Source organism: Anopheles moucheti, chromosome X (genome assembly GCF_943734755.1).
Source record: "Anopheles moucheti chromosome X, idAnoMoucSN_F20_07, whole genome shotgun sequence".
In the NCBI taxonomy this organism is placed as follows: Eukaryota; Metazoa; Arthropoda; class Insecta; order Diptera; family Culicidae; genus Anopheles; species Anopheles moucheti.
Window position 1 is genome coordinate 6070248 of NC_069142.1, and position 139239 is coordinate 6209486.

Genomic DNA, 139239 nt, shown 5'->3' on the forward strand with positions numbered 1-139239 from the left:
CGCACACATACACACACACACGGACACATATTTGCTAGCGTACGGTGCGGCACAAAATTATATGTAAAAAGATTTAAATAAAGCAAACACACACGCACACATATACGCGTACATCACTCACACACACATCCCTTCCCACTGTGCGGCAAAAATATTATCAAATTTATGGACCCGATAAATAACAGATTGTGACGGTAGTGGTTCAACCAGTCAAATGTAGCGCGTATGGTAAATCGCGCACTGGCAGCAAAAAAGTAACGCTTGTTTTTTCTTCCGTTTTTCGTTACAAACGGGGTTTGTTTTTCTTTTGTAGCGAATCGAGTGCTTCAGTCAAAACTTATACACTAGCTACACTTAAGGTGATGGATGCGTTTGTGATTGTGTGAGTGAACGACTTATTGCGAGACAGTTCTCTAAAACAAAGCAAAACACAGAAGACCGCAGATTGCGCGATAAACGCAAATTGCGCGAGTGGAATGAATGCAAAAAAACAGTGACAAATGATCACCTGGTGATCGCTTATATTAGAAGGAGACAGTAATAAAGAGAGAAAGAGAAAGCATGAGAGAGAGAGAGAGGCGAAGAGACAGAGAGAACAACAACAAGCTGCGCTACGGCAAAGGCTTTGAAAAAAAATGTTCGGTATAAGTATCTCGCAGTGCAGAAGAATAAACCACCGGGACACAAACCGGAAGTGGGGATGGTAAGAGGTTTTTGATAAAAAAAACGAAGAAAAAAACACTAAAATAAAGCGAATGATCAATGAGAGCAACAAATTGAAAATGCATATCATAGGTGTAAAAAAAGCAAATAAAGCAACACATACAAATACAACTCCAGATACAGTAGACAGTAATCATCAGAGGTAAAACAAAGTTGGGATTTGAGGATAAGAGGAAGACGAAAAAGAAAACAAAAACGAAAAGGATTAAAAGTAGATCGGAGGAGACAGAATCATTATACACAGCCATTGAGCAATGCGGCGGGAAAGGTAACTAATATCACAGTATCAGGAGCTTCAGGATCTTGCTCAAAGAGGGCGTGCTGCACGAAGGAGTAAAAAACGTTACACGGTGTCGTAAAGCAGTGGGAGCAAATGATTTAAGTGACATTACACCTATACACACACACACACACACACAAATACACACAAACTCACAAAATTACTAAGTATGCAATTCCAACTTCAATTAGACTGTAGACGATGGAAAACGGGAAAGGATAAGCATTGGTGTGGGTGAAGAGAAAAACCAACAGAAGGTGCAACTAAAGCAGTGACACAGTAGAACACACTGAAAACAGTTAAACCCCCTTTAGATACGTCTGTGCAAGTGTATGTAAAACTAAAACGAAGAGATAGTAATCAAATTGTGAGCTAACACACTAGGAATCAGACAGGCATGCAAAAAGAAAAGCGAAAAGCAACTTGAACGATGTAATACTGCAATGGGAAACAAGAGAGGAACATAAATTTGAAAATGAAATAAAAGCGATAAACCGAAAAATACAAGACGAGGAAGATATGAAGGTAGTGAAAGCAAGAAAAGAAAAAGAGAAAGAGAGAAAGAGAGAGCCAGAGAGAGAGAGAGAGAGAGAGAGAGAGAGAGAGCGAAAAACACATAAATCACCAAAAAAGAAAGTGAAAAATAAACTAAAAACTGAAATGCAACTATGGTGGGACAAGTGCGAAAATTAATTCCCAGATGACAGAGTGCCAGTAATCAAGCAAAACAATGGTTTTGCTTATGTTATTTTGTTTCTATTTTATACTTGTCTATATGTTTTTAACAGTAAAGTAATGTTTTGTGTTTTGTTCTAATTATTTTATTTATGTCAATTAAACTAATGCTAATCAATCTATTTTCTCTGCTGTCTGTTTCCTTTCGTAGACACTCGGACGGTTCCTGGTCGGGCAGGGTAGTTATCCACGGTCCGGCATCAAATCAGCGCCACCTGCCGGTATCATAGGTTTCCCGGGAGCTGCCGTCGGTGCGATACCGTTTGTGTTTCCCTTTGCTCCGCTTGGGCTGGGTTTGTTTGATACCGATCCGCAACGGCTACTCTCACTGCTCCATCACCAGTCGGCCCTAGCCGAGGAAGCACTCCGCTATCGTAGCTTACTGTTTGGGGGTGCCAGCGCTGGTGACATAGGTCCCGGTTCGCCGACAGCAACCTCATCCCAGCCGCCCCTGCTGGACGATTGTAAAGAGCCGCTCAATCTCCACGCTGCCACAACTACAACAACTACACCAGCAAACACCAACACCACAACCGGCAATAATGTGCACGATCATCCAGAAAAGGCAATCTCGAAACTGTCGGGCACTTCACCAAAGGTGGCTATGACAATGATACGCGTGCGTGATGGACTCACCAAGGAAGGGTTCCGCAATGGTGGCGGTGAGGAGTTGCTGCTACGCAAACCACCACCACCAACACCTTCGGTGTCTACCAGCTCTTTCGCCCCTTCCTCGTCCTCCTCTTCCTCCACGTGCGACGATGCTCTTTCGCTGTTTCGCGATGTCCACCAGCTAAGCAGTGGATCACCAACGCCGGCCACATCGACGCCAACAGCCTCTAACGACACCAAATGTCACATCTGTATGGCCAACTTTCCGTCCGTGTGGTTGCTGGAGCAACACTCGGCCCTGCAACATCCGCATCTGACTATCCACGACGACAAACCATACCTGTGCGGGCTGTGCGGACAGAAGAGTCGGTACGCATGCTGTCGCTATCGCACTGTACTGGCGAAGCATCACCGTACCGAGCCGGGTGGGCGTAGTCGGGTGCCGGCGGACAAACTGTTCACCTGCGACGTGTGTGGCATGCAGTTCCGGTATCTAAAGTCGTTCAAGAAGCACCGACTGAACCACGCACTGGAGCGCTTGCATGGGAAGAAGGGTTCGGGTGGCGTTGGTACGACTCCGGCCGACAGTGAGCCGGCTGTGTCGAGTACGAACGAGAGCGGTGATGGTGCCGCAGCTAGCAGTGCAATGGTGGCTGATCTGCGCAGCCTGACAGCTTGTGCGGACGGTGACGCGGAAAGTGTCCATGGGGATGGAGGTGCTGGTGCGCAGGAAAAGTCTTCGGCCGTGTGTGGTGAGATAGCAGTGGCTGGCAGCACTGTAACGACGGGTGGTGACGAGCAAGACGATACGGTTTCCGACTCTGCCCTGAACCAACCAAGCACGGTTCAGGAGGACTCTGCTGGACCATCAGCGGGTACTGGAGCCGCGGATGATACGCAGGCGAAGATAAGCAGTAGCAGCAACAGTGCAACCAGCACGACGCGAAACACCAACTGTCACACCAACGGTATTTCCAACCACTGCACTAATGGCGGCGGTGGTGGAAATGTTAGCAGCTGTCAGACGAATAGTAACAGTACAGGCGTTACGCGAATGGTGCAGTCACCGATGGAGGCCACAAACGAAACACTCCTCGCCGGGGAGCTCAAGCGCTATCAGGTAGCAGCTGTTGCTGCAGCTGCCGCCGCTGCCAACTCGGCCGCCCATCACCATGCGTCCGTCGTCCGTTCGATGGAGGCAGAGTCAAGCAGTGCACATGCAACCGGTGGCAACAGTAGTGGTGGTGGTGGTGGTGGTGGTAGCAGTGGCAACAGTGGCGGTGTACTTCAGCATGGGCTCCCTCCATCCGGTAGCTCAACCGGGCCGAGTTCCTTGAGTCACACACTAAACAGTCTGATCAACGCGGAAACGATACCGCACCATCGGTTGCTCGGGCTGGACCCACAGGAAGCCTCCATACTGAACTTTCTGCGCGTGGATGCGGCTGAGAAGCAGCGCGACCGACGCTTCGCCTGTCCGTTCTGCGGTAAGTGTGTGCGGTCGAAGGAAAACCTGAAGCTGCACGTCCGCAAACACACCGGCGAACGGCCATTCGTTTGTCTGTTCTGTGGCCGGGCGTTCGGTGGCAAGTCGGACCTAACGCGCCATCTACGCATCCACACGGGCGAACGGCCGTACCATTGCGAGGCGTGCGGTAAGTGTTTCGCCCGGGCCGACTACCTCTCGAAGCATCTGACCACGCACGTGCACCAGCTGTCACCGCGCCCGTGAGAGGAGGGCCGGCGGAGGCGTCCGCGCATGTCGGTCCTCTGTCGGAAGTGAGGCGCGCTACGTCGCGCATGGTCCAGGTGGCCGAACCGTACCGAACCTACCTAAAAGACGCGGGAGATGCGGACTCACTGCTCCATCCAGCGTCCAGCGAGACCAGCACCTCTCGTTCGTGCAACGCAAAGCAATACCAGTCCACTACTAAATCCCCCTTATACTAGAGACTACTTTAGTACTAGAGATTAAAAAAGAGAGAGAGAGAGAGAGAAAACCGGATTACTAAAAAGGATACCCCCAAAAAAGAAAAAAAAACACGCCCACACACACAGAACACGTCCAAACCAGGGTAGTGAGCACTACTAACCCAGGTGGTAACTGTGGAGCGATAGTGGGCTTCGCCACCACACATTAAAAGGCTAGCTGTACTTGTAGCTGCAACTTTCGTCTATTATCGTTGTTGTACGTGAAGCACTATACCATATATCTATTATACTCACAAGCACACTCACACATACACAGACATACACTCAAATAAACATTAGCTTGTACTTCGTGCAGAGTGTCAGCCAGTCAACACAATCACGCACTGGCCGGGTAGACACGGTTTAAATGTGGAACAATTTTACCTCAGGCAAGCGCAACATTATCCGGACCCGGGATCTATCAATGCAAAAACGCACACAAACACTAACCATCGCCGATAGCGTCCGTCCGCCATCTTACCGGGACGGAGAACCGACTGCGGGTCAAGGAAAAACAGTTTTTTTAGGTCGTCGATTGAACACGAAACACGTAAAATGAGAGAGAGAGAGAAAGAGAATGAGATGAGTGATTGTAATAGTAGTAGCTCTACTACAACCATTTGACAGAGAGATAGGAATGGCTGCCTGCTCGGCAGCAGCATCAGACACGGCAACACGAACTGGTTTGGTTCGTTTCGTTTTTGTCGGTCTTGTTTCGCCGATGAACGCGAGCGTTACGGATAAACGAGCCACAATGTAAAGGATTTGACAGATCTCACCTGCAAAAGAAAGTCCGCAATTAATTATCTGTGATTTTACGTCATAACTGAACGCTGGTGCACATCTTCGCAAACCACTGTTGGCGGTACGCGGCCGTAAGCTGCATGCACTGATTTGCGGTGGCGGAATTTTGTTGGGCCAGGAAACATGGATGTGTTATCGTAGGATAGTAAACGTACACTAATGCCGCTACCCGGGGTTTTTTAACTATGGCGTCCATTGTACAGAAAGTTACCAGTCGAACAACCACACACCAGAAACGCACACACCACACAGCTGCATGAAACACACAACAGTGTAACAGCTCGGGTTTTAGGTTTGATTGGGGGTTTATGTTTTTGTTTCGTTTTTGATCGTGTTTGGTTTGAGTTTTAACGAGCTTTGCGATGGCCCTGCCGTGCGGACTACATTGGTAGTAGTTCGTAAGTGCAAAATCAGATTTTGCTGACAGATGGTGGTAGTGAAGTGGGCAGGGTTCGTCGCAGGCCGCTTAGTTGAACCTAGAGTATATATACACAAGAATATAATATTTAACGCAGTTGCAGTAGGTAATATACGACCGAAAGGGGAGGGGACAGAGGGAGCAGGGATTGTGAAGTCAAACGTGCAGGATAATGAAGGCTGGCCAATAGGATGAAACGAAAAAAAAACTGAATGTGATTATTTTCTATATATTCAAAAGATTTAAGCTATTTATACTTATACATGCAAAGCAGAGATTCAATAGTGATTTTACACGCAATATCTAAATACAAGGAACAACGTAATATAACGAATAACGAAACATTAAAATCCGTCTCCGTTAAAGGTACGATAAGGGCAAAACAGGAACAGCTGATGCAGTGAGGAAGGAAGCGGCAGGTAAGCGAGATGCGGCCAGAGCATCTTGCACCAGGCGCGCCATATTTGATTGCACCGGGAAGAATGTAAGTCGTCCTTTCGCTACAATAAACACATACAAACACACACAAAATACCAACACAGGCAACAAGCAAACGGGAACTGCGTTAACTTCACACCAATCAACCAAAACGAAGAAAAAAAAACAAGCTAAACCAAACAGTACTCTCAAAGAGGCAAAACTAAACTAAGCAGGCAACTGATACCAAGAAGATATACTCTCAGAAGCAAGAAATAAGGTTTTGAGTTACTTTTATACATTCTATATTTATATACACTTAAGCCAAAATGAAAGGGAGATTTTTTCCGACGCCGCGTCGTATGCAACTTGTTAGTAAGGGCCACCGGTGAACCATGAACAAAACCACACACAATCCGGGGTTTTTAAACGTTTGTAGACGTGTTTAACGGCCGAAAAAACCCGTACGATCAAATCAGGATAGCACCATCATTAGCAGCTGTAGTGCAGTCGGCCTTTCGACCGACCCCAAAGGTATGGTATTTTGTTGAACCCGCAAACGATTGTTTCCACCCGCCAACACCACAAACCCACACAATAACACAAGACTAACCGTTTAAGGCCAATATACAAACGTTTTTTGATACATAAGTACACATGTTTACGGACGGGCAAAGAAATCAATCGCGGTGGAAGGAAACAAATTTTAAAACGGAATAAAACAACGAACAAAACACATAAAGTTCATTCGGGTGTGAGTTTTTTAACACAAACAGAGAGAGAGAATGAGAGAGAGAGAGAGAGAGAGAGAGAGAGAGCGAAAGAGAGTGTAGTAACGTTTGAGAGAGAGAAAGAGAGAGATTTTTTATTTTTATTCCCATACATAAAAGGATCGAACATGGAACGTTTTAAAAGCGAGCGCGACGGAATGTGGGAAAGAGAGCACGGTTAGGTGCTGGAATGACTGGGCCAGTTCGCCTGATGTTGGACTCTTTCTATATCCGGCCTACTAGAAAACACTGCACTGCAAAACTAAAGGTGAGACAACTTCTCGCTAACGTTTGAACAAAATGTCAAATGTCAACTAAACCCAAGCATACAGAAAGAGAGAGTTCAATTTAGTTAATCCCTCAACATAAGTAACACCGTCACGGTTTTTTGCAAATGGCGACCTCTATTCGCCGCTGTTCCGTGTTTGTAAGTAGACTGTCGGACAGGGGTGGGGCGGAAGGGGCATTTGCTGGTGTTAGTGGCTAGCTAAGACGCAGACGTAATGCTCGAAGAACCCTGTAGCGTATGAATGAGAAGAGTTACAATTTCACTGTGCCAAATTAAATGTACCTCAGTAACACAGTAGCAAACAGCGTAATGTAACACTCAACACTTCACACTAATACACTCACCCACACAAATACGTACTTGAGCTGTCAAAATGTTTAGTGGACACAAAAATAGCGCTGTCAGCTCATTGACAAAACCCCAAACCCGTACGCTTCCAACAAACCAACACCCACAAACACATGCAAAAACATTATAACACAAACTCATATAATATTCATGAACAAAATGTGTATTTGGTGTCGTTTTATTTCGAGCAGTAACGCTCCCTAAAAGCAAAACAAAAGCTACTATACATCTTAGGAAAAAAACAAGAAAAGCTAATTACTACATAAGTGTCCGTATTTTTTTTTTTGTTTTAATTGCAAAGCGATATGCAAACGGTTAGTAGCTGACAGTGCTACAGCTACACAAATTAAAAGAAGAATAATATACTCTTGAACCATCTTGTGCTAATACATAATTGCGCAGCTAGTAGAGATGCGCACACGCAAACTATTGCTAGATTGATGTCTGTAATGTTTCGATCTTTTGGAAGAACGTCGAACAACAGTTATTAAATTAAATTAAAGCAAGGTGGCAAAAGCAAATCGTCTATCGAATGTAAATGTGACAAAAATGTGGGTCGAAAAAATACACGCACACAAACAAAAACAGGAAACAAATCACGCACGCACACATAAACGTTCGTGCGAACAGATAGGGCGAAGCGAATCAACTGTCAGTTGAGCTGTCATTACACTGTCAATCGGCAGGGAATAGTAAGGGGAGAAGGGCACACTTACACACCGATAGCAATAGTAAACACACCACCACCACGCAAGCGCATGGGAAGCGCGTCTAAATGCGAGCGCTTACTACCACACGCGCACTCACGCACAAGATGGCCGCATTATTCTATTTAGGATTTACGTGTATCGATAGCAAATACTCTGATTGAGAGATTCAATTAAGTTCCTACCGATGAGACTAACTGGAATCAGGGGTGTACGGTTGCGTTGCTGGGAGTGTTGCAAAACTTCACTCCCAAACCACTTTTCCTTCACTTCCTTCACCCTCCTCCGCTTTTCCGTATCCTCACACCCTTCTTGAATGTCGTACAATCATGGAACTCGATTATCAAACATAGGTTACCCGTACGAGAATACTCGTTACTTTTATTTACTCTCATTATGTCAAAGTCCATCCTTACTACGTCACTGTCACATTGAATTTTGCGGAATTTTGAAGGTTATCCAATCAGATGCTGTTCCCATTTCTGTTTCTAGTTAGTAGAAAAGTTAGACGCTGGGAATGGGACTGAACAGTGCAGTGGGAGAGGCTCCGAGGTCGAACTCCGGGAGTGTGGGACGGAACGCGAGTGAGTGGTATTGAGGGATCTGAACGTGTAACAGGGGGTTTCTTTAGCAGAGTAACTAGTAACTGGAACTGAATGTGTATTTTTTGAAACGTGTTGTACAAATTTTTTTAGTCAAAGAATGAAAGTGTTGCCGACGGCAAAGCGCTGTAATAGCGCTGTTTAGTGGGAATATAGGTATAAGTGAGTAGATTTTAAGTAGCAGGAAGTGTGCACCCACTGTCAGCAATAAAGTTTGGATGTTCTATTTCTGGAGTGGTCGAAATAGAAGAACGAGTATAGGGGTGGCGGACTCCAGTTTTACGCACCAAACCGCTGCCATTGTGCATGTTTTCACTAAAGCCGGTCCGACTAATGGCAGCATCTATGATCTTCGAGAGAGAAGAGAGGAAGAGATAAAGATCTAAGAGCAATGGAACCCCTTCCACCAGAAAGGCACTTCTTCTATCACTCTCCTCTCTTCTGCAAAAACTGTGGAGTAAACGCAGGTAGTAGCAGCTAGTAGGTGTACGCTGACGTGTAAGACGTGTTTGATAGTTTTCAATATAATACGTACCCACAGTGTGTAATGGCGTTACGAATGCCGGTAGTTTAACGTCCGTTAACAGTACGTTACGGACGTCCAATCCACTCTGCCACACACGTCCAGCGGCCGTAGAAGCGTGGATGCCATTTTTTGGTAACGCTCCTTGATCTAAAACACAGACAAACAAAAAACGACAAAACCGGCTTCCATCTTAACGAATAAAGAACGATGCTCTTGATAAGAGGGTGAAGGGTGACAACCTTCAACACACATCACATGAATACACCGTAATATACCTACCAAAAAGCAAACATGCAAATACAACAGACAAATTGAATAACTGAAGCAATATTGAAGTGTGACTACTAGTAAACTGATCGCCAGTCATGTCGAACAAGATCTATTACGTCGTAAGCTAGTATGTAAGCGAACATACCAATACCAACCATGTTTTATTCTGTTTTTTTCGTTTTCTTACAAGCTGACCATACACACCATAACACACAGGTGCGAATAAATGACAGAGATTGTGGAATGCGATCCGTCTATTTAGTAGTGCTCGTTATAATGGCATAATGATTGGTCCGCAAGAGTGTCGAGTGGGCAAATTAGTAAGAATTAGTGATATATTAAGAATTAAGTAATAGCAACTTTGAATAGCCCAGCAACTAATACTAGGCAGACGAAAGTATTTGATCTGTGTGTGGGAAGGGGGCGCAACATGAGTATTTATGGCACAAAATGGATGCACAATGACAAATCTACTAGAACAGGATGGAAGGGGGGAATGAAGATAAGCGGTGTGGGCGTGACCCATCTGTCATCATCACGAGATGTGTGACAGTAGACTACGTGTACAGTTCAGTTGCCACTACCAAATAAGATTAATGTAGAATACTGATCGGTCCGATGCATGTATGCGGCCAGTCAAACCCATACCATTACCAAGACTTTATCGAATGCGATCTAAGGGAACGGGAGATACAAAACTCATAAGGTAAGTGTTACATGTTTTGCTTCGTTACTTATTTGCGGTACGGTTGGTGTGCAACAGGCCACACACACACACACTTAACCGTAACAATACTGATGCGTTAACGTTCTTTACTGCCAGAACTACAATACGTTTCCATTTACTAGTGTTGAGTTCCCTTCCAAAACCATAACCTCAATCGTCCAACAAACGATGGAAGGTGATAGATAGATAGAGTAAGTAGGGTTGGGTGGCAAACAAATGAAGGTGGAGTAGTGATCGGCACAGGAGATAATGCGATAGTTTTACTGAAGCGAAACAATTTAACGAAAACCCACCAAACCAACCGTAAATGACCGTGTTGGTCAAACTAGCAGGAAAACAATATACTACAAGCAACATCGTCCTCGTACTTGTTATTTATCTGGAGCCTAATACTGTTCTGAACAACCAACAACACTATAGAAACCACACCAAACGACAACGACCGTCAAAGATACACCGCACTCATCGATCAACTACTGCCCGGATTATGTTCATTCTACTGCGAACAACTACTATAGCTAAACTGTAAGTAAAACCGAATGCGCTAATAGCAGTAAGTACCGACAAAACAGAGTTTGTCGTTGCCGCCTGTGATAACAGTGGAACCTACAAGCCAACGCATCAATAGTCGAAACAGAAACACACAGTTACCAATTACAGTAGACGTCAACTGCCCTGTGGAGATTACGAAGTGGTAGTGAAAGAGAGTGTGCAGGATAGATAATTCGAGAGAAAGAGAGAGAGAGATAGAAAATTCAACAAAGAAAGAGTGAGAGACAGCAAGAAAAACAGCGAGAGAATAGCAATCTAAATGAGTATGTGATTAGGAGGATTAGTTTCGTCTCGTCCTACGCACATACCTGTCGGACGGATCGCACCGCTACCCACCCTCTCACACACACACACGCATACTTAAGCAATGAGTGATTTTCTGAGTTATTCTGTACCACTGCCTGAGTGACATTTTTTTTTAAGTGCTAGCTAGTAGCTGTTGTATAGTTCCGTTTCATCCCCTTTAGCTCGCAATTTTTGTTGATCTAGTTTGTATGTATAGTGCTGTAAAATGCGCGCCAAAATGTTTAAACAATCTGTACAGCTGTAGTTTAATAATCCCGTTAGGTCATCTTTCTTCACTTAGCACCTAAAACAAAATTAAAAAATTAAGATTGGCGAAAATAAGCACGAAATTGGCCCAGACCTCTGTACCCTAGTTTGTAGATGAAAATTGGCAGGAACATGTCAGTGGTTTGACAGCTAATGTCAGTATCGTCACGTTACGCACACGTTGACTGATGTGCAAATTGTGTTGCGCGTGAGCTAAATTAAGATAACCAAAAATAACCTAAACAAACCAAAATCTGTACATTTTATGGAGGGGCAATAGACTTGGTAGTTAAATCAATTTTTAAATTATCTTTTTCCCGCATGTAAAATTTATCTTTTTTCTGTGAGAAATAAGATTTATCAGGCGACGATACTATCGAGATTAGTGGGAATGGACACAAAATCGCACCAGCGATCCAATACTGGTGGTGGGAAAAAGATTGAACAAGTGATATAAAAAGGAAAAAGACAGAGAGAAAAAAGAGAAAGAAATCAAGTAAATATTTAATAATCGGTACTGATGGATCAACATTGATTACACTTTGAATAGAAGATGTCGAATGGATAGTACCGTACTCAGCAAACGAAGTTGTTGTACCGTTCAATTACACTATTAAAAGTAAATCATATAGATAAAAGAGCAAAAAAGATACGCGGAGAGAGAGAGAGAAAGAAAGAGAAAGAGAGACAGGGTTGGAAAGAGAAAGGGGATTACTCTACGACAAGGCAGTAAGACGATACACGCAAAACAAATACTATTCGGTGTTGTGACTTACCAACTTACTTACTTATTCGTAAACATTCCACTGCAAAAAGTGATATTGGAATGCAATCGAGTGGCGGGAGGTATAGATTCTAGTGCGGGGAAAGTAAATTATTAACTATTAAAACACATGACCAGATGAGAACAAGGCGAGCACAAGGGCAGCGAATGACTGAGCGAGTGATGACGCAGTGATGTTACCAAATATAAAGATTGCGTAGGTATTTGTGTACGGATTGTAATTTTGACAGTTCTCGAACAGATGACAGCCAGTTTTAGTACAGCGAATTGTGTGAATGTAAACACTTTACAAAATAAAACAACAAACACACATGCACAGAAGCATATAAAGAATAACAATTGAAATGTACTTTTCCATTCATATGTGTGTGTGTGTGTATTTTAGAGAGCAATAATAAGTGAATATAACGTAAACAAATATATGTCACATTCACGGCAAACTGTACTAAGTACATGCGAATGTGTCAAATAGAGAGAGATAGAAAAAAATGGAAGAATGTGAACGAAATCAAACAAACGAACAAAATAGTGGTTTACTAGATGCACTAGTAGACACGAAACTGGTGACAACAAAAATCGAGACTCGACAGCAGGAGATAATTAGTAAAGATGTGTTGGAATGGAATGATTGTGATAAAGTTAAAACTATTATTAACAAAAAAATACACGCATACACTTACACCGTAACACAAGCGACAGGTAACGAAGAGATTGTTTAATTGCCGCCATAGAGAGAGACCGAAAAAAGAGAGTATGTATATGCGTGTGAAAGAGTGAAAAATAAAGAAAGAGGGACAGAGAGAGAATTTAAAATTACTAAGAGATAAAAAATGATAATTAATGTATCCCTCCTCGTAAACAGATTGGAAACTAATCCTATCGCTGCAAAGAAAAAGAAAGCGAAGAACAAAGAGAGAAAGAGAGAGAGAGAGAGAGAGAGAGAGAGAGAATGAAATAAAGAGAGAATAATTTATTAGTGCGAGTTGGATGCTAAAAAACCCGAACGAGAAGCGTAACGCTGCGTAACGCTGTGGATAACGATCGTGATCAAACGTCACGTAGCAGTTCACGCACACACTGCACAACTGTGGTACGGTACTTCTTACGACACGAAAAACACAGACAAAATTAGAATGCTACAAATGATGCCGTCATAAAAAAAATTAATCATCTACAGAATGTGGACGGTTTTTTTTGTTTTCTGTTTTTTAGTGATAAAAAGGAAGTAACAAAATAGTGTCTCGGAAAGAATATTCATATTAAGGAGCAAGCAAATACATTAAAAACCACTACTCTACATGCATTCTTCACACAAAACACGCATACACACGTATTTATTGCAGAACAATTGTAAAGGGTGTACTTTTATCGAAATGGTTTCAGACAAAACATTGAAAGGGAAGCAGAAGAACAAAACAAATGCTGCAGTGTTGTTTGTCGGGGAGCATATAAGTGAAACTAAGACTCAATTTAAAACAGAAGAAAAACGCAGGAAACAAAACAAACATAATAATTTAAAAATGAAAAAAAACAAACACATACCTTCGCGAATGGTACGTGTCGTTATATATATATATGTGTGTGTAAAACCCCGGTCGATTAGCAACCAATGGAAAGCACAAGTGAGAACAACACAAAGAAGGAAACATGCACATAAAGAAGAAAACGAAATACACACACACAATGAATGACACATGAAACAATGGAAACAACATGTTTTTTATATATTCTCCGCCCATAAGTATTCAAAACAAAAAAAATCAATTATAATGTGTGTTGTACATCTTTCGCATCTATTTCCTCTTTTGCAACGAGAGTACATAAAATTGTGACTAAAATGGAAATGAAAAAGAAAAAAATTAAAAAATCACACACACACACACAAATACAAACTAGCTCGAGTATAAATAGAGGCGGTTGTCCGTGTATTTATGTCAGATGAGTCTGAGTCTGGATGAACAAAATCAACAAAAAAAACGAGAAAATGCAAAAACAATGCGAAGCAACGAGTATTGGTATTTAAACTTATTCTGTTAACTATAAAAAACCCTCTCTTTAATCACAAACCGCATGAACACTTTTCGCCGCATGAACATATTTTATAGAGGAAACAAAAGGAAGAGAAAACAAAAGAGACAGCATGTGTGTGAGTGTATGTATGTGTGTGTGTCAACTGTGAATACGTCCGTCGTGAATGTTTCTTGGAGTGTAAAGTAATAGATGAAAAAATAAAACACACACGCACGAGCACACACACACACACACATACACACCAATACATCGACTGAGGATAAAACCAATTTAAACATGCGGCAGCGAACGAAGAAGGAAAACTAACACGTGAACACAAAAACGCACAAAAGGGCAAAGGAACAATTTTTTAGGCAATTTTTCACAAACAAAACCATCTAAAACTTATACACAAGTGCAAGGCAAATATGGAAGCAGTCTAGATCTGAGATAAATCGCGATAAACGCGTACAAACACACACACACACAACATCCCCCCGAATAAAATGGTTCATTCACGCGTTCACGCACACTAAACAAAACCCTATTTCTTGTAAGAGAAGCTTTCGGTGTCCAATTTATAAGGCAGAAATGGAAACGGTTTGTAAACTATTATGGTGAAAAGCACACACCTAAAAACCTACTGAAATACACGCCAAAAAAGCAAAATACAAAACGAGAATGAGCCGCGACCTAGACGAAGCAGTACGTGCGTTAAAACAAAAGATTTCAACGCTCGAAAAGCGAGGAACGTGTTTTTAGAGTTTTTTGTTTTACGTTTACTTTAGGAAATTATAATTGATTGTTTTTTTGGTTTGGCTTTAGGCTGTGTTTTGAATTAGATTTCAGGAAAATCATATTTAAATGATACTTTTCCCTTATATGGTTAATATATTGAGACTTTGTTTTGAATGATGTTTTTGCATAAGAAAAAAAAAACAACAAAATAATTGATCTGTTGACTTCACACTTTCCCAATTATACGGTTGTCAAAATAATGTTCAGACACACACACATACACACACGCCAAACCTACCGAAGCTCACCACAGGAACAAGCAAAGAAAAAACACAGAAACACTGCTAGTGTGCTAATAGTAATTACCGTCACGTCAAGTGCATACTGTCATTCACGACAGCATCACTCGGCACTTCCCATAGCTCGACAGACGTAAAGTAAACAATATATTGTGCAGGTCACTAACAAGAAGAAGGAGAGGAGAAAAATATGGAAAACACAATAATATTTTTTGATACGAAACATTTTTACAAAACCCGGTTTAAAGCGAAGAAAACGAAGAAAAACTTACAACGCAAACTAGATGCAAACCATCAAAACTATTCATGGATGAACATGGTGGATGAACCTTGTCTGTAGTGAATCGCACACAACCATTCAATACATAACATCATTACACGGCAAGCATCCGAAACTACACGCAAACAACTAAACCAAACCCCGATATACTTTATTTGTTGTCAGGCCTCCCCCCATCCGACCTCATTAGGTGGGTGGGTTGGGATGGGCTGTTGCGCATTCAGAAAAAAATGCACTAAGCTGCAATCGGTTTCATTTAGTTTCTACGTTTCCGTTTGTCTCTGATATCAGTCCTGGAATTGGCACAGTGGAAGAAATTAAGGTGCAGACAAACCCACACGTATACACACATACATAAATTCGAACGTCCACATAACGTCGTACTTAATTGGTACCCGAGTACGATGAGCGGTAAAGAAAAATCAGGCACAAAGGCACGTCGAAATTATAAAGACTAATTATAAAGCAAACCCGGATCAGTTTACCGAAACACGAGTAAGATGCTTTGGAGAGAGACCGAGAGAAAAATTAGTATCGCTCTGCAGGAACAACAAATACTGCAAATAAAAACCAAAAGTTAGAAATCAATTTCCTTCTTCACGAGCACCGCACTCCGAGCAAGCAAAATTGAAAATGAGACAGTTTGCTAAGAAAATTCAGTACTGATTTAGGCAAAACCAAACATTGACGTAAACCAGCGTGGTAAATTAATTGGAATAAGGCAAAACGTGAACCCAAAGTTTCAAAGCAAAAACAATTCAAATTGTCCATGAAAACAATATTTAAAGAATAATAAAATCAACGTTAGCAAGTGAATTTTCCCCGGGGTGAAGTTTTATCGCCTCCAAACTAAAACAGAGCACAATCGTGAGTGTTTTGCGCTTGGCAGTAGGGTAGGTGAGGCCTCACAGGCACATGGACTCAAAGCTCAAAGGTATGGGCACTAACGATGACGCACTAAACCAAACCACTCACACACTCCACCATTCAGTACATACAAAGTGGAGAGTCTAAAAAAGGCCACAAACACACACATTAACACACTCACACATTGTCCAGCAGAATAGGCGAAGCAAAAGTATATTAAATTATGTGGAAAATAAACAAAAAACACACACACACTTCTTAATTCTTGTTGTAATAAATGTTATATTTATTGAAAAATACTTTTCGTCTTAATGTGTGTTGACTGCGTAGAAAAAAAAAGATTGAAAGAAACTGTTCATGTTTTTTTTTGCTTCAAATGAAAGATTTCTTGTACAGGTCCAGGATGAGGAAAAGCGTCCCAGATCGAGTTGAAATACTACGATGACGAAATTTTGGACACTGTGATCACATAGGAGCAAAATTCTTCTACGGGCAAAAAGTTTACTCGTAGCTGAACAGTCAGTATTTCGGTTCCGTTTAAATCCTTTCGTTCTTTAGGGGGTTGTTCCGTAGTTCGGAGCCCTTCTTCTATTCCTCCTTCCTTCTTGTTGGGACTTGGCCACTCTTCGGTCCTCTTTGGGTGGTTCGTCGAAATGTTCGTCGGTTGACGGGGGAACGATAACTAACTTTATTCGGACATGCCACCGCTTTTATATTGTGCTGACCATGTCTCGAACTTTCCTATCACCTCACAATTCGTGCTCGATCCTGTCTGTTCGCCTATTCCACGAAATACGTATTTCGCTATCCCTTTGTTCTAGTTTGGTGATTCTCAAACAAGGATCTTATTGTTCTCTTTTTGCACACGATAGCTGTCCCGTTACCCAATTATCTTTTTTTTGTTTTCCCTATTTAACCCTAGATGGCGCTTCTCTGTGTCCTGGCTATTTGCCTTGGACGCCACAGTTCCTTTTACATGATTTTCAACACATCATGTAATTCGGACTAACGGACGATCCCCAAGTGTGCAATGCGAGCACCTGGGTAAATGTTAGCTAGGACACGAAACGCGCCACCTAGCGAAATTAATGGGTACTTACCGGATGTTAGTTGGGAACTTTAACTGGGCTAAACGAGTGGTCAATAAAAGAAGAATAGAACTTCGGTTCGGATTCCTACAACTAATTTGCACGTTATGAAGGACTTTCATGATTTATATGTATTCGTTTATTCCGACAAACAGAGTAAAAATTTGCTAAAAATATTTTTCATTACAGTTGTAGCGACAAGACTTGGTTAGCTAGGACACGAAACGCGACACCTAGGGAGAATTGGATGAACTAATAATTTAATAGTTGGGAAGTTTGGCAGGTCAACGTGAGAACAATAAGATCCTTGTTTGTAGGAGAATCACCAAAACAAAGGGATAGCGAAATACGTTTCGTGGAATAGGCGAACAAACGAAAACACAGACAGGATCGAGCACGAATTGTGCGGTGATAGGAAAGTTCGAGACATGGCCAGCACAATATAAAAGCGGTGGCATGTCCGAACAAAATCAGTTATCGTTCTGCACTCCGACGAGGAATTATTATCTCCGAATCCGCGTGTAAGAGAAATTACGTATCTCGGGAACTGTCTGTACATATTCCGCACTACGGAGGTACGCGCTTGAGGCAACGTTTTCAATCCGCAGGTATAAACACGACCCCGTTCAGCTGAAGCTTTGTAGAGCATTTTACGATGTCAATGCAATAACAAAAAAACAACGTAAAAGTGACGCCTAACAAAGCCAGAAAGACAATAAGAATTGCATTTGAATAGAAGAATAAGTTATAAATCCACAATACCGTCTGTGAAGCAACTATGAATTGTGTGAAGTTAAGATGAAACTACATAAACGAGGCCAATGTACGTTAAGTGTGGTATATTAATCCTTCCAACGCCGTGTCAATCGTACAAGGCGATATAGCATCACATATTCGGATGATGCGACGCTGAACGTGTTAAATTAGATACATTGTTGTAGTTCGCTGCGCGTTCAGTTATGGAAAGGGAGTTCCATGTAGTAACAGCCCGTGCAATATTTGGTAAGGATGTGTAATACCACCGTACCATCAAAACCCTCTTCTGAACCAAACCGTGTTTGTTTCGTACTGCCAGCATACCTTTACGACCATGATATGTACAAACTGGCGCAGGAGTTCTGCATGACTAATCCGTATTTGGAGCCGGATCGTCATTTGATGAAGGAGGGCAAATTTCCGGTAAACGTTGGACAGAAACCGCTTCAGAACGTGATGCAGGAGTTCATCATGATGGAATCGATACGTATGTCTGCACCGTTTAAAACGACACATGGTTACGAGCGGCATAATAATATCTCCCTTCATAGTATTGCAGCTAGTGAATCTTTTCAGCAGTGCGGTAAGTTTTCCGGACACCAGTTCCATCTTGGAACTGGCAGAACATTTGATCAAGGTGGTTAAATCTTCCGGAACGGGACAGGTACTGAAAGAGGTCATTTCCACGCTTCCGGTCTGTACCGATTGGAGTGAGACACAGCCATCTACTGCGCAGCCGGCACCGACTCCGATTCCACGGACTGTTGTGGAAAACGCAAGCACGGGACCAAGTATGCCAGATATATCGTTTTCAGCCGATAACCTGTTTGACCATGATCTCATCATTACGGCGTCGGATATGAGCTTCATTGAAACAATAACGCGCTGTGTAGAGCCGGATAACATGCCCGTTGTAATGGAGAACACGGAGATAAACGGACAACCGATCGAAGCTGTTAAAATTAGTGGCGTCATCCCTGTTGAAAACGTAACACCTGTGAGTGGCATGCAATCAAACCTATCTTCCACATCAACCTCCGCTTCAACGAGCGTCGTGATGACATCTCCACATCAAATTAACCAACCAAACAAACAGGCGCAACATGTTACGTTGCAGGTGGCACGTGAAAACGTACCAACGACAACGAATCCACCACCACAGATCGTCAGCAACCAACAGGTACCCAATGTGCCGAAACAGCACACCGAAAAGGTACCGGCAATGGCCAGTGCGACACGATCGAATGCAACACCGCTGGACCATCCGATCGTTCCCGGCACAGTCAGTTCCCGTTCGACCTCAAGCCGCAAACAGTCGCACATCCGCATACTGGACTTTGGCACACCGCCATACAAACGTGGCAGTCAATCGAGCTACGGTCCGTCTCGGGTGATACCGTCACCAGCCCTGGGCGTGCCTCAACAGACCGTCGCAGTGCCAGAACAGGCGGTTTCAGTGCCGAAGCTAACACCATCGACTAGTGCAGCTGTCAGAAACTTGGCGCCGGTGCCAACCGCCAACGAAGAATCCAAACCAAAGAAAATGATCGTCAAGCGACGACTACAGCTGCGCGGGATGCGAAAACGAATGAAACGAATCGCTGTCCCCAGGCTTTCCGTCAAAGAACAGCGCAGAAAGGCAGTACTAAAGGTAAGAGTGATGTAGAAAAAAAAGGAGTTTGGTTGACAGCATTTACAGGGTTTACGATTTTATCTGGCGACGTCTGAGCTCGTTCCTGCATCGATGCAATCAGAACTAGCAAAGACCCACATAGACCCACATGGCCCATTCGCACTCCATGTTGCTAGAGTTGTGACAACTAAAAATCGACTTTTCCCGCTTAACATGAGCTAATTTATATTTTTCTTTCTTTTTAGAATAAAACCGTTTCACCGGTCAATATGCATCAGAAACTCGACACCACCAACCCATCATTAAACAGTTTCAAAAGTGATCGAAATAATGTACAAACGAACGAGAACGCATATACCTCGACGCCCGCACCCACCATCAGCTTGTCACCAGGGAAAGCGTTACGGCCACTCTCAGCATCACCGCCCCCGACCATTATACCCGGTTCGCCCGCCTGTCCGGTCGATCCGTTTGCCATCTGTCCGATGACGCCACGCTTCCTTACCCGTCCACTGCAGTCGCTGTGCATGCTGTCGCCGCTGTTCGAAAGGCTCGACGCGAGTGCAATCAGCCAGATCAAATCAATCAGCCATACGAAACGGTCCAGCGACATCAATACACCCGCGTATCCAATAACGCCCGGCAATACCATCACGCCGTCACCGCCGCCGGATAGTGTACCGTACTATGAAAACGAATCCGGTGCAGTTGACAGCGCACGTAAGTCGGTCGACACGGACAGTGAGTCGTCCGTTGCATCTAAATCACAGCTAACGCTTACGGCCAGTGAGTGCAGCAAAGAGATAGCGATCACGTACGTAGAGCGCGAACGAATGCCACCAGCGGTGAAGAACGACCACAAGTTCGACGAACAGCTCTCGGCACGTATCGAGATTGACAATGGTAACCGTACGTTTCAGATTGCGGTTACACCGATCATTACATTGTATGAATATTTTCCGTAGAAAAGCCTGTATGACGCACTGTGTATACAGTCATTTCCCGAGTTACTCAGCTCTCAAATTTATTACAGTTCATGTAATTTTGTTTGTATGTGTAATTTTGAATTTGCTATTAGTTAAAGTTCAAATTTTCCCAAAAACATGTTACATTTTAATGTTATAAACATACATTTTGATAGAAATTTGCTCTAATTGTCGAAACTATCTATGCGCTTCGTATCGTAAAAAGAAGAAATCGATCCCTGGATGCATAATATAAACAATATTATAAAGAGAATTCGAGAGTTACGTGAATTTCTTTGGCACGCATTATTCGCGTAACTCGGGAAAAGATTGTTTATGCAAGTAGGTTTAATAATTAATTAAGAAATGCGCCGGTGTTTACGCGACAGGAACTTTTCCATATCCCGTCCGGATATTTCCGTCTTACTATCCGGCTTATGTGGTAAAATAAGCCACAAAAGGCAGATATCGCCAAAAAAGAAGAACAAGTTCAATCACATGTGCCTGCTTGCACAAAGCATTTTGTGTTTCACATGACTGATGCTTAACATGTAAAGAAGTGTTATTACAAGGTTTTACAATATAATACGATACAATACGGTGAGCACAACTTACTGAATCGCGCTAACGAAAAAGATGGACCGGAAGATTGACTATCAAACACAAACATATTTACTTCGTCGCCAAATTTATGTATTGGCGTGTTCAAGAGTATATTAACTATATATATGTATCGTGGTGTTAAACAAATGATGTACAGAACAGGAGTTATAAATTATGTTTAACACTAATAAATACTTGCACTTAGTTTTCATCAATTTAAATTTTGGTTCGTTTGCGCGATTCAGTTAGTTGTGCTCGCCATTTCATATCGTTACAACTGAAGAAAAAAGGTTTTGAAGGCTAGATCTAAGGAAGAGTATTCACGTTTGTGAATTCAGAAGTGTTTGGGTCTCGAATCAAGACACAATCAAATAGTGTTATGCTTAATGAATCTTTTGAGAAGAATCACTCATATGGATCTTTAGTGAGGAGTCATTCAATTCAGAGTGTCGACTCTCAATCGATTCAAACATCCACAAAAAGGTCATGAATCTTCATAGATTAATGTATCTCTCTGTAACAATTTTGAATTTAGGATTTTGTTTTCTTTTTGCTTCTGAAATAAGAATATAAAATGTAAAACTTCAATCAAACAGCACATTTTGGACAAATTTAAATTAGCAAGTTGTTTTGAAAAAATATTAATTCTGGATAATTCAAAGTTTAAAGTATAAGAATTACACCTGAATTCAGCTGCGTTCGTATCATAGGCCACTACGATCAAATCACACGCCGCTATTATCGAACCTCAATCCCTGTGATTGAAATGATGCATGATTTTTGAGGATTCATGAACCTTTGCAATAGATATTCAGATTCCGTTCAAAGATTCATTCAGATTGATGAATCTGAATCAGATTCACCCAACACTGCAACCAAACCAAGAACCATTATTTATTTGTTTACAAAATCAAACTTTCACTTTGTCTAAAGCCCGCCGCATTAAGGGCAAAATTTCAATTCCGTTGCAAAAGCCAATTACAAACCTTTCCCTTTGTTTTCGTGTTCAATTTTTGATACAAGATTAAGTATTGCGCATTCGTCGTAGACAAGGTTGAAGTGTATTATTGTATGTCTTATTTTGACGCAATCAGCAAAAATTGGTTTAATTACGTGCATTAAATTATACTAATGAATAGAAAGGTTTGCAGCCCGAGTTGGTAAACAAAGCAACCTCCCACCTGAAGAAGATCTCCCTCCAATGAAAAAAAAAAGGTTGGCTAATGCAGGGTTATCTTCAATAAACAAAAAGGATTTCAAAAACAGCTCTTCAGTTCGTGGTGCAGAAGTCAAAATCAATCTTATATCACAGCTTTTCCGACGGACGGCTAAATCAAACCACGTCGAGTTTGTTTTTTTTTCAGTTGCGTTTGTTATTAGCTCAAAGTGTATAAAATATAACAATCTTACAATTGATTACATGCCGTGGACGACCCAAGCCCTCCCGGGTTTAGCTGTTGGTAAAGATATGCGTACACGTCCTGTTCATCGGGCCGAACTACACCGGTTCCCTTGGCACCGTAACGCACCAGCAACCGGAACAGCGTCGCAACGGCAACGCGCCGCTCGGTCAGGAAGTTATACATCTTTAGCAATTGCTCCTGCAGACCGGGCTCGTTGCAGGTGAAGTATAGCAGGGGCCGTTCGACGACACATGCCACCATCAGCTGCAGTAGTGCCTTTAGTGGTGCATGGCCACCGAATGCACCGCAGCCCCAATTACCGGTGGCTATTCCAGGTGCGGGCAATCGACCCTCCAAACCATCCACAAACCCTGCGTAGGCTTTACCGAGCTCCCGACGTACTGCACGCTCCTCGTATTGGTCCATACCCGGTTGCATCCGGAGTGCATCCAGCCCGACGATGTAGCAACGTCGCCGCCCACTAGCATCGCGTGGCGTCCCATCCCGATGGTCCGCGTGAAAGGTAAAGCTGGACGCATAGTTCGCGTAGCGGCAATATTGCTCCGAACCGAGCACGAAGTACGCCTCCGTTTCCCGTAACGATTCAAACAGCAACCGACCGACCAACAGCTCCGGATTGATAACGCACCGGATCTCCTCTTGCACACAGCCGTGCCCGATAACGCCCCCGCCGAGAAACCGGTTTGCAAACACCATCTGCAACAGGCCAGTGCCCTGGTCCTCGATCGTACCGTCCGGTGACACGTGCAGTGTTGGTCGATTGCGCGCAAAGCACGCCGACACGGTGCCCCAGTCCGGAACGTGGTGCTTCGGGATGTAACGCCGCTCGTACGTCAACACACCCGTCGGCATGCGGGTGCAAACACGCCGAAAGTAGTGACATAGGCACTTGATTTTCTCCACCACTGATTGGCTGGTGCCGGCAAACAGCGGTGCAAAATTCGGCCCCGAGAAGCTTTTCGCGTGGGCCGCCTTCGGCTGGGGAAAGGTGCAGAGGAACGCATTCGCCAGCAGACATGCGGCCTGTTCCTGCGTCATTGATACAGCATGATTTTGCCATTGGACGAGCAACGGCACCGACGTTCGTATCAGCTCCGTCAGCCGAAGTGCGAGGGTCACCAGCCGGGGTAGCGTTTCACCGAAGAAAGCGGCCCGTTCGTCGTCGTCGCACTGCTCCTCGAACAGTTTGTGCAGCGCGACGAACTGAAAGTGCGCCCGGTAGTCCGGATTGTACTGCACGATCGTGTCCTCGAGCTGGTGTGAGTTTGTGATCGGTTTCGACAGTGCCCGGCACACCAGCGTCCATCGATTTTCCACCGCGTGCGACCCGTCCGCGTTGCGCATCATAACGCGCGACATGGTTGGAAGTCGTAGGGTGCCACCGGTGCTAGATGCACCCCGCGGGCTACAGTAAGGAGCCGGCGGTTTATCAGTATGTGCCTGGTACGGTAGCTCGTACAGCACCGTGTGATGTTCGTTACGTTCAATCGCGGCAAAATGACTCAGCTCATACGGATCGTTCCGGTGGTGATAAACAGCATCCAATGCACAGCCGCGCTCATCGCTCGTACATGCTCTTCTACCATCGTTTTCCTTAAGGCAATCTACAAAGAAAAGCAGAATTTTTAGCTGAAACACCGTTGGAATTCGCGAAACACTCCGTTTAGCTACGAACCGTTTGATGTACCAGCTTCCATTTTTTGGCACCGGATCAAATGACGTTATTCTGCTAGTTCCGTTCCCTGTGTATTCTCCACCTGTCCGAACTGCAACTTCTACTGCGCTTTAGCCGATTTTTGCTTAGAACAACACATAGCACATTAAAATCGAAAACATTGACCAACGAAATGATGATTTTTGTCTCGTACGACTTCGGCAACTGCAGCGTTTTCCCTGTTTGGTTTGGCATCTGTCAAAACGAGACGTCAAACGCATTGTGTTTTTGTTTTGCTGCCAACTTGGTTCTGATTCAGAAAATAAAATATGTTCTACACTATTTAGACACAGAAACTATTTTAGTAAAAAAAAAAATAGTTCGTTGAAGCAAAAACTAAGTTTAGCTATTATTCCACTACTTTTGATGTTATTTGATTTCAAGAAAAGGGTTTCTTTCTAACGTTGACAACCTCCCCGTACAGTGGCAAACGTTCACATTTCATAGCAATCGAATGTCGAGTCCACGTTATTTTGCTACGTGTAATCGCAGCATAGTATCTCATTGCCGTCAATCACCTCAACCGTTTGAATGCGAATAGCAACAATTTTACGCTACACCGCCCAATACTGCTAATAATAATTTCAACTGTATAAAACTTCTTACTTTAGACGTGGAAATCATAAAAAAAACACGTCCAAAATTACACGCGCCAATCCTTTATCTCTTGCTCAAACTTTCCGTCGGCTGGTACGAAATTCCATACAAAACCAGATGTTTTTAGATTTCTGATACCAGGGATACCAGGGGGCATCCACGGAAGAGGTAGCACCTAGTACAGCACTTCGAAAACCGTCGAAAGGTATGCTCTCCTGGTATCGGAAATCTGAAAACAGCTGGTTTTGTACGGAAAGTTAGTGTTTAAACATTGCATACCTCTCGGCGGTTTTCGAGCAAAATTGCTGTACTAGGTGTTACCTCTTCCGTGGATGCTCTCCTGGTATCGGAAATCTGAAAACATCTGGTTTTGTATGGAATTGCGTACCAGCCGACGGAAAGTTTGAACCAGAGATAAAGGATGCTTTCCATTTCATCCATTTTCCTTACACTAGCGATCACTCTCACAGGTTTGATAATATGCGGCCATATATGCTGTGCTAGAACAGCTGCATGGTAATAAATAGGAGTAGTTTAATAATATAATTTGGCGTGAACAGTTTTTTCAAATGGGTTACAACGATCATATCGACCACTGTTGTCAAGTACTCATTTTTACTCAATACTCTCCTGCCTGGACGGCGCCCGTGTCTCGAATCTTATGAGCTGTTTCTTATCTGATATAACTGAGAGATGATTTTTGCAAAATAGCTGTTATACTACGGCACTTGCTATCGGAGATTATAAGGAGAAAAGATTATCCGAAGATACTCTTTGCGGAATCTCTAAAAGAATCAGCAAACTTTTAACAAATAAACACTATACGGCGAGTTCTCAATACACTTTCTCTCTTATATGCGGATGGATACATTCAATTCTCATGATTTATAGATTGTTTTTGTTTAATTATCCATTTTATTCGTTTTTTCTTGCTTGCTTGCACCTAATATCCTAATGCTTTCACGCCTTTACTGCCTCGTTTTGTATATTTTCTACTATTCTGGTAGTTGCGCCTTGCGTTTGGTTTCTTTAACGTTTGACATTGTAATTTGCCGGCGCGCTCCACATCCCGATTACACCCGCAAACTCTGGAACAAGCGTGCGCGTACGACGCACGGTCCAGTCGCGACCCATTACTTACCCCCGCCGTCATTTTAATTTATTTAAACCCCTCATTTTACTACTAACGATTGTGAACCAACAGTATTTTCGAACTATCCTATATCATTTTGTTTTAGTTATGATTTTAATTATCATTACGTTTAAGATATATAAGAGTGTAATGCACGTTATATCTAAATATATATTTTATATATATATATTTAAATATAGATATTTCTATTACAACTAACAGCACTAAATCATTGCTAGTTAATGTGTTTTTTTTTCATTTACCTCTCGAACAAATTCATTTCTCGTTTTCTTTGTGGGTATTTGTTGAATATCTTGTTTTTAAACCAATCATACAATTTTCGCATAGTTATTTTCCTAAATGTTCAGACTTAAAGTTAACAAAAATTGATACTTTTTTAAATCCTAGCTTTTTCTAATCCTTATATTTTTTGTTTTCTTGCAATTTACACACCGCACAAGAAGAAGAGAATATGAGAGAGGAAATAAAAGAAACGAAAAGAAATTTAAAAAAATCCCATAGAGAAGTAAAGGAAGTAGAGCTAATGGCGCGAAATGCGTTATTTAAAATATCCAGGCACATACACACACGGACACTCTATGTACAACAAATGGTGCTCCACCTGCGCAAGGTTGCCAAGCATGACAAATTTATCATGTTGCCCACAATACATCACATTCAAAAATATAAAAAAAAACATAAAAATAGATCGGAAAAACTTTTTTCTTTTCTTTTTTCCTTAATTCTACATAAATAATAAAACAAAACATCGCTATCACACCTCTTATTTGCTTCCTTTCTTCTCTATACGGTAGCTTTCTCTCCCTCTCTCCTATTATCTCTTTCTTTCTTTCTTTCAATTTCTATCTCTATCTTCTTTCTTTCTCTGCTTCGTAATTCGTTCTGTTCGGATTAGTAAGTTCCTTTTGCTGGTCGTCATATTAGGTCGTGTGGAAGAGCCGTGTTTACCCTGTTACGACTGAATATTATATACAATCGTAGCTGGTGGCGGGAAAGAAACCCATAAAATAGTACGATTGCTACAGTAAGTGAAACTAAAGACCGGTCCCAGACTTACGGCTGTGTCCATATCACTATAAGTCACTACTAGATTTCCTACTTCGCTGTGTGCAAGAGTGTGTCACCACAGTTGTGGTTTTCCCTCGCTAGGCGTGCGTTAATGCTATTTGGGTACGGAGCAGCTCGTGCTTAACGAGCCCACTACAATATCGGTGTGAATCTGGAAGGTGCGATGAAGAGGTGCACAAAATAATATCCTAGCTTCTACGTTCGTTAAACACACCATCCCCTTCATCCGGCCTACTAGAATTAGTGTGTGTGTTTTGGGTGCATTGTCTAGATATAATTGGTTGCCCATTTTGTCGATTACCTTAATCGTTTACTACTTATCAACTTGTTCCACACGCTGCGTCATTGCAGTACCCGCGCATGGCGTATCCTGGTATCCCCCTGGTCGGAGGTTAGTGAACACCCCGACGCAGAGAATCATAAAGAAGGTTTGAATCGTGTTGCTCAACACATAAATATCAACACTATGTCAAAGAGAGGAAATAAAAAAAATTAAAACAATTAATAAACAATCGTCTTGACTTTCTTGGTGCAGTAACCGCGCGTCCTGTGCCACAGCGTGGCACAGAACCGGGGAGGGAAAGTGTGACTCCCGTTGTACCCCCCTATTCCAACATCCTCATCACACCCTTATTGGCACGTTAACTGCAGGCAATCTTCTACTTGCACTTCGTTTTATAAAGCAAACGATGTCGACCTCATCTTAGCTCGTGGGCTATGTGTAGCTTCTTGCTGATCCCGGGATGTAAACACATCACATCCGTAGTTCTTTTCCTCTGTCGAAACAGTCGAAATGCGTACTTACTCCTTTGCTGTTTTACTGCTCTAATGAAAGTCTAGCATTTCGCGTTGGGTCCTTATTGCTTGTGTAGGTGTGTGGGTTGTTGGAGTTAAGAATTCAAAGCTCAAGAAAACAAATTAACCGTAGGTCGTTCGGGTGGAGAGAGATGTTTTCACCACCATGACACCATGAGGGCCCTCGATATTGATATATGGATAAGAAATCTTGCGTTTAGGTAGGTGTGTAGTGTGTTTTAAATCGTTACAGCTCCGACCTCGAGCGATCACGATCGATGATGGTGGTTGTAGATGGCGGCGTGTGGCTCGGTGTGGAGATGATCAACACCGTCTACTAAAACCACCTCATTCTCTTGCCCCGGTTTAGACCGTCCGTGCTTATGGTGAACTGGAACCAGCAGCAGGACGATACAGCGGATTTCGATCCTTCACCGGCAATGGATGTGCTTCCGTGTTGAAAACCCAATCGTCCAAGGGTAGCAGGGAGTCGTCGGAAAATAGCAGATAGAGGTACTGTGTAAGGAGAATAAATGTACAGGACGTTTTAGTGGTTAGTGGTAACTTGTACCACTTTGACGAGTACCATTACCTTGAGTGTTTCGGCGAGGAAGAAACTTTGCTGCACATCGTCCTTTACCGGTTCCGTTAGATAAACGTTCTTTAGTCCAGTGTAGCCAGTCGGTGTACGACAGTGTTTCTCAAGTGCCTGACATGTATCGAAAAAAAAAACCATCATTAGTAAGCACGATGGAACGGTGCGCTCTCGTGTGCGCCGTACCTGTACCGCATCCCAACCCCAGTCACGATACTTTTGATCGTGGGTTAACCGCCACATGATGAAGTAACTTTCAAATGTTTCCGGTCGCAGGATGTAGTACTTTTCCTGCGCTTTCAGTGCCTTCGCCTCCACACCATCGTTGAAACGGAACGATTCCGGCCCGAGCCGGGTGTACGTGCGGATGTAGCTCTCGTGGCAAGTGTTGGTTAGCCCCTCGCCAATCTCCATGTACTGCTGCGAATACTGATTGTTCAGCGAGGTACCGCCCAGCCCAAACAGACCACCTGCACGAAGGAAGATTGTTCAACGAATTGTCTTCACCTGCACTGAGCACCAGCCGAACACTTACCCGCAAAGCACGCCAGATGATCCATCTTGTGCTCGAGTCGATCAAACTTCATGTCGGACACGTACGTCAGACCGCTTGGTGTGTTGCGCACCATGTGCTTTATGATTGACTGCATCGCTTCGTCGTACATTTCACGCGCCTCCGAATCCTCGTGACCAGACTGGATCCACGCCTTCAACAGGTACTCGTAGAAGCTGTCCCCGAGTGCACCGAGCGACATGTGCTGTTGGCCCCACTTGCCCGTTTTCGGGTTGAGATAGTTCGGATACAGACCTTTCGGCTTTTCGATGTCCTTCAGTACGGCGCGTATCGTTTGCACGCGCTCCCGATATACCGAATCTCCGGTGATATCGCTCAGGTAGGCAAACTCCATGTGAAGCGTCCCGAACTCGGACAGGATGCTGCTGCCACCGCTTGCCCAGCCATAGTTTTTGCTCACCTTTTGAATCGAAAACAAACGAAAAAAAAAATGGCATTAGTTTGTATCTGATTTGAACGGTGGAGTGTTGTGTGTATTTGTAGTGTTGAGTCAGTTCTTTGAAAAGTGCGGAACACATCGCTCTCGCACATCAAAGTGAACGGGGGAGTCGTGCTTACTCCGAACGGACACACTACTGAAGAGCAAAATTTCATTGCGTACGAAGCGAAATTTCGCACTTCAAAGGATCGCACCCATTCTTACAGCAGACTGTGCGAGAGCGTACACAGTGAGATGAGTGGAGAGTTGTGGTAGCTCTTTCCTTCTTGACTCAACACTAATCGCGTGGATGACTAGAGAGGTGATCTAGAATGGTTGACAAAGATGAAGTGTGGTTTTGTTTCGAACTCTGCACAATTTTGAGGTTACAATTCATTTGTGCAATATTAAATCCTACAACCATTTGAGGTAAGTAGTGTGCACAAAAGAATATTAAGAATCAATCCATCCCTAGGGGCGACCATTTTGTGCATCCTACTCACTTCGACAGTGGGGATGACACTAAACACTACATGGTATTGAGGTGAAGTGCATTATCTCCAGCTTATCTCGGATCGCTAGCTAATCTCGGAGCAACACTACAGCCACATCGATACAAATATAGGATAGATGGGGCATCGTATTTTTTTTCTCGTAGATGAATGTACTGTTTTCTACTATCTAGTATACTACACCTACTGAAAAAGAAGAAAGGCGACATAGGGTGGCCGCTTGCTTACTAACCTTATAGAACAGGGTGGTAAAGAATAGCTCTACGTGTGTAAGTATGCGATCGAGCATAGTTTTAGGCTTTTCTCGACATTTAACCACGGATACGGAAACGGTTCACATCAGGTATATTTGTATGTGGTGTGGATATGTATAACACACACACACACACGTTCACACATAAACAATTACACAATAAAGGTGGATTCGTCGTTGTGTTTAGTATATATTTTAGAATATAATTTTTAAGGATCAAATTATAAAACGAAACAATGCAACAGATGCATATACGACACCAAGGGTAGGATTAACAGGCAGGGAGCAGTTGTGAAGCAGCCACAGACGCCGAACACGACACCGAAGCAGCACAACACGTTGTACGGCGGTTCACATACATACAGGCGCGCAAGATGCAGGACGGCGGAAAGGAACATGTATTGCAGTGGGTTATCGTTTAAGCAGGTACAACAAAATCCGGGATCATTTTTTTTCAGTTAAAATTTCGAGAACCGTGTGAGTGTGTTTAAGTAGGTGTGGGATTAGTAGTAGTAGTAGTAGTAGTAGTAGTAGACCGGTGAGGGATAGTAGTATGATATTTCAGTTTTCCGCACCGATCCGACCGATCGGTGAATGGACGGTGATGGCAAAAGAGAAGGAAAAACAAAGTTATCGGTATAGCCTTTCGGGTTTCGCCCACATCTTACAACCGCTGCACAGAAAACGAGATTGGGCAATGGTGTAATGGGTGCGCGTATTTAGATACACCCAAGCAGCAAAACGGCAGTAAGTGGCCGATCTACTGGGGAATGGGTAAGGGAAAATGTCAGATCGACTTGCTAAAGAAGAATGCACCGTGAGTGAATAGCTTGCGATAAACAAATAACAAACTAGGACAAATAGCTGTAAGCACTACAACAGAGCCACAGATGGAGATGAAGGCGTGTGAAGTTACTTGAAAAGGTCGGTAAGGATAAGGACAACATAAACAGAATAACAGAAAGAGCAAACAGCAAAAAAAAGTAAAAAATACATGCAAACAACAACAAAAACTCTTGCCCTGAAGTCCTGAATAATGCTGGGCAAATCTGAATAGGTACGGATACACGATACAAATCTTTAACTACAAATCTTTTCCATACCAACACATACAGTATGGTTTACAGTAAAATACAAGTAAAAGATTTGTGTTGTCCACCAAACCTGGCCAATCTTTTCTTTTCAAAAAGATTTACCATCGCTGCTCGAATACACTTATACATGCAAAAAAACAGATGCACAGAGGGTGAAAATTCGAGCAGGAATTATATCGTGTGACCTAATCTCTATTTTAAAGATTCATCAAAAAAAGCCTAGGGATTCAGATTTTTGACTCTTGGTTTGAAAGTCGATAAAAGAGATTCACTAAAGATTCATATGAATGACTCTTCTCAAAAGATTTCTTCAACCCAGCAGGATTACTGGAGTCTTTAAATATATCAGCTCTATTTGACATATTAAACAAAAAGACTTTAAATAATAATAGTGACACATTATTCAAAATATTGTCTACCAAATGTAGCATGCTCTTTACACTTCCAGATCCATGATCACGACAAAAAAATCGAATTGCCCAAACCAATACTGTATGTCTACAGAGCACGTGAGAAAGATTCTTCTTAGTTTTCAAAGTAGTGAAGCGGAGTACGAAATAGTGTGGCGTTGCAAATACAGAAGAAAGATTTAGAAGATGCTAGTTTTCTGCTACAATTGCTACTTGAGGATGTCTCTACCCTAGTGTATTGCAAATTACGAGCCAGTAAGATCGAGTCAGAGGGCTAAAATGCTACATAAAAACAGTAAAAGATAAATACGCCAATGTAGAACACGATACAACTTACCCCATTGTGTACGTTAACCAACGCGTACGGGATACCGGTCGGTGTCTGGAATGCAGGCAGCAGCTTATCCGCCACGTAGCGTGCCTTGTCGAGGAACATCCGATCGCCGGTGAAGGCATAGCACGTGAGAAAGCCACCAATAAAGCGTATGTTTGTCTCAAACACGGACAGTTCCGCGTCCACGTTTTCGAGCGTAAACTTCCGTTCGACCCATTCGCGCCCCTCGTCGAACTCCTTGTGCAGGCCCATCAGATACAGCGTGTCCAGCCCGTCCACGATCGTCGCACCGAGATCGAACGAACCGAAGATGCTATTGCTGTGGCCACGCTTCGACAGCGGTCGGAGTTCGTTTTTGCCCCACGCATACAGCTTGTAGTTGCTCCAGGCGTGCATCATCATCTAAAAAGAAATAACAGAGATGAAGGAGGGTGGATTAGTATGCGATTTTTAGATGAATGGTCCGGAACGAAAGCGATGAAATTTTACACGAATGTTGAACTCGTTTCGGAGTTTCATTCGTAAAAAAATGATGTCAATCGTTATGGTGAATTTCTCAATAAAAAAAAAGCGAAGCGCTATAAACAGATTACACCAGCATATATTGAGCGGTGGCAACAGCTGTAGACCATGTTTATGCGCTTGGGTTGCTCACAGGAAACGCCTATACTAACGATCGCAATAAAACGCGACATATCATCAACTTGACGAGGGGGTTTTTTTGTTTCAAACTGTATGTCACTGCTTTGCCCAATTCCCGGCTACCATATCGTCCGTACGACATAATTGTTGAGAGTTGCTTCAACAGAAGCAATGTATGCAAGCAGTTCAATCATCAATCGCAAGGTGTTTTGTTTCCACAAATTTTGCTGAGTCGTTTGTTTACAACATACACCATTCCATACGTCACCTTCATCGGAACCAGTTTGCCGACTCAGCGAATGGCTCCAACTTTAAACCACTTCACCGTACGACTCGGTGTCCTCTAGATGGTTCGATTGGTTTTACTGCCTAGCCTCACAACGTAAGGATCAGCAATTCTAGCCACCAATATGCGGAAGCGAACGCATGGCGCTTAAAACGGAGTTCAACGCACGATAAATGCAAATATTATCATATATCTCCGCACACGGAGATGATCATCAACGCCCAATGTCTGCATCTAGCAGGTCCAAATTCGGGTATGCGTTTTATAACCTCCCGTAAAAAGCAAACAACTCGTCGACTTTGTGATAAGTTCAATAGCAATGTCACGGTGCCTGGATTTGAAAAGCTTCATGGTCGCGCGAGATCCTCCCCGCCCCTCTTTTTCACAACGCAGCAAATCTCCCCGGTGAGGCGTATCATTTAGTTGACGAGTCGGCAACATAACCTTGCCTGGTTGTCGTCTGGGTTTTACAAATTTCAACCAAAAAAAAAGCCGCTTCCCCTGATTAATAGCAGGTGGAGTGTACCATGCCTGGCCTCTGAAAGGTAGTCTTCTTGGTGGTGTAGTCAGTGTACCAAACGTATCCTAAAATGTGAAGAGAGGACACAGTAAATGCAATAAAAATCGAAAGGCAGCCACACTGGGTGTGCTTGTGATTGTGTCAAGGACACTTGGGTCAAACATCAGCTCGCGTACGCGCGTCACAGCCGATCGATTCACTGCGAATACCGCAATATAAAGCTAACAAACAGATATATGTCTTCGGTTCCCCCCATTTCTAAGATAGTTCTGATAGTTGATAGTTGCAACTCGCTAAGTTCGTCAAGAGGTGATTTCCAAGATATTATTGATAGTTCAGTTAGATGCGCTGCACGTATACAACCCCGGAACAGTGCATCTTGGAGAAGAATGCGAAATTGGAAGGACCCTGGCACACAGACCTGTCGCACGTAGTCTCGCTTCTCGTGGTCGATAGAACCAATGTCCGCACCCGGTGCTGGGATGGGATTCTCGATACGGAACCAATCGGTTGCGTTGACGTACTGGGGCACGTACGACGCACTATCGTACAGGGATCGCCGTACCCGGGACTCCTCCTCATCGTCTTCGGCGGTGACATCCCAAGTCGGTTCTGCACCTCCCGGTGTCAGATCACGCTTGGTGTGTGCGTAATGGTAGTACCGTGGATGGTGCGAATCCAGCTCCGGATCGACCTGGCCCGATCCGAGCCCGCTGAAACGGACGTGATCGTCGTAGTCGAGGAACCGTTCCTGGTACCGGTGCGGGATCGATTGCTGTAGCTGCACCGAATCGAGATCTCGCTGCTGACGCACCACCAGCGTAACACCGGTCATTGCCACCAGAAACATAGCCGTAGCAACAGCACTCATTATGAGAGGTTATAGGCCTATTCTAGATACGTTTTTAAAATGTCTTCGATTCCACACCGAAGCGAGATTTAACACATACACTTAACTCTTTGCACGGTTCACGCTGGTTAGGTTTGAACGGAGTATGCACAAGATCACCTCTCTGCTTCTGTACGGTTGCTGCACGTAGTGGTAACCCTTTTAGTACATCGTAACCTTGCTATCGGACGCACTGTGCCGCCATCTTAGGTGATGACCCCGGTTTCTCTGGTTCTAGCTACTGGTTTCACTTATCGCACCGCAAACCAAGCAACACGTTGCGCAGGATGTACACAAAACACTACCACACACAAAAAAAAATCAAGGTTGATTGGGAAACAGGTGTGATTGTTGTGATCAGCTGTAAGAACCGCAGACTCTGCTTTTCGGGCTTTACTGAACTTTCTGTTTAACGAAAGATCTACTCTCTCCTCTTATACACCTTTCGCAGTTGAGTGAAAGCAAACAATCAGACCTCTGGCACGTGGTAACGCTATATAAATGACACGGTCAATAGGATAGGGTCGATTGGTTCACGCTCCTGACAGCTGATTAGGATCGGGGTTAAGCATATGGCACACGTCGTTGATACTGTGAATCTCTTCCCCTTATCAAGCAACCGACCGGTAACTAACTGGTGATCTTCGCTAGCTCCGGTTATCTGACTTCCGGTATAATCCGAACTACTGCTGACGAATGCGAAATTGCGGTCAATCGCTAACTGATGCCGCAGAGACCGGTTTCACTGGGTTTGAGAGGTGAGGTTTTTGTTTCGATCTAGCTGTGCACTGTTCCAGCTGGAGTGTGGTGTCAGCGAACCCAGCACGGATCTTCGACGTCGTATCCCGAATACACCAGAGACCCAAATCAAGGTCGGTCGGAAAAACCCCGCACCACCACACCAAACCCGGTTCTTCGCACACAACTACTCTGCAAACCGAGGCGCCGGAAATGGCGCACGAACACACTCCTCGCGTCTGTTCGGTACTGGTGCGGGCGGCGTCGTTTGACAAACTGGCGCACCATCGGCTCTCTTGTGCGCACGGAGACGGTTGGAGGCACAGTCATCCACGTCTCACTCACTATGGGCAATGATCAAGCCAATGCTCATAAATCACTCCGCTCATATCTCCGACTGCGCGTATATAAGAGGTATTTCGGAAACTACATGAATCAGTCACTCTCAAGACCCACTGGTACTTCAAATGATATTCAAACAACTTCAATCTCAATATATAAACAAACCAAGAACCTTAAAAAATACAGGATTCGCAATGTTCAAAAGTATTGTAAGTAAATTAGTATTGTGCTTAATGAATCTTCTGAGATAAGTCATTCATATGAATCTTTAAAAAGAATCATTCTAATCGGGAGTCAACTCTCAAAAGGTGGATGACTCTTCGAACAGTGGCAGATTTGAGAATTCATGAATCTTTGAAGTTCAGTTCAATTCCACAATTCATTCATTCGAACTTCTGAACCGAATTTCTGAAGTATTTTGAAAAATAATTCTTCATTTGAGTTTCAGATCTGATTTCAGATTTACCTGAATCGATTAGCATTAGTGAAAATATTTCGCCTACAACTTGATTTCTTAAAACTCGTCCAAGTCTAACTTTACGGCGATATATTCTCACAATCGTAATTATTTCAATGAAAATATTTTTATCCGCAAGAAACAAACTCAACACTCATAGTGCTCCGGGTGCAACAAAATCCCTCACTCTCCCTTCTCTTGGTCGCGCTTCATTAGGTGCGTGCTCTTTGGTGTATTTCTTTTCCCCTCCGCTGTTCGCGATCGCGTCCTTCAATGCGATCAGCTCTCTCGTAAGGTTTTGGCGAAGGTTTTCGTGCGTGAGAGGTTTGTCGCGCGCGCACTCAACCGTCTTCAGCTATACACACCGCGCACTGTTCAGTTTCTTCGGGCCGATTGCTTCACGCTCTGCATAGCCCAACCTTCCGCCGATTAGCTGCTCAGTGGTGGATGTTTACACGCCTTTAGCATTCTCACTACCGAACATGATACATGGTGGAATGGGTTAAAATGTCAATCTAATGAATAAATAAAAAAAAGGTACAGCGTACAGTGTGCTTCAGTTTACATGTTGTAATTGTTGTTACACGGAAATCAGTTTCAGTGGAGGCGCCTATCACCCCTTCCCACATATACCACTTCTATTCCAGACGTCTATTGGAGCTACTTCAGCAGACAGTCCTTGTCGGCTCTACGTCAGCTGATCCGTGCAGGTTAGAGAGCACGGGCGCAGGTAGTGCGCACTGTTCGTGCCACCTACCAACAGCAAGCAGAACAAGTAGAAAACGCATCATTCAAATGCATACATGCTTCGCTGCATGTAGAGGTCAACACCGTACCCATCATTAGCAAATTGATCCAACACACACCGCGTCACGCGGATGTGAGAAGGGGTGTGGACATTGAAGACTCATCCATACCGTACTGTCAAGGGCATACCACGCATATTGCCACCGGTTTCCTGTGCCGCAGTCAAAAAGTGGTAGAAATTGCAGCACCAAAACATTAAGACATCCACCACGTAACGTGCAAGTCAGTTGCGGGTGAATTCCAAAATTGAGCCCAATGATCGGCACCGATAGCCACCAGGCCTTACGAAACTAATCATCTTGAGAGCAAGGACAGGTCATTCATCTGAAGATGCAACTTGGCACTGGCGAAAACTTCCAAGGAGTGGGTGTTTGTAGCCTTAGTTTGTCAATTCTGCAATGTCTCTATAGTCTGAACTAAATATGAAGCTCATCTTAATGTGGATCGCAGTACTAAAAGTACTATTAGTAGTCTTCCTTAATGATCTCATCGTCTCGATTAATCCATGAATTTTAATCAAGCGTATTAAAAGATTAACTAAAAAAATCTAGACATCACCTTGACAGATAGGGTGCGAGAAGATGAACATTGCTGTCAAATTGTCGAAGGACTACTTCGAGATCATCCTTGAAAGACAATAATTTTGTACCTCTTCCTCTAAACGCTTCACAGCTTCTCCGGCAGTTCGCGATGACCCCACGCTACACCTCGCGTTACTATCTCGGTTACGCGTACGTATCAGTTCTTGGCTTTCAACGCTTCACATAATCCCCAGCGCAAGATGGTGGCCCACACTGGAGGCGGAGCCAATCCCGATAAGGACTCGGTCGCCAATGTCTGGTGGAGCAGCAATCGGTGCCCGTAATCAGAATCGTACGATGCGACCAAGTACCGCCCGTGCCACATGCTGCGAGGTTCCGACCCGTTTAAGGTTTAAGGTAAAGTCGTTATGTTGCGGAGGAGCAGATTAACCACTTCCGCCTCATGTCCCGTGCGGTTCATCGTCTACAGTTCTTCGTTACGTCGAATCGATCGTACCTATCGTTGTTTTTCGGACCTAAATTCTTAGACACAACGCAATTCGGTTTCGGTTCAATTGAGTGACCTCGTTTAAAAACAATAACACTGCGGGAATTCTCTGAACAAAAGGCGTCTTAAGTTGGACAAACTTTGTCACAGTATGTACTCATCGTACCATTCTTAACAAAGGTGCGAATATTCGTACCTTGAGAATTGTGTTACAGATACTAGGAAAAACCCGCTTATTCCTTCACCTCTCAAAGTCATTATACCGCCATTATACTTCCGCCAACAGTCATTTCCGTTCGCGCAATAAAGAATTAAAAAAAACACAAAGTTAAACTGAGATTAAATTATTGCTTCCGCTACAAAAGGGTCGCGACCAACACATTCCATGTGTGAAAATAACCAAAACGCGATGTATAGATTTAATTGCATTCGGCATGCAAATTGAGGCCACACGGCGACACACCACCAGCTGTAACTCACCGATTGCAGAGAATGGGTTTCGGACAACTGACACATTGGTGGTAGAGAGTCAACGGGAATGTCTCCGACCGACAGTGGCCTATTTGTTTCCTCATTTCCTCCGGTGTGTTAAGCCGGGTGCGAATATCTTTGGTGAAAGTAGGCTTGCTTTTTGCACTTTTTGCTACTTCATAAATGTACCAAAGACGCTCTTATCGATGTTGTTTAGCATGGAGGAAGCATGGGGGAAAAAACTACATAAAGTTTGGCGAGCATCGTGCCCCCTTCCTTTTTACCTTTACGGATTCGCGCAACGGAATTATTCGACTTTGTTATGAATGTAACTAACTCCCATTATGCCAATGTACCATGTAAGCATCTTTAACACACACACACATACACAAAACGAAATGGGGATTTTCCTTTCCTGATTCGATTTGCCCACTCCTCGGCAACAAAGACACGGTGTAAATCAACACACAGCGAACCGTTTTCTTTCGCTCCGATTAGCGACCAACCAACGCATAACGATGAAGTTCCATTTCTCCACATACTACCTGCACCATTCCAGGCAAGTAGGTGTTCGCTTTCATTTTACTTTTGTTTTAGCACCACTACTAATTCGAGTGCCATTTTGTTTACTGTTTCAAATGAAAACAGACGCACACCAAACAAAGCATGCGAATGAGCGATGCTATGGGCATTGCATACGGGTAAGGCGCGTTTGCTTATGGTAGGCGTATTGCATATGCACAGGCGCCGAGTTTATTGTACTGGTGTAACTGATCAATTAGTCGATCAATAAGTAGTCAGTTTAGCATTAAGTGGTTTCCTGACATCCTGACTGGAACATGGCGCAGGTTCCATCGAACACATTGTGCAACATTCGAGTTCCTGAGAGCTAGTCACTAGATATGGTAGATTAAGAATAGCTATGAGGAATCTGGAATAAGTTCATGACTTCACTTCTGATGATCGCTTCTTAGAGCTTGGAGCCTAGAAGATCAGGAAATTTGTCGGAGTATTTCATTTGCTGCTAGAGTAAGTCTCTCAGCAATCCAACATAATAAACCTTTTTCGATTACTCACAATTTTCGAACTGTTCTGAAGTGCTCCGGGGTACTATTCAATTTATTCCAATTACTACTAACTATTTCCAAAATTTACACACTCTGGAAAACTCGGTGACTCGGTGAAATAACACCTGCTACTGCTGTTCTCTCATTTTCTCCAGTTTTCCGTTAACTTTCCAGGAGTTCAGCTTCCGTGAGTATTCCAGGAGTTATTGATTGGATTTTTTTATTATCTTTCTTCGCGTTTCCGCTCACCCTACAATTGGAGTTTGAAGGTGACTCAATAGACAGACGATAGTCTACCTTCTTTTCTTCAGAGTTTCTTTTCCTTCATCTTGGCCCAAATTTATCACATGGTGAAAGATCTGACAGGTCTACATTATATACCTGCAACCTCATCGCGTGGTCTCTGCAATCCAAAATTCCAAAAGATAAGCAAACACACTTGCTATGCTGTAATAAGGCGTTAAAACGCTTACAACCATCCCAGCACAGTACAGCATAAATCACCACAGATTTGTCATTTCATCTCATCACCAGAAGGAGTGAACTAAAACAATGTAGCACGCGGTAGTTTTAAATCATTTGCAGCAACCAGATTGACTGATTAGCATTGAAAGCGTGGTATGGGTAAAAATTCATTCCAGTGAGACTTTGAAACAAGCTGGAATTTCCAACATTCAAGACCGTTTAGCGGGTTTACCCGTTGAGACGTTTCTTTTTTGTTGTTCGATTTTTCTCTTTTGTTTAATTCAACACGAATCTTTAATTCTCCCAGCGGTTAAAAATAGAACCCACTGAACATGGTAGGTGTCGACCTTCTCTCTCGCCGTGACCAAAAGATTCCAGCCGCACTTTCATAAGCGTCCACACAATTTCTCACCATTTGCGAACCAAGTTGGTATTAGATCGTGTCTAAATGTTTCGTGGTTTTTTCTGTCTCTTCATTTTGTCTAAGCGCTCGGCAATGTTGCTCCAGCTGGACACACAGGCGGACTTCTAAGGGTCACAAAAGAAAAAAAAACACAACATTGCATCTATTTCCCTGCGTGCCGGCATGGGAACCGTTTGCGCAAGGGCATTGCGGTGAAGTAAAATCATTTCGTAAACATAAGCCCACAGCCGTTTGGTACCCACGAACGGTTAGGTGCAAGTGATGCACTTGCACGGTTGAATGCACGAGGAAAAAATGCTATTCATCACACACAGTTTCCACTTCCACTTTTTATTCCGACAACGCCACGTTTTAGGAGGCGATGAGTGCCAGAAGACGAGGAGTTGCACAATCTTGCTATCCATCGGTGTTGGGGAAGCAAAACTGGAGCAAATCACTTCATAGGCTGGTGTTGTTTTTTGTGTTTGTTTGCCTTCTTCTTTGAAAACTTTATGCAAAGAGAGACGTTTCCGTCCACATCCATGATGAGACACGATGCTGTGTATTCTCTGCAAGCACACCACGCCGTGCGTCACAGCGTGGCCAGATGTACAAATCACGATCGGATACACGATCTTCTTCTGCTTTTGTTTCTGCTGATGACCGTTCCGTGCTGGCATCCGCTTTGGTAGCCATTACGGAGGTTCTCGATACGGCTATTGTGAGCAGACGTGATGGCAAGATAAAATCCAATCTTGATCATAGTCGCTATGGCAGTAGAAAAATCAGAGATAAGCGAGACTCTTCCCCGGGCCTACAGAAGGGGCAAAGCGAGCAGGAGCGGGGTGTTAATAGTAGGTGTGTGTATGTGTGCTGATTACCAACACACCGCCACACCAGTACGTTGTTGGCTGCGACATGGAGTCGCACAATGTGGATCTTGTTTGCCTTGCTGGCAAGCTCCATGGGGCCACGTCACACGCGTTGTCAAACTTGCCGGTCCAATTATGGTGACTGTCACGGGTAGATAGCGAGAGAGAGAGTGTGAGTGCGTACACGTTGGGGGGGCAACACGAGGTGACACAACGAGCTAGAATTCGCATGAACCAATCGCGATCTTTGCGTGCGATTCGAAAGCAAGTGTATAAACCGCCGCGCGCTCGCCTGTACGCGTTGGCATGTGTGCCAATGAACCCGAAGAATAAAACGGATATGCACACACATGTGTCCATGTGTGGTGTGGTTTCTCTACGCTGATCAAAGCGAATAATCTCGATTGTATTAATTAGAACGTTTCGGTGCAATATTTTCTCCGGCTGCTGGATACTTGTGTGTACGTGTCATATTCTCACGTCATATAACATATCATATACGTACTTTGTACGTTCGATGACAGCGGCTTGACTCGCCATTTTCGACACTAACATTTATGCTATCAGTAGTAGTTACATCGTGACACAAGGCACATCCCAGGCAGAGGGTATCAGGTTGTACGTTACCTAAATAATTGCACGTAGGTTTTGTTTTGTAAATAAATTATGTACCGCACGTATTAAGATAGAAATGGCTGTATCTTTTTGCTGAAAAGTAAAAAAAAAACAACCTACCACACCCATTCGCTGGGTAAAGTATTAACAAGTTGCTTTGCCGAACGGTGCATAAGACGCAAACACGTTTATCAACATGTTGTGAAATGCAAAAACCTTCCCGGAAAGCGTTAAACTACACCCAAAGGGTACGGATTTTGCTTGCCGGCTTTCGCGCTGTGACACGGAGAGATAGGGAATAATGGAAAGCACCACAAAAGATGCCATAATCGTGGACGCAAAACGTAATCACCGGCACATGGTAACACACGCAGGAAACTGTACGCCACCAGAGTTCTTCGAATTGCCTACGCGTCGAACGCGCATCGGTTTTTCGTTGAACCGGAAACACCAACTCCAACCTCCGTGCGAGGCTCCATGCAGCGTAAAACCGCGTAAGCACCCGCCGAAACCTGGCCTTGACCTTCGGCATCGCGAAACGCGCGGCAGATAGGGCACACACAGCAGCAGCAGCAGGGGGAGCTGCGTGCAGCCCACGGCAACAGCAAGTATCAAGCGTAACTCAAGCCATCGTAATGTATAACAGCGATAGGCAAAACAAATAAACAAGCCCGAAATAAAGCTGTAGATAGTGCGAATCAAAAACCCAAAACCTAATTGTTGAATTTCGTGCGAAACACAAAAACCACGCAAACAGCACCAAAACAAGCTAAATAAGTTGGAAATGTTGTGTGCAAACGGCGCGGGTGCGTGGTACGAAGACAGCCCATTATTGTTAGCAGCACAAAACAAAGCGGCGCAAAAAAAAGGTTGATATATTTAAGCATGGCTTTTTGTTTTCTCCCTTCTGCCCCTGGATCAGTAATTTTTTCCGCTTTACGCTGTTGTAATTCACTGGCATATCGCACGGTGCAACGATTGTGTTTGTACTTTTTTGCACCTCCAATTAAAGTCGCACCAGGGCAGTCGCATTTGTTTTCGATTTTCGGGCGAAACACGGTAGGCACAATATGGCCGGATGGAAATAACAGCTTCTTGTAGTAAACAAAATTACAACACCACAAGCGGGTGAAGCAAGTGTGTGGCCATTGGGATGAAACCTATTTCCATACGTTTACGCTAAAATATCCAGTGTTTATTTTTACTTCTTTAAATGATCAACATTTAACATAAATAGCACGAAATGTGGCATTTAGAGGTAGCGGTGTGTGGCGTACACCTATCGTGTTTTTGGCGTGCAAGTATTTTTAGATTTACCCAATATTCAACATCCCAGCAGGAAAAACCGTTTGCGGGTTTTTTTTTTCTAAAGCGATGGCACGATCAGATAGGGAGAGTAAGTGGGATATGATGCAATGGTTTTGCGGTATATTGATCGATCGGGATGTTTGTGGTAGGTCACTGATGCGATCTCCACCGTAATTACCGGCATTGATTCATCGCGCCCTAACCGTATGAGCGATGTTGATAGTACGGTGGAAGAAAGTACCACACGTTCCAATCGGACAAACAGCTTTGGCATGACCTAAATTCTCCCAGCGCAAGGAAACAAAGCCAGTTGTCTTCAAATATAATTACTATTTCATATGTCATTAGTCTCCGCTTTCCATCGCTGTTCGCTCTCTCGAGCACTTGGCACACCCAGTAGTTCAAAGATTCTTCCAAAAACGTGAGTTTGAATCAGATTCAACCAACATTAAAAAATATACCAATGTCAATCGGAATATCTGTGTCTGTGATAGCTTTTTTTTTGTTTTCGTTAGAACGGTATCGACTTATTTTACCACGTAGCCGGATAGATAGTCATTCCTTGCTACGGGGGATTGGTCCGGATCGGATTTGGTTCCGGTCCGTTCGTGTGAAGACCGGCTCCGCTACCATCATGCCACCGGGCCGCTCCGCTGTGATAGCTTTATTGTTCCAAAATATACAATCGTGATTTAGACGAATGAAAGGAGACTCTATTTTGCCTTTTTTACCCAAGTTTATATCACTGCGAGTCACACAATGAACCCTTTCTCGTGCAAGCCCTCGGATAGACCTTTTTCTGCATCTAGTTATAATTCCACGTCGATGAAATCTAACTAAAAATGCCTACGTGTGACAGACAAGCAGTAACAGAACCATCTTTGTTGTGTCTAGCAAAGGAAAGGGGAAGGAAAGGTAAGATACATGTACGCAACAGTAAATAAACAGACTTAGTGTAGTGTAGACCCAAGACAGCGAAGACAGTGCCTATATTTACAAACGGTACACACCACGTTCCACGTTCGGCACATATTGGTGTTGTTTGTTTCTTTTTCCACTGCTTGCAACGAACGCAACAGGCAGGGGATGCAGCCACAGCTCGGCATTATAAATGCACACGCAAATAAGTGCAATATGAAAACCACAACAAAAAGGGTACGATTTGTGTATGCCCGTCACTCACTTTGCTCCGCTATAATCGCGCAAATAATAGCCTCCCTATTGCGGCAACATGCAGGCCTCCCTCGTTTTAGTGTGGTTTAATTAATTGATTAACGCCCGCACAGTGCTGTTTTTTCTTTCAGCTTCGCCTGTGTGATGTACCGGAAGCCCTTACTCCTTCTTCAGTCTTCCACAACCTCCCTTTCCCGTGCGTTAACCATTAAATTGCTTTTCATTTCAGGTTTTCGTGTACAGTAGCTTGTAGTTGGGGGAAAAAAGATAAGTCACTTATCATTGCAATTGTCATTGTAAACCCGCCCTCATCATCCTACACACACCTACCTCCTTTACTTTGTTGCGTTTTTCCCGCACCGCTAGATCAGGATCTTCGCCAACAGTCGCGTTAAAGGTAAGGCTGGCCGGGAACCGGGCTCCCTGATGACGCCGGTCTGCCTGTTCCTGCTCCGGACCATCCTCCTGCTCCAGCCCGTTTTGGGGCGGCTGTACAACACCGTCCGGACCTTCGATGGCCGGTCCGGCCACTACCCCTACCCCACCGGGCAACCGGTTCGCCTGATCCGGTTCATCAATCGGTCCACCTCCCTCCCGCCCAGGCTCACCGGCACCGTCCGGTTCTTCACCTCCCCCACCACCATCGTCCCCACCGCCCGTATCTGGTTTTTCGAGAAAATCGTCCGGCAGCTCTTTCCGTATCTTCTCCTGCAGCTTCACCCGATCGTCCTGCTTGTGGATGTCCTCCTCCCCGGTACGGCCATGGGCGGGTGGGGGCGCCGGTATGAAAATTTCCGGCCCTGCCCGCTGAAACTGTTTGTACGCCTTCAACACCCGGTCCGCGCTGAAGTTATCCGGCAGGAAGAAAAATCCGCCAAAACAGACGAACCCGAATGTGGACAGAACGAGCAGGATGAGACATTTTTCCCGTGACCGGAACGATCGCCGACCGAGGAATTGATTCGTGACCGATCCGTTCGTCGTACCACCGCCGCCGGTACCGCTGCCTACCCGTTGATAGGTGGGCAACATAGCTTGTACTCCTTTTGTGTTGTTATTGCTTCTACGGTGGGTTTTCTCACGAAACGACCTTGACCGTTTCTAGACGCGCTGGTTGGCTGTGTGTGACAGTCGCATACATTCACCGACAGCAAGAATTCGTGCTCTAACAGCTTGCAATATTCCAGCCAGCTTCCCTTTCACGCGACCACACAAATAAAACCCGTTTTAACTCCGTGTTGGTTCCCGTTTTTCTCTCTCTCTTTCCCTTACTTCCCGTTCTATCGCTCTCTGTTCTCTGGGCCTTTCCGGCTTGTTTTGTTCTTGGTGAGGTAGAGTTGAAGGACACTCGCTGGTGGATGCGTTCCTCTTCGTTTGTAGCCTTATTTCACGCAGAGTTTTCCAACGCTTCAGGTAGCTAAAATGAAGAGTGTCCCTGTTACCCCGTTTTTCGCCTTTTTCCACCGGGCACCGCTTGAATTTTTGCCGCGAAGGAGCAACTTCGCACAGTACGTTTTTTTTTCGCAAATCGATCGATTGGCGTTTCCTGCTGCGGCCAACTATATTACCGGGCGTAGGAGTACTAAGTGATGATGTTGACGATGTCGTGGAGGGAGGTGGTGTGCAGTTGGTTTTTATTTGCACACCTATTTTCCGGTGAAAGTTCGTGGGCATTTAATCATGGTGGACATCCTTCCTTTCCTTCACTAATTAGCCGTTTTCCGTGCGCGTTGCCTTCGTCGCGTTCGTCTATTACTGTTTTCTTCGCGTACCCGGCTTATGTGCTTACGTTGCGTTCACGTACTGCAAAAGCTGCATTTGGAATGCTTACTGCATATGCTTGGTTGATGGTTGCTTTGGTAGTTTTGGTCCGGGGGGTTGATTGGCCCTTTGCGGGTTTCGTTCCGTTGTCACGGTTGATGGGGCTTACACGCACATACACACCCTTCACCTCTTTTCTTCACAAAGCCGGAGCGGATAATGCGTTGGGCCAAGAACGGGATGTGTGGGAGGAACAGGAAGTAGAACAGTGTGAACGTGCTAATCTCGCCCACGCGTGTGCGGGGTGAGGATGTTTTTTGGACGGAAAGTTGCGGAACAACAACAACAACACAACAAAACAACACAACCAGGTTGTGTGGTTAAATGGTGGCCCAACAGCAGCACATAACCCTCTCACCAATGCGCCATTGCAGTTTCGCAACCGAAATCGATCGCACCGCACTGTCTTTGATGCGATGAAAACACGGACGAGCTACAAACACTGCACGATAATTCACGGAAACGGCACATTAATCCACACACACACACACGACGAAACGTACACGCACGATGCCGGAGGAACTAAAGGGGATAAATCACAGGCCGTTGTTGAACGAGCGAGAACGCATCACAAGAACTCTGTCTGATTTTACCACTCGATAGAAAAAGATAGAATGCTTCGTAAAGAAGGTGGAAGGGAAAGAGCTACCCAAAAAGCCTCGGTAGAACCGCAATTATTTTTTCACATGTAAATCACTGAGCACTGGACACATAACAAAGCACACGCATATGAAAATAGCACAATTTAGAGCAACACTTTAATTTGTACCGAGATTTGGTATGGCCGTCGCTGCATAAATACAGTGATTTCTGTCTCAAGTGTGTCCAGATCCGACCGTACCGTGCACTCCGTTACGAGCAGTGCGTGTGGAAAGCAAGCGCTGCTCTCAATCTTGCAGTCAACCATTGACTTTATGTCCACCGTGAAATTCCAATGTGTCTTCTGTGCCCATAGTCCAATGGTAGAGCGAGAGCAGCATACATTTTTCATATAGGAAAAAAGAGATACAATATGACCGTTAAAATTATGTTGACAGATGGATCGTCATTTATGACAGTTGCGTCATAAACGTCATCGCTGCAGGGCTAGTCTAGTGCTGTAAATGCTCCGAAACGACAATCACGAAAACTAATAAAATTAAGACATAAAATTATGCTGTGAATTAATTATTACAAAAGTGGTCGTTTACTTTACAATGCATGGTGTAGATCAAGTTGAACGTAGGCAAAAATTTGAAAACAATCGAACAATAGGAAAACCAATTTTAACTTGAGAAAAAATAATTGGTAAAAATGCACATATAATTCTATTTAACTAAATAAACTAACATTTGAAAGACTCAACTGCTTTTTCTCTTTAATTGTTTCGTATTAAATTTGAGTAAGATAATAAATTGAAATTAAATTAACGAAAATGTTCTAACAGCCCTGTAAAATAACCGGCATTGAAGAAACAATACGGTTCGAAGAAGCAAACGTCGCTACACTGTTTGAACATTCTACCGCAGAAGTAGTATTGTGTACAGGAAAACAAAGTGAAAATGACCGATAGTGAAAAGTCGAATCGAAGACCGCGTGTTGATATCGAATATTGGTAAGCATCTACTACTTTCCCCGGCAAATCACTCGCTAATAATGCAATTGTTCCCTTGTAGTAATGTGTGCAACTCAAAACCTCAGTGCCTGGAGTTGGCGAGCATTATACGTGAACAAATCCCCGAAGCGGATGTCGTGTGTCGGACGGGAAGGCGCGGTTCGTTCGAGGTGCAGATCAACGATACACTGGTACACTCGAAGCTGAGCTCGTTGGCTTTCCCACACTACGAGGATGTGGTGCAGAACGTACGTAATGCAAGGAACGGTCTGCCCGTAAACAAAGTGGCCGAACAACCGATCACTGACTGTGTGGTACAGTAGAGATTTTTTTATAGATATTCTAGTCATTACTCCTTTCCTTTTAGATGTTTATTAACTGAACCAACCTGATCACGGTGCTAAGATATACATGGTGTTATAGCTTACCTAACCAATCTATTCAATATTTTCGATTACACCCGAAACCGTAGAACCGCAGGAAAGTTCCCTGTCAAAGGCAGCTGTACCATTTTCGGCTGGTTCGCCATCTTGGTCGTGTGATAAATACACACCGAACCGCATCCGTCCACCAAACTCCCGGCTGATTGTGCGCAGCGGTTCGGCTGTACGTTCGCCACTCGCCTGATCGATACATATCATCTGACAGCGCGTGCAGGGCCCGTCGACACTAAATCCACTCTGCCCTATCCGAACCCGGTGCCAATCTGATTCCTCCAGTGAACGTGCGGTTTCAATTATTAGATTGCCCCGAAACCGATCGACAAGCGAATCGAGCGAAGGCATCTCTGCCCCGTCCCAATCGTCTACCTTGTCACGCAACCACCGCACAGACGTTCGGTTGACAAGCAACAGTTGGGCTTGATTGTTAAGCGATAGTTCTCTAGCGGTACGTCGCTGTAGGCGAGCGTCCTGTGCGGACTGGCGTAACAGTCGCAACCCGGAAACACCGAGCGCTCGGCTCACCCAATCGGCGCACCCATCACCGCAATCCACACCCTGCACACTATCCCTGCACACCTTCGTCTGGCAAAGTTGTACTGCTGAGCGTGTTGCCTCCGCGTCCACGGGTTCGTCTAGCTCAATTACCAGCTGGTCCCCGAGTTCGTCGTGCCGTAGCGTCATACGGTGGCGTTCAATCGTTGGCCTGATACGACACATCTCGGGCAGCTTTTTCTGCGTCATGGCAACACCATGCTCATCTACGATGAGGAACGTACGATCGTAGCGCAAACCGGTCGCAGCCAATCGCCAACCGCCTTCGGTGACACGATATGGTCCACATGATTTGACCGGATAAAGGCAAATCTGCAGCAACCGGGGCCGATCGTAGCTTTTATACTGGGCAAGAATTTCTTCTCGAGACAATCCACCCACGGCCAACGGTCCGGTAAGCGAACGTCGAACGTAGCAGCGTCGTATCATGACCACCAACCGGTCGATATCGGCCAGTTGCGTACAATACCCGAACGAAACGCGTACTGATCCGGTCGGTTGTCCGTCGATGAGATCGTTCGCATCACCACAGACATGGCCAGCCTGGTAGTGTCGCAAAAGATCGGTATCGGCAAGCCGTAGATGACGTTGACATGCACCTGGATTGCAGAAGCACCCGGTGCGCAGGTAGATACTGTGGTTTGCGGCCATACAAGCAACCTCCGCAAACCCGACGTAACTACCATCATCGTTCAGTACGTTAAAGTTCACGATGGCACCCTGTGAAAGGGGATCCCCGAAGACGGTGTCGTGGTACAGCTCCACCACGCGGCCACCGTTGGCGTGCTGCAGTGCTTGCAGTTCCCGGAAGCAGTAGCGTGCGAGCTGAAATGTGTGGCGCTGGATGCGTTCCATCGTTGCGCCCGGCACGAGCCGTTCGAGTGCGTCCATACAAGGCAACAAAGCGGCAATGGATAGGAAGTTGATTGTGCCGTCCTCAAACCGTTCTGCTAGCGTGTCACGCTTCTCATGAAAGGCATTCGAACCACTCATCGCTATTTTAACCGTGCCGCCACCGTAGTACCGTTTACCAGGGAGTAGCAATTGTTCTACGTCCTTACGCACCAACAACGCACCCAAGCCGGTAGGATAGCTAAAATAGTGGAGAGAAAACAAGAACAAGATTTAAATCACACCAGAAACTGTGCGGAGGGTCATTTCTCCACTTACCCAAATATTTTGTAGAAAGAAACACACACAAAGCTGGGCCGGTAACGGGTAAGATCGAGCGGGCTGGTGGAAACGTAACTGGCCGCATCCAAGCACACATGGAAAGCGTCCTCCCCGTATCCCCGCACACCATTCCTTTCCACCAGCTCGATCAGTTCGAGCGGGTACTTCACGCCGTTAAAGTTGCATTGTGCCGGAAACACAAGCAGTGACGGCCGGTGACGCTGTTGCACACCGGCCGGTTCGTTGAGCACCTGCAGCAGGTCAGCCCGTTCGATCGGACGTATACGCTCGGTACGTACAATTTCGCGCATCCCCAGCACGGACGTGTGGCTGTCGCGCAGATAAACGAACGACCCAGCCGTGTCCGGTGCTCCGAAGCAAAACGACTCACCAACCAGCTTAAGGCTAGCGGTCGTGCCGGATGTAAACACCAGTCCGTACTCAGCCGGTCGCGTATTAAACCACTGCAGCACGCGATACCGTACCAGATCGATTAGGTCCTCCATCGTGCGGCTGGTGTGTGGGTTGCAGTACAATCCACCGGCGAGCAACTCCTGAACGGCACGCAGCTGTGACCCACCGTACAGTGCCGTGCCCGCATGATCCAGATAACATTTATCTACAATTGAAAGTAAACAGACAAGAGAAAAAGATAAATTAACAAAACTCACACCGGACCGGAGTTGTACCACCAACCGTTTAGGCGTAAGAAATCTTGGTCAATTTTAGCCCGTTCTTCTTCGGTATACTCGGTGATGAAATCCATCACCACAGTGGATCACACGGGACGGTTTGTGTAATAGCAGCTACTTGGACAGCTTCCCACCTTCGTTGGCAACCAATTGATAACTGATGCGCTACGATAGCGATCGAATGACGCGTGCAGATAACCACCCTACTCGCTGAACGCAGTACGACGCTACCAACATACAGACGGGCTTCCAGCTTACATCTCACGTACCTTACCGGCGCTGGCTACATTTAAATCTGGCACCGAAAGCGTTTACTCATCGTGAAAAATTACAACCAAACCACATTCCTGTCGTTCCGGGTCCGGGAAATCGTGTTGCTATGGACGTGTGCGGGCGAAGAAGAGAAAGAAACCCAGCCGTAAACAAATTGCCAACCGGGGCACTGGGTCTCGCAGCACGCTTGGCTGTTGCTATAATGATCGATTGGTTCGACATTTCCGACGTGTACATTTTGATTTCCGTCTTCCACCATCCAACTGGGGAAAATTTATTACATCTCGTTTTTTTTTCTCTGCTTCCTGCCACACGGTTGATGATGATTTCTATTCGAACGGAAACAATACGTGGGGGATGTGAGTTGTAGCGTGCCGTGGTAACCCATGGTAACCATTCATAAACATTATAACCTTCCGGTATAAACGATACCCGGCCTTGTAGAGCACCGTGCACTTGACAAGTGACAAGTGAACTACCTGACAGCGAAACAGCTGTGCCGATTACATTACGTTACGAAAACAGAACTGAAAAGGAAACCGTGACGCTTGTACTGGTCAGCCTATCAATCGTGGGATCATCACCATTATCATTTACTAAACTCAAGTGTTAATTACTAAACACTAAACTTATCGGGAAGTTTGTCAAAATTGTGTAAGACATTTAAGTGATATCTGTGTGTGTGTGTTAAAAGACAACAAGGAACCGCTATGAATCAATGGATCAAAGAAGAATTGTCTAAATGTTTACATTTTACCATCCCAAAAGAATTGATCGCGTAAGTGAAGCGGAAAATCTCATCTTTTCTTGTACAAATAGTTAATGTAGCTGTTGTTGTTTATTTTAGCTATATCTACACCATCCAAAGTGCGGAAGAAATTGATGGATATTTCCGGACGTTGCTCGATTACACCAATCCGCAACATACGGCATTTATGCGTGAGCTGAAAATTAAACTTGGTCATGCCACGCTTGACACCGGAAATTCGGAGCAAACCGGCAAAAGCAAACAACCAACCAGCAAGCAAACGAAATCGTCAAAACCCGCTATTTCCTCTGCATCGTCGACAGCGAAATCATCCACACAAGAATCTAGCACTAAAAAGAAAACCAAGTACGTAAATTTGTACGGCCAGGATGGCGAGCTGGCGGATGTGATATTGCTGAAGGGACGCCATCACTGCGACTGTCAGGCCTCAAAGCATCGGTTAGTCAATAACTGTCTACACTGTGGCCGGATCGTGTGCGAACAGGAGGGAAGCGGTCCGTGTCTGTTCTGCGGCAGTCTCGTCTGCACCGAAAATGAGCAGCGAATGATCGAGAGTTCGTCGCGGAAGGGTGACAACCTGCGGCGCAGCCTGATGGAACAGAACCGCCCGGCTGGATGGGAGGAAGCACTCGCGATGCGGAATCGTTTGCTGGAGTACGACCGGAACAGTGAAAAGCGCACAACGGTAATCGATGACGAGGCGGATTACTTTAAGACACATTCGATATGGCTGTCCGATGCCGAGCGCAAGAAGCTGGAACAGCTGGAAGAGGAAATGCGCGAGAAACGGCACGCTAGTCGGTTGGCCCGTAAGGTGACGCTAGATTTCGCTGGTCGCCAGGTGCTGGACGAGGCACTACTGTCCACGGAAGATATGGAGGAAATTTTTCGCCAAGCGTCTTTGGTGGATGCACCCGAAAATAGGTCCCTGGGGAGTAAGGAGAATAATGATCCCGGTCGGACGATGCACGACAACGACGACGTACATCCGACACTTTGTGGACCAGCACCGACGGTAAGAATTTTTTCAATAGGAAGAGTTTTTAATATTTTACATGCGTAAAACTCATTGGAACTCCGAATGAACCATATTTTTCTATTTTTAGTTCATCGACAGCAGTGCTGGGGGTCCCGCCGTAGGTGCAGGACTGCGCCCTTCCGGCTATGATGGCGTTTACAGTCGGGTGCAGGACAAAGAGTTTCTCGAGATGTCCGATATGCGACATTGTCTGTCGATGCATCAACCGTGGGCATCGCTGTTGGTGGCCGGTATCAAGCGTCACGAAGGTCGTACCTGGTACTCGTCGCATCGTGGACGGTTGTGGATAGCGGCCACAGCAAAACCAACCAATCTGGACACGATCCGTGAGCTGGAAAATTTCTATCGTAAGTTGTACGATGACGATTCGATCCAGTTTCCCTCTCAGTACCCGACTGGGTGTTTGCTCGGTTGCGTTTCGGTGTTGGATTGTTTGCCACAGGAAGAGTACCGAAAGCAGCACCCAAACGGTGAATCGGACAGCCCGTTCGTGTTTGTTTGTGAGGAACCGCAAGAACTGCCAATTCGCTTTCCGATGAAGGGTGATCACAAAATCTGTAAGTTTTTCTCATCTATTTCTAGACACTCAGCAGTGTTTCTCTAACCTTGAGTTTCATTTCATTAGATTTGCTGGATTCTGCAATTCATCAGGCGTCGGTTAAAGCGCTGCAGCGACTAGCGAAACAAAACAAACAGTTGGAAGATTAAGTGCAGTGCCGGGCAGGGATTCCGTTTCGGTTCCTTCGGTATATTAGAATTTGAATCAATATTTTTGAACAGATTGAGACTGACCTGCTGTAAATCCATCAGTCCGGAAGCATTCTATCACATACGTTGTGAATCTGCCTCATTCAATGTAAAATTTTCAAATCATATTCTAGCATCTAATCGAGTTCTAATTGTATTATTCCATATAGGGCCCGAAATAAAATAAAGCACCTAATGCTAGAAGTATACATGCAATAGAATACTTATTTATAATTCGGTTATTTTGGAGTAAAAGTGCAATTTAGTGTTGATCATTTTTATATTAATGTTATTGATTATTGTTATTATTATTACTCCTATTCTTATAGATTGCTCGTCACTTGTCATAATATTCCTACGATAATAAAACAATACGACATCGTAGTCGGCGGGTAGGCAGGCAACATAGGGTCAAAACCTTTGCGGACCGCAATTCGGATGGAGCAGAATTCTTCCGACAAGCCGCAAAGAGAAGGAGAATAGAAAAATACTTGACATAAACGGCTAATCTGTGTTCGGTAACTAGGCAACTTGCAAATTCACTATGCATGTGTATATGAATTTTTATAATATATATCTCTGACTTTAACACCACCGTACCTTTGTAGGGGGTAGACGCCACACACACACACACACACAGTCTAGGCTTGCCCTACTTATGTACGGAAAGTTGCTTAAACGTAGAACAAACAAGAAAGAAACAGATGTGATGAACACAACATTGACAAAAAAGTAAATAGAAAATCATCTCAAGTACAAAACAGACTGCCGATACCCAGAACGGGGATAATGTCTAAGAGAGTAACTAAAAAAAAACAAAACAAAACAAAACCGGCAACAGAACACTCTTATTCTTTGCTGCGCGAACGCAACCATAAGCAGAGCAGCGCGCCGAGCCGGAAGAGCACAATCAATGCAAACAGACAGGCAATGTCCAGCGTAAAGTCTTCCACGCGGAAGTTGAACGTTTCGAGTATGATTTCGCCTGATCGTGGACAGGTGACATTGGCGCGTGTGCACGCAATTTCACCATCGACCACTGTGCTCCACTGGTTGATCAGGAGCGCCTCGTTTGCGTACCGGAACCAAGACAAATAGGACAGATACTTGAAGTAGGCGGGCACCGAGGCCGAGTTCAGGAAGAATCCACCGAAGATCAGGAACGGGATGACCACCGGCGGTCCCACTGACAGTGCCATCGAGATGGAGGAACTGGCGCAGGAAATCAGATACCCGAACGAGGTGGAAACGTTCGCGACGAGCGTCACGATGAAGAGCGTAATGAAGTAGTGGGTTGCACCGGCCCGCAGCCCTATCATCGGGTACGTGATCGATGTGAAGACGAACGGTACGGCAATGAACAGTGGCAGTTCGGCGATCGTTTTACCGAGGAAGTAGGTATCGACGCGGTATAGCCGGGAACGTTTTTCGCGCAAAAACACAGGCAGCTCGGCAGAGAACACGTTGATCACCGCGAACACATTCTGGAAGGTCATGTTGGTGAGGAATAGAAAAAGCGAACCGTTGATATTCATCACACCGTCCTGGTCAAGCACCTGGCCGAAATAGATGGATCCGATCAGGGTTGCCACCATCTGGTTGGAAGGAGAAGAATGGAAAAACTGAAGATTGTTTGGTTCTTCATTTGGCTCACACTACCGGTACTTACTGCTGTTTGCAACAGGCGTACTTTCACCAACATCGGATCCTTCAGCACACTCAGCCACGAACGCCATAGAATGCAGTAGAACTGTGTCCACCAGCTGGAACGATATCCGGTGCTACCAACCCCTTCCATCGGATGCAGCATGTAGGGCTCATCCATTCCCTTACCCACAACAGATGCCGTCTCGAGTACTTCACGCGCAATTGGACTGACCGCGAAGGAATCACAGATCTTCTTGATCATGTCACGACACTCGGCCTCTTTGGCCGGTGCGATCGCCAACATCTGTACGTAGAAGTCGGCCGGATTGTAGTTGGGTGGACAGGGTATTCCTAACCTGTGATGCGAGAGAAGTCAGAGCAGAGTGAAGATGCCGTGCGAGAAACAAAAATTATCGAATGACTTACTGCGAGAAAAACTCCGCCGACTGGTAGGGTGAACCAAGGAAGGCTACACGACCCTCCGCCACCAGCAGTATCTTGTCGAACAGGCAGTACAGTTCAGAAGATGGCTGATGGATAGTGAGAATGATGGTTTTACCCTTCATGGCCATACCCTTCAACACCTGCAACACACTGTGGGCCATAAAGGAGTCGAGCCCGGACGTGGGTTCATCGCACAGCAGCAAATGCGGATCGGTAAGCGTTTCCGAGGCAAACGCAAGCCGCTTACGCTCACCACCCGAAAGTCCCTTGATGCGACCGGGCGCACCGATGATCGTGTCGGCACATTTGACCAGTGACAGCTCCTGCAGTACTTCCTGCACGCGATGTTGCTTCACGCTCGTTGGTACGCCACGACCCATACGCAGGAGCGCCTGGAACAGCAGATGTTCACGCGTCGTCAGCGACGGTATGAACAGATCGTCCTGCTGCACGTAAGCACACCTTGCTCGCAACTGTTCCGCATTTACCGGCACACCGTTAAGGGCGCGTACGGCATTGGGCGATATCTTCACACCCGGTGGTGAACGGAAGGCGAGTGCGTTCAGCAGTGTCGTTTTACCGGCACCGGAGCTACCCATCACCGCAAGAAGTTCACCGCTCCGAGCGACTCCAGTCACGTTCTTTAGCAGGTGCTTGCGCGGGTTAAAATCTTTACGCTGGCGTGTGCAGCAGTTCCGGATCCGAGCGCACAGTGGTTCGCGCGCCTTTCCATCAGCCGGTGCCTCGCCGAACACATCGATCTCCTTCCAGGTGTAGGTGAGCCGGTCCTGTTGCGGTATCTGACCCTTAACGGAACCGTAGCTCTTCGGTTTCCACACCTGTATCAGTGTCGCCTTGTCGTTCGTTAGCGTCGTGTTCAGCGCATCGTCCATCTGGTCCTGGTAGCTGCTGCTACTGTAGCGCTACAACGCGAAGAAGGCGTGAGGAAATGGAATTATGATTAGAATCAGGAATCATAAACAGGTAAGTTTCAGTGTCAATCAATTGCTACTCCTATCTTCAACAAGCCTTCCATTATTCCAGCGACAGTGTTCTACAACCAGGAAGCAGGAGTGTTAGCGCACCTATAGACATGCACATCCATGCACAGCTCATCATATTTAGAGCATCGTCATCTACAAGCGTGACAGGAAGCAAAACGGCTAGTAGGAAAATGCACCCGAACAAGGTAAGATAAACAAGGCAGCGTGTATTCTGACATCCTCTACTAGAACATTACGTAAGAGGTGACGGGAAAGTCGTAATTTCTCGATTCACAGCTTAGCCTCCATGTGCACTCGTAGATCTCACGCTATACGACCCTCGGACGAAGGTATGAACGACGTCAGCGGTGTCAAAATCGAACGCAAACAGGAAAAAGAAAAGAGAAAAAGAAAATAATACATAACAGAAGGAAACAATAGGACCATCGCATTATCAAGGCCCACTTACTACATCAGCCATGTGCTTATCGGTTGCAGATGGCCGAATGTTTCAGCTTCCACTGTAGGAATTTATACTCTCTTTATCAAGATATTCCATCTCTTACATGTCTACATATTTTTGGAATGCTGAGAATAGAGGCACGCTTTCATGGTGAAGCACTTATCAGCTTAGAACAAAAGGTTTTAGTAGAAACGAGCCACTGATGCAGGTCACCACCAAAACTGATTAGTCATGATGATTCTTGGAGATTTATGTTCTCTATAGAGAACCTTACAGAACAGTTAAATGTTTTACTTCACACCACATGATTATTCTATAGTTTGTATATATTGTGGCTCGCATATGTTAACTTGTAGTGCGGTTAGTGTACTATTACGTCACGAACCCAATGGCGGATACTTTGTCGGCGGTACTTTGTGGCTGCCGCATGTATCGTTTGAGTCTGACGGGTTACTAATTGCGTTAAATTCGATGTCGGGCATGGAATCCAATCAGTTACTAATAAACGGGTGTATTGCCATTGGACATAGCATATCCCCCCCCTCGACACGACTGAGTCGAACTGACAGATCGATGGGTTTTAAACCGGTAGCGACACCTGACAACGGCGGGTAGGGTTATATTAGTATGTTTTTTTCAAAATGCGAAAAAAAAACAAGTTAAATAATGCAAAAACAGAGTCACCCAGCCGGTGTGTGCCGGCGCATTGAACGCTTCACGTAGCGCAGTGGGAACGGGAGCACAAAAACCGCAAACGAATCGACAAGACGCACATTGAATGAAAGGCAGTCCGGGTGGTTTTCTCCACATTGGCAGCATTCATGGGATTGCGGTTCACAATGAATTGGAACCAGATTGCTCGTCCCAAAAATGTGTGTGTTTTTTTTTTTAGGTTTGTTTTTGGTGTACGCATTCCGCTGGAAACGATGGAAAACAGGCATGATGCGGTTTCTACAGTGACGCCCCATCAACTCGAATTATTTAAAAATAAACATCCACTCAAGGATCCTTAGACATTGTTGGGGTATGCCCGTAGTGGAACACCATCCTGACGGGGTTTGTTTTTTTTTTGTGTCTCGCGTTTGTACGCGTTTCCGATCATGATCATCGGTGTGGTGTCGTGAGAGGAAAACCTACAACTTCCCCCAAAATCCACAACAGACCTCACACACATCAGGGTGCGGACCGTTTTCAATTCCACATTCATTGACGTCTAATGCGACAGCAAATGCTACCTGTTTGTGCCGAGTTTTGGCTCGAAACATTTGTGCGACTCTGCACGCTGCTGAGGCACTGAAAAGTCGTGGCTGGCTGGTTGGCTGGTTGGGCTTTGCATAGTCCGGAACTGCGCCCACAACAACCCCCTGGACGGGTGTGTGTGGAGCGTAGTGAAATTAGATCCATCACCGCGCAACCTTTTTTCCGACGTTGTACTGCTTCCATTGCGTTATGTATGCCGCTAAGTAGTGCGGGATGAATCAATGCAAGGACGGGGGAAGGTGGTGGAACCAAACATGCTCTGTATTTATATGATAGTACTTGTGCTGTTTAATTATTTCATAACGTATCGTACAAATCAATAGATCCAGTAAAGTCAACATGTAGACACATTGTAATACCAACCGAATTCTTCCAGCACGCCCGTAAATTCTTTCCCTTTCCTGTGTGTGGCCTCTTCGTTCACCAATGGTGATCGACGGTTTGGTGGGGTGCGATAAGCGACGATCATTGAGCGATCCTTCAGCGTTTGTTACATTGTGATTACAGCTTCGAGGCACTCCTTATCATTACCCGAGCAAATATGAAGAAGCTGTGTTGTTCGTTATGGTGCAACGACTATTGGGCACGGTTCATCAAACAAGAAGTCCGGTATGAGGCAGAAGCATCAGCAAAACAATTTCAAATTAATTAAAGTTCGCAGCACCCGACAGTGCTATGCTTCCTGCTTAACTTCAGTTAACAGTTGGCGCATGACGTCCGCGTTCCGATGCCGATAGAGCAGTCGTTCGCAAATCCACACTAGCAACCACTATTAGGCACCATTACAACCCTAACCTACATCTAACACTTGGTTCGTTAGTTGAGGTTATGGTTCGGGCACCAGCAAACACCGGTGTCACCTTACACCGGATCCGGTACTCAATAAGGCGTAACAAACGTTCGGGATGCTCTCTTCCCCGTGTCTAACGTCTGGGACAGCTGAACTTGCTAATACACCGTTGATGGCATGCAGTGCATCGGCATCGGGGCTTACAACCTCCCGTTGGTTGTTATCGGGCTTCATTATCCTACCGTCGCTATTCTTGCTTCCGGAAGATGGCGCTGCACATCGCGGCACGTACGGAAAGTGAAAGGTTCTTTTTTAATGTTTCCGAGGACTGTTAAAACCTCCCAAAAGTGGATTAATTGCTGTGTTGGAAGTAACAAACAGCTACCGACATGAGGTGTACACACATATCTGGAGGCTGCTTGTCGAAAATCCGAAACAGTGCTAACGAGCAGCACACAATCCATCGTGTGAGCTCTGCATCACCTCCACATTATCTCTAGATGCAATGATCCATGTCCTTCTCCCCCATTCCAATATGATTGATGCAAAGCGTGGAACACCGATAGATGCATTCCATCCACCCTAGCTCTCAAGCCCTCCATGCAAACTGGTTCATGGACGCCGGCGCCCTGTTTTTTTTGTTGGTGTTATTTACATCAAGCTGAGCCACTTGAACGCAACGCAACTTAGCTTCGTACTGCGCAGCTCACCTCCATGCCTGATGGACGAATGTCCCGCAATGATAGGATGCTAACCCCTCAAGAAAGGCAACAACCGGACTCTATCGTGCAGGTCTATCCTGCAAGTCAAGGGCTTACGCAAAGCACGAATGAAAATAGATAGTTTGCCCTAGAGTGCTGCGGTTTGAACTTTGACACTACTATCACCACTTTTCCGCCATCTTATCTTCACTTTCTGGCCGCGATCTTTTGTCGACTTACCCGACTGGAGCTGAGCGTTGTTTTCGATTCACCATCCCCATACTGGTCGTCGGTGTTGATGGTCATCCTGGGCGTACGTCCCGCGATTAGGTGAGTCCTTTTATCGTGACGCTTCTTCTCAGGGTGCAACACACTTCAGGCGGACGAGAGGCGTTTGATGATGTTTGATGTAGTTAGCGACAGTTCTAGCAGTGTCTTTCTTGCCGGTCCTGCAAGTAGTAGAAGACAAATGACGAAAATGAGATTAGACGGTATAATTATCTGCTCATACACTCCTCTACGTTGCAAGATCCCTTCCTCCGAATTTGTCCTCTCCCAACACTTTTTTCGACTATCAGCAGCAAACACGCTGATGCGCATTCTCTGCTTGCGGTGGCTTCTAATGAGCGTGCACTGTAGATTTGCGTGCTTTTCTAGCGCTTTTAATTTGATTTAATTTCGTACGATGATGTACATGGTTTTTTTGTTTTGTTTTTGTACTACCTCAACACAAAAAATGTTTCTCCCAACATTAGCATCCAGCTTGCGTGCTGAGTACAGCGCTAATCTGTTGCTGGGCTGGGCTTTCCGACTGCTCTTCGGACGTTTGACATCGTTTTACCTATGCCGAAACCCAAGAACAATATTTCTTCTTCATTTCTGTCCAATTTCCGGTCATGTTTCACAACCAGGTTGGACCTCCGGGCTGCTCCGTTTCGATTGGACGACCTTTTACTTAATCTCACTTTTTTCTGTGACATCTTGTCCGACGTGATCAATGGTGTGTGCTTTCGGTTGACAAAAAGTACACCAGCTTTTAGTGACAACAAAAAAGTGTCGATCTATTTCAGTGATTGTGGGCCTCCCGAAGAAAAAATTAACGATGCATAGAAGCAATATTGTGAAAGTCTTTATACCGTAATCTGTCAAAGGGATTTTTTGTGTGTGTCTTGTTGTGGTTGTGATTCTCGCTCCATTAGAGCTCAATGTTCTGTGTTGCCTTTCTGGACGTTAACGATGCCACTAATTTAACATATTTTGCTGTGATGAGGTTTGAAATTAGCTTGTACGTATCGTGTGATTAGATTTGGACTGGTACACGTGTTTTCATGCTCCAAAGAACAGCCTTCATGCTGTTTTCAAACTAATTTTGTTTAGATTAAAACCTTCCTAACGAGTAATGTGCTCAACTGGAAGATTTTGCTCAAGATGAATGCCTGATGATCTGTAGCAAACATGAGTAAACCTAGTTGAAATGAAGTAACAAGTGAACATCATAATGAAGTTATAGTCCTGTAATGTAGGTTGAAATTGCATGAATACATATAAGTAATCGGTCAAGAAGTGAACCCTCCCGGTTAGAAAAAAAACGGCTGCCTTATTAGGGTAACAACACCGGCCGACAGCGATCGATTGCGTCCCAGGTAGCGTCCCGGCACGTTCCGGGAATGCATGACAACCAAACCCGCTGGCGGTATGCAAGTGCCGCGTATCCGTTTACAGTTCGGTGGTGCGCGCGGCAAAACTAATCCGATTGGCTTCTTCATAAGAGGGCTTCCAAATGCCTACGCCTTGTATTTTCTTACAACATTTGTCGGGAAATCGTTGTACACGCACACCGCGGGATGTGGCGGATTTTTCCACCATTTTGGGGAAAATCTACCAAACCCTTGATTTACGGCTTCTTCAGGTGCCCAACGTCCGTGAGATCGTGATATGCTGTGTGGTTTCGTCAGCACAAACAAATATCTTGAAAACGGAAGACTTCCGACACAGTGAATTTCGGGCACCTGAGGTATCGTACGGTCGGCCGGAAGAAAAGTGTACGTCACCTTATCGGCTTCTTTTCCTTTCCTGGTCTTCATCGATCAGCTTGATTTTATTGGATGTGTATGTTTGGATGCATATCCCTTTCTTTCCTCCCGTTGCATCAAGAGTTTCCACGTGAGTTTGGAAAAAATATAGCTCGAAATATACATTATCCTGCTTCATGCAACGTAGTTGGGTTGATTAGATGAGTTATCAACGGTTGGCGCAATGGTATTATGCTGGATCTTAATGAAAAGGACGATAAAATGCATAGGCTGACAAAATGGCGTCCAGTTTTGATTGTGGGGTTTGACGGGATTGATGTGACAGGATATGGATCCGTGTTGGGTTTGTACTAGGCTTCTACAAAACCAGAGAATAGATTTATAAAGCGTTCCTTGAGTATCTTGTGCTCTATCCGCTGCTTTGCGGCACTGAAATTACACTGGAGTTTTTGCACTTCACTCACACACAAACGAACAGCAGCCATTTACATTTATGAGGCACGATCAAAGGGAGAAAAATTATAACAAAATCACCTTTTAGTATTCTTCTTGGTTCTAACGCGCGTAACAGGTCGGAAGAGCGTTGGTAATTTGTTTGCAAATTTACACCCACATCGGCACATTCACATATAACGACAGATATAGATCATATAAACACTTTTGTAATACAGTGGGCTTGTTTTCGGACATTGGCTTTTCACATCGAAGGCTCCCCGAACAAACACGCGCGCACACCGCTCAGCAACTTTGCTACTGCTCCGGCCAACGATCGAACTGGAATGAATGCTGGCGAACCGCTGCACCGGGTAGGAAAATGAACTCTACGCCCCGGTTGTCGGTATTCGATGCGCGTGCTCGGATGAGTGCGTGCATATATGCGTCTTGCTTGTGCTGGCATGCAATGCGTTTGGAGTAGAGGAGACGCATTTATACCGTCCAGCCTTTCATTTTATACGTCACACGTGATGGATTCATTTCTACTCATCGACAGCCACATCCGATAGTGTCTACTGTTATCAAATGTAGGTATTGGATGAAAAGGTTCATTGGCATGATCTGCCTTGATTACTACACTGTCCTTTGCCAATATTTTCTACAGTACGTCAAGATGATCGTGATCCAGAGATGTCGATCGCATAGAAAAATCTGTGTGTGTTTTTTTTTGTTGTAACATTCTTAATGACTTGTTATGGGTTTTTAGTAGACAGCATTTCTTCAGTTGACAGCTAGTAAACGTCTATCAGGCATTTACTATTAAGATAGATTACTGCTAAGATAAGATTCTAAAAGACCTTAAATACATCTAAAAATCTGTTTATAGTTAACTGTTTTATAGTAAAGTTAAATGTTTCTTTCCATTGTTACCTTTCTTTAAAATGGTAAAAATCTTTATTAAATTAATTTATGAGTGCTTCAAAATCAGCAACGCATACGCTCTATGACATTAGTACTTGAAAGTGATAAGGTACGAAATCTGATCGCAAAAACGAGAATTAAATTCCAATGTTTTACTGGCCGTACTCAGGCCAGAGGCCACGAATGAAAGTACGCTAAAAAACTCCATGCAATTAAATTCTGCTCCGCGCGACGTAGATTAACCAAAAAACGTGCTCCCAACATGCCGCTTCCATTAATCAAAAGTATTGTGAACTGGGGCAAAATTAATCAAACTGTACGCAAAAGCATAAAAAAGTATTATTGACTAGAAAGTTGCTCTTATGTCTATTTACAAAAAAAGTGTAGAAATGGTTGACGCATTTTTTTGATAATTCTTTCACATCGAGCGTTGGAGGCTGAAGAAAACCGTCGCGGATTGTATTACGATAACGAACTAGAGTAAATAATTGGTTCAAGTTGTCGATTGCTTACTGTTTGCTAGTGGCTTTTTGAGCGTTCGCCCCAGTCGCAAACTGATGCTGCATTCAAGGTTTTGATACTTGTATAGGTTCTCCTCTACAAAACCCGAAGCGAAATGGTTTGTCCAAGCCACGAGCGGGACCTTTTCTTTTTTTTAAATAATGTATTGAACGTTTATCAAAATCTCCAACATGGGAGCGTAGCGTATGCCAAATGTCTTAATTACAACTATGCGCAAATACGTGTGAATTTCCTGTTTGGTTTGTTTTTTTTCTTAATCACGATGCTATACGTTCTTGACCAGTGACGATGGAGTATTTGATTAAAAAAAGGGGAAAAATATCAGAACTTTGCAAAACCCCAGAAATAAATTGAAATGAGTTTTGCCAAACAGCTGTTTAAGATATTCCTTATCTCGTTCGATATTTCCGTTCGAGCTATCTTAAACAGCATAGAAGCTACCTCTTGTACTTTGCACGTTCGTTAAACGCTGTAGTTCTTCACCGTGTATCACGCTTGACCTTGAAAAACTAACATATTTAACTTAAACTACTCCATTCAAATTATGTTTATATTAATAAAATAGATACATATTTTTTAACCCATTCGTTTTTAGCAAAACTGCATTGGTATATAAAGTTTAAGGTAAAGCCATGTTTTTGGTCAATGTTATTAAAGAGGCTTGCAAATTAGTTGGTTTCCCTTTGAACTTCATTCATACATTCATTCATTCATGCTTCTCGAATGATTCGTACAACTCTCTTAAAGTAACCCTGCATTAGCTTGGTGCAGGAAAACAATGATAAACCAGCTGTCAACACTGTCAGCTGGCTTTTGTCCAATTCTTGTTATCAAGCACAACACAATAAACTTTGTGTTTGTTACGGTGAATCGATTGAACGTAAGTACTCATTACAATATTTTTTGTAACTTTCAAAACCCACTACAATCAATACACTATGCTGTGAAGCAAGGCGAAGAGCGAAGAAAATGTAGCTAATCAATATAATATAAACTGCTTCTTTTGTCCCTGTTTTTAGCGTCAACTTCAGGCACTTGATAGAAAGGGGCGTATTTGTTGCCGGTAAACATTCTGCACTAGTCCTGCTGCTTCGGTGTTTAGCATTGCATCGGTCACGTTGGAATGAAAGTAACCAACTCGTCGACGGAGCGTCGTACTGCGTCCGAGTACCAGAGTGGAAGCATATTTCGCGGCTGTTCTGTCGAAAGCGGTGCCGTGGTACCGATGGCACCATCGAAGTTGAACTATCGCATCTCCGTGCTGACGTTCTTCGCGAAGGCACACCCGAACGATGAGTGCTGCGGTACGAACGGGCTACCACTGACGCCCAACTCGATCGGTATTTTTGGTCGCGCCCAATTATTAAAATCCGATGCACTTCGGCACGAAAATCTATGCACCTATTTAGATGCAATTCGGGGCAAGCACGGTAAGTTAAGGATTACCGCGGCGCAATCTGATCAATCAATAACGATGCTCTCTCTCTCTCTTCGCAGAACGGACAATAATCGTGCAGGAATACGTCGGTTGCCCGCTGTCGGAAACATTCATCGGCGAGAACAACAAGCAGGAAACGTTGCTGCGCATTGGGTACCAGGTGTTGAGCGCACTGACCCATCTAAACCATTGCGGGCTAGTTTGCCGCAATCTCGATCCGAGCAACGTGATGGTAAGCCGCGACTTTAGTGTGAAGTTGTACAACTACGGGCTTTATCACATGACGTGTGGCGGTCGATACGTGTCATTTCCGATCGGAAATGTACGGTACCTCGCACCGGAGGTACTGCTGGGCAGCCGGGAAAACGTGAAAAGCGATGTGTGGAGTTTAGGCATCGTACTGGCTGAGCTCGCACTTGGCTGTACGCTCTGGGAGTCGCTCAAGCTATCCCAGATCATGCGGAAGGTGCTCAGCCTCGTCAACACTCAGAATGTGTTCGAGAAGATTGCCCGCGAGCACAACAGGTTAGAGGTGTACGAAGCGATGGACGCTGGTTTGAGACGCATCGTGGAGGAATGCCTCACCATCTCGCCCCGGAAACGTCCCCTAGCAAAGGAAGCGCTTGACGATCCAGTTTTTGACTTTGTGCGGCTTTGCAGTTCGCCAACCGCCGACAGTAGTAGTTTGACGTTGGTCGAAAAGCATCTATCCCTTAGCCAGATCTACTATCTTTGGCAGTTGGCTGGTGGTGATGTACAGCAGGAACTTAAAAAGGAAGGCCTCATCAAGAGTGAGGCACCAATACTTTCTCTACCGAAGTAAGGCTGCTTTAATCTAATGCGTTTATAGCTAGATTTTTGTAGTTCCGTTTCTAATATTCTCTTTCTGCACTTTCTTTTTTTAACGCTGCAGTTTGGTGATGCTAAATGGGAAATCAATCTCACCACCGAAGAGTCAAAGTTTCCTCCATGACAATCGCATCATTTTCCTTAACTTCAACACACTTCTGGAGCGGCTATCCGACATCCCGGAGGAGAACTACCTACCGCTGATCTACAACACCGACGCCTACCTCGAATCACCTATTTTTAAAACTGAACTGCCACTTGTCATTCGAGAGCGGGACATGATCTATCAGTTCCATCGGATAGTACTGCTTAACACGCTGCTGCAAGGCTACCCATACACACACGACCTGTTGCGCTCGTTTGCCGCCAAAGACATACCGCCGCTGTTCCGGGGTCAGGTTTGGGCCTGCCTGCTAGGTGTGGTCGAGAATGGGATGTACGAGCGGCTGGACAAGTGCAGTCCAACGCACACCGATCGGCAGATAGAGGTTGACATACCGCGATGCCATCAGTATAACGAGCTGCTGTCCGCACCGGAAGGGCACGCGAAGCTCAAGCGCCTGCTGAAGGCGTGGGTATCCGCACATCCGCAATACGTTTACTGGCAGGGTCTAGACTCACTGACCGCACCGTTCCTGTACCTGAACTTCAACAACGAGGAACGTGCGTTCCTCAGCCTGTACAAGTTCATCCCGAAGTATCTGCATCTGTTCTTCCTGAAGGACAACTCGTCCATCATTAAAGAGTATTTGGTGAAGTTCTTTCAGTTGATATTCTTCCACGAGCCAGCACTCGCCAAACATCTTCACGGCATCAACTTCATACCAGAGCTGTACGCGATTCCGTGGTTTTTAACAATGTTTAGTCGTAAATATCTGATATATTAGTAACATATTACAGTTGGATCTGCACACTCTAACCTTTACATATTATTTTTATCTTCTAGACGTTTTTCCGCTACATAAAATATTTCATCTTTGGGACAAGTTGATACTGGGCGACAATTCCTATCCGCTCTTTATCGGCATTGCGATACTGAAGCAGCTCAAGAGTACACTGCTAAAATCAGGCTTCAACGAGTGCATCCTGCTGTTTAGCGATCTGCCCGACATTGTGATCGAATCATGCGTCAATGACTCGGAAACCATGTATCAGTTCACACCGAAAAGCATCACGTACCGAAAGTATGCCCTGCACGAGGAAGGCCCGGAAGAGTTTGTACGTGTTAGGAATTGGGCCTTGTACTGATGATAGGATTATGTGCGCACTCTGTGATTTAGAGCAACTTTGTGCTCGAGAGGATCACAGAGTAGCAGATACCTATCGTTTCTGCAAGGTTATTTAATTTTTTAAACAACATGAGGTCGCCTATTAATTTATTGTACGCTTCGTTTCGGTCGTAGGATCTTAACTACACAGAAGACGATCTACGTGAGGTGCAGGCGGAACTACATCCACGCATCAGCGTTTACGATCTGATACGGTTGTTGCGTGACCGGCCCGCCAGTACCGCCATCCTCGACATTCGCAGCAGTCTCGACTATCGGAAGGTAGCGATCGAGAACAGTATCAACATACCGTTCAGCTCCGTCTCGTTGAAGGAACCCCGACTCGATGCGTTGAATGTGCCACGGCTGGAGGCGTACATCCGCCGCCAGCCCGTAATAACGATTATCGTAAGTGTGTCGCACGAAAATGCGATGTTGTTTGCAAAGTTTCTGGTGGACAGTGACGTACCGTATGTGGCTGTGCTGCACCGTGGCTTTGAAGCGATCTATCGGACGGACGACAAATTAATATTGCAAACGTTTGATTACATCAACACACTCGCCAAACATCTAACACCAATCGCATCATTCACTGAGTGAAATCGTTACACCAAGAGACGTTACTGACTGTTTTGGTTAAATCCATTCCCGATATAGTTCCGAAATTACGAAATTGTTTGTGTTCATTTATACGCCGTGAGAGTTAGAAAACATTTTATTTAGAATTTTCCTTCCTTTCAATATTGTATTACGTGTAGCAGTTATGTACGTGTGTAGTTTGACTTGAGAAAGTGTTAAAAAATTGTCACCCATTTATAAATCTTTTTTCCAAATTTAGACGAGCGTATATTAAAAAAAATTGTTTAACTAGTTAGCAAAAACATCATATTATGTTGGTCCATTTTCGGAGACAGACAATACAGTTGAGGATAGGTTCATGCATTGTGCACACACATTGTCGATCGGGTAGCAAGAAAGACTTAAATTTTATCGTTTAATAAGTAGTTCAATGTGGCACCGAAAATTTCGTGAAACTTTTGCAGAAACGCAAGGCTCAATAAGACTCAGATATGGAACGATAGCAATGGTTGATAGAGACTATCGCTTCTAATAACGCAGTATAGGCAGAAGATACGCTCATCCGTACATACAATCTACCGAGAGCAATGCTTACATCATGTGCAATAGTAAAACAAATACTCTATAGAATAACAACTACCCATACTTGGTCTGATGCTCAATCAGATACTCGACGCAATGATACCAAAACATAAATAGTCAATTTGCAACATCGTTTATCAACTCTCCCCCACAGCGATGTACGGTCTCATTTTGTTTCCACGAATGAACAGAACGTTAAATAAAAATCCCCAAAATCAAAGAGCGACAATGATGGAGATGATGGTGATTGTAATCAGGAAGAGAAAGGTTTAATACAAGGTGGTTTTAATCACTTCCTCAGCCTCTTTCACGTGCCACTGGCTGACACCGACCGCAACGGTAGCAGCTTCCGGACGGCCACGGTACTGAATCTACAAATCGAAGGTGAGATTATGTGAGAATGTAAAATAGTTTAAACAGCTACTCTAATGCCTACCCTTCTTTCACACATGTTTTCGAAGCGCGGCTGCACGAACGTCCATGCGCCCATGTTACGGTGTTCCTCCTGGCTCCAAACGAACTCACGCGCGTTCGCGTACTTTGCCAGCTCGTCCCGTATGGCCTGCACCGGGAATGGGCAGAGCGATTCTAACCGCACCAGTGCGACATCGCTTACCTGGCGCGATTTCCGTTCGGCCTGCAGCGTGTAGTAGTGTTTGCCGCTACACAGCACAACGCGCCGCACGCGCTTCGGATCGATGCGCTCACCATGCTCCGGGTCGGCCAGCACCGGCTGGAAGTGTGTGCCCGGTGCAAAGTCACCGTGCGGTGACACGCAGTCCGAGAGGCGCAGCAACGTCTTCGGTGCTACCACAACCAACGGTTTCCGGAAGTTGCGTATCATTTGACGGCGTAGCGCGTGGAAGTATTGGGCGGGTGTTGATGGATTGATAACCTGGAAGTTGACCGCATCACCGTCGGGGCTTGTTTCCCGCGAGTCGGTCATTTGCAGAAAGCGTTCCATGCGGCAGGAACTGTGCTCAGAAGCGGCACCATCATAACCGTGAGGTAGTAACATCACCAAACCATTGCAGACCATCCATTTTGCTGTGAGATTTTACATAAAAGTGATACTCAACTTAAGAGAGCTGTTAATGGTACACTCGTCCAGTACTTACTTTCACCGCTAACGAGGAAGGTATCGATGATGATCTGTGCACCGTTGAAGAAATCACCGAACTGTGCTTCCCACAGTACCAAATTGTTGGGACTATCGATAGCCATGCCGTACTCGAACCCAAGCACAGCTTCCTCCGAAAGTATACTGTTCGCTAGTTCAAACCGTCCAGCATTCGGGCTGCCCGCCGCCATTGCGTTCAGCGGAATAAAGATCTCGTTCGTCTGCTGATCGACCAGCATGGCGTGCCGTTGGGAAAACGTTCCCCTTCCGACATCTTCACCGCTTAGCCGGACATTGTACCCTTGGTACATCAAACTTCCGATCGCCATCGCTTCCGCCGTTGCCCAGTCGATCCGTTGACCTTCGGCGATTCTCTTCAACCGTGCATCGATGTGTATCTTCTGAAGATGCGGATGAACATTCTGAAAGTAGATGCAAAATAGATGATCTTTCCATTAGACTGTACATCCACAAAAAAACGTCGACTACTCACGAAACCTTCCGGCAGCTTTACACTCTCCTGCCCGATGTGACCCAGCAACCGGTAGTCGACACCCGTGTTCCACACAGTTACTTCATCACCGGGTTGCTGAAGTCCACTCCACTGTTTGCCGAAATAGGAGCGCTCCGGTTCGTACTGCTCATGCGCCTGCAGTTCTGCGGTCAGATAGTTCTGGTGACTCTTCGAGATCGCGTCCACATCTTGCTGGTCAAACACGCCGGCTGCGATAAGCTTTTCCGCGTACACGTCCGGGATGGACTTCCGTGCGTGTATCACCTTGTACAGCAGTGGATTTGTCATCGTGGGGTCGTCCAGTTCGTTGTGTCCCCAGCGTCGGAAGCAGTTCAGATCGATGAAGAAATCCTTGCCAAACTTTTGCCTATATTCAACGGCAAGCTTCGTAACGCCTCCCAGCGCCTGTAGTTATTGTGTGAGCAATGAGAGGTAAACAAAAACAGCTGCATCTTAGCATTGTTAACAATTTCTTTCCACTCTTTTAGGTCATACTGTAGTCTGGTCTTACCTCCGGATCATCCCCATTGACGTGTACGATCGGTGCCATGATTGATTTTGCCAGATCGGAAACATACCGCGTACTGCGGCCCCGCTCTGCTGGTGTCGTAAAGCCGACCTGATTGTTCACGATCAGATGTATCGTGCCCTCCACCTCAAAGTGTGGCACATTCGCCATCATCAAACATTCCTGGTTGATACCCTGCCCGGGAAAGGCGGCATCGCCGTGCACTTGAACGTTCAGTACCTTCGAGCGATGGTATTCATCCACGCCCTGTACGTCGTACGGACCGTCAGCAAGCGCGAGCTGCTTGGCCCGTGCTTTCCCCATCGAGACGGGATTCACCGCCTCCAGATGCGACGGATTGTGCAGCATATTGAGATGAAACGTTTTCCCACCCACTGTCACATCCGTTGAAGTATCTGTGCGAATGGAAAGGAACCGCGATGAGAACGCAAACGGCTCGGTTGACTGTGTTGAACAACTTACGAAAATGGCTTGCAATATCACACATCGCCTGCGCATCGGCAGGGAATTCTGGATGTCCTTTGAACTTTTTAAATATCTTGGCAGGACGCGTACCGAACAGCGTCGTTAGCACGTTCAGCTTGCCCCGGTGTGGCATACCGATGACGATGTTGCGCAGATCGGCCTCACCGGCACACCGGAACAGCTCCCAGTAGAATGCCATCATACTCTCGGCACCTTCACCACCGTACCGTTTCACGGTCGGGAATTTGATCGCCAGAAATTGATCGAAGGCTTGCGATTTGAGCATCAGCTCGGCAATGTCGCGCCGTTCGGTGACGGTGGGTTCCTGCTGGAACAGTTGTTCGTAACGACCGGCAAGCCATTCGCGTTCCTCTTCCGACTCGATGAACCCGAGTTCAATGCTGCACGTACCACAGTACATGCGGGCAAGCAGTTGATCCAGTTCGGCCATTGACAGTGCCTGCTGTTGCGGTACGTTGAGCAAACCGGTCGGATCGACGCGATCTTCTGGCGTGAGCCCATACCGAGTGTATTGGAGCTCTGGCAGCTGGTCGAAGCACGCCTCAGAGGAGTTAAATTTGACTGGATCAATCGTAGCGACGCGGTGTCCATGTGTGCGGTACGCTTCTACCCATCGGTACACATTGCTGTTGCTGTTACGCTTTTCCAACACCGCTGCACTGACTCCTGTGGGTATGAGATAATCGGGAGGATCATAATTTAATGGTGCCGAAAGCAAAACAACAGTTTTTGCCTAGATAAGCATGACGATGTGCTGTTATTCAGCGTGTGATCTATAGTAGGACGAGTACAACCTCCTTTGCCTAATGCAGCGTGGCAAGGCCATCGTCAAGCAGACCTTATCAACGGATGCGCAGGTACGAGAGGAATTCACATACTTCAACTTGAATGGCTCATGTGGACATCAGTATAGACGGTGTGATAAGGAGCTTAACAAAACTCACTCAGCAACTGATCTTTGCACAAAAAAAACCCTACCTACACAGATACCGTCATGACAGTTTTGGTGATGGAAGGAAGTCCTAACTGACGACTACTGTACGCCGGGTGATTGAATGCTTTGCACACCGTTTGATAGAAGAAGCACGTTTTAGTTCTATCTACTGCATCCATATGAAATGTTAGAAACGCTTACCTTCGTACCGGTAGGTAGGCCTTGGTCGATTCCCAAACACACCCTTCGTGCTGTGATATCCTCGAGACAGTAACAAACGGCCCAACATCGTTAGGGTACGGCTGATCGTAAACAAACGCACAAGATTTATTCACTTCTCGTTCGTCTGGTATCCTTCGCGTTTCACCGTCCGGCTTTCACATGCACACACATGCAGCACTACGCACAGAACAAACGCACACACCGTTAGGAAAGTGTTGCTAAGGCAAAGTAATTGCGGGCTGGTAAGAAGTGATCTGTTTGAAAAATCGGTGGGCGCGCCTCTCGCATTAACGCGCTAGAACACACTGAGCGCTCGGGAGGTAAAGGGCTCGCCAAATCGGCTTCCACACCGAGAAGCAACCGGTGAAGGAATACTGAAGATTACAGTGCCTGACAACGGACACCCCGAACACCCGGACCGTACTGTATCAGTTTCGGCGCTGATACGCAGCCCTGCGACATACGCTGCAAACCGTATGGAGTGTGCGCGGCCGGTGTATGCGTAAACATGTTTACGCCCAGCTCGCTTATTTATGTATGCGCAACGAGCGACAGTGTGAGTACGTTTTCGTCGATAAGCCGGTCGCAACTAGCTTGCCTTGTTGAGCCCTGTGCACGCACTAGAACAAACGTGGTGGTCAGTGGAGTAATTTCTATAGTATAGTGACGTAGCGTAATGACGTTTGTGTATGCTATGAACATCAATCTCAAATCCAGTGCGTATGATGTACGCATCGTTAATGATTAATATCAATCATCGAAGAAGGACTTTTCAGAGTACGGAATACTGCTCAGTAAAAGTTTACAAACTCATGGCTGTTTTCAATTCGATGGCATATCTTATTATCTACTTTAGCAGATCTCAAGATGTCTAGTACTTCACACTGCCACACACATAAAACGTTGACTACCAGGAACCAGGAATCTGACGTTGTCCATTCAAGATAAGCGAATCGACAACCCCGCTATGATCATTTGATTGGCAATTGAACAACGTTATCGTACGCCACAGTTTTGAACAAACACAGAGGGACAGCGTTAATAAGCTTGAAGGAGTTGTATAGGTTAGGTTTATCTGCGATCTATGTTGTAGCTTAAAGATCCAGTCGGGACAGAGTCGAAAGCGATCTCCTAGCAAACTCCTGTGCACAAGAATAGCGATCCTCAAAAATGTCCTTTTTTATTTTACTTTACTTTAAAATAGTGTTGTTTACCGTAGTTGACTATACAAAAAAATTAAACAGCATTAGTAGTTGAGTTGGACATAAAACTATTTTTTTATTGATTAATCTCGGCATAGGTTAGGTGTTTTTGTGATATTTGTTGTACTGAAAGATTTTTACCTTTAGTTTGCAACTCGTCGAAAACTGTTGTCGTCCTATTGTCATTCCATCAATCATATTGTGCAGTATGGACCACATCTGTTCCAATGTTTGTCTGGTAAAGATTAGGAAATATTGTGAGAAGCATTCCGACTGTTTGCTATCTCGCATGTTCTTTTTGCTGTCTAGTTATTGTAGCCAATCTGCACGAAAACTAATCAATTTGACGGTTTGGTGCTTGAGCACGCGGTGCGTACATTTTATCTCCGTTCCAAACAAAAACCTTACATTATACTCAGAAAAAAATAGACCTAGAAGTAGTTTATGGGGTGAAGTTAGAAACACAGTCCTTATTGTCTATGCTTTACGCTAAGCTTAGTCGATCGATAGGCACATAACCACCCGTGTACTGATTAAAGGCGTGTACTAGGTTAAACACCCTATTGCTACTGGAAGTTGTTACTGCTCTTCTCAGCGGACGCACGTTGAAAGTGTTTGATTTTGTAGCGCACGATTAGTATGATGATGAGCAGTATCGGGATGACTATTACCAGCACGATACCGAATGAGGTGCTCGTATTGCGTGCAACATACTCTTCCCCACCTGCAATGACACACGCGTTACCACGCGGGGAGAAAAGAGAGTGAAAAGTGCAACTGAATGTTTTCCCTTGCTCCATTCCGTCCGACCGGGGGAGTTCGTGGTGTGTGCTTCAAAATTTTTGGAATGATACTAGCTTGAACATGGAACAGGCATTGCCATTGCTGTATTGTGAGGTTACCGCTGTCGCCAGTATGGCGTGTACGGGATGTGTGGATCTCTATGGAAGTGTTGTACCACCCCAACGAAGACTGGTCGTAATGTCAAAGGAAAGGAGGTAAAACAACTGCTCTGGCCACATACGTTTAGGTTGGGTGTGAAGTGAAGACGGAATGCGCACCTGTCAACGGGAATTGCGCTTATCTTATCAGAACACTCCAATATAAAAAAAAAAACATGGCCCCTTTGCTTTACCGGGGGGTTGCTAAATATATATATATGCCTGGTTCGCTAACTTCGCTGGTTGTCGTCGTACTTAAAAGAAGATAAGATTAAGCTCAAAAACTGATGGGTTCTTACTAGCAGAGTACTGAAGTCATGCAAACTATAATGCTATTTCCTTAGTGTGCTGGAAACTACTCGAACTCCTCTCCTACCTCATGACTGCCATGGACATATTAGTAACAGAAAGAACACACCACAATGACCCTCTAGCTGTGCGTTCGTGTGTATCTCTGTGCATGTGTTGTCTGTATGTGTGTGTATGTTTGTGTGTGCTCGTATTATACTGATACAATGAAGATGTCGTAATTTGTATGTCAAGGTACACCTCATTAAACCTCCGTCGAACGACTGTCCATGCGATTGGGCAGTCCAACGTTCTGCACCAAGGGTTGTGTTTGACCCTGTTCGCCGGTGTAGTAGCTGCGGCTAGTATTCGGCAGCGGTGACAGGTTGCCGTTCTGTGGTCGGCGTTGATTCAGCGGTGAGTTGTCCTCGGTGGCGAAGCTGCTGACCTGGTCGATATCGCTGAACGTTGGGCTGTAGGCACCGTATGTCTGAGTCGGTGACTCCGCACCTGCCTGCTGGGCCTGGCGCTGCTGTTGCTGTTGGGTCATCGTGACTGGCGGTGGCGGTGGTGGATATCCCTTCGGGTCGTCATCTTCCTCTTCCTCGCCGGAGAACATGCCCGCCTGCTGGAGCCCGCGTTGACTGCGCCGACCTAGTTGTTTTTGATCAGCCAGGTTTTTATACTCGATATCGCGTGCAACCTTAGCGCTATATTCACCTCCTTCCGAGGATGTAATATCTTCTTCGTCCAGGTCCATCTTTTTCTGCTCGAACTGGATGTTGGGTTTGCCCTCGAGCGGCTCGTTCGTCCGGTAGGTGGCGTCGTATCGTAACGTCTTCTTGATCGTCGTGTCGTCGAACTCGCTGTCATCGCCCTTGCGCAATGTCGCCCGAGAGCCGGAACGGGACGGCAGCGGCAAACGCCAGTCCGGGTCCTCCTTGCGCTTACGCTTGCGCAAACAGTACACGCCGCACACGATACACAGCATCAACGGTATGATAACAGCAATGACAATGCCAATCGCAATCCAAGCCGTACGACGCGAATAGAACACACCACCTGCAGGACAATGCAAAATGGAGTACGTGTTTGTGAACGTGAACGTTTTGGATGTGTCGGTTAGTACGGACAGCGTTAGAACGAGAGGTGGTATTGGAAGGATCAGAATAGGACGATGATTGAGGTTGTGAGCTACGTACGTACGCCTAGTGCGCGCGGGATCTTCTCACCGAGATACCCAAATTGTTTTTTTTGTCGCATACTTACGCAAACATTCCGTGTATCCGTACTCCGGTACATCCCACTGGCCGTTCTCCAAGCAGATGCGACGCGAGTCGCCGATTAGGAAGAAACCTTCATTACACTCGAACGATACACGTGCACCAGGTGTGAAGAGGAAGTTGGACTTGCGTCCAAATCGAGGCGTCTCCAGAATGCCACACGATATGATACGTCTGTATAACAACAGTGGCAGGTAAGTCAATTTCATTTACTTCCTCTAGTAAACTTCATCACCCAAGAATTAGCCCACATGTCCTACTTACTTATCGTTTATCGTCTGTATGTTGATAACACTCGCATGATAGTTTTTGGTGAAGTGTGCCATCTCTCGGCTCAGGGACATTCCGTAATCGAACCGACATTGATAACTCTGGCCACACAACTCTTCCGCCCGCTGTACATCCTGCGTTCGATTCAGTGGCAGGAATTGGCTCGGTTCACGTATAAAGTTCGGCACAAAGCTCTGATTCGCAAAGTAGCTTGACGTTCGACCAAACTCTCGCGTAAACAGAGCCTGCCCCACGTTATCTGTCTCTCGGTCCGTTAACATCCCTGTAGAAAACATTGGATAAAGCAAGATATTGGAAGGAGTTCCTCAACAGCATCAAATCGTCAAGGCGAAGTACTTACAATGTAACCCAAATTGCTCGTGCACATTCTGGAAGTTGTTTATGTTGGGCGTTATTATTGCACCGCCGGGAGTAACCAGATCATCGGCCATATCCCAACTCCAGTTGCCAAATAGACCGCTAGTTTTGTTCTATCAAGTGGAAAAACAAAAATTATCAGTACAGTGGCTGGTGACTACAACTATGGCTCACTTACGATAAAGCTCCAAGGTGTATAAACCCTTGCCGTCATGAAGCCATTGTTTTCTACCACCTCCACACCGACGCCGGACGAGAACATGATGACCACTTCAGACTGGTTCAGAATGTAGGTCGGCGTGTACACGGTAACGCCGTGGAAGTGCTGGAACTTGAGACTCTGCCGATCGAAGTAGATGCGCCGCTGGTCGGCAAACACATCCAACCGGTAGCGCCACTGTGCTTCCCGTGGTCTCAAGCGTACCTCAATAATGGTGGACGTGTTGCCGCGTGCCGCAATCGATGTCAGCTGCGTCGCCATTACCGGTCCGTGGATGTTGCGTGCAACCTGCTCGAACCGACCCTGCACATCGATACGCTCCTGCCCATTATTACCCCGCAACAGCACAAACTCACCCATCCCGTTGAATGTGTACTGCAGCCCGTCGAACGTGACGATGTGCGGATCGCCAAACACACCGGCAACACCAGGCGCCTGGTAGGCGATACAGTCCTGCGACGGACGCCGCTCAAACCGGAACGTTTCACATCCGACAGCCTGCTCATCCTGCCACATGCAGCAGGAGTAGTACGGACGTACATCGTGGAACCAGGAGGACAGAGTCGGCACCTTGTTCGCCTCATTCCACGGTATCTGACCGATGTTGTGATTACGGCGTGGGCGCGAACCCCACATCTGATCGTACGAAAGCATCAGGTATTGGTTACGGTCGTAGCAACACTGCTGCTCCGAACCTTGGATCGTCGGTTGACCGGATCGTACGCAGTGTATCGCACCGCGATGCTGCAAACAGGTCGGGTTCGAGTCCCGGTCGCAGTCCGGATCGGGCAGGAAGCGACCCTTGTCGTTCAGTGCGTGCTCGAGCATACACGGGCAGATCGGCAACTCGTGGGCGAAGTTGCGCAAAAACCGATCCGTGCGCAACCAGTTCTCACAGAGTGCCCGGGGCCAGTTCCGACCGTGTATACGTTCCCACTGTGGTCCAAAGTACCATCCGAGGGGTATCGGTTTAGACCACAAAATGCTACAGAAAACAAAACAGATGAAGGATGGTGTTGTACGGTGTATGGCAGTGTACTTACGGCGAAATTCTTAGATTGTTAAACTGCTCCGGGTTGGTGAGGTTAATCTGAATGAAGCCGAACTGCATGTCGACGGTGCGCGGGTTGTCCCGCATGCGATAGTTCGCCGGCACGATCGTGTACGCGCCCGTGTTGGTAAGCTGCGTCTCAATCATGTCGATGAACTCCAGCTCCGGTCGGATCGTTGCCTCGCGGTAACCCCACAGCGAAATCTGCACGTTAGCGTTCAGGTTCGTCGTCAGGTTGAAGCGATTCCAGGTGATCCGGATCTCGTTCGGGTTGCGCCGATGCACATCGTCCGTCTCGAAGAAGATGCGATCGGTGGCGGTTGCCGGTGTTTCCACAAAGTACCGTCCACGCCACTTGAACCGCTCCGTGCCGATTGAGATCTCGAACCGGATGTAGCCTTGGGCCTTCAGGAACGGTTGGATGCAAATGGCACGGTTCGTGTCGACGACTGTACCGACGACCTCCTCCGTATCGAACCGACACGCAATGCGATCCTCCCGCGTGAAGCAAGGCCCGGTAATGTTGACAACCGTGCCGCCAAGCATGTTGCCCGACTCCGGCGCAAACACTAGTGGCAGATGGGAAGCGTCAATGTCCTTGTTGCAGGTACCGAGCATAATGCGCTCGTCGATACGGAAGATGTGCCGTCCCGGGAACCCGTTTGCCCAACCACGCCCCGTTAGATCACGCAACACGGACGCCTGACTGTAGGGTTTGTACTCGTAAGCCTGCGTACCGTTTCCTGCATTGAAACCGATCTGAAATATGTCACCCAGGAAAGTGAGAGCGAACTCGTGTGAAAATATCCTCATCTCAACTCTGCTAGACTTACATAGGCTGGAACACCACCTTCTCCACCGGTAGTATCACCACCGGCTTCCGTATGCGAAGACCAGTTAATTTCGGCGTAATTAAATATGGCGTACGTGTACACCTCATCAGTCGCCAACACCATTTGGAACGAGTTCGTCTGTATGTGTGGTGGGGGGAATAAAAGATGTCCAAAAGAGCGATATAAGCGAAGGTCCCTACCAACACCTGCACTGCTAGCGCACACCCACACACACTTACCCGGAAAAGCGAATTATCAATACCACCGGCGAAGCTCATATTCTTCCACGTCGTGATGATGACGTGCTTCGGCACGAACGTATCCGACCCGACCACACCCTCACGTATGTCCCACATAACACGCTCCCGCATCTCCACACCCGCCCGATCGGTACGCGTCATCAGATCGCGCTCCATCCGGAAGTACACACCGGGCGAACGTTGGTCATAGTCCGTCTGGTAGATGCGCCCGATGCGACATTTCGAGAAGAAGATACCGATGAACGAGGGATCGTTACGCTTCGGCCAATCCTTGATCGGGAAGCTCAGCGGGTAGGTGTAGTGTTCCGGCGGGTCGGAAAACTCCAGAAACCCGTTCATCGACACGCGCGTATAGTTAAACCGGAAGCCAAAGAAGGGCAGCTGAAAGTTGAAGTTCTTGTGGACCTGCGGCATCGAGGCGTGTATGTCACGCTGCAGATCTCCAGTATCTTCCGGGCCACCCCGATCATAGAACGGGTACAGGAAGTTACGCCGGATCTGTGCCAGTCGGGTCGGATTGATCGTGTATCCCCCATCAATGCTATGATTCGGAGGTTCTTTCGGCTGGACGCGATTTATGGGATCTGCCAAGAAAAAAGTGGTTTGCGAAGAAAAAAAACATGGCGACCGTGAATCAACTCCCTTTAGTGATATATTTCGCAACCTCCATTTGCTCTGTACGTTTTATCTATCGCCCTGAGTACTGTTATCAGATAGCAAGTCGTACACAACCCTTCGTCTTGCATGTTGTGCACACTCGAGTTTGTTTAAGGAATATTGAAATACTCGATATCGTAAAACCCTAACCTCACTTCGGTATATAATGCTTACAGATCGAAACGCACCAAGAACTTCTTATCCAAACATTTAGCAGTAATCTTAAATCGATCAACTTCAATCGGACATCACACTTCTGCGTACTTTGTCCGCCAAACCTGCCCTGTCCAAACATTGCATTATTGGAAGCCGTTATCATGCCGAACACACCTGTTATCAAGATAACAGGTTTCAGACAGGTGTACAGACGTCGCTTTCTGAGCAAATGTATCGGAACGGGTATGATTCCAGCAAGAAAAATTGCAACATACAAACCTTCAGCACTCCATTACAACACATAAACCGCTGGGTTTGATATATAAAATAACCCCTCAAGGTAATGTAATATCCAGAGTGTGTACAGGTATAGTCTACACACATTGTGACGGGTCTAATCTAATCAATAACGAGCGTTTGCGCAAAAGAATGTGTCACCCATTTGCCGCGATAAGATAAAAGAGTCGTTGAGGTAGCGAGAAATAAAAATCGCCCATGGTTTTCTCTACCCTAGAACATGACTCTAGACCTGACTAGAACTCCTCTCATCTGGTGCATCATAAATTACACAGTACTTACCCTCCCAGTTGTAGTTCGAATCGGACAGATCTAGGCCAGACAAAAAGTCGTCGTAGTTGTAGTATCTACCCTTCTTATCCTTCACCTCGCTGACATCCGCCGTATCCACGTCCATGACGTCCTCGTTCGCATTTTGATCGGTGTTTTCTTGGTCACCCTCGGCTGGATCACCTTGTTCCGGCTCTGTTTGATCTTCACTTTCCGGCACTACCGCACCAACATCATCCTCACTACTCGTTGCGTCATCCTGATCTTGGTCGTACTCCTCTGCGACGGCATTGGTTGATAGAGTGATCAGCGATACCGCACAGAAAAGCAGCAGAAGTAACTTCCACCGCATGGCTGTGCTACGATGCTATTCGCGCTCGATTGCTTGTTGAAGGTATCGCACAGATCGGGTGTAAAAAAACCTTTTGGAACTTGCGGGTGTCCACCCCTCTTGCGCAATTCTGGAGGATCTGCAAATCACTGCAGTACGCTCCGAAACACTTATGCACTGGTGCAGGATAAATTTGGGTAGCACCAGGTTTAGATCACACACTGTACACTTTACGTTTGATATCCGACACTGGTCAGAATACCCAACCGCTTTGGGCGTTGTCTCGTCGATAACTGGATAGCCGAGCAGGTGCTTACGCCTTTCTGATGGAGCATTGGGGTCTTTACAATCCTTATCGGAACTCCGGTGCTGGTGGAAGAAAGATAAGTTGAAATGAAAAAAAAACAGCAGATAAGATAGTGCAAACTGAAGCATAAATGTACCGTACCTCGAGTGCGTAGCAATACCTTGCTGGTACCCCGTCCCCCCAAAAACTCAAATAGGGCAACGGTAAAGGGTTTTGCGATTACTGGATAGGGAGCCAATGTTTCCTTGCTTAGTGTTTCGTTCGATCAACTTGTTGAGTAAGTTAGTGTCAACAGTGTGCGTGCGCTTATCAGCAAAGATAACGATAGGGCAAAAATGGCTGGAAATAGTATTCAGCATTTGAAACCGTGATTCACGATTGGCTGTTTCTCGGAATGCTAACCGTGAGCAATACCAATGGTATTTTTAATGTGCTTTTTCACCATTTCCCTCCAGCCCCAGCTTGGGTTTAGCTTAGCTTACTATCAAAACTAGTGCAAGTGCTGACAATGATCGAATATTTTGATTCCATCTGCCACAAACTGACCCTCCCTTACATTGAGTCACGCACGGCATACTCAGACACGCATGAATTGCAATTCCGCCATTTCACTTGCCAGCAGAACGCTGTACACGTCATTTGATTAGTAATAGTAGTTGTTTCACTTCGCTTTATAGTTATAGTCTGCAAATATTAGAAATTTTACGTTAGGGATCATTATAGTAGAAGATTACTTGGAATTATTTTGGGATTTCTGTAGGAAATCTTGATATATCCAGAATTCTTTATAATACTAGCTACTGTGCTAGCTAGTGCACTCAGCTTAGAAGAGGAGACATTTTTGAAGACCTGCTTCCATTAGTTTTCAATATTCCTAAAGCTGTTGTGAGAGTAAATGACAAACTCAAGAGGGATAGGCCTGCCATTTCTGGCGGTCTTTGACTGCATTTACCCGTAGAAAGTAGACAGTCCCGCATACGGGGGGTTAATGAAGAATGATAGAGCGTGTACAAGACTTCAAAGAACTACCAAATTGACGATTCTACTGAAATCCTGGATGTTATCATGAATCATACCTTTTCCACCTAGCATATTCTCTTCATTGCATGCTGCAACTGCGGGCAACTTGCACTCATTGTGTCACCACTTGAAAGTGATATAACGATAAGATTCCAACAGTTTCCGGCACGCTGCTCCCGCGACAAGCGTGTTGGTAGCGCTGCTCAACAAATACGTGCAGGAAATGGGAACGACGGCAACGGTTGTTTTGGGCTGGTGTGACCTATTTCTACCAGATCGCGATGATTATGAAGGTGAACAAACAGAAATGATCGCACCTAGGGATGTTGGTCTACATTGTTTAAGCAAGATTTGAACTCCTGCCGTTTAACATAAAACTGAGCAGGTGATGCATTTATCTTTAAGAATTTACTAGTGTACGCCGATATTCTTTTATAGATAGCCAAGAAGTACTTCCATGAACCATGCACATTCTTCAGCGAACCCGACTCGAGCTAACTTCTAACCCGAATATCTCGAAACCATGTTTTCGAAGTTAGTGGACATTAGAACTTAAACTCCCAATTTAAATATCTTAGCACATATACACATGTTATATAGATATTATATAGTTAATATTATATAGCTAATATATAGATTTAGCAGGTGATATTTCAATGCACCCAATGCTACAATCCGTACCGGGGCTACAATCAGGTGTGTCAAAGTAATTACCAACATGAGTCATAAGCAAACGCTCTAGTCAACCGATAAGAACATTTTATATAAGCAAAACTTCGGAAACAGTAGCAAATGACGTTAAGTAAGACCGGAAACCAGATAAAAAATAGCAACCCCTGTCGTGAAGCTTTTTGACACGTGAGCTTTTATGCGCAATGAGCCCTTTTGGGCGAAGCTTCGGATAACGCACAACAGAGGGCGCCTCAATGCAGCACGCGTTACTTTGCTGTAAGTCCAACGTTTTACAACACAAAAAAGCGTGTTAATGAAATAAGTTTTATTGCATTTGATACATCGTTCCGGGCGCCTTTATGTGTTCTTTTTATAACAAATCTTTGCTAAAGTCGGTCGGGTTGGTGATGCGTAGAGAAGAAAAAAAAACACCGCCCAATTCTCAACGTATGTTCAAGGTCGTACGCAAGTATTTGGGGAACACGTGGTTGTTTTTGTTCGAAAATAATGTATTTGGCGTCAGCAGACACACACGCACACACCCGTCGGTGCCGAATTGGTGGAGATAACACGTAGCAATCTGGCTTGGTAACGACGAGTGATTTAATTCCCACCCTTCCCCGTTGATGATGCGTGTTCACGCACACATGCCGATGGGCCGGGTGGGCCCTACCAGCACCAACACCATCAGCCGGTCTTCGGTCGCAAAAGTTGGGCAGTGAAGTTGTGCGGTTACCTTCATCGTCTCCATCGGGGAAGGTGTGCGTACAGTGCTGACTGAGGGGCGCGGAACAACGGAAGACACGGTCAGTCCGTCGGTGGTCAGCGAACAGAGCAGCTCACCAGTTCGTCATTCGTTGTGCGGTGCCGTTACACGGACAAGGGACAACGTCTCGCGAGCTTCCCGTTTACTTTGCTGTACGTGGAACGTCGACACCCAAATGGCCGGGCTATTCAATCTGCGACGGTACGGTGCATCCATCGCCCGGCACCATCTGCTAACCGGCGGCCCAACCCGTCGACGACCGGTAAGTATGCGCGGACGCACCAGTAAAAGGGTCGTATCGGCGCATTACGTAATAATGTCCAGTGCGGCAGTGCAAAACCCAACGATCAACACGCTACGCGCATCCGCGTATGCGCAGTACGATAAGCTTTTCCAGCAAAAGTTGTGTGCGTGCGACGACCAGGCGTATCTAGCTGACCGCGACTGGAAGCCATAGAAGCATGTGCTGTGTGCCTATCGCTTTCTCGGCTGATTGCCACCAGTCAAACAACACGATCAAACCGCGAAAAGTACATTTCACTTTCAACGTCACCTGCCTCGCCTCCATCACATTTCCTGCCTTGTCGGCACCTTAGAAGTCGAAATAAATGGGGTAGTCGTTGCGTGGCGCCTTGCTGTAGCTGTCAAGACGACCTTTCGCGCACTTCGTTAGTTTGGAGTCGCATTCACACAAACGCAAACAACGTGGCTCTGTTTGTCATTTTTTGTTTTTGTTGGTCTATTTTTTCCGACGTCAGAGAATATTGGGCCAGTTACTAGGCAGCAGCAATAAAGTTGCTGTGCTGTGCAGTGTAGGTGACTGCTAATTGAAAAGAATAACGCAATAGATGTTGTACACATCAAGCACAATGTAGAGTGCTAAAAAGGAGTCGTATTGCTAAATGCCTATTATGATTTGTTGTTTGTTTGAATGTTATTTAGGCGACTATTTGGTAACACAAATACGCGGCAGTAGAAGCTAGAAGCTAACTCTTAGATTAACGCTCTTGGGCGGGTTTATGACCGGGGGAGAGTATCGACTCCGCATTCATTCCAACTCCGAATTAGTCATGAGTCGACACCGGAGATGTCCGGAATTGGAATAGGAGTAGTCCGGAGTTCACACCGGAGTAGTTCAACTTGTGGTTTTGAAGTTGAAATTAACTCCGGATTTGCAGCGTCGGAGTTGGAATGAGTTCGAGAAAGAGGAGTAAGACATGAATAATGGAAGAATGCATTTTATATCTCATTAATATCTTACGTAGAATTATGTAAACATTTATTCTTCTTATCAAAAAAAACACCCGTCGTCACGCAAAAGTTGATGCTCCGATGAGCTTTTATTCCATGGATGGTGATCATTCATCGAAAGCATAAAACCCTGCAAGATCACTATCACCGTTTTCCACGTGCGCTTTCGCAGCAAATCAAAACAACTCTGAAAACTCATCATAATATTCCAGCGGTGCATCGAACACTTGGTTGCATCGTAATTTATGTTGCTAATGGCGTGCATCGCCATTAATGTGTAGATAGTTCTTGATTGCGTGTGTTGCTATGTAGCGTTTGTTTAATGAATTGTGCTCTTCTCCAACTATTGTAGCCACCGCACGCGAATGTGTTCGGACGGGCACTGCACACCAGCACGGTGCTGGATCGTGTCGTTTCCTTCCATCTGTCCGACATCGGCGAAGGTATCCGGGAGGTAACGGTGAAGGAGTGGTACGTGAAGGTGGGCGACGTGGTGGAACAGTTCGACAATCTGTGCGAGGTGCAGAGTGACAAGGCATCGGTAACGATCACCAGCCGGTACGATGGAAAAATCGTCAAACTGCACCACAATGTCGACGAGATAGCGCTCGTCGGCAAACCGCTGCTCGATTTCGACGTGGAGGACGAGGAAGAGGACGACAGCAGTAGCAGTAGTAGCAGCAGCTCGGATGAGGAGAGCGAGCGGAAGGATACGAAATCGGCTGCAGCTGGTGAACATGCACCGACCGGTAAGGTCCTTGCGACGCCCGCCGTTCGCAGGATAGCGATGGAGAACAAAGTGGACCTGACGCAGGTACCGGCGACCGGGCGCAATGGGCGTGTGCTCAAGGGTGACGTGCTGGAATTCCTGCAGGTCATCCCCAAGGGTACGGTTAAGCCACATCCGACCCTCCTTGCGCAATCTGGCATCAAGGAGCAACGCAAACCCGAACCGGCTACACCGATCGATCTGAAACAGGCAGAAACAGTCGTACCACTGAAGGGCGTCGCAAAAGCTATGGTTCGTTCGATGACGGACGCGCTGGTAAGCTTGCCACGAAGCACTGCTTTACAAGTTCACTCATGAAGCGTTGTTTTGCTCTTCTCTTCAGAAAATACCACACTTTGCGTACTGCGACGAGGTGGATGTGACGAAGCTGGTGGAGGTGCGCTCTCAGCTTAAGGAAGAAGCGGCTCGTCAGGGCATCAAGCTAACGTATATGCCGTTCTTCCTGAAGGCAGCCTCGAACGCGCTGCTCCAACACCCAATACTGAACAGTTCCTTCGACGAATCGTCCGAGAGCGTTATCTACAAGAAGTATCACAACATCAGCGTCGCTATGCAGACACCACAAGGTTTGGTAGTGCCGAATGTGAAGAACATTGAGCAGAAGTCCATACTGCAGATAGCGAACGACCTGAACGCATTGCAGGAACGTGGTGCGAAAGGGGCGCTCACACCGAGCGACTATGCGAACGGTACGTTCGCCCTGTCGAATATTGGAATTGTACGTATAGCCGAGAGGTAGGTTCCGAAGAGGATGAGATGTTCATGTTGTTCATGCCTCGTTGCAGATCGGTGGTACATATACGCACCCGGTCGTCATGACGCCGCAGGTCGCAATCGGTGGACTCGGCAAGACCCGAGTGTTGCCTCGGTTCGACGATGCCGGACAAGTGGTACCGGCCCACATAATGGTGGTCAGCTGGACGGCAGATCATCGCGTGATCGATGGTGTGACAATGGCTAGCTTCTCCAACCTGTGGAAGCAGTACCTGGAGAATCCAAACCTGCTAATGTTGGGCCCCAAGTGAGATATCCGAGTGCCTAGCACCCGCTTGATGTCGGAACCAATGCTCCGTAGACTACATTCCCCTTCCAATGTGCCGATATTGCATTTACTAGTTGTTTAAGGCTTATATTATCTCACGTACTACGCGAATTCTAATGAACTGCCGTTTGCAGTAGGTGGTAGAGAGGTACTCCATTGAATGGAGTATCGAGCAGAGCTCAAACCAAGAAATTCCATTTGCTGTGGTGGTTGCGTGTTGTAGTATGTTTCATACATGCTAGAGTAGCGTCGTGTGTCTCCTATACGAACTAGTGTCGTTTTTTTTTCCCCCGCACCAAGTCAATAAACGTAAACTTCCAACAAATGTAAAGCCGCGTTGCATTGCACAGAACGGGTTCCGGTTTATTTGGATTTTTACAGATTTTTTACGTACTGCCGCGCGACCTTCACTATCCCGCGTATGCATGTATTTTCTTACCCATAACTTTCGCGAATTTATCGTAGTTCATATCCTTTCGAAACTTGGTGAAGGTGTTTTTCACGTCGGTGATTATGTCTTTCGTTTCCGGTACCTTCTGGATCAGTGGTAGACAAACCTCAAAGTACCCGGCCAGCATCGGTGCATAAAACTCGTTCTCTTTCGGCCATTGGAAATGTTTCAACAACAGATTTATAGTTTTCTGGAACATGCGAACCTTCACCATCGGCCGATCCACCGCGCACAGTGCCTCCATCATCTTCCACGAGTTAAATTTGCGCATTTCTTGCGCCGTTATGTTGAAGATCGGCTCGAACAGCATATCAAACAGGTCGGGATAGTTACGCTCCAACAGGATGAGATCTAACCGTTCGGCACCGGTCAGTAGCGCTTTGCGGAAGAATTCTGTAGCACCGTCGATCATCGTGGTGTATAATGCTGCTACATCACTCTCGTTCAGGGGTGTTTTACCATCCGCATCGAACACCACATGGCGGGCATCTTGAGCAAACATCGCACCCAGGTACGATCCGTAGTCCTTCTTCTCGACCATGTGCTTCTTCAGGTAGTGATAAAACTCGACACGTTCCTCCCGCGCGGGAAGTGTCCGAATGAAACTCAGCAGATTCTCGATGTGTCTCGGGTGACGGCGCGAATTCTGATAGATCCGATCCACTATATCTTGCCACTGATTCCACGCACCGAGAATGAGATACTGCGTGAGAGCTTCCGACGTACGGCCGGCCTCTATCGCTGCCACTAGCACACGTGTACGCAACTCATCCACCTCATGTTGACTATTATTCTTTTTGAGCGTCTCTAGTAGATTTGGCAAGATGGCGGTGAACTTCTTAACTTCGTTCCATATCGGATCCGTTGCAGCTACCTGTTTCATAATGTGGGCACGTATAGCTTCAACCGCTTGTTTGATATTTTCCTCACCTTCCTGCCGCTTTCGGTTGCACGTGGCTTGCAAATCCGCCGGGACGACATTTTTACCGGCCACCACATCTAGCGGGATGGTACAGTATGTACTCGGAGCCGCGTCAAAGTATGCACCTGAGACCTTGGTTTCGGTTACTACTAGCAGCAGTAGACAACTCACCATCAGTCGGTAGAATTCCATCGTGATTTAGCTGGATACGGTGGAAATACAAACCTTCTTTATATAAGAGCAATATAATGCATTGGCTGGTTGTTTGATTGCTTTTTCGACGTGATGACAGGAAAGCAAACAAACCAATTAATATCTTGGAGTTGTTTGCACGGATGCAGCTGGATAAATGAAGCGGAATTACTTGTTCTGCAATATGATAAGTTTGCATTTAAATACACCACCACAGTAGCTAAAGCAAGGTATCCAAGTGCTCGTTAATCGATCTAATAGAAAATATTTAACCTTTTGAATCACTTTAGTCAGAGTTCTGATGCATTCCGAAGAGTTCTGAATTCTGAAAATAAGAATAGATAACTTCAGTTTCGTTCACCCAGTATTCTAGTTCTAAAATAAGGTTCTTTCGTGCAATAGAAGCGGTACCAAATCCTATCCAGACCATTCTCCACCAGATAAGTAAATCCTTCAATGGCAGGACAAAACCTTGGAGATATAAGTACCACAAAAAAGGGATATTTATCAAACGATCCACGAGAAGAGATCAGACAATATACACTTTCTCTAGATATAAAATGTTCTTTTATTAACCTTTCTTTAAGTGAAATTCTCTAGATTAAAATAAACCGTCATTTCAAGTATCAAAACAAAACGAGACCTAACAACTGACAGTCCATTATGGGTTGCGTTCGTGTGGGTTTGGGTGTGTGTTTTTTTGTTGCCCTCCCTTCGTTGCTCAACATGTCAAATCGTTCATCTATCTCCACAGCCGTTTGGGTTCCTGCCATCAGGTTTTACGAGGTCGTATATCTGTTTTTGTTGGATCTTTTCCCCCACTGTCCCTTCTGTCTTTGTGCTGATTAACGCCTTTAATTTCACTGGAGATAGCGCACTCGTCCGCTGCTTGCAGTGCCTGCAAGCAAACACGCAAAACACATCAGCAAGTTCGACCCTCGTCCACGCGAGAAGTTTCCTTTTTCACAATCAAACTGCATGAGTAATCGAAGTTAATTCGATTCCAGGATAACGGTACGGGTAAGTGTTTTGTGTTTGCAAAGGTTCAAGTTGACGCTACCGATGTGTGTTACATTCCTTTTTAGCCATCGAACGTATAGTTAGTGGTAGTGTTTCCTGTTGTTTGTTTTGGGCTAATAAGGAAGCTGTATGTAGGCCATTGGAAATTACGCTAAAACCTTCCCAAACAAGATGAGCCTCCAGTGAAACACCACGAGTCGCTAAGCAAGCAACGTCTGCTAAGGCCGCAATAATGAGGTTAGTTTAGTTCCACTGCTCAAAGCTGTCGATGTTACGACATTGATAACTCAAAAAGCCCCTCCAATTGTTTTTTTTTGTCTTCTGCAGTATATAGCGGCAACGATTTTTCACATCCCGCATAAATGGACTACACGTTCGACATGGTCGATAAAGAGTCCGCAACGTCATCGTCCACTGCCTTCCTACTGCCGACGGACAGTGAAATCCTCGAAGGGTTTCTATGTCCGATCTGCAAAAGTGATCTTCGCACACCGGAACGTCTGACGGTGCACGTCGAACACGAACATTCCGAGGAGCAGGATCTGCTGAAATCACTGAAGGAAATATTTAGCATCGCCCGGCAGGGTATACTGCTGAAGGGCAAGAAGAAACCGATCCACACCGGTGATGGTGGTGGTGATTCGGCTGCGCCAAGGTTCGGGTCCGAAACGGGCGTTGCATTTGGCAGTGCCGGCACGGCTAATAATCCGTTGCTGCAACCGAGCAATCAAACGATCGGTTGTAGCTGTGAGCATATGGCCTACTTCAAGGCGGTGCGTAGTCCACGGCTGGAACGGTATGCGGCCGAGACGAACAAATTGATTATCCGGCTGGATAAGCTGCTGGACAGGCTACCGACCGAGCCGGACCAGAAGAAGCGGCATGAGCAGAGCAAGGTACCGTGGATCGATGGCAAGCTGGTGAAGCTTTGCCCAACCTGTGCGAAGAGTTTCGGCATAACGCGCCGTCAGCATCACTGTCGCGTGTGTGGCTCGGTAATGTGCGATGGCTGTTCGCGCTATCTGACCCTGGAGGAAGCGGGTAGGTTGGTGAACCCGAACACCATCAGCCCGGCGTCCGGTGGTGCATTGCCGGAACCCACCCAGCCGGGTGCACCGGTGAACGAGTCGAGCCACTTTCGGGTGTGCGAACACTGCATGCGGCTACTGCTGATCCGGATGGAGACGCAGGACTGGAAGCGGGAACGTCCGCTGGTTAGACAGTTTTATGAAAGACTCCGCAAGGAGCGTACCGACATCGAGCCCCACATTGGGATGTACCGGCGAATACTGGACAGTTTGTACGAGGGTGACGTCATCTACCGGCTTTCGGATGCATCCACGCTCCGCGAAAAGATTGGCCGTTCGGCCGAAAAGTTAGACAACGTCAGCAAGAGCCTGCAGACGCTACGTTCCGCCGTCGGTAGCCGCGAGGATGCGCTCAAGAAGGCTATCCGGCTCGGGTGCATCTCGTACATTAAGGAGCGGATGCTGTCTATCCCACCCCTGCCGGTAGAGGACGAGATTAAGAAGATACAGCATCGCAAACGGCAAGAAACAGAACGGCGCCTCGAACGTGAACGTCAGCTAGCGCTGGAAGCGTTCGAGCGTCTGGAACTACAGTCGGGCGGAGGTGGTGACATGGGTGCCGATCGTCAGAATGGAAGTTCCTCCAGCTCGAGTACCGCATCGACGGCGGAAATGACCAACGGTCGGTACGGTGCGGCCATCTCTACGATGGACAATTGGACTGGTATCCAAACCGGTCCATCCAACACCACGTCCGATCCGCTGATCGATCAGATCAACATCGTGAAGGGCTACATTCGGCAGGCTAGAGCAGCACTCCGTTTCGAGGAGGTGGCCACACTCGAGCGCAATTTAAGCGAGCTAACCCAAGAGTTCTATTACCGGCAACGGTTGGACTCGGATACCAAACAGCCGGAAGTCCAATGAGAGAGAATCCATCGAAGAAAAGTAGGCAAATAACGCCACCGTAAAGTGTACTCGTGCTGGATTATTTATTCCACTAAATAAAACAATACATTATGAATATTTGAAATGAAAAATCTTAGCAAGTCTTCCCTACTTACCAGGAACTTCTCTAAAGAATAGAAACCAAGTCATCAAAACTCCACCGAAACTCCACCCATTTCTACCGTTATTGAACAAAAGTTTCAGTTTTATTCGCGATTCCATTTTTACTGTCACCATGTGCGCGTTTCGCCGGTTCTCTCTTGTAAAAAGAGATTCTATATTTCGTAAGAATATCAAATCCTGGTCTTCGAAAACAGTTATTAACAAACAAAAAATAAGGAAAATGTTTGAACAATGTAACAAAATTAATTCGCCATTACTGAGTAAAGTTCTATATGTCCGCAACACTAACGCCACAGTATCAGAAATTCAGTGCAAAAAATTCGAAATTTGCAAATTACTACCTCCATTTTTTACACCGCTAGCTTTTTTTCGCCAGCATTCGAGTTCGTCCTGTTTTTAATGCCAGAACACAATGGCTTTGAGCGTGTGTATGCCTTTTTTTTACTAATCTCTTGCTCGCAGGACTCATCACCTTTTACGCCACGAAATGGTGTGTGTGAGTCTAGAGAGAGAAACCAACAAAAAAGAGCCTACTTTACTGTCAACGGAAACCATTAAAACAATAGGAAAAGGCCATTTTACATAGGCTGGCCATTTTTTTTTGTACTGCCATAAGTGTCGCGCGTCCTTTATCCGTTCCGTTGTCTGTCTGTCACATGTTTCTTCCTTGTATACCAGCAAAACCCATCGCCCGTGTTTTTAACCGGAGGTTTCGTTTTGCTGGTTTTGTCACAAGCACCCGCAACTTCTACTTCAGACCGTGCTGCTCGATCAATTTCTGGACCTTATCTACGTACGCTTGTTTGGCGTCGTCCTGCGACATGCCCTTGCGCCCGTTCCAGGACTCCCACTTGGATTTGCCCTTAAAGTCTAGGAAGCCCGGCTTTTCCGTGTTACAGTCACCGACTGTAGACTGTTTGTACAAACCGTAGATCTCCAGCAGATCGGCATCGGCGGGTGTTGCATTGAGGTTCTTCACGTCCTCGACAGCTTTATCGAAGTTCTGGAAATAGCGCGACAGAAGGAGATAAATTATACCATTCTGATACATGTCGAAACTTTCTGAAAAGCATGTCGTGCCTGCTAAATAACTTATTTGCCGGCATCCACTAAACAATTCACAAACTTACCTCCTGTAGTGACATTTTATTTAATATATTTTATTGTTTTAACACGCGAAGAAAACTGTATCGTTCAGAACGCTCCGGAAAAACCGTGTGCTTTCAAGGAGAACAACGATTGCAAAATGTAGCAAAAACTGGTTGGCCCGGATGAGTGGTTAGTTGTACAGGTGCAAGCTTACGTAGTAAAATGGCGCATAGCGGTGTTCTTTTTCATTGTGCGACAAGAGCGAGAGACAAATACGGTGAAAGGCGACCACACGATACCAATTGAAGAGAGCGTTTTTTAAAAAACGCTTTAATTACGGGACAAAATGTCCAAACGAAATGAACGAAACATTTCTTGGAAATAGTGATCCTTAAGCCACAATATTAAACATTGTTTATAAATCTTTATATTATAGAAAAGGGAAATATTTTTCCAAAATAATCTGCTGTTATTTTTGTGGCACGTGTAAGCACAGCTGAAGCATACATTTACCACCTGGCAACCTGGTCGTGTAACCATGGCTGCCAGCTGTCAACGCGAAATGTGAACGAAACAAAAAACCGTTTGTACTGGGAGTATCCAAGATACGCTTTCCCGGGCCGCAGAAATCCGCGAGTCTTGCAATTCTTGTTCGTTTTATATTCTAAAATTTGGAACAATAAACTAAGTGAGCTTTGAATTTTTGAAACATGCGCTTATGATACTATCCGCTTATATTAAATACCGTGTATCTCAAGCTCTATCTGTACTTGTGTTTTGGTAACTTTTGCTAATGAAATGCATGTTAACTCATTTCTGAGATATATCGCTGTGTGTAAATCATTTATTGCTGTAGTTTTATATCATTGTTTTTATCGGAAGAGGATTTTTAATCGAAGAGTGCTTGTAACGCTTTTCTTTACATTATTTTTTTTTACTCAAATTTCAGAGAGAGAGAGAGCAAGAGAAGAAAATAGAGCCTCTGTTGCTAACTGTCAAAATCAGCTGCCAAAACAGACCAACATCGTACGTTGTTTTCCTAACCGTCTGCGTGACGGTGCCGAGTGATGAACACGCAACTAGTGGACGAGACTTTGACCCCGACCACCGGATCAGCTTTAATTGAAGTTAACTAACCACGATACGGCAGTACCATGCAGCGTAACGTGCAAACAATTCGGCGCATCAATGTGCTCCGGCGCATACTGGCCCACCAGCAACCAACGTTGGCCGAAAGTACCGGACTGTCGTGGAACCGCAACTACACATCCAGCACCACCGGTGGCACCATCCAGATAGACGACGTGGAGAAGGATATCGATGTACCGCTGCGCCCGGAACTAGTTCCCAATGGGTACGGTATGTGTGCGCGTGTAAAAGTTAAGACTCCTTGGGGCATAGCTGAGTTAATTTTTCTCTATTTCAGTTAGCGTTAGTGATACCGGTGAGGCAGCACTCTCCCAAACGCGTCTGCACCATTTGCGCTGGATGCTACAAAAGGATAAGCTCGGGCAGGATATACTGCTGCTAGGGCGGCCCGGTGGTTTGAGACGGCGTATAGTGATGCAGTACTCGGAGCTAACGCGCCGTGAGGTTGAGTACATACTGCTGAACCGTGACACGACCGAGAGTGATCTGAAGCAGCGGCGCGAAATTCTGGATGGGACCGCATCCTACCATAATCAGAGCGCGGTCCGAGCGGCTATCGAAGGTCGCATACTGCTGATCGAGGGTGTTGAGAAAACTGAACGAAATGTTTTGCCGATTTTGAACAATCTGCTAGAGAACCGAGAAATGCATCTAGAGGATGGAAGATTTTTGATAGCGGCCAAAAACTACGACGGATTGCTGGAGGTGAGAAGACTGATATGGAGAACAGGAATATATCAAATAATTATCGTTCAACGAGACAACCTCTTTAACGTTCTTTTCACTTCTTACACTCTCTCTCTTTCTATCTGAATAGCGCTTCAGTCGCGATCAGCTCGACAGCTGGGGTTTGGTGCGTGTGTCGGAGAAGTTTCGCGTGATTGCGCTGGGACTTCCGGTGCCACGGTATCGGGGTTCACCGCTCGATCCACCGCTCCGTTCCCGGTTTCAAGCACGCGACATTGCCGAACTACCGTACGTGGAGGTGCTAACGGAAGCGAAACTACTTGCCGGCTCGCTGGACCGTCCGGATGTGCTGACCAAGCTCGTATCGTTCGCGTTCGGCATACAATCCGCTTCGGCACTGCTACCCGATTTTCCGATCGATAATCTCCGGTACGCTGGCATGCTGTTGCGCAACAACGGGACACTAACCGAACAGGAGTTGCTGCGCCGGTTCTACCCGTACCCAGTGTTTCTCGAAAAGGAAGGCAGCTCGTATGTGACGGGATTAATGGAATCGCTTGGTTTTATCGGCGAAAGCGACGCATCGAATTCAATGGTAATTGAGCGAGTTAACAAACAGGCAGACGGACACCTCAGCGTACGATTGCGATCGTCCGACAAGACGGCAGAATTTAGCCTCCCTCAAGGCAACGCTAGTCCGCTCGAAGACAAGCGTCAGCAGTTTATACCTACCTCCTACCAGAACGGTTTGTTGGCGGAACTGCTGCAAACCATTGCGGTCGGCGATCTGTGTCTGGTCGGTCCGAAAGGATGCGGTAAATCGATCCTAGCTGAACAGTTGTGCCGTTTGCTGAACGATCAGCACATGGAGGCGATGGTGCTTTATCAGGATATGACGGCGCGGGATCTGCTGCAAAAGCGTACGACGCGCCTAAACGGTGACACCGTCTGGCAGGACTCACCCCTACTGCTGGCCGCCCTTGCCGGGCACGCGATCGTGCTCGATGGTATCCATCGGTTGCACCACAGCACGCTCGGCATTCTCCACCGGCTCGTGCACGACCGCGAGCTGCAGCTGTACGATGGAAGGCGTCTTCTCTCGCACGAACGTTACGATCGGTTGCGAACAGCGCAACCCGATCTCGACCTAACCGCACGCGGCATTCTACGCATTCATCCCGGCTTTCGCATCATCGCACTGGCCGAACCGGCCCAAGGTGTTGGTGCTAGCGGTGCTCCAGTGCCGGCTCGTTCCGGCCCATCCGGCGCCTGGATCACGGCGGAAACGCTCAGCCTGTTCCTGTTCCACGAGGTGCGTGGGTTAAGCGAACGCGAGGAACGTCACGTGCTGGACACACTGTACGGTCCGATCAGCGATACGATGGAGCAGATACTGCGCGTTGCCCACCATCTGCGTACGTCACCGGATCCGGTGCAGCAGACACTCGCCGGGAATCTGTCCACCCGCCAGCTGTTGCGTATCGCGCGCCGCCTACACCAGTACGGCGAGGATCGCAATGCGGCCGACATACTGCACGCCACGTTCCTGAGCAAGTTTATGCCGAGCCTGCCGCGCAATGTCCTCGATGCAGCGATGCGACGCCATCTTCCCAACTACGCGGGCACCTTGGATGGAGAGGCGGACAGTGGGAAGCAACCGATCAAAGTGGAACAAAAGGATGACATGCTGTGGATTGGGCGTACCAGTGTGCCCCGCTACCGCACGGAAGCGGTCACCAAGATACCGGACATTGTGTTCTACGACGTGCCGCAGCATCTGCGACTGATGGAGCGTCTGCTGCAAGATTTCCTGCTCGGCGAACATTTGCTGCTGGTGGGAAATCAGGGCGTTGGCAAGAATAAGATCGTTGATCGGTTGTTGCAGTTGATGGGTCGTCCCCGGGAGTATATTCAGCTGCATCGCGACACGACCGTACAGTCGCTTACGCTTCAGGCGACCGTACGGGATGGCAGGATCGAGTACGAAGATTCCCCGCTGGTAAAGGCGGTCCGTTACGGGCACGTGCTGGTGGTGGATGAAGCCGACAAAGCGCCGGTACACGTGACCTGCATCTTGAAGACGCTTGTCGAGAACGGGGAGATGTTGCTCTCGGATGGGCGTAAAATTTGTCCACCGAGTGCATCCGCCATGGCCGCAGGTGACGGGTTCCTACCGACCCATCCCGACTTCCGGCTGATTGTGCTCGCCAACCGGCCCGGGTTCCCATTCCTCGGGAATGATTTCTTTGCCGCGCTGGGTGATTTGTTTGCCTGCCACGCGGTCGACAATCCGCTTCCGGAGTCGGAAATGTTTCTACTGCAGCAGTACGGACCGTCCGTGCCGGTGGCGACGATCCGACGGCTGGTCGATGCATTCGCGGAGTTGCGTGAGATGGCGGACGCGGGTACGCTCCATTATCCGTACTCGACGCGCGAAGTCGTTGCGATCGTGCGGCATTTAGAGCGCTACCCGTCCGATGCGCTGGCGGAAGTGATTGGCAACGTGCTGGATTACGATCGGTACGCACCGGAAACGCTGGACCAGGTGACGGCGGTGCTGTTACGGCACGGTTTGCCAATTGGGGAATATGCCGAGGGTTGCGAAGCGTTGGCGGCGATGCGCAGGGAACGCCAGATTCAGCTGACGGTGCGCAGTCACAGTGGGAAGGGCGTGTCCGGTCCGAAGCACGGTAAGGTCGACCCGAACAATGATCCGCACGTCGGCGGTAATACGTGGGCGGGTGGGTCCGGCGGCCGGGATACGGCTGGGCTCGGTGGTAAGGGTGGTCCGTACCGGTTGGATGCGGGCCATAAGGTGCATCAGCTGTCCGACGCAGAAAAGGACGACGTACCGGAAGCGGTCAAGCAGGCGGCTCGCGAGATGAATCGGAAAGCGTTCGAGGCGAAGCTGCGCGAAATCCAGATGAGCCCGTACGAGCACAAGGTGTACGAGCAGTACGCGGAACCGGTGCGCCGACAGGTGCAGCAGCTGCGCATTACACTGCAAGCGTTGCAGGCACGCGCACGGGAACGCCAGTGGCAAAAGCACCGGAGCGCGGGCGAACTGGACGACACCAAGCTGGTGGAGGGGTTGACGGGTGAGCGGGCGATTTATAAGCAGCGGGCCGAACAGGACCCGGAACCCGGCACACCCCAGGAAAAGCCGAAGCGCCTGAAGCTGGTCGTGGACGTGTCCGGTTCGATGTACCGGTTTAATGGGTACGATGGGCGGTTGGACCGCGAGCTGGAAGCGACCGTCATGGTGATGGAAGCGTTCGATGGGTTCGAGGGCAAGATAAAGTACGACATCGTCGGTCACAGTGGCGAAGCCGTCGCCGTACCGTTCGTGAACGAAAACAACCCACCGAAGGATGCGAAACGGCGCCTGGAAACGATCAAGATGATGCATGCGCACGCACAGTTCTGCTGGAGCGGTGATCATACGCTGGCCGCCACCGAGCAGGCGGTCGACGAACTGGCCAGGGAGGATTGCGATGAGGCGATCGTGATCGTGCTGAGCGATGCCAATCTGGCCCGGTACGGTATTACGCCCCGGAAGCTAAACAACGCACTCGCGCGCCAATCGCCGCGCGTACAGGCGTACGTCATCTTCATCGGCAGCCTGGACGATGAGGCGAAGGTGGTGGCGGACAATATGACCGCGGGCAAAGCGTTCGTCTGCATGGATTTGGACCAGCTGCCGCAGATAATGCGCCAAATCTTTGCCGCCTCGTTGCTGCAATAGTGGCAGCTAACGGTCACAGACGCTGTTTAGCCCACAGCATAATAGGGAACTTCCTTCTCAGGGATTCGATTCATGTAGATAGTGTGTGTAGATATAGTTAGCGCAGTTCGGAGCAGCAGGTGCACATACTTTTAAACACTGTACCTTATCTACTTTTATTTGCTTAATGATGAATGGGCAAGAATAGACGGTTGTGTCTAGATGTTTCCCAATAACAGACCGCAGGAGTGTTGAACCTTATTGCCTGTGCCTAATGCTTGTTGGGATACGGACATGAACTTGGATTCTTGGCATCTTTATCAACTACTGCATCTATAGGAAGAGTAATAGGTTAGTGCGTAACAGTTACAGGGGTATTAGGGTATTATAATCCGAGTATTGCCATCAATATATTACACCAGTGATAGCATTCCGTAATGTCAATTTTGTTTTTCTTTTTGTGAATTAAAAGAAATGAGGTCGAAGATGATATTTTAAAAGTATTTCGACGATAGCGCTTTATAATTACGAATATTTAATCAACAATTCATCAACGTAAAAATAGGGTCTCTGACTCGCTTCGTGACAGTTGAATTCGAGAAGTAAATGAAGGATTTGCTACAAACAAGAGTTTTTATTGTAGGATACGGATTTGGCTCTTTATGTCACTAGAATTTGAATAATTCAACCCATCACGAATATGAGACTACTGAGAAGACTCCTCCAACAGGTAAGAAGCTATTTTCCTAAAGTTATTTATTTTCCATTTTCACAACAAATAATACAACAGAAAAATAATCAAAATTAGCACATCCGGCTATAGAAGATATTGCCACTCATAGCCATCAATCTTCATGTAACATTTATTGTTCTGCTTCATTTCCATACAGCAGCACCATTTTTTTTCGCAATTTCGATTCCCTTTTTGTTTTGCTAAGCAAATTTAACGCGCTTTTAAATAACATGTAGGAAAGCAAATTGGTTAACCGAAATTGTTCTAGAAGTTAATATATTTATAATTTTTCCTATTACATTAAATTCGTCTTTCTTCCCGTTCTATCGTGGAGTGGGCTGGCTGTGGGTTTGATTTGATGCCAAACAATAATGGGAGAAGAAACCAAGGAATATACATACAATAGCGAAACAATATTTAACAACAATGCAACAAAACAACTCGCTGAGCATAACCCAGATGGATGACGTTAGTGATTTTGTTTAATTGTTGCCTCCGTCAGATCGCCTCCATCACGCTGCTATACTAATACGCAGTTTGTACTGTACAAGCGTCTAAGTATCGGTGGCCAGTACAGCGAGAAGCAAACCGCCTAATGCAATGGTCGTTGAACAGAAACGCGTAAAAACTAATATTGCTTAGAATCGTGAGCAGATACAATAATAATAATACAAAAGTAAACAAGTTCGTTTGTGAAGCGGATAGAATCGTAAGGAAAAGGAATACCTAGTTGAAAGAGAACGTGCACACCCTAACATCACACATCACCCTGCCCCGACAGATTCGTAGCGAAACGCTTGCCCCTAACTATGTACATTTCAAACTAACAATTACGCGATACATCGGTGTACCCGGGTGCAGGAGAAAGTGGCTAAAGAACACCAAACATCAGAAGGATTGAGCTATAACGAGATTGTGCTGCATGCAATGGAACAGACTCAAAAACTTAATCAGAAAATACTGTCTTGTTGTTTGAAAATTATTGCCTCTCTATTGCGTGGTCCTAGAATGTGTTAGCCTCCTTTCTCTAGCTAGGTAGTTGATTGTTCACAACACCGGCTCAGTTGCTACAGATATACAAATGGGTGGTGTGGTAATCAAGCAAAGCAACCTTCTCCATTTACCGATACTTTTCTTTTGCTATTCTTCAGCTGCTTGGTAATACTTCCCTTTTACACCCCCACCTAGCACAAGCGTTTGGCGGTGCAACAATCAACCGCATCGTGTGCGTATCTGTCTGTGTATATATTACAAGAGTGTTCCAAATGTTGCGCAATCGGTCGTCGTATTTTGGGGAGTCGTTATTATTTAGGATATATAAATTACTACCGTGCTAACCCGGTTGTTCCATACCGTGTCCTTACTAATTTGCTACAACTTGTATCTTTCGCTCGTTCTCTGCAGGTATGGTATCTCAGGTCCCGTCCTTCTATCGATGCGCTCCACTGAATGGCCTTGTGGGGAGGCAACCTGTCAACCCTTAAACGAACAGTAATCTACCATTGGTACTGCTGGACGTGGTCATGTTTGATGACGCCGTGATCGGGATCGTCGGTGCGACACCAGGTGCCCCACTGTGTGGATGTGTTGTCGTCGACACGAGAGTGGACGTTCCATTCGCTAGGAGTACATTCTCCGGTACCGAGATACCGCCACCACCATTAGCGTGCAGTGGAGCGTACGGATACCGTCGGCCATTACCATGGCTGGCAAGTGTGTTGGGGCCTTTCACGTCACCGGTCTCCTTCGCAGTGAATGCGTAAGGTAGCAACGCATCCTGACGTCGGGAAAAGTATTTCGCCCGGTTGTAACACAGCACGCCGAGTATCGCCACCAGCATACCGAGCACGTTCAGCCACGTTACCGGATTGCCCAGCACAAACAGCGAGATGGCAATGACGAAGATTCGCTTGCTGGCACTTGCGACCGCGTACGTAAGAGGCGTCACCAACGACAGCACACTGAACGCAAGTATGTTCTGCAGCCAGTTAAGCACACCGTCGGTAAACAGCAGCGCAATCACCCGATAGTCACCCGTCACCTGCAGGAAAAACGTGAAATCAAGTGTTAGAGAAAAAAAAAACCTTGAACGAATAATTAAAGGATACTTTACAATGGATGGATGTTTCATCACGTTAAACAGATCGACGTAGATCCAGATCGGCAGAAACATAAACAGTGCCAAACGCCCGAGTATGTGTAGCAGCCGTAGATGGTGGACGCCCGTCTCCTTTAGCACCTTCTTGGAGAAGATGTTCTGCAGCGAAAAGCCCATCGTTGCGATCAGCGCACTAATCAGCCCAATCACGTCGAACGACAGTTCGGTTAGTGTGGCAATACCAACGCCAACGATGATCGGCATCAGGGATAGATACACGGCTTTTGTTTGCCGTTCGCGCATTATAATACGCGACAGTATCACGGTGAACAGCGGCATCGTTGCTTTAACTGTTGAAGCAACAAATAGTAATGATAATTAAGTTAGTTCCATCCAAACGCACGCATATAGTTGTTAATTATTTTGCTTTGGTTTCACTACACTACACTAATTGCGGCTGATTGCAGGGGTTTAGTTTGAGTTCTTGCTTTTTATAGCAGTTGATTGTAGACGAGTCGGTAAATAACAACCTGAAATACCGGGTTACATACTTATCACTTACCTGTATGGGCGTACGAAACCGGCACCTTCCAGATGGAAATGTGTGACGTTACCGATGCCAAGAATTTTCCCAACGCCAGCGGCACGATAAAGGTGAAGTAGTAGCGCCAGGATATATCTACGTACTTCCGGACGCCCCACAGATTAAAGAACGGTCCACTGTACACGGTGATGCTAGTCAGCTGTATCATCGTGACCGTCATCGGGTAGGGAAACTCGCTCAGTATCATCTTCCCGATCACGTTGTTGCTGCTGGACACGACATACCACAGGATGCAGAGAAACACGATTGTCAACGTTTGTCGCATGCTTCCGTCCTGGCCCGGTGCTGGCGTACTACCGCCCGCATATCCGCCGTCCAATAGTGGTGTGTTCCCACCACCATTTCGATTGCCACCACCAACACTGCGCAATCCGCTGACGAGCGTACCGATCGGTCGCTTTAGCAGCATAGCCATGGTTCGAAAGGGAGTGTTGTATACGTCGAACCTGATCCGCACGTTTGATAAGACGACGTTTTATTTTTACATACAATGTTACAAGGTAACACCGACCGCACGTTACCGCACACGGAATCGGTTGCAGGCAGGGTGATTTGACGGGAAGCTTGAAGGCGGGTTACTTCCTAGATCCGCTCCGTATCACACACGATTGCCTCGTTTGCCTTCCGATTTACTGATCGGTATCGGTGCGTGGACGATGTGCGGATAATAAATGCAGTCGTGTACACACATCACACATCTTGCAGATGGCGTTGCTCTGGTGTTGTCGTCGTCGTGCTGGGTTGTATTATATGGGCTGCTTTTACTCCCCAGCAAACGACACTGCAGAACGAACACCCAATACGGTCCGGAAAGTTATCCTCCTACACGAAAGTGCAATTAGGTAAGCAATTGTAGCGCTCCAAACCCGTCGAGAAAACACTGTCTCACTTTCGCTTGATACGTACCTTACAAAACCACCGATATGTGTCCACGAAGCATCCACTGGCGTTTACATTGACCACGTCTCATGCTATCTGGTACGCGCGGGTGCGTATTTCGATCTGCTACGCAAGTGTGTGCGTGAGATGAGCTGTCAAAGCAGCCCAGGTCCAGCTGTGTTTTGCGTTGGCTGTCATATGTTCGACCCCGCCGGTGGTGTGAGCGAGACAGCGCAACATTGTTGACAACACACAGCTGGCTGTCACTAAGCGCGGATGACGTTTCATCGGACGGTTTGTAAACATTCCCTCTTTTTCAAATTCCTCTTTATAAGAATTTTAATTTAACTTATGAAATGCCATACGCTTCGAGCATCACAGTTATGTTACTTAAAACATTATTTTATCTGTTTTTGGTGTGTGAAATAAAGTTGGCATGTGGGTCATCTGTTTCGTGTAATTTTGGAAAAAAAAACAATCAAGGGTCCATGTGGGAAAATGAGCTCTTTTCAAATAAAAAAGCGGTTGAGCGCTCCTGTTGTCAGCAGTGGATGAAATAGATTCATTTCATTTCGTGGAATGATTTTTATTAATTCACAATCACAAACATTGAACCATCTCGCTATTTAAATAGCTTTTTTTTGGCACAGAGAACTAGAAAAGCATTAAACTGCTAGGAACGAGATAACGATGAAGCAATAAGAAATCCAATCCTAAACTGCTAAATGCTTTCGTGAGGTTTCATGAGGTACCCGTGCGTTCGCATTTGTTTAACAAACATTTACTAAAATTTGCGAACAAATGAAACGTAAACACAATTTGGGCTTTAGTTGATACTTCCTACTTGGACTTGCTAACTTTGAAGGCGCGCATTATCTGTTCGTCCCGGATCAGAACCTGGATTTTCTGAAGCGCCAGTATTAGGCTGATGAAGTTGACCGCGTACGTGGTAACGCACACGATACACATGTCCTCCAAGATGTAGTAGAGCAGATACGCTAGGTACAGTGACAGACAGTTGGATAGTAGTATCAGGTAGCTGTTGAGCCGGGAGATGAATAAAAGGTCGCTGAAGCTGAAAGCCGCCACGATAAAGTAATAAAAGATGCCGTAGAACCCGTTCGGGACGTTCAGGAGTGAATCATCGCCAAGGACTGGTCCAACAATGCCAAATCCACGTCCATACCTAATTGGGAAATAAAAATACAGGAAATGGAAATTTAATTAACAGATCCTGCAACTGCAAGGGGAATATAGCTAAGGACACGCGCGGTTCTAGGTTCAAATCTTAATTGAAATGTTTGAGTCTGATAATAAATCTGAAAAAAAAACAAGAAATCAAACCTATCAGATGATATACCAGGTAAACATTGTAAAATCCCTCACTGCTAACATGCAAATTTCCAATGCCTCACAACATGAACAGAGATTATTCGGTTCGGCAGCTCTGCTCCCATCTTGGCGGCAATATCGTCAGCCGGATTTTACGATCTTGCTTTTATTGCGAACAGATGTCGTGCAAACAAATGACAAACATGCACCGAATGCACATTCGCGCGTTTTTTTTACATATGCAGTTTTACTGGACTTTGAATATTGATATCTTTTGCTTTGCGTTCTTCTTTTGTTATTTCTGCAATTTTGTTATGGAGTGTATTTGTGTCTGTTGCTTTTTTTTTGTATTTCCTCTTACAGTAGTACAGGCTACCGACCTGCGATACATTATGCAGACGATAAAGTTTATTGCCGCTAAACACCAAATCCTTAACTTTCGGTAATTCGTATAAGCGCGCCACAAGCAGTTATATGCAAATGATGTTGTTGATTAGTCATAATTATTTGCCTGCCCCGGGGTGCGCTCGCGTTGCTCACGTTCACCGGCAAGCGATCGATTTATTGTTTTTTATCCCCATTATAAGCCCCATGCATTCTCAAATGATATCAAGGTGAGTCTGGTATTTAGAACATCGGTTGGTTCTTTTATCTTTAAGCCACCTTGCACGGGTTTGCCTACCTTGAGGTGAACACCTTAGTGCAGCTGACGCGTTCGCTAATGTCGCACATCGCACGGTAGGAATGATCATGTTCGGCACGCAGCTCAACGTAGGATGTGTACAGCGATAGCAGAAAGCCACATACGCTCAGACCAACCAGCCCTACCGTGTAGGAACACTTGCAGTTACCCGTGAAGATGCTCATAGTGGTTGGCGCTATAGTTTGGTAGCCTCTACAAATCAATCACTCTCCAGCAGGAGGGTTGCAATATGGATGTGATGTTTGACCGTATTTATCGCTCATCTAGCAGTTTTAGCAGCGTGGTAGCATTTGCTAGCAGCAGCAAGTGTTGCTCTAAAACGAAACGAACGGAAAACAAAACGACCAAAAACCACCGACACTTACTGCCCAATCGATACTTTTATGTTGCGGGCGCACTGATAAAAAACAGAACGAGTTTAGCGCCGCGGACCTTTGCCACAGCTGACATTAGACGCTTTGCTGTTTTTGTGATGTCAAAAGGTCAAATAAACAAACCGCGAATGTGGTGTGCTGTCACCCGGGTGAGCTTGTAGTTGTGCGAGTTTTGCGACATTCATTTTTTTTAAATACTTCTGTTGAAAATGTTTCAACTTTATTCATTTTTTGTTGTTTTACTAAACATCGAAATCATTTTCCTGCGTAATTTTTTTGTGTTACTTCAAATCAAATAAGTTATTTATAATTTTATATTTTAACCTTTAGCTATTAAAGGTCTTTTTACGGTTCTTTTTTACTATACTATTCTTCCCAATGAAGAGTTCTATTAATAATTCATACAACACCTTATGTTGCTTGTTGGCTATGTTGACGATGTTAAAGTAGCCACCTGATGGCTTAACTTTCTTTATCGCCTATCGGCAAAAGGTGTCAGGTGTTTCAAAATTGCAACAGAGCCGCCAACTTGAACAGGTGAAAAGCTCATCTTTTCACATATTGTTAAGAATTATCATTATCCAGCCGAATAGAGAGCACAACAAAGAAAGCAACTAAAAAATACACAACAAAAAACCAACTGTCAACCGCACAGATTTGAGAAAGTTGGCGATCTGTCAAGATTAACGATTTAACGGCCATGTAACGGAAGAAATTTGTGGGCGATAAAATATATTATTTAATAACTGTTTAATAACTTCTTTGCTTATTAAAATCTCCTTTCCTGAATTATGAGTCCTTTGAATCTTAGTGTTAAATCACTCACAATACCCAAAAACGTGAATGCTTCTGCTGGTACATCTTGGTACATAAAATGAGATAAATTCAGTGTCAGAATTGGCATCCAATTTATTTTATGCGTGCCACACTTATTTAACTTCAAAATTGCTTGTGCACAAACGAATTGGTGGTTTAAAATTAAGATTATACGGCAAGCCGGTTGTCAAGGAAAAGGATTTTAGGTGAGCTATTCAAATTGAACATTGAATTCTGCGGTGAGCCCATCGTGTAATAGAGTGAACAGTACAGGGTATCAAAGAGACAGAGAGCACTATGTCGGGAAAAACGCACTCAGGTAACTCATCGCTAGAAAACGGGTCGCGTATGAAGCTATCTCTTTTGCGCTAGTTGAAAAACAACAAATCTTGCGTGCGCGCGCGCACACACACAGTTGTAAGCGTGATTGTTTTGCTCTCACTCGTTCCGATGGCGCCCTCGGCGCTACTCTGCTGTTGCCGTTTCTCTGAAACGGTCCCGTTCGCTCTCTCTTTCGCTCGTTCGCTCGCTTTATTGATCGTTCTTCCAGCATGCTCGAAATTGATTAGGCGCTCACCGTACACGAAAAACCCGTGGCTGTGTATGTTTTTGTTGTTGTTGCGTGTGAGTTTGGTGGCGCTGAGCGGGTCGCTCACCGTTTTTCAATGTGCGCTCATGGCTGCCAACCTAACGACGCTGAACGGCTGACCGCTCAGTAAGCGACCGTACTGGAGCGCAGCAGTAGCGCAGAGCAACGGAGCAGCAGCAGCAGCAACAGCAGCAGCGGTAGCAAATAGTAGCGAAACAGCAACCAACAACTGTCCCCGGAGTGCTGAAAACGAAGGTGGTTAAAACGCTCTGTTTTGCCGTGTTGTTCATAAAGTTTTCGGTCAAGTTTTTCCAGTGCGAAATCGTTGAACCCCTCGTAAAGAAGAAAAAAAGTGTCCCCACACCGTTTTACGGATGCTCTCTCCGGTGCGTGTTGATGGTGAACGGTGAACGGTTTTCTTGTTTTTTTCTTCTACTTCCCTTTTGGCATCCACGGGTTTCGATGTGTGTTCTGTGAAGGGAGCGTGAGAGAGAGCGGTGATGTGAAGCGCGCGCGCGACCCTTATGTGTTGAACGTGCGAGCGAAAGAAAGGGAAGAAGATACGCACGCACACAAACACACGCATGCACACGGTACGGGAGTTGCTGCAGTATACCTTCAACCTCGCCGCTGTAAAATGAATCCGAAACAGTCCCGCATCCCATTTTCCCTTTGCACGCACGTGAAGCGCAAAGGTTTGAAAGAGAAAGAGAGAGAGAGAGGGAGAAAGAGAAGGAGAGTGAGAGAGAGAGAGAAAAGGAGACAGCGTAACAACCATTCCTGGACGGAGGGCAAAGCAGGAAGAAGAAGAAGAAAATGGAATCGTCCAGGAACAGAAGAAAGAGCGTGTGCGAGGGAAAGGCAGGTAAAAGGGGGGAAAGCACTAAGCGCACACCGAAACAGTGAGGTTCCACCGCAAACTTGGCGCCCTTCTTTCCTCTGCGTTCCCTTCTTTTTTCACTATCAAAAAGGGTAAAGAAAAACCCTTCACTCAACACTCTCCGCACGCACACACACGCACCATTTCCTCGCCAGATTCAATTCTGTGGGGGAAACAAGGAAACCAATTTGTACCGATCGTACAATTTGGAAAAGTAAAATGCAGTGCGCAAAGAAAATAGCAGGATATGGGGAGGGGGGATGAAAAACGCGTACTAACCAAACATAAAAAACGCCCTTTTCATCAAACACCTTCCGTCTACCTTTCATGCACCGCTTGCCCCGACACTAGAACAGGCGTGAAAGAGTGTGGGTGCACGGTGGGGTTGCTTTGTGGTTTTTGTGTGTGGAAAATCAGTGCAGAAAACTCGAGGCCGCTATTGCTTCTTGTTTGTGTGTGTGTGTGCGTGTGTGTGGATCTGTAGCATTTTTCCTCTTTTTCCAAACGGCCGTCATGTGCGTGTGCGCAAGCGCGCACCTTCTCGCTGTGTGTGTGACTATGTGTACAGTTGGCTTTCCGGTATGTGTGTGTGGTCAAGACGGAAGGGACGTGCGAAAAGGAAGATAAAAAAAACACAGCATAAGGGAAAAGAAAAACGTTTAGAAAATGCCAGCCGGAAGGAACAATATGTATGCACACACGCACACATATATGTATTTACATATGCGGGAAAATGGTTATGTTGAGTGAAGGTGGTTTTATGGTTTGAGCTGGGAAGAAAGTGTTTTTTTTTTGCTCTCGGTGGTTTAAATAATATTTGGAAGATTCCATTGTTGTTTTTTTGTTGCTATTTTACCGTACGGCGCTCTTTGCTCTTTTTCTCCATCTTGTTGAGAGAAAAAAAACTTGAGAGGACATTAAAAGCCATTCAATCACCTCCACCTTTTCGGGGTCCGTATCTTTCGCACGCTCAGGCATCTCTAGTTGTTTATCGGAAGGGTCGTCCCGTGACGTAAGATCGTGTGCGCGAACAAAAGGCAGTGTGCGTGCGTGTCCATGGGTTTGTGCGTGTGGAGTTCTCACAATCCTCAACACGGGCGAACGTTGCAGAAGTTGGCCACCAACATCCATCCACCAAAAGCGTCCTGAGAAACAATCAACCCGCCGAAACTGTGCGTGTTTTTTTATTCCTCCTGCACCCCCAAATTACCACAATGTCCAATTTCGTGGAACGTCTGTCGCATGCGTTCACTCACTCTCTCACTCATCCTTTGTGTGTGCGTGCGTCCCGTGTACCCGTCCCGTAATGGAGTGTGTGCGTGGTGTGCGCGCGCACATTCGCCCTGTGCACGTACGCGTAATTGTAGCTGTGTGTGTTTGTGGTGAGGAGGGGGTATGTGTGTTGTGCAAAAATCTGCGTTGTGTTTGCGATCGACAGAACAACCCCGATTTCGTTCCAATTCCGTGTTTTCCACAAGTCGCACACGGCATCACACAAAACCTACCGTGCTTAAAATCCAGCGTGAAAGAATTGGCAAAATAGTCGTCGAGGCGCCGCAGGTCGTCCCGGTAACGGTGGAACCTGTGTGTGCGTGTGAATAGGGAAAGAGGGAAGGATGGGGAACCTGGGGTTGTGTGGTGTGATGGTGTAGTGGTGGTACTCATCGGGACAGGACGGGAGAAGGAACCCAAGGAAGAAAAAAACAAAAACCCGCAAGCAATCAAGCCATGTCAGCAAGCAACTGAAAACCCGGGGCACTAGCAAAGAGGCAACCGATACGAAGCGAGCGAAACACACACGGAACGCGGCAGCAAAAGGAACGAAAAACGGCCCTCTTCAACCCTACCAACCAAAAATTGCAAGCAATGAGCCCCCGCCAGCCGCAACCGCACAACCAATAGCATAGCAGTACAGGCAGTCTGGAGTACGCTGGAAGGCAAAAGTTTCACTGTGAGTTGTACCAATAGTTCGTTTATAGCCGTAGTAGTTCTTTATTTTTTGTAGGTTATAGTACACTCCGTTTTGGATGCCCTGTTAGTACATCATCGGGATGTGCATGCGGTTGCTGCATGCTTTTGGCGTGGACGTGGGGCGGCAACACACCGTGATCTAAGCGTGAGAGCGAGAGAACGATTGCCCCGATGCCCCGCTGGTCCCGGTATCCAAGACCGCCCGCAATAAGTTTTCCCTTTTTGGAGCAGACCCCACAGTATCGCATAGTCCGTTGGATAATGTCCGAACGAAATTCTTGCCGAGACCATGGTTGGCACGGTCCATGTTGGCGAGACCATGCCGGTTCGGTGCGGGCTGTTGCGATGCTTTGCAAGCATACGCGAATTATGCGCGTCCGCTTGCATTCGCTCCCACTGCGCGTTTTGGTAGGTTTCGATGTTGGTTTTCTTTTAATTGCCAGCAATAATTCCAAAACAAGCAGGAACAACTAGTTTCGAAGGACAGTGATTACGACGGTCACTATTCACCTTCACTGGTGTTGTTTACCAATGGGCATCTGGTGTGGTTGATGTGCTTTACGAATAACAAATTTGAACTACCTTTTTTGTAGGACTATCCCGAACATGAAGCACATCAGTTATCTTAGAATTGGACTAACCTCTACAGGAATCAAAAATGACCGATTTGCTGGTCGTTTAGCCTGATGCTAGGTTTACATCCCTTGAAACATAAACTAATGATCGCTCAAAGTGTATTTTAGGCAAACATTCTGAATTCCCCTCGACCTATTGACCAGGCCAATACTCCAATCAGGATACTGCGACACTACGAACATATATGCACTGACTTTAGTGGACTTAGTTAGACAAACAAGGTCTAAGTAGCACTTCAGTTAGTCTACTTGTCAAAATTATCAACACAACAATCAACCAGATTTGCGAAGCAAAATATCTGATCGAGAGAGTTCAATGGTGAAGAGGCAAACCTAGAAATCTACGAAATGAAAATAATTGGGCCAATACAAGCACAAAGACCAAAGACACGCGAGACAACAGAAAGAAAACCGAAAAAATACACAGACATGAGAGACATTCAAGGCTCTGAAGCTGATACAACCTGACATCATACAACCTCAACCTCGTCAGTCCAACCTAGACCTACCATTTCTGGCTTACTTTGACTTTATCGTTACCAAATACGCAACTGTACAACAACAATCTACAAACAATATCTTCTACAATCAATTTTTTACACCAAGTTTACCAGCTACATGTGTGAGGGGGGCACTCTGATGGGGATTAACTAATCCGCAAAGTCGACAAACATTTAGTTTAGTCATTATATGAACCAATGTTCACTAGATAGTAGGGTCAAATAATATGAAGAAATGATCAATATAAAGCAGCAAATTATTCCACCATCTTATATGGAATGTCCAGAATGTATTCGATAGCCATCCATCCGTTAAAGCTTTGCTCACATTATATTGCCATAAAACATTCAAGGTCTTGCCTTTGGGGAAGACATAACAGAACAGTAGCAGATTATTGTCTTTTCTGATGCAATGTAAATAGTAGCAAATATGTTACAGCTACCGTTGGGTTTATTCTGTAATCACGCTGAGTGTTTGTTGCACGATCCGATCCCACTCATGCGCTGGATCATCTGCACCCAACATCTGTTTCGGACCGTGTTTATATAAACACACATCCGATGGTTTACTCCTTTGTTGCACACAGATGATCATATTAGTAGCGGGTACTCGCACTCGTTAGAATCACTTTAAAGAAAATAATGTTTCTTATCGGTTTTGTTTGTATTGTTATGGTTGATCGATCTTCAATGAAGTACAATAGCAATCGTTGCTTGTTGCGGCGGGCAAGTGAATAATTCAATTGTTATCGCTCATTAGCGCAGCCCTTGGGGTCGCTGCTATAATGCAGGTTAGGTAATTAAACTCCACAATATTTATTTATAGACATTACTTGCATAACACGTTTAAGAATGTTTCACACCAATGTTAATGTCCCGAGCTACTAGACTGGTCCTAAAAGCTAAGTGATTTTGACAGGAACTCTATATCTGCTATATGATGATGGATGGTTCCAATGTTCGACCTTGATAGAAGCACCGGATGTGTTCGATAGGTTAGATATTGATTACTTTAAACTCTTTCCAGCCAGCAAACTCATTCCATGACATCATATAGAAATTATTTCGATAATTGCCTTAAAACGTCCAACAATGTGTTCCATCCATGTCTGACATCTTTGTAATAATTTTACCTGTGGCTGTGTTTCTTTGTAGGGACATTTTCTGTCTCCCTGTCTCCCGAAAAGGACATAACACCCACACACATGAGCTCGTGTAGGAGTTTCTCTAACCTTGAAACTAGAGGAGATGCAGTTTTTTTTTTCATTTTGTGCAGTTTCCGATCAAATGTTTCGCTATTCTCCCACACCTTGAAGGCACAGAGAGTGTGAGTGAGAGCGCGCCATTAAAGAAATTGAGAGAAAGCAGAGCAGAGTATGCCCTTCTCTAGATTACACAATTGCAACATCGGCTAACGCGGTATGCAGTGTCCTATGATGTTCGATGAATCTGTTCTCCATCATTGTTTGACTAGTAATGGATATTATATACCAGTATGAATATCTTGCTGAGAAGAAAATGTCCTCTGTTGTAGAATTTCTTTTAATATTTTGGCAATAAATATAAAAGTGACATTTATATCCCGCATGTCACCTATAGCTATCGAACAGCAGTGCCACTGTATTTAAAAACATCTTTGTATTCGTCTCTATGTTTCAATCACTCTCTCTCTCTGAACCTCTACGGGGTGTGCGTTTGGTGGCAGCAGATTTAAAGCTATCATCTTCGAATTCTCATTAAAAAAGGCGTTAAAAATACTTTATACTCCGTACGATGATCCCATCGTGTACGGTATGTGGTGGGCCAAATAGGCCGAACGGAAACATGCCTCAATTGAACGTTTGAGAAGAATTTATTGCACTCTCTCGCTCTTTGTCTCTCCCTCTTCCGTTCCCACTCACGTCCTTCTTAAATCGTAAAAAATGAAACCCAGTGTTCAAAATCTGTTCCATAGCCGCTGTTACACACAGAGGGTGGTACCGATAGAAACGAATTTCGAATACTAAGCCAATCTGGCCGGACATATACACGCGAGAGGGAGGTCTCGTATATAGGGTGAGGTTAAAATGTGTGATGTAAGCTTCAATTACCCCACCGAAACGCTAATATTGATACAGGTGCATACCATACGCAACACCACTCAGCACAACCATCCAGTTTCTTCTCCCGTGCCATTGAAAAACGGTTCGCGTTGCAGGAGATCATAAAAACACACCTCTTTAAGATGCGTTAACGTGCCCCAGTCCAGTGCAAATATGCTAATTTGATTGCAGTGTTAACTGCACACGGGCAAAAACGGCAAATGGTCGGCAGAACTTCAGGATGTGTGACCTGTGCATAAGTGTTTTGTGAAGGGAATTTCTTGTAGTATAAGCTATTGTGAGTTGAAATCGCAACAGCAGAAGAATTACGTTTGATAACAGTTTGTTTGATTTAAATTTAATTTTGTAGGCCGATTACAATTTACTTTTGTAGGCCTACGGCTGCTGGATATGTTAAATGAATAATAGTAATAGCTCTGGATCTAATAACAATAGAAAATCGTTTATTACTTAATTATTCTAATGTAAAAGGGGCTTAATGAGGGTTGGCTTAATAACGAGGGTAACTTACCTGCTATGTTTTCATAGAGGTATAGACGTACAGTTTCATATAAGTGCGTATTATTTCATAAATAGCATTATATTCTGGAACTTGTGTGCTGGAAATGTTTGCTTTAACATCCTGCCTTGGATGTTCACAATTTCGCACGGTTTATCGATGAAAACTGTAGATAAAAAGCATTTGTTTGGCGTTTTAACTAGGTTGTTTATTTTACAAAGCTATAATATGCAGCTTCGTAAAGCAGAAAATCAGCACGAAACTGCACACGGAAAGTAGTACGAAAAGAAACGCGGGCGAGTAAATTACAACAGGCAGTATCGGAAACAAAAGCAAATAAAAAATGCACGAAACATAAACATAAACAACAGATCTGCTCCAGGGAAGACATCTTCCCTATTTTTACGACCTCTCTCACACTGTTGCCTGATGTGTGAATGATTTTCTAGAAGAAGGGTATAGGAAGGGGGAGGTACGGATTTATGACCGGTTCGAGGAGGTTGGAATTGAGGGGGGTGAAGGGGAATCTGTGTGCTGCCGTTCGAAATGCGCCCCCAGCTCTCCTAAGCTCAAATGGCTTTTGATTGTTTATTTATATTTATCTTTCTCCTGTCTGTGTCTGCTTTCTTTTCCTTTCTTTTTCACCGTGACCTAACGACAACATTCCACCCACTGCCGATCGTACGGGGGCGAAAACACGCGGCTGAAGGCTGTGGTTGAGTTATTCTTTGTTGCTTTTTTCGATTTGTCTGGTTGAGTGTGCATTTTTCCTTCTTCGTCTGCTTGCGGTGTTGAAGTGCATCATCAGGCAAAAATTATAATAAACACATTTTCATTGCTCACCCCGTGAAGTGTTTGTGCGGCCTGCATTAATTGTCCATTGCAAAACTGCAGCAATTGAATGAATAATAAACCAATCCATGCAAAACAGTGTTTTGCAGGGATTTTCCCCCGCTCATTGGTCTTTTCCAAACAATGTGTTTTGGTAATTATATTAGCGTTATTATTGTTCCGCTTCCGATTTGTAAACACATTGCATTGCTGCGGCTCAAACACTGCATCACTGCTCGGTTTATCTGTGTATGTGTGTGCGCGTATTTGTTGATTGTTTCACAAAATTCTTGGATTCGTCTTGTGTTAACACAGCGCACCGTGAAACAAACACACAACAGAGGGAAAAAAATAACTACAAATCCATCCATCCCTTCATTAGTTGAGTAAAAACCCACAGTTAATCTTGCGACAGCCGTGCACAAGAGCGAGAGCGAAAGAAATTTTCCGCCGAGCTTCACGAGCTCGTCGCGTCCCTACGAGAGCCCTCGGTCCATGCAAGTGTGGTCGAAACGGCAAAATCCGAGGACGTGAAAAACCGAGTGTTAATAACCTTTTGTGTACGGCGGCCACACCGTTACGGTAGTGTTGGTGTGCGTGCGCGTTCGCTGCATTCTTGTTCGCATCTCGTCTCCTTGCCACCCCGGCGGTTGTGTGGCTTTTTAATCGGGCGATGCGTTCGCGGATTGTGTAGAGTTTTGTTAAACCGCTGGACCCCCGGGATGGGGCCTCGCAGCCCGGAGGGGAGCTGGAGAATTGTTGGAATGGTAGGAGGAGGTTTTTTTTTAGTTCTGCATGTTGGGCATGAGCTAGTGTTAGTGGCGGTTCGCTTGGCTGGTAGAGTTGCTTTTGCCTCGTGGGTCTTTCCCTTCTGCTCTTATACATCATGGTGTGCAGCCCTGGTGGGTTTTCCTTTGTTCCGGGTTGATGGTCTCGGCGTTTTTATGCTCTGTTCATGCCAAAAGCGAGAGAGAAGGGATAGAAAGAGCAATAAGTTGTTTTAACATTTGTAAGATTAAAACAAGTTCCGTGCAGTTGTAATGCTTTATTCAAAGGTATAAAAGTGGATATTTAGTAAAGGTATAAGCTTCACAATAATATCATCAGGGTCGATATGTTCAGTTCTGATCCGTTACCAAACTCCTCATTCTCTGTAATACCCACACAAACACGCGTACATGTGGCTAATTACATGTGATCGACGAGAAGAAAAAGGGCCTAAACTGTCTTTATTTACACCGCTTCTCTACTGCGCCCTTACTCACATCTGCTCATCGTGGAATAGAATGTGCATGTTTTGCACTGGTGTGTGTACACAAGGGGCACAATCTCGGGCACGCTGTTTATCTCGCACGCTGGCTTTAACCAGGTGGCGCTTAGAAAACAACAGAAAAGATGCAGTTTAAACAGCACATGAAAGGCACAACTTCATGCTTTCTCGCTTAAACAAGCGCAATTTTATCTTCAATTTTTACCGCTTCGCGTATATAGCTCAGTCAAATCTTTTTACATCTCTCTTGAAGGTGGTGGTACTGTACCCATTAGACGAGGATGGATTTGCGAAAATGTACCACCATGACAGCGAGTACTTATACCTCCTGTCAAAAGTAAGCTCGTGTTGTTATTTACATTCACATACTGGTTGTGATGTTTTTTTTTGCGTTGTTCAGTGTATCTGCAGCCAACGGGGTTAAACAGTAAATGGGGAGAGTAATCTTGGACATGAACGTTCACAACAGCAACTACCAGAAGTAAATAAAAACAGAAAAGATATTTCATTCGCCGTTCTGACGTTTGGGGGCTTAACGGCTGTTGGCCCTTCGTGCAAACGGGGAGATATTGGAGGTTAGATATCCTTTACGTCCAAAATCAAATATAGGGTAATCCCGAATATCCTCCTTAGTGCCGAATTATCCGTTTTGCTTCGAAACTGACAGTTCTAAAGCAGATTTGACACAGCAACTGCAAAACTAAAGATGGCAAAGTGTTAAGTGTCCAATATTGAATAGTGATCCAATGAGTGATGCTCAGGCTTAGACAATTTTAGACTTGCAATTGCAGAGCTTCCATACTTAGAGCTCATTAGTCATCCTTGTGTCGTTTCTTCTTTCTTTTCTTGACCAACCTGTGGACTAATGAAGCATATTTGAATCAAATTCGTGAGGGCGTTATAGATAAGATCACAATAAATTGCCGCCATACTGATCACGCCGTTTGTTCCTGAGTTTAGAGACGCTCTCAATGTTTATTGTGGACGTTCTATGTGAACGCTCCTTCTATACTAGAACGAATTATCATTAATGTGCATAGGCATGTGCTTCCGAAATACGCCTTGTGGATCGAATATCCCTCTAACAGCAATATCACGATAATTTAACGGACTGATGGAATAGTTTGATTTTAATGAAGATACACACACATATTCAGAAAACGGATATGATACTCGACGTAATGATATTGTACAATATCTAAATTAAACTTACAATAAGCAAAGTGCAACCATTATATGGCTTTTTACACAAGGGATGTACTGCAGACATTGACTCATGCAGCTGATGCATGCATGTCATTCGTTTGTTTTATAGCTCTTCTTTTCGAGTCGAACCAGATGCTTTCAGACCAAAACAACCAGAAAATCACTGGTTCTGTCACATATTGTAAGCGGTATCAATGCTCGTAAACCAGAAACACCCACGGAGCAATCATTCCGGGACTTCCTTTTTCTTGGATATGCTCATTGTTCCGGAAGTCATATACAGACACATTCCGATGCGATACACCTTAACACACGCTGTGTCTCGAATCGATAGCGACGCTCGAAGCAGATGCCGTGTAGTCATCCTTCATCAACCATCCAGTACTTCGGTATGCTCATGTTCCGCAAAGAGCATTATGTGCTCGTTGCTCCTGTTAGCCCGAACGACGTTGATAATGTACTTCTGTTTGGTTCTAGGCGAAATAAAAAAAAAAGAAAAAACCAAAGACAACAAAACGTCCTCCGTGAGCATTGGGGAGATGCACTTGCATCATCTCTCCAGTCTGTAACCGACTGACGGGGAAGAAAACGTTACGGGCAAACGTATAACCTGGAGCGCTGCCAGCTTCGAACACGCTCGTCAGTATGCAAATGAAATTATCATCCCTGATGTTCTCCGCCTGCCTGGAACATGCTGTTTCTGTCTGTGTGGCTGTGTGGTTGGTTGAAAGAGTTTGGCCGAGCGACACGCAGGCGCACATCCCGTGACTTCTCGGCAACTTATCCCTTGGGTTTCCCCTTTTTTGATATCACCTACTTCTTCTTCTCGCTGCGGAACAAGTGTTCCGTTGTTTTAGTGGGGTTTGTTTTTTTATTACTTTGTTTAATGCTCTGAAGGTTGCGGTTTTGTTGGGGTTTTGGAGGATTTTTTGAACTAGGTGGTCTCAATCGATCATATGCTCTAGATAGACAGGTACCAAACTCTGATCCAAGCAGACATGCGTTCTCTAATCTTCTAAATTTGTCACTTTGAGACCTTGAGGGCAGATATTGGTCACTGACGTAAATGTCCTAACGGGCCATCCGGCATAGGTTCTGAGGGTTGAGGAGTTGTTAGTCCGTAGGCGCTCCGGCGAATCGGGCAGTTTCCTGACCGTGGTGTTTCCCGCATACGAGCGGGCTTCCTTTGGCAAGGATGTGAGTTCTCTATGAAGATTCTCTCCCCTGACAATCAAAAAGAAAGGACAGACATTGGAGCTCTTACATCAGCTTTAGCGATATCAGTAGAAACTTGCGTTAGAATCGGAATGCCTTGAATAGGAAGACCCAAGATTTCAGATCCAAACGATCCACTGATCACATTCCGAACTTCATTAGTCAACAGGAAAGAGCTAAAGTGGAAGATATACACCCAAATCCACGCGGCAAATAAATTCTCAAATCCAAACCAAGAATTCTAACAATTTAATGCGCGAAGACGCAGAATGAGTTGCGAAACGTGGACGAACCGCCTGCAAAGGGTAAATCGCACAAAGAACGGAAATAAGCGAAGGTAGAACACAGCAGGTGAGTGCGTTAGCGTCTCGTCATCGAGCCGGCATGTCTTCGCTGAAGTCCTGATCCGGACGTAAGGCCTTTCGAGCAGTGGAGACGAAAATAATTACTAAGCGTGGAGTCGACGAAAACAAAGCCCAAAATAGAAAAAAGACGTAGAGTCTGGCGAACGTATGCTCGATCGAAGGCGAGGCGCGCAACACGCTAGCCTTTATAGTTTGCTGGAAGAATTCCAGCCGCCTGGATCGCCGATTAGGGGCGATAATGTGGTCTGGAGCGGTGGGAGCTGTAGGAGTTCTATTGGTTTTTCTCTGCTGGTGGTTCTTTGCAATGTACCTTCACCATCAAGAGTCACATACCACTGTCGAGTAAAGAGGATGACAGATAAAGCGAGATAGAGATAGAGAGAGATAGAAGAAGACAGAGATACGGTGAGCTCCATAACCTTGTCAACCGAAGCGGAATGAGATCAACCGACCGCAACACCACCGTGCCCCTGGGGACTTCTGAGTATGGGGAAACGCTCGGACATGCAGTTGCTCTTTGGTGGTCGGATGGTGCAGACAACGGATTGGGTATATTGGCTCCCCGCGGACAATTCATGCGGAGCAAGGGAACGATCGCTTAAAAGGGCATCCCGAAGAGGAGTAGGGCATTCCTCAGCACCTCCCCCGAGACACGAGACGTGAACGAATGAAACAGAACATGACCGAATCTCGGCAGCACTAGCCAGAAGAACAACCGGTGAAAAGAGTCGCTACCAGGGAACCAGTCGTGGATGGGTGATCGCCGTTTTTGGTGCCACCTTGAAGGGTGGTGGTGGATCTTAGGCGAAAGGGATTTTTCTCAGCGTATTTTTTGCCACTCAATCAGATTTCCTTCCTTGTTATACACTTGCATTTGTGTATGTGTGTATCTGGTTGTATAATCGCACATTTGTGTGTGTGTGTGTGTTTGTATCGAAGCAGAGCAAGAAGAGGTGGAGGGAGGTGGGAATGGTGCAGCGAAGTCAATTTGATGGAGTATCTCTTCTCTGAACAGAGAGGCAACACTTAATGTTCTCGCTCAAACGTACGCACCCACCAGGTTTACTTGCCTTTCCGAACCGGAGTGCCTCCATGGGCGACTGTTGCCGTTCATTGACCGGTCAATATATTCGTCGGTGGTAGGTTTCGCGCATCCTTTGCCGTCTCGCCGTAGCTGTAGTCATATACATATACATATATTTTTGTTGTTTCATTTCGCTTGCTTTACTGAGACCGTTCTGGTCTCAGTTTTTTCTACACCACCAACTGAATGAGGATGCGTAGTTATTAGTGATGATGATGTAGAGAACAAGTACAGAAACGTTGAACTTATCATAAATTCCAGTACCTTTGCATTCATAGACGACACAAGGTTGCCTGTGTCTTCAGTGACCTATTTCTATGTTCTTTACGTTATTAAATCTCGGTGTCATTAAATTTTAAGAGTTCTTATTAGTAGTTCAATAAATCGCAATGATTTCTTTAAATCTACCTCAGGAGTCTTTAAACTGATAGGGAATACATATTAACACTGTCAGAGTTATTGACGTCATGAGTCTTAGCGAGACATTATTTATCAAGATATTTGATTTTTGTGCCAGTCGTATCGATGGTATCAGATATATTACAAGGTGAATTTTTGAGCTGTAGGAGCTATGTTGCTGCTTTCATTAAAGTACATTTATAATAACTTAACCGATCTTGAGCATTGGAAATTCTCTATATTGAGCATTGTAACTTCTCAATATTGAATTTTTATTTCCAAGTGACGGTTGTATTCAGTGTTTTACAGTACTTGAAGTTTTTCAATTATTACAAATGGTATTTAAGTTAAATCATTTCACAAATTTGACAAGTAATGACAACTTATAAACTGATTGTACGTGGAACTGTCATTCAGTGTCACCAGACAATGTGACAGATCAGCATGGGATATTTATTAACATCCACTTTTTCGTAATATTTGCTTTAAAAAATCTGAGGTTAATGAGTTTGTAATGCGTGTCTTGTCTATCCCTTTTTACAGCTAAACTGCCGTTGAAACACCGTTAAAACAATGGCGCCAGTTGACAGCACATGACGAACGTAAACAACACACACGCGGCTGGGCGGTTCGGCAAACTTTGGGCGAATAATCGATTTGCAAACGCCACGGAACGCATCAGCATCATCATCAGCATCACCACCACCGCTACCAGGAGCGATCGACCGGTAGTGCGACAGGGCCAGCATCATACGAGCAAAAAAGATGGCACGTGTTTGTGTGCCCATGCGATCCATGCCGTAGTGTGCGTTACGTTTGGAAACACCACCATACACTCGCCGCTTGAGAGCGCACAACCGAATTAGCCCGAGTGAGACGGAACAAGAGAGTGAGAAAGAGAGAGAGAGAGAAAGAGAGAGAGAGAGAAAGAGAAAGCGCAAGAGAAAGAGAGCATAGAAGTATGAGTGAAACAACAGCAAACAAATGCACACATACATACACACAGGCACATTGGGATGCACACGCACAGACTGAGCGATTGAAACGTGCGTGTAACACAAGAGAGATTTTGTTGTTATTTCGGTTTTGTGTCATTTAGTAACGCTGTCATTCACACTCTCTCTCTCTCTTTCTCTCTGGGTCGTTAACTGTCAAAATAATGCCGGGGCTATGCAGTGTGTATGGGAATGGAAGAAAGAGAAGATAAGAGAGGAGAAAAACACACATCATGTTTTGACAATAGTCCCTCAAAGGGCATGCGTGTGTGAACAAGACAGCATGCGAGCTCCTTGAGTGGTCCAGAGCGAGCGTAACGCTGCGTTACGAGAGAGTAACGCGTAGCGCGAGAGTGAGATCGGCGTGCGCGCGTTTTGAGTGGAGTGTGAGTGCAAATGACGGACAAACATATTCAACGCGAAACGTGTGCCGTTTTTTCCTCCCGGTTTTTCGTCTACGGGGAACCTCAGCAACATTACAGTTGTTTTTTTATTTACCTCTTTTCGGTTAGTTATTCGTAACGTGTTTGTGAGCCCTATGTGTGTGTGTGGTCGTAGCAAAGGAAAATATTATCACAAATTTCTTTGCCTTTTTGGGGGCCACACACTGTTGGCATTTTTTGGTGGGTCGTAGGGTGGGTGGTTTTCCATCCCTTCCCGGGGTTGATACGGTATGCGTGTGTTCTGGTTCCCATGTAAGCTACCCCGCTGTCGTGTAATTATTGACGTGTCTCTCTCTCACTCGGTTTCCTCGTCACAGTGAACGCTCGCAGCGAGAAAATCTGTTTCCGCGAGGTATGCTATTTACAGTGAAACACTTTGGAACGTATTGGGCACTGATGTGGGTGTGCGTGTGTGTGTGCGCACAGCATAGCACACGTACAGGAAGCTGTGCCCACAAAGCTATAAATATTCCCTAGCACACCTAAACAACCGTCAACGGCTGTCCGTGTGTGCTTCCTCCTTTTGTTGTGCCGAGTGGGAAATGGTGAGATTTTTCCGCCCAAATAAAAAGGAAAAACTCACTCTGTATGTTGGTGTGGTGACGGGTAAGCAAAGGGAGCGGAAGAGAAAAAGTAAACTTAGCCTCAAAGAAGGAAACAAATTCTTCTCGCTACCACGGTACATGTGTGCGGCCTCGCGTTCCAGTACCGGACATTAAAGCCACCACGAAACGTCACACCTACACCAAAACAGCGCCCAAAAGCAGTGTGACAAGATGGTGCGTACACACACCGTGCATTGTAACGTGTCTGTGGTGGTGTTTTTTTTTTGTTTTTGGCAAGAACTCTGTAGTATGTTGTGTGTTGCGCAATCTCCAATTGGTTTTCGGACCTATCGGCTGTGATGATAGTAGTAGTATTGGTGGTTGCATTATGTGTATGTGAGACGGTGCGCGCTAGCATGCATATGTGTGTGTGGGTGGGATTTTTTGCGGACGCTTGTTTGTTTATTTGCTCCTCCGTCTCTCGTCCTCCTACACAGTGTACCGCCCGCGAAGAAGGGCTGACCATTCTTCGTCTTCTTTTAACCATTTCGGATCGATTCACCACCACGCGCAGGTGGTAGCTCGTCGTCGCTGCACGTCTGCTTCACTAGTGCTAGTGACACCGGTACGCGCGCGTGCCCCCCTCCGTATAAATGTGTGCGTGGATTTTCGTACCAGAATCGCAATGTTATCCTTGCCGAACCAGCGCCATCTCTTCCATTCATCTTCGACAATGGTGTAGTGTAACAACAATGGAACGAAACGTGTGTGCGATAACACTGTGAATTGCGTGTGAAGGATGCTGCCTCGATACACAACGGACAACTCGGGACCAAACCACAATCAACCAATCAAACGTGACTTACAGCTCTCCTTTGCGAGCCATCCTTGTGTCTGCATCGGTGCTTTTGGGTGAAAGTGTGTTCTTTTGTTGCTTGGGCACATAGAATCTATCGGCGCTCTTATTATCCGTGCTACACTGCTCAAGTGCTCGTGTGTGTGTGTGTTTAAGTGTGTGATTGGGTTTTTTTTATTGTTTGCATGATGGTACGCACATACACTGTGTGTGCGTGCATGTGCGCGCGCGCGCCTTGTAGTGTGTATTTGTCAAAGTGGTGGTAGAAAGAAAAGCAAAGCAAAAAAACAACGGCCAGCCATCTACACACAACAGCTGTCACCGCACTTATCGTATATCCTGTCAGTGTGTAGTGCACCCAGCAGCAGCCATTTCGAAATTGTGTCTGGTTCTCCCACCCTCTCCCCCCCCCCCCGAAAAAGGAAAGCATACGGCCGTTACTGATCCGCGTTACTGTGCACGTGCAGTGAAGCTGTGTGCGCAGGTGTCCTTTCTATTTTCTGCAGCCTGTGTGCCTGTGTGTCTCTCACCGATCAAAGAAAGCAGCAGCAAATGAAATAACTCCCTCCCACTTCTCCGCAACAACACGCAACGGATTGGGAGATCCCAGACACGTTCCATGACTGTATCGTGCCTGTGTGTCCGTGGTATGTGTGAGTGTGTGTTGTAAGTGAAAATAAAGCAGAAAAATCAGTGCAAAAGAAAGAGAAATACAACAACAAAAAAGTCGTAATACGAAAGGAAGAAACCGAAACAAACGTCAAACACGGTGTGACGTTTTTTCGTTTGGTGGTGAAAAGTTTTCTTCCTCTAGTTTTTTTTTTTTAATAAACGGGCGGTTTCGGGCTATTCCTTTTTGTTTCGCTCCCCATCCACCACCCATACCACCCCCCCTACCGTACCAACCCGCCCCGTCTGTATCGATTCGCGTATGTCCGGAGTTTCGTCGCGGCGCGTACTTCCGTTCGTTTCCGGTTCCGTTTCGCGGCTCGTAGTGTAACGCAGTTACCGTGTGTATCTGTGTCTGTGTGTGTACGCACGCGGCGCGGGGGTACCTATGTGCGTGCGGTTGTTGGATTGCCGCCAGTCGTCCTCGTTGCCGTCGCCGTTGTGTGCAGCATCAGTGAAAGGTGCGACGCCTCCGTGCGACTGCTGCTGCAACACACGTGGCACCATCGTGGTGCGGGGAGTCGACAGCACGGCAACAGTGTCACCCAAGTGTCCTGTATCCGGCCCGCACACCGTGGATTGGCAAGGTGCACCGTCACACTGTCCGCTGCCGTGCGCCATCCCACAACAGCACACCCATCACCACCACCACCACCACCACCAACGCACCTAAGAATGCAGTGCCGCAGGGGTTGAAACGGAGCAGCGATGGAGATACATGTGAAGCAGTGCAAGCAGCGCAACAAACGACGGGAGCGGGCCCAACGTATGATCGCCGAACGGGATAAGGATGCGGCCGCGGACGGTACCGGCAACCGAGATCCGGACGACAGTGCGGACGACGACAGTGGGCCGGTAAGCAGGGAGAAACCCCACAGGCCACCCGTTCGGCGGAAGCGTAAAGAGAAGGAACCGTCGCCCGTGCTCGAGGAGGACATTATCGATGGGTTCGCGATACTCGCGTTCAAGACGTACGAAGATATTGAGGTAAGTTTGCCGGACATCTTCATCTGAACACCTTCAACCTTCATCCCTATGACCTATGAATGTCCCGAACTGTCCAGAACTTGATTATTTAAAATCCAAATAGACTTTGGTTGTAGAAGATATATGATTTCTTCCTTCAAACTATAGTTCTAAAGACTTCCAGAACCGTCCCAACCTTAGACATTTGGGATCCACAAAGAATTTGATAATTCAAGATATTAATTTTCTTCCTCATTACGTTTGGAATCTACAGAGGAATTTGTGTTATTGAAGTACTGATTCAAGAGACAAGAGTTATAAAAGATTATGTTGAATTGTTTAGTTCTATCCTGAGTACTCTCCTACGGTCCCGACCCTAGAGATATATACGCTAGACCACCAACAATAACCCAATTTTCTCTTTGTTCTTGTCTACTTCCAGTTTGCGATAAAGGTCGCCAACAAGCGCAATGAGAAGCGATTGTCGTCGATCGTGGAACTGACAACTGTGATGGTGCCGGAGGAGAAGCCACCGAAGATAATCGACACCACACCGTCGAAGCTGTCGGACAAATCCCTCAGCGGTGGTGTACCGGTAACGAACAAGAACAACAACAGCATTAACAATAGTGAGAACCATTCCGCAACCGTCACCACAGGTGGCGCCACCGGTACGGCTGGTGCGGGTGGTGGAGTCGGCAGCGGTGGGCTAGTGAGCAATGCAAACGGTGGCGACTGGTCGCCGGTCAACAGTAACCACCATCAGCTACATCACCTACAGCAGCAGCAACAGCATCATCTGCACCATGGTGTGGTGGGACCACCGGGTAGCGTTACCGAACGCACACCGAACGGCGATGGTATTATGCTGCACAACTCCAGCCCAACCGGCAATGCGGTGGGCGTTGATCGGGGAGGAGCGATGCGCGGTACCGGCGGTGATATGGCGTTGATGCCGGCGAATGGCGGTACACCCGGTGCCGGGACTAATCATCACAATCACCTCCACAACAGTCACGGGCACCACAACCATGGGCTCCACAATCACCTTCACCCGCACCACCATAACAGCCGGAACCACAACCACCAGCCGCAGCAGCAACATTCGCCACAGCAACAGCAGCAGCAGCAGCAGCAACCATTCGCATCCGTACACCATCACGCGCACCACAACCATCATGTGGTGAGCAATGGGACTGTGCCGGGTGCAGCCGGGCCTGGTGGTGACGGTGCGGGCAGTAACGCTAGCAGTACCGGTGCCAGTGTCACCAACAGCAACGGTGTCAATGGTGATCCGGGCACGGCTGGCGCGATGTCCGCAGGCAATGGGCAGAACAATGTGACCGTAACGCCCGGTAACGCCAACAATCGGAGTAGCAGTAGTAGTAGTAACAGTAGCAGCAGCAGCAGCAGCAGCAGCAGTAGCAGTGGTAACAGTAGCAGCAGCAGCGTTAGGGTTGCCAACAGCAACAATCGAAACAGCAGTAGTAGCGTACCGGCTAGTGGTAGTAGTATCAATATGAACAGCAGTAGTAAAAACCATAGCAACATCTGTTCGCTAAATAATCTCACCATTGCCGCCATCATTGCGAATGGGCCGCCGCGCCGTAATGTCAACGGCAGTGCGGCAAACGGTACCGTCGTACCGACCGCCAACACCACGAACGGTATCAGCAGCAGCAGGAGTAGTAGCAACAACAGTACGCCCAGCAATACCAGCGGTGGTACGCTAACCGGCAATACCGGCAGTACCATAAACACACATCATCCAAACCACCATCAACTTCATCATCCGCATCATCATCACCAGCAGCAGCAACAACAGCAGCAGCAGCAGCAGCAACAGCAGCAGCAAAGTCACCATCTTCATCATCAACAGCAACAGCAGTCGCCTCATCTTCAACATCATCCTCACCATCAACAGCACCATCAACATAACCATCATTTATCAGCGGTACATGTAAGTATGCGCCAGCAGATAATGCTCGACTCAACTCGAACATTCAAGAAGGATGACTGGGGACATAAACTACAGTTTATCAACGACAACAGCAACTAACGAGAGAAAAGGAATGCACTTCAGTTAGCTTCCACGATAAAGATATTCTTCGTGTAGTCTTAAAATGATTAACATTTTCACTACACCCGATCTTAACTGCATTTAAGTTTTTACGAGTTAGGTAGTCCAGAGTCGTTATTCTTGCAATCTGTCTGCACAGAGTACAAGCAGGTTGATTAGCTAGATGCACTAGAATTCCTTGAATTCGTGGGAATTCTATACAAGACTGAAGGTGTATCCTCTATCTGAAGAATGTCTACGCCCAACGTTGATCATTATTGTCATAACTAAAGTAGCAGCGCGCTACATGATGTTATTTTAAACAAATATCTCAGAAACACATTACATTTGTCACCAAGAATTGCGGTGTCCTCCGACATTTCTCTGAACCACACAGCAACTGCTACCGTGGCAGTATCAGATGGTTTGTTTCAACCAGTGAGAGCATGTTTAGACCAATGAATGCAATATGTATATTTAGCTCGCATATGAGCATACCACAACCCGGGTGCGTACATCACCACCCAAATCACACCGAAGAAGCACGGGGAGACTTGAGAATCTTTTGGAGTTCGTGATTCCGCCTCTGTTCAGCATTTAGTTCCGCTCCTGAACCGCTGGGAAAAATAATCCACTGCATGGGTAGAGGGTAGCTTTACGCTACACACCCTAGTCTCTGCCCTCCATGCGCATTCCTGCAGCGACACTAAAAACGTGTCAAGCTGTCAATGTTGCTCATCGGCACCGTGTACCCCCCCGGGCGCGCTCGGTCCGATGTTTACGTTCGCGCGCAGACCCAACAGCAGAGCAATAATATTTTATGGATGTTTATAACAGTTCGGTAAACAAACGCGCCCGGGATCGTTAAAATAAAACAATAATCTTCGCCACGGGACAATTGAGTCGCTGCCTGGTACTCTCTGCCACTATTGCCGAGTTTCGTTTGGTGTGGGAAGGAATGGGGAGTATGAGAAATAGCAACTTGTATCAGAATTTCCACGAGTGATTCAGAAATCCGGTATTGCTGGAGGTGGAATACAAAGGCGAGCGAGGGAATATATATATTTCCCGTTCGCGTAACGCTTGTAATAACTTTCCGCGCTTTACTTTGTACTTTTGAACAGTGCGCCCACCGAACAGTCGCAACCGCCTTGCTCTTCTTCGGTACAATTAGCTTCGTTCGGTGTTTTATGCACGGTTGTCCAGTGCTGTCCTTGTGCTAATTCGTGTGTTAAATCCCCTTCCGAAGAAGCGTTAGGCTGTGCCGCGCTGTGCCGACGTGGTACGACGAACAATCATGTGTGGTTTGTCGGACGTTTGTTTATTGGCCGCGAAGCCGTTACATGGCTGTTTGTGCGAACGAAGAACCACAACCCGTCCTCTGACGACGCCGCCCCAGCAACGTCCGCCGGCCATAATTCGTAAGTTTATTTCTACTGGATTATTCACAGTACACGCAGCGGGTGTCCTCTACCGTGGGCGGATGTACTCCAGATTCGGTGGAAAATTGTGTTTCCTTTTTTTTTCTTTCCTCAGCGAAATACTGTCGGGGTTTTGGGGAAGAAGTTTGTTTTGCATGGCAGCACGGGTTTACACTTGCCTCCGCCCTTTGCCGTGCCGTGGAGGGAAAGCAACTTGTGAGTTTAAGGCGAGAAACAGCTGAAGCTGAAATAATTGTTTTTCGAAGAACGCTCGCTTCGCGCCCAGTGGGCGAATGATTTCGGTGGCGGTTAGTTTTGTTGAGTGGGAATGTAACATTCCGTTGCAATTACGATTTGTTATGCGGCAGATGGTAAAAAATCTAATATGGCCCAGCTGTCAACCTCAAAAGATATCTGCATTGCCGGATATTGGATATTGCCGGATTGTATAAATAACGATTGGCATCGCTCTGAGTAGGTTTATATGATATGATCGACAGCCTAGGCTTCATTATTTTGTTTACTTCACGTTCAATTCTATCAAAAGTACCTTTACAAACCTTGCTCTTGGCAGTAGGAACGAAGTGATGCAACTTCAAGTGGAACAGTTACCTAAGCCTAAGCGATCCAAAAGCATCATTTAGATTCAGACGAATAATTCAGAAAATATCTTCCAAAAAGAGTCCTTCAAATCAAGAATAGACTCTCAAAAGATTCATTAATCCTTTGAGCAATGGCGGATCATGCTACTGAATAGGAGGAGGTCATCGATTCTTAGATGATTCATGAATCTTTGAAATAGAAAGTCATATTCATTCATGCAGTTAAAAGATTTCTTAAGTGGATCCTGTGTAGCACGTTTCGTGTTACACGAATCATTGTTTTTTTCTGTTCACTGTGAGGTTTATTATAGTTATTGAAGCCAAGATAGTCTATTAATAATACATAATATTAGTAATAATAATGTGTCAGAATGATATGCAGAGAATTGATGAAACATTTACTTATTCTTCTCTTACCATGAACCTGAAATGATGAGCTCTATGGAATGTCTCAACGATCCTGGTTCGGTACTTAGTAACAGTGCACCTTACAGACATTGTCAAGCAACTCCTCTCAGTTCGGAATCGGAATAGATGACAACCATAATCATCCTTGTCACGTTTATGTCCTACGTCCGTCATGTTGCTGACTAAATTCCACTAAAAGGAAAAGTCACGTTTTGCCTAACAATGAAGTAACGTAATATTTGTAGGTAGTTAAACTCCATCCTAATCGCAAAACCAAGAAACATTAGCAATCAACAGCACATTCACATGTTCCAAAATGACACATTACCGGCGTGTTTATAAATAACCGCTGGTCAACTTCCACAAATTCCACACTAGCTGTTGTTTATTATTTTGCAACCATCTCACCGATGTTTAGTTGTTTTAAAGTAAACTATATACTGTAGATTACTGTATCATATCGTTTGCAATAGAAAAGAGCATGACAGGCCGAGCGGCCCAGGCCCAGATTAACTGTCACTAGTGCAAATAGCTTGATATGCTGGACCCCGGGGTACGGTTGAAAGCCGAGCCTCATCACACCAGCGTTGACCCGTGACTTTAACCGCAAATAGCGATTATTGAAACGTAACCCCCGGGAACGGCACCTTTACCTTTCGGTGTATGCGTGTTTGTGTGTATGTGTACGCGGGAGTTGCGATGGATGCGAGGTAGTGGTAGTGAAACGCGGAAGTGGTGTAAAGTTCAGCTGGTTAGAGATTACTCGCTAATAGATCCCGATTAGCAGACGGTAAAGCGGCCATCACTGATTTGTAACGTTCGGGGTGGTTTATTTGCGATGAAGGTGGAGGAGTTGTGCCTGCTAGTGGTGGGGTAGTAGAACTCTGTTTGACAGATTGTTGATGGTTCGCATGACTGATTAAGCTAATTAATTGTTTCTGGTATTAAAATCAGTCGCCGGAAGCACGGTATGCAAATGCCTTCTCCCTTGTCGCCAGGGTCGCTCACCCCCGCAATTATGCAATCACTTTTCACAGCCTGAGGGATATTAAGGGACTGATTTCACACCTTTCCGTCCATGGTGGTCCATGTTCGGTCGACGACAAACCCTCGAAAGTGCCACAGGCACTTGCTGGGGTGACTTGGGTGACGATTTTCCAAAAATGTTGCATAATTTTAGGCGTTTTAGGTCTCAAAAAAAAACACAGCCCAAAGGTTTTTTTTTTACCATGAGCACTCTAATGACATTACTTTAATAGGTAGACTGACAGAACGGACAAAAATTGCCATTAAATGAAAAAAAAAAAATACCATAAAGTAATAAAATGTGTCTTTTCCTTCCACAGAATCTTTCTCTATCTTCGATCATCGATCCGGGCACGTCCGACGACAGTGGGCGCGCCTCGGAGCGACTGACGACGTCCTCTGTTGCCCAGCGGGATCCGGACAGTTCGCGAGACCGGCTCAGCGATGCTAGCAGTCGCTGCAGTTCCGGTAAAGGGTATATCTGTGATAGCGAAGGAGACGATGACAAGGTAAGCATTCGGTAGACCTTTAAACACGCAGCTAGATATACCTCGATGCCAGTAGGATGGAAGGGTTTTTTTTTCTCTTTTCGAAGAAAAGGGCTAACAGAGAATGATAGGGAAGTAAAGGTGGAAGAAGAAAAATCGTACACCCCACATCCCGAAACGCGTGATGTTGCGGCGTCGTGATGTAGTAGTTGAGAGACAGGTCGGGAATTTTCCAACCCTCCAGTTGGCCAAACTGCAACCCGGTAGCCGCTGCCCAGATAAAGCTGTATACGTGCCCGCATACCGGTGTCAAAATTATTACGCTGGTGATAATCATTTGTAGTGTTAGCCTTGCTCGCGGCATGCGGCGGTGCCCTGCTTCCACCGGTGGCAATTGCCACCACAAATCTTAGCCACCCCTTGGGGATTATTTTTATGTTTACGACTCATTTGCACACTGTTAAGTGAACCACACTCCTCCACCGCCCGGCTGTTCGGGTGGAGTGGGAAAACAGTGAGAAACAGGCCGGTTTTCCAAAGTGTTTAATAGCAAGCAAGTGAAAACCAGGTGGGCACTCGAATTGATGTTTGTTCTTTTTTTTGCGGGCTTCCTTTTAGGCTAATCTGCGTATCCAACAGTTTGAAAACTAATCTATTATGTTATGAAGAATTATTAAAACAATTCAGCAATTTGTTTTCCGTTTATTTTTAATAAAGTTATAATTTTGTGCGATCGATTTTTGATCAATTTTTGTAAAAAAGTTGAAAACGGTTTGCATTACAGTTACTTATTGGGTATGGCATGTGGATGTGTGTGTTTACGGTGGTGTGGAATGGTCTAATTTTCACGAACCATCTCGAAGGTGTTAAGTGTGAAAAACAAGCACGAAACACCGCACCACACACACTGCCCACTGTCGCTCCCTCCGTACAAATCGAAAAAAAAAGGTAATCGAAGGTGTGAAGTGTTACCAGGTTCCCATAATTAACAAACCTTTGCTACAGTGGCTACAGGCTCTCAGATGTTAAAAGAAGACAAAGTTGTGAATCCAAAGATATAAAAATACTGTACAGAAAGACACTAGAAGTCAGTACTTCACAAGCTGGATCATAAATATTTCAAGTTATAACGTAGTCGGTGAATATTAAACGACGAAAAGGTGGATTTCTAAAAACTTATTAGTAATTCGTATTTAAAAGAAAAAGGAATCTGTTTAAAAAAAAACAAAGGCCCTCGTCAAATGTTAGCTAATTGTGTGGGAAACACACGGTTTTCGAACATCTCCATTTGTGGAGACACTGTTGGATATGTGCAACATTTTTTTATCTGAAGAAAGATCAAGATATGCTTTCGAGAGAATTAATTGTTAAACATCCTACCACTTGAGTCTGTAATATTAAACATATTTTATTCTTTTTCCCTTTTCAGGTAAGTGAACTCCACCAAACACTCACGGTTGGGATTGCAACGCTCTGTTTTCCTTTTTGCGAGGACAAAAACAAATCAGCATTAATGTATCGCTTGTCGCAGAGAGCCGTGTATTGCTGAAGGAAATCAATTTATCAACTCCCGGGTAATGGAGGCTAAGATTAAAAACCGATTAAATCAATTTACACGGAAACCCCCGGCCTTGCTGTGTCGCTACCGTATGCACGACCGTATTTGCAGCATTATGTGTGTGTGTGTGAGTGTGCAGCTTGACTTTCTAATCATGCAACAGGCTCCAAAGCAGGGGTGAGTGAAGAAAAAAAAATTGAATGTTAAGCGGGCGCCACCACAGCGCAACACACCACCGCCGCCACACCCGATCAATCAGACGCAAACAACCGTACGTAAAAAAGTGAGGTTAAGCGCCGGGGTACCCCGAACTCCCCCCTATTATATGTGTCAATAGGTGGTGCGGGATATGTGCAAACGGTTTTGTTTTTCGCATTTCAGTCGTAGTGCTTGCAAGGTAACAGGGATGCATCCGCCAATGAAGAGAGTTGCGCTTTTCCGCCGGCTTAGTGATGTATGCTTTCTTTTTGTTTCGAGGTGAGAACACTTTATGACCCCATTTTGTTGTTGTTTTACACTTCCCCGTTTGGAGGGAAGGAGAAGGAAACAACGAGAATGGTTTTGTGTGGTTTGCCGGTGGTGGTAGTGGCGCATGCTACAATTCTAGGAAGATTGTAAATCTGTCATCCTACGCACTGCATCACGCGGGTTAGAATTGCAAAACGTACGCAAGCGGGAAGGCGACGGGGGGGGGGGGGGGGGGGGGGGGGGGGTTGCCAATGGCAATAAACTATTCTTAATCTTCAACTTCGCACGGCATTTGCGGGGGTTGGACGCGCGAACCGCTCCGTATCGAACGTTTGCGAGATGAGCGATATGTTTATGCATAGGAATTAGATTCTCACACGGTTGGCCGGTGGCGTTGTTTATGTTTGGAGCGTGTAAACAAGAAAACCGAGTTTTGTATAATCACTTTGTAGGCAATTAAATATAAATGAGTTTCATGCCTTTGCCTGTGGAAACCCCGTATGCTTGACAGGCGGATTAATGGATGATTTGTTTACGTTTGTTAAAATTCTATTTTGTCAATTGCTATTGTAAATTTAGGTTTCGGTGTTCGGTGCTACGTACAGCGCATCGAAATTTCAAAAAAACATATTGCGCTCGTGTTTATATTTATTCCCTGCGCGCATTTGGCATAAGCTTTGTGTCATAAAAATACGTCCAATTACGCTTTAACGAACAGGAGGCAGAAACGGATCGGAAAAGGAAAAGCGCAATCAACAACACGCTTCCACCGACGTCGAGCAGCAAAGCTCGTAAAACGCAAATGATTACACTTTAAGAAGTCACTAAACCACTCTTTGTGCTTCACCGTGCGCGCATCAAGAGGTCGCCCGGTCCCATTTTGTGACGTTAATGGTTTTTGATATTTTTACCTCTCCACACCGTAACTTCCCTCTCTCTCGCTCAATATACCTCTCTCATTCTTCCCCCCAGCCGATTCATTTATGGTGGCGTGTGCGATGCCGCTGATGGATGCAAATGCAATAAAATGCACTCAGCACCTAATGCGTGTGTTGTTGGGAGCAACTGTGTTGAATGTTGCAACCATGGTGTTTGGGGTGGGTGATGATTATTTTCTTTTTATTGCCCGAACGACGAGGTTTTATTGCACCGTGTTTCGAGACAAGAACGAAAAAAATATATATATGGGGAAAAAAAACGAACTATGCTCTCACCGTTACCGATCCGGTCGATGAGCGGCGTAAATATCAGGATTGTACAGGAACAACGATAGGACGAAACACGGGAACAGATACGATACCGTGGATTTTGCACTTTCTTATTAGCAGCTCGTAAAAATATGCAAAGTATCAATTAAAACTTTAATTAACTGCTCATTTTAACTCGCCATAGGTACGGCATTAGTTTATATATATATGTATAGAGAAGCTTATGTGTATGTTGTTTTTGACGTTTAGTTTTGTGCACTAGCGAAGAAAGCGGGTTGGGAAGAGGATGTTACAGGTGTGTTAGAGAGTAAAAGGATCACATTTCGAGGTGCTATTGCTGGTGTACGGTTTGCCGCGGTTAAGATGCGATTTAGCTGCCTCACCACGTTGTTTACGATACAGATTTATGGTGCGCTTCGTATTTATTGGTATGCTAATTTTGGGCTACATTTGCATTACCTCAGCGACTACCGGATTTCGAGATCATCGTTATTGGGTCGTTCACAAAACCATTTGAAGGCGCGATAGCATTTGATATGAGCGTTGATGGTCATGGAGCGCAAGCATCATGTGTTAGTCCCCTGTTGCCCTGTAAGAGTGGCCTGGAGGAAGAGAGGCAGACAGATTTAGTTTGGATGCAGTAATTGACTGTTCAATTAGAAGAACTTAAATATATAGAAACGCAACTAATGTTGGTATTTTTTTTATTGATGTAACAAAGTTGCTAATGGGAGAACTTACAACCAAGTTGAGCGAGCGCCCCAAAATGAATGTCACTTAGTTCCTGGGTAGTGTTAATTTCAAATGATGGAAAATTGTTAAAATTGGCATAAATTGCTTGTAACGATCTTTCTTGATATAGAGCATCTTTCTTCCGTCCTAGCGGAAAAGATAGAAGGTCTTAAAATGTCCAGAGAACTTCTATGAAGTACATAAATGCTAAATATTTTACACAGTTAAAGGCTGCAACTATTGAGACGGGCTTACTCAGTAAAGAAAATTCCTTGAGGATGTCTATGGTTTACTGAACTTATGTCCTGATAATCATTAAAGAAATCTCGATTCGTAAAAGTCGTATGATAAATGCTAGGTTCTGGTTTGGGAGAATATGGCATATGTGTCTAAAGATCTCCATTCCGAGATCTTGAATGACTCACTGATCCAAGGTGTTGCATCAGGTACTCCCACTCAATCAAGGTCGAAATTGATGTTGACAATCACAATCTTTAGGGTACTATAACTAGAATTTCGTTAAACAACTCGATTACAGCGTGAGGAATAGATTCACACCAGGATATCTTGCCATGTATCACGATCTCCTGAGCCGCATCTCACATCCACTGCAACACGTGGTAATCTTAACACCTCTACGGATCATCTTTCGGTGGTTTTCACTGTGTGTGATGTCTTTGCTAATGCAGCTTGAACAGTACTGGTAGTGGCAGTAGCAGTAGAGTTCCAGCCGAACAGATATCGATTCATAACAGCGCTACACAAATACAGAGCGGTGCGGTTGACACATGTATTAACAGCTGTGCCCGGACGGAGCAACCGAAAATTTCAGCACCAGCAAACAAAACCCAACCTATTCCCCTAAACGCATTCGTTCGCCATTTTGCGGCTTGCGGTAGAATATCACAGCCTCTTTCATCGGATACTTCTCCATTGAATTTACGCAGATTGCGTGTCCGTGTGTGTGCCCTGTGTTGTTTGTGTGTTTGTGTGTGCGGGAAGCGAAGAATAGAGCCTCCAAACGTGTGTGGAGCAGGCTCCCCTCCAGACAATCGGCTGCCTGCTCATCTTGGTCGGGTTCTTGCCATTTTTGGATTTTGTAGGTTAGCGAACGTGCGCTGCATTAATTATACACGCATGCACATGGCTCCACTTTAGTTAGGATGTAGCGGGATGAAGTGGAAGACGGGATGCCCTTGTGTGTACGTGTTACGGATGATGCGATCGGGTTTGTACCGGTTTTTTTTTTGTTCCGTCTTATCCGGGACCGTGTGTGTTTGTAGACCCAGTAACAAATCGTCCTCGCTCTTTCGCTCTTCCTGTCCTGCAGTTCACTGTTTGCCAAGGCGGCCATGTTTCCCGCGGCGCGGTTAGTTTAGCCAGCTCGTGTGGCTTGATAAAAGGCAACTTAAATAAATTACACACCGCCCAGAGTGCTTTGAGTGGCAAGCGCACCCAACGGCGCAACTGTACATGTTGCCACAGTGTGCTGCACAATGGTCGCTGCACGGGCTTATAATTGTGCAAACACCCAAGAATTAGGTGAATGTTTGATTAGAACCACCCTCCCCGTCCAGTCCGTACAGCAAGAGGGGGAGAGGGTTGGGGAGAAAGATGTCCCAGCAAAATTGGCCAACTGTGCATTTGCATCAACTGGGCATTAACACACGCATCCATATGTGCAAAAGAGTATCATACGGATAATGGTAGATAAGTGTTCGTTCCGCAAGGGCTGCTTTTTTACTTACACGTGCTATCGGGATCTCCAATAAGCTCCCGTTTACACACGGTAGTTGATTACTTTACAGTGTAGTGTGACGCGATAATACCTGCCCTGTCTTATATAGAAAACCTAAAACTTCGCTGACACTTGCCCTTTATGGGACCCTGCAGTGGGCAGAGGGCAATGCCTTGGATAGCGTATTGTTTGGAAAGGTTATCTGCGGTCCCAGTGGGCCATAAACCATTGATACCTTCAAGCGTTACTCATGCGTCTCTCTATCTCTATCAGCAATGAGAGAATTCTCAAGGTTCTCTGGATGCGATACGGGACGTTATCTCATTGCGTCAGATGGCTTTTATCAGCTGTGCGTTGTAGCCTTGATCCCTAGCGTTCGTCTAAACCAAGAGCAACGAGTAAAGGACATATTGGGGGAATATATAGAACGTTGCAGGATTTCGGCATGGCATGTAGTAAAAACGCCACCCAATGCCCAGCCAGAAATTCGCCATTTTTATGGACAGCAGCTCCAAACTTCGCAACCACCGTAAGGTAATAAAAAGCTGTGAGAGACTAGTGTGCATAGTGTAGTTGGCAACACTCGTACCCTACTATAACAGTACGCAACAGCGCAAGCTCAAATTTGAAGCGCCTTTCGCTGAATTTTTTATAACCTCCAATTTCGACAATTCCAACCGTTTTCCCCAGAAGTTTCTTCGCTTGCCGTCCTCGTCTCTGTCAATGCAAAAATAAAAACGAGCAATAAAAAAAGAACCCTACCCCACCCCTTAAGATGAGGGGGATGGTAAAGAGTACAGGAACAGCAGAAGGTGGAAATAAAGGTAAGGGGTTTTTTGCACGAAAATGCAAATGCACCACACCATCATGCGGCTACTGCTATCGTCTACGGTTGTAGGTTTTTATTCCTTTTTTTATTTTTTGCTTTACAAAGGAACTCTGCTCCAAGCGAGATGAAGTAGGAGAAGAAAAGTACAAAAAAGAGCATTGCATGCAATTTGTTATATTTTTTTTTTTCATTGAAGATTTTCGTCGCTCTTTCTCATTCCTTTTTGCTGTTGTTGTTGTATTTTCTTGGCTCGTGGTGAACAGAGTGGCGTTTGCGCAGTTTTTGTTGTTGTTGGTGGTTTCGCTGGAACACATTACGCTTTCATCCCCCAAAACCCCTTTTGACCCTCTACCAAGAACAGACACACGGCGGCAAAACACACGGGTACGGCTTTGTCGACACGAATTCGGCGAAAAACGCACCTTCTCTTTCACATTTGCACACGCGGATGGTTTGTTGGGTGGCAGGGTTCGTCGCTTCCATTTTCGACCCCCACTGCCGATTGCAATTCGCATAAACGAACAACACACACACACACACATAAGGCACATTTATGCAATTGCATAGCGAATGAAGTAGAGAGAAAGACCGAGATGCAAGTCTTTTTTCCACTTGATATAAAAAAGAGGATTCAAAATTGGCTAAAAGTATAATTTAACGTGCTCTTTTACGATATTTTCTGTTTTAAAAATGTAAATGTATGCAGTGGTTGGCAGCAGTTGTGCGAATACTAGTGACAGAGCTCGTATGTACACGTAGTGTAAACAATGCACGCGTAAAAAAAAAAACAGATTCAAAAAGAGACTAAAGGGAAAATAAAAAAAAATCTCGCGAGAGAGCAAGAGAACTCCATATTGTTTTCGCTCTCAAACACGCCATCAATTGCGTTTGCAAGAAAGAGAGCAACCCGCTCTCGTTTACGCACAATTTTATTCGCGCTATCTCGCGAAGGAGAATACGAATTTGTCGCGTATTTTTTTCGCTCCCGTGCGCGCTGTCGGAATGTGCGCGGTTTTTTTTGTGTTGTTTAACTTTTGCGAGCGAAATTCGCGCGCCGCGGAGCGAGCGAGAGAGAACGGGTGCACGCGCGCGCGCAGGATAAAGAGCGAGAGAGAACGAGAAAGAGATTGCGTGACGCCGGGTTTGAGAACGCCGATGACGCCGGCGATGCGTTACGTTTCACGGTTTCATTCATTGCGAGTCCAGACACCGTGCGAGACGGACGCCGCACGTCTAGTCGCGCGTGTGCTCTCATTCCCCGTGGGCTAGTGTTTTTTCCCCGTTTGTGTCGCGATAATATCACACCGCTTGGTATATATTTTATCCCGTTGTGAGCTTCTGTTTTCGCAGCCGTATGTGTGTTTGTGTGTATGTGTGCCTATTACGCGACACGCGCGGCCCGGTTGGTTGTGGGTTGTGTGGAGTGTGTTACAAAAAGCGTATGTTTTGGTTTTGTTGTTTCCCTCCTCCTTTCTAGTGTTTTTTTTTCTGCTGTGTGAAGAAGTGTGTGTTACGATCCGTTGTGTCCATTTCGGTGGCGCCGTGGCCACCGGCAATCAGTGAAACATAAAAGCGAAGAGAAGAGAGCGAAACAGCTAATGCGACAAACGAAATGAAAAACTACATTGCATTTTGTTTTGTCAGATAAAATGTGTGTTTAATGCAAAACAGTGACAAAAAGAGGAAAAGGAAAGGAAAAGAATAAACAAACAAACAAATAAACCATATGGAGGAAAACAGCGAATAAAACGACAAATATAAAATGATCAGTGAATAAGAGCGAACAAGCAGAGAATATTAAACGAAACACTGAAAGAGAAATGTCGAAGAGCGAATGGAAGACAGAAAAAAGCAGCCAATCTTTACTCTCTCTTTCATTTTTCTGCGAGCGGGTGACATCTCTGGTTTTTCCGGCTTTCTTTCGGTTGGGTAATTATTTCTGTCGGAAAGTATTGTGTATAGGTATGTGTCTGTGAGCATGGCGTGGGACTGGGGGGTGACTTATGCATGTACAAACATTCCATTTGCTGGAGAAACTCTTTCTTATGCTCGGGCATTGCTTCTTTGACGACATGTTTTATTTTCGCGAAATTCTGTTTCCCACAAGTGTCATTTTTGACAGAAAAAGCAACCAATACCAATTGCTTTCAAAATGACTGTTTTTGCAAGTGCTTTTAGCACAAACCGGATAGATTGTAAAGAACTTGCTACCGTTTGTACAATGAATTTCCATGGTAACAGCAAAACTTCTCAATGCCAAGATAAACAACCCTTTAGAACTGTATTGGCAAAGCATGAACAAAATAAAACAAACAGGGAATCCCAAACGTCAACTCTTTGTTTCACCGAAATCGCCAAACTTCGGTTGGTTGTCTACTCCGTGTGGCATGCGTTGCCATCTCCCCGAATGGTGGTTTGTGGTGCGCAAACGCTATGGTTTGTGTTTTGTTTTAACTATGAATCCAATTCCGCTACTGTATAGAGAAATCCAATGTTTGGAGAATTCCTTGCAACAATCACTAGACAGTTGTTCGTGTGTGTGTGTGTGTTTGTGTGTGTATGAGGAGGGTGTTTTTTGTGCGAGTCCCGGGTCTCTGATTGATTTTTCAATGAATACATAATTAGGAAAACCTACCGATGTTGGTGTATCATGTTGGAATTCCTGCGAAGGATGACCCTTGATAGCTCTTGACAACTACCTCCTACTTGACAGATTATCTCCGCTGCTTGTCAGCAATAAATGTGTAATCGGGGTATTAGAGAATGTATCACTCTGTTGACATACAGACAGAGCAAACAAATCTGAAAGTCACACTTCAATCACCTTCCCCACTTTTAACCGCGTTCCGCTCCACCGTACGCGCTGGACATAAACATAAGATGGTCTAAATATAGACCGGCTTCAGGCAGGCGAACTTAGCACCGTTGGGATGTTAAACCAAATCAACCACCGAAGCACATCGTTAAATCAGCGAGACAAAACATAACCTCACAGCAACAATAACAACAAACAAAAAAAACCGCCGAAGAAGTTGACTCACGCGCGTGCGAACACTACCCAGAGACCTCCCATCATGGGATGCTTTATTGGAAATAACTGTTCACACACACTCGCACACGCACACACACACCAGCGGAAGCTTGTCAAACTGCTTCTTCATCGAAGACCACCCTACCCATCCCCCCTTTTCCCCCCACCAACTCCCTCCTTCATTACCACCAGGAGGTGCTGTGGAAATCGTAAAGTGGTCGTAAACTGGTCGTAAAACACCGCTGGACGTGATTTTCGGTTCGGATGAAGAAGTTGTGTGATGTGACCGTATCGAATGAGATACAGAGTGGCACAGAGTG

The 139239-nt window shown here is 45.7% G+C and overlaps 18 protein-coding genes across 21 annotated transcripts in view; 8 read left to right on the forward strand and 10 right to left on the reverse strand.

Moving 5' to 3' along the window:
* Positions 1-18197: 18197 nt before the first annotated feature.
* Positions 18198-21380, forward strand: LOC128307105 (uncharacterized). The gene is made up of 4 exons (XM_053044832.1): positions 18198-18371; positions 18445-18612; positions 18677-19776; positions 20004-21380. Exons 1-4 carry the CDS (start codon positions 18329-18331, stop codon positions 20721-20723), a joined length of 2031 nt encoding a protein of 676 aa, XP_052900792.1. The 5' UTR covers positions 18198-18328; the 3' UTR covers positions 20724-21380.
* Positions 21381-22689: 1309 nt separating this feature from the next.
* LOC128307056 (poly(ADP-ribose) glycohydrolase-like) lies at positions 22690-24638 on the reverse strand. Of its 2 annotated transcripts, none has more exons than XM_053044774.1 (2): positions 24438-24638; positions 22690-24354 (listed from the first exon to the last, which is right to left on the reverse strand). In XM_053044774.1, the coding sequence occupies exons 1-2, from the start codon at positions 24445-24447 to the stop codon at positions 22733-22735; spliced, it is 1632 nt and encodes a 543-aa protein (XP_052900734.1). In that variant the 5' UTR covers positions 24448-24638; the 3' UTR covers positions 22690-22732. The 2 variants fall into 2 exon arrangements, with proteins under 2 accessions (XP_052900734.1, XP_052900733.1); XM_053044773.1 differs by having other exon boundaries at positions 24426-24638.
* A 3233-nt stretch (positions 24639-27871) lies between these two features.
* On the reverse strand, positions 27872-47014 carry LOC128306333 (mannosyl-oligosaccharide alpha-1,2-mannosidase IA). The gene is made up of 6 exons (XM_053043800.1): positions 44682-47014; positions 32271-32669; positions 29208-29646; positions 28859-29142; positions 28670-28786; positions 27872-28593 (listed from the first exon to the last, which is right to left on the reverse strand). Exons 1-6 carry the CDS (start codon positions 45381-45383, stop codon positions 28459-28461), a joined length of 2076 nt encoding a protein of 691 aa, XP_052899760.1. The 5' UTR covers positions 45384-47014; the 3' UTR covers positions 27872-28458.
* Positions 47015-47637: 623 nt separating this feature from the next.
* LOC128307386 (migration and invasion enhancer 1) lies at positions 47638-48162 on the forward strand. The gene is made up of 2 exons (XM_053045191.1): positions 47638-47766; positions 47828-48162. Exons 1-2 carry the CDS (start codon positions 47714-47716, stop codon positions 48087-48089), a joined length of 315 nt encoding a protein of 104 aa, XP_052901151.1. The 5' UTR covers positions 47638-47713; the 3' UTR covers positions 48090-48162.
* Positions 48139-51049, reverse strand: LOC128307382 (molybdenum cofactor sulfurase). Its single transcript, XM_053045186.1, has 3 exons — positions 50631-51049; positions 49932-50553; positions 48139-49854 (listed from the first exon to the last, which is right to left on the reverse strand). Exons 1-3 carry the CDS (start codon positions 50698-50700, stop codon positions 48204-48206), a joined length of 2343 nt encoding a protein of 780 aa, XP_052901146.1. The 5' UTR covers positions 50701-51049; the 3' UTR covers positions 48139-48203.
* Positions 51050-51225: 176 nt separating this feature from the next.
* On the forward strand, positions 51226-53663 carry LOC128307385 (activating signal cointegrator 1). Its single transcript, XM_053045189.1, has 4 exons — positions 51226-51677; positions 51747-52683; positions 52775-53264; positions 53333-53663. Exons 1-4 carry the CDS (start codon positions 51610-51612, stop codon positions 53413-53415), a joined length of 1578 nt encoding a protein of 525 aa, XP_052901149.1. The 5' UTR covers positions 51226-51609; the 3' UTR covers positions 53416-53663.
* Positions 53664-54268: 605 nt separating this feature from the next.
* On the reverse strand, positions 54269-62533 carry LOC128307384 (protein white). 2 transcript variants are annotated; one of them, XM_053045187.1, is made up of 6 exons: positions 62310-62533; positions 59983-60191; positions 56786-56857; positions 55528-56468; positions 55124-55457; positions 54269-55049 (listed from the first exon to the last, which is right to left on the reverse strand). In XM_053045187.1, the coding sequence occupies exons 2-6, from the start codon at positions 60046-60048 to the stop codon at positions 54303-54305; spliced, it is 2160 nt and encodes a 719-aa protein (XP_052901147.1). In that variant the 5' UTR covers positions 60049-60191; positions 62310-62533; the 3' UTR covers positions 54269-54302. The 2 variants fall into 2 exon arrangements, with proteins under 2 accessions (XP_052901147.1, XP_052901148.1); XM_053045188.1 differs by lacking the exon at positions 56786-56857.
* Positions 62534-64776: 2243 nt separating this feature from the next.
* Positions 64777-67850, forward strand: LOC128306755 (TBC domain-containing protein kinase-like protein). Its single transcript, XM_053044357.1, has 5 exons — positions 64777-65083; positions 65151-65910; positions 66005-66807; positions 66887-67158; positions 67344-67850. Exons 1-5 carry the CDS (start codon positions 64777-64779, stop codon positions 67806-67808), a joined length of 2607 nt encoding a protein of 868 aa, XP_052900317.1. The 3' UTR covers positions 67809-67850.
* Positions 67851-67877: 27 nt separating this feature from the next.
* On the reverse strand, positions 67878-72524 carry LOC128306754 (probable 2-oxoglutarate dehydrogenase E1 component DHKTD1 homolog, mitochondrial). The gene is made up of 7 exons (XM_053044356.1): positions 72154-72524; positions 70995-71684; positions 70515-70927; positions 69983-70408; positions 69488-69911; positions 68806-69416; positions 67878-68740 (listed from the first exon to the last, which is right to left on the reverse strand). Exons 1-7 carry the CDS (start codon positions 72239-72241, stop codon positions 68639-68641), a joined length of 2754 nt encoding a protein of 917 aa, XP_052900316.1. The 5' UTR covers positions 72242-72524; the 3' UTR covers positions 67878-68638.
* A 915-nt stretch (positions 72525-73439) lies between these two features.
* LOC128307308 (protein mesh) lies at positions 73440-80960 on the reverse strand. 2 transcript variants are annotated; one of them, XM_053045076.1, is made up of 10 exons: positions 80293-80960; positions 78880-79484; positions 78641-78778; positions 77800-78566; positions 76715-77741; positions 76520-76649; positions 76153-76441; positions 75875-76062; positions 75162-75667; positions 73440-75107 (listed from the first exon to the last, which is right to left on the reverse strand). In XM_053045076.1, exons 1-10 carry the CDS (start codon positions 80630-80632, stop codon positions 74871-74873), a joined length of 4227 nt encoding a protein of 1408 aa, XP_052901036.1. In that variant the 5' UTR covers positions 80633-80960; the 3' UTR covers positions 73440-74870. The 2 variants fall into 2 exon arrangements, with proteins under 2 accessions (XP_052901036.1, XP_052901035.1); XM_053045075.1 differs by having other exon boundaries at positions 73440-75667.
* A 2235-nt stretch (positions 80961-83195) lies between these two features.
* On the forward strand, positions 83196-86784 carry LOC128307309 (lipoamide acyltransferase component of branched-chain alpha-keto acid dehydrogenase complex, mitochondrial). Its single transcript, XM_053045078.1, has 4 exons — positions 83196-83638; positions 84980-85672; positions 85740-86135; positions 86203-86784. Exons 1-4 carry the CDS (start codon positions 83552-83554, stop codon positions 86440-86442), a joined length of 1416 nt encoding a protein of 471 aa, XP_052901038.1. The 5' UTR covers positions 83196-83551; the 3' UTR covers positions 86443-86784.
* On the reverse strand, positions 86784-88050 carry LOC128307310 (uncharacterized). Its single transcript, XM_053045079.1, has one exon. It carries the CDS (start codon positions 88022-88024, stop codon positions 86870-86872), a length of 1155 nt encoding a protein of 384 aa, XP_052901039.1. The 5' UTR covers positions 88025-88050; the 3' UTR covers positions 86784-86869.
* A 650-nt stretch (positions 88051-88700) lies between these two features.
* Positions 88701-91235, forward strand: LOC128306781 (rabenosyn-5). Its single transcript, XM_053044392.1, has 3 exons — positions 88701-89044; positions 89110-89281; positions 89372-91235. Exon 3 carries the CDS (start codon positions 89407-89409, stop codon positions 90997-90999), a length of 1593 nt encoding a protein of 530 aa, XP_052900352.1. The 5' UTR covers positions 88701-89044; positions 89110-89281; positions 89372-89406; the 3' UTR covers positions 91000-91235.
* A 29-nt stretch (positions 91236-91264) lies between these two features.
* Positions 91265-92500, reverse strand: LOC128306782 (acyl-CoA-binding protein homolog). The gene is made up of 2 exons (XM_053044393.1): positions 92274-92500; positions 91265-92146 (listed from the first exon to the last, which is right to left on the reverse strand). The coding sequence occupies exons 1-2, from the start codon at positions 92286-92288 to the stop codon at positions 91892-91894; spliced, it is 270 nt and encodes an 89-aa protein (XP_052900353.1). The 5' UTR covers positions 92289-92500; the 3' UTR covers positions 91265-91891.
* An 811-nt stretch (positions 92501-93311) lies between these two features.
* LOC128306491 (von Willebrand factor A domain-containing protein 8) lies at positions 93312-97921 on the forward strand. The gene is made up of 3 exons (XM_053044022.1): positions 93312-93591; positions 93659-94086; positions 94199-97921. The coding sequence occupies exons 1-3, from the start codon at positions 93387-93389 to the stop codon at positions 97811-97813; spliced, it is 4248 nt and encodes a 1415-aa protein (XP_052899982.1). The 5' UTR covers positions 93312-93386; the 3' UTR covers positions 97814-97921.
* A 690-nt stretch (positions 97922-98611) lies between these two features.
* Positions 98612-102174, reverse strand: LOC128306710 (solute carrier family 35 member E1 homolog). The gene is made up of 4 exons (XM_053044297.1): positions 102134-102174; positions 101186-102049; positions 100639-100973; positions 98612-100566 (listed from the first exon to the last, which is right to left on the reverse strand). The coding sequence occupies exons 2-4, from the start codon at positions 101640-101642 to the stop codon at positions 100006-100008; spliced, it is 1353 nt and encodes a 450-aa protein (XP_052900257.1). The 5' UTR covers positions 101643-102049; positions 102134-102174; the 3' UTR covers positions 98612-100005.
* Positions 102175-102707: 533 nt separating this feature from the next.
* On the reverse strand, positions 102708-104510 carry LOC128307181 (vitamin K epoxide reductase complex subunit 1). Its single transcript, XM_053044918.1, has 2 exons — positions 104121-104510; positions 102708-103292 (listed from the first exon to the last, which is right to left on the reverse strand). The coding sequence occupies exons 1-2, from the start codon at positions 104303-104305 to the stop codon at positions 102947-102949; spliced, it is 531 nt and encodes a 176-aa protein (XP_052900878.1). The 5' UTR covers positions 104306-104510; the 3' UTR covers positions 102708-102946.
* Positions 104511-123093: 18583 nt separating this feature from the next.
* Positions 123094-139239, forward strand: part of LOC128307045 (neurogenic protein mastermind) — a 77576-nt gene continuing 61430 nt past the window's right edge. The window contains exons 1-3 of the mRNA XM_053044761.1: positions 123094-123372; positions 123794-125311; positions 129188-129376. Coding sequence (XP_052900721.1) covers positions 123094-123372; positions 123794-125311; positions 129188-129376 — 1986 coding nt within the window. The remainder of the gene's footprint in view (positions 123373-123793; positions 125312-129187; positions 129377-139239) is intronic.

Bases quoted from the DNA above. Each gene is read 5' to 3' on its own strand.
- LOC128306333 (XM_053043800.1), bottom strand. From the start codon at position 45,383: ATGTTGCCCACCTATCAACGGGTAGGCAGCGGTACCGGCGGCGGTGGT. The intron at 29,647-32,270 runs GTAAGTTGTATC...TCGATTCAAAAG, and splicing joins TGGTTAACGTACACAATGGG to GTGAGCAAAAACTATGGCTG. The intron at 28,594-28,669 runs GTAATGGTACTC...CTCCTTACACAG, and splicing joins TCCTCGCCGAAACACTCAAG to TACCTCTATCTGCTATTTTC.
- LOC128307105 (XM_053044832.1), top strand. From the start codon at position 18,329: ATGGAAAGGGAGTTCCATGTAGTAACAGCCCGTGCAATATTTG. The intron at 18,372-18,444 runs GTAAGGATGTGT...TCGTACTGCCAG, and splicing joins AACAGCCCGTGCAATATTTG to CATACCTTTACGACCATGAT. The intron at 18,613-18,676 runs GTATGTCTGCAC...CTCCCTTCATAG, and splicing joins CATCATGATGGAATCGATAC to TATTGCAGCTAGTGAATCTT.
- LOC128306754 (XM_053044356.1), bottom strand. From the start codon at position 72,241: ATGTTGGGCCGTTTGTTACTGTCTCGAGGATATCACAGCACGAAGGGT. The intron at 69,912-69,982 runs GTGAGTAGTCGA...ATCTACTTTCAG, and splicing joins TAAAGCTGCCGGAAGGTTTC to AATGTTCATCCGCATCTTCA. The intron at 68,741-68,805 runs GTAGGCATTAGA...TTCGATTTGTAG, and splicing joins AAAACATGTGTGAAAGAAGG to ATTCAGTACCGTGGCCGTCC.
- LOC128307385 (XM_053045189.1), top strand. From the start codon at position 51,610: ATGAATCAATGGATCAAAGAAGAATTGTCTAAATGTTTACATTTTACC. The intron at 51,678-51,746 runs GTAAGTGAAGCG...TGTTTATTTTAG, and splicing joins ATCCCAAAAGAATTGATCGC to CTATATCTACACCATCCAAA. The intron at 52,684-52,774 runs GTAAGAATTTTT...TTCTATTTTTAG, and splicing joins TTTGTGGACCAGCACCGACG to TTCATCGACAGCAGTGCTGG.
- LOC128306781 (XM_053044392.1), top strand. From the start codon at position 89,407: ATGGACTACACGTTCGACATGGTCGATAAAGAGTCCGCAACGTCATCG.
- LOC128307309 (XM_053045078.1), top strand. From the start codon at position 83,552: ATGGCCGGGCTATTCAATCTGCGACGGTACGGTGCATCCATCGCCCGG. The intron at 83,639-84,979 runs GTAAGTATGCGC...CAACTATTGTAG, and splicing joins GCCCAACCCGTCGACGACCG to CCACCGCACGCGAATGTGTT. The intron at 86,136-86,202 runs GTACGTATAGCC...GCCTCGTTGCAG, and splicing joins CCCTGTCGAATATTGGAATT to ATCGGTGGTACATATACGCA.
- LOC128307310 (XM_053045079.1), bottom strand. From the start codon at position 88,024: ATGGAATTCTACCGACTGATGGTGAGTTGTCTACTGCTGCTAGTAGTA.
- LOC128307384 (XM_053045187.1), bottom strand. From the start codon at position 60,048: ATGACCATCAACACCGACGACCAGTATGGGGATGGTGAATCGAAAACA. The intron at 56,858-59,982 runs GTAAGTCGACAA...AGGGTCGTATAG, and splicing joins CAACGCTCAGCTCCAGTCGG to CGTGAGATCTACGAGTGCAC. The intron at 56,469-56,785 runs GTAATGTTCTAG...TTCGCGTTGTAG, and splicing joins ACTTTCCCGTCACCTCTTAC to CGCTACAGTAGCAGCAGCTA.
- LOC128307181 (XM_053044918.1), bottom strand. From the start codon at position 104,305: ATGAGCATCTTCACGGGTAACTGCAAGTGTTCCTACACGGTAGGGCTG. The intron at 103,293-104,120 runs GTAGGCAAACCC...TTTCCCAATTAG, and splicing joins ACTAAGGTGTTCACCTCAAG to GTATGGACGTGGATTTGGCA.
- LOC128307308 (XM_053045075.1), bottom strand. From the start codon at position 80,632: ATGCGGTGGAAGTTACTTCTGCTGCTTTTCTGTGCGGTATCGCTGATC. The intron at 78,779-78,879 runs GTAAGTGTGTGT...CCACACATACAG, and splicing joins TTGATAATTCGCTTTTCCGG to ACGAACTCGTTCCAAATGGT. The intron at 76,650-76,714 runs GTAAGTGAGCCA...TCCACTTGATAG, and splicing joins ATACACCTTGGAGCTTTATC to AACAAAACTAGCGGTCTATT.
- LOC128307056 (XM_053044773.1), bottom strand. From the start codon at position 24,447: ATGGAAGCTGGTACATCAAACG. The intron at 24,355-24,425 runs GTTCGTAGCTAA...TTTTCTTTGTAG, and splicing joins GGAAGCTGGTACATCAAACG to ATTGCCTTAAGGAAAACGAT.
- LOC128306491 (XM_053044022.1), top strand. From the start codon at position 93,387: ATGCAGCGTAACGTGCAAACAATTCGGCGCATCAATGTGCTCCGGCGC. The intron at 93,592-93,658 runs GTATGTGTGCGC...TCTCTATTTCAG, and splicing joins ACTAGTTCCCAATGGGTACG to TTAGCGTTAGTGATACCGGT. The intron at 94,087-94,198 runs GTGAGAAGACTG...CTATCTGAATAG, and splicing joins ACTACGACGGATTGCTGGAG to CGCTTCAGTCGCGATCAGCT.
- LOC128307386 (XM_053045191.1), top strand. From the start codon at position 47,714: ATGACCGATAGTGAAAAGTCGAATCGAAGACCGCGTGTTGATATCGAA. The intron at 47,767-47,827 runs GTAAGCATCTAC...GTTCCCTTGTAG, and splicing joins CGTGTTGATATCGAATATTG to TAATGTGTGCAACTCAAAAC.
- LOC128307382 (XM_053045186.1), bottom strand. From the start codon at position 50,700: ATGGATTTCATCACCGAGTATACCGAAGAAGAACGGGCTAAAATTGAC. The intron at 50,554-50,630 runs GTTGGTGGTACA...TTTCAATTGTAG, and splicing joins AGATTTCTTACGCCTAAACG to ATAAATGTTATCTGGATCAT. The intron at 49,855-49,931 runs GTAAGTGGAGAA...CCACTATTTTAG, and splicing joins TCTTTCTACAAAATATTTGG to CTATCCTACCGGCTTGGGTG.
- LOC128306755 (XM_053044357.1), top strand. From the start codon at position 64,777: ATGAAAGTAACCAACTCGTCGACGGAGCGTCGTACTGCGTCCGAGTAC. The intron at 65,084-65,150 runs GTAAGTTAAGGA...CTCTCTTCGCAG, and splicing joins TGCAATTCGGGGCAAGCACG to AACGGACAATAATCGTGCAG. The intron at 65,911-66,004 runs GTAAGGCTGCTT...TTAACGCTGCAG, and splicing joins CCAATACTTTCTCTACCGAA to TTTGGTGATGCTAAATGGGA.
- LOC128306710 (XM_053044297.1), bottom strand. From the start codon at position 101,642: ATGGCTATGCTGCTAAAGCGACCGATCGGTACGCTCGTCAGCGGATTG. The intron at 100,974-101,185 runs GTAAGTGATAAG...TTGCTTCAACAG, and splicing joins GGTTTCGTACGCCCATACAG to TTAAAGCAACGATGCCGCTG. The intron at 100,567-100,638 runs GTAAAGTATCCT...TTTTTCCTGCAG, and splicing joins TGATGAAACATCCATCCATT to GTGACGGGTGACTATCGGGT.